At 42.9% G+C, this 144,179-nt stretch overlaps 1 long non-coding RNA gene across 1 annotated transcript; it reads left to right on the top strand.

Moving 5' to 3' along the window:
• The first annotated feature begins 27,442 nt into the window (after positions 1 to 27,442).
• Positions 27,443 to 105,743, top strand: LOC142601317 (uncharacterized). The gene is made up of 3 exons (XR_012834920.1): positions 27,443 to 27,533; positions 99,864 to 99,984; positions 105,535 to 105,743. It is a non-coding gene; the product is annotated as an uncharacterized LOC142601317 (long non-coding RNA).
• The last annotated feature ends 38,436 nt before the right edge of the window (positions 105,744 to 144,179 follow it).

Genomic DNA, 144,179 nt, shown 5'->3' with positions numbered 1-144,179 from the left:
CGTCATATACTCAACACTGGATAGCTGTGCTTGAAGACAACTCCTGCTTCAGCATAACTGGTAAGGAAAATTTTCGTGTCCTCTGCAATCCCCAGGCAGTGAAATTGCAGAGCAGCAACCCAAGGCCTACAGAATAAAATCATCTGCAGGCAAAGTATACGGCTCCTGCCAGGGAGCATCCAACCTCTTCCTTCCCGCTGAGAGCCCCACTTCTCCTCACTCTGCCAATTCTGTCCATCCTGTGGTGGATCCTATCGTGTCTGACAGCACGGGGAGATGTTCGGATAATGCAGAGTCGGTATCGCACGTGCTTCTAATCTCAGTGGGAAGATCAGTCTTGCACCGCTCACTGCAGAACTGCCAGTGGCTATAAAGGGGAAATTATGAGATTTATAAGCCAACGGGAAGGCACTCTCATGTTGAGGTCACACAGCTGTGGCTGGAAAGGGAAAATGAAGCATTCCCCATGGAAAGCTTCAAAGTCAGTAGGGAAGGCTAGGGAAAATAGTCCTGCTTGAAAATTTTCACGGGAGGTCTCACTTTGGGACAAAACGCAGTTCTCTCCTTCTTTTCTTCCGATTTCATCTTCTCAGCACCGTGGCCCCACACTAAATGTACTGTGTTGGTTTTTCTCATCAAAGAGGAGAAAGAGGTTTCCAAACAGGCTAGATTTGCTGTGTTATGTGCAGGTGGATCCTGCTCGCCCCTGCCACGACAACGTCTCACTATCCCCCAGCACAATGCCTGAGCATCCCCATCACTGCCTGGCCCTGCCTATCCCAGCCTTGGGCAGCTGAGAGAAAGAGGTTGCAGGGCAGTCGCTCAGAGAGGCAGAGAGGTGCAGGAGGGATGGAAAAACCTCATTCTGTGCAAAGTTCATCAGTTGCTGCGATAGGTCTGCCCAGGAAAAATACCAGGAATTTGTACCAGTTCCTGTGTGGATCAGTCTTGAGAACTGAACTGAAATTTATGAAAGCTGAAGTGAGAGGAACGAGTTTGACCTGACACTCTGACCTGAGCACAGAGCGGCTCTTCTGAGTTGTTTTGCTGGAGTACGGCAGCAGATACAGAAACCTGATACTGTGAAACCAGTGTACCTATTGATAACCTCCGAGGGATCTTTATGAGCAACAGAATAAATGGTCGTGCAAGTACCAGCCATGGGCAATTGATATGCAAATCTGCCTGTTGGCTTAATTTTAGCCAAACCACACCTGAATGCCTGCCTTCCCCAGGCAGATGGGCACAGGGCTAGCCAATGTCTCCCCATCTAGTGGTGGGAGTATACTAGGCAGCACCAAGTGTGGGTTGTTATTCAAATCTATTAATGACCCCATGCTGTCCTGCTGCTCTTCTTTTGCTCTCTTCTGGTGCTTGGGTTATCCTGCCTGCCCTTGCTGAGCCATCAGGCTTGCTGTGTGCACAGCTCTTCTTTGTACGGTAAGCGATATCTTGCCCCACATTTGTGGTAACTTGAAATGGAAGGAATTGGTGTATAAATTTCCCATTTGTGAGAAAAAAAAGAAGAAAAAAAAGAAAAAAAAAAAGTATGTGGTTCTGCAAATACTATTCTATGTGATTTGAAAGTTTCATGTCCAGGTCTGCTAGGGTTGTAGGCTCCTGGCACTTAGGTTACCTGTTGTAGGTTTTTAATAAGGAAATGGGTTCTTTGATACCTTCTGTGTTCGGAAAGTTGGTAAAATGAGACTCTAGAGCTACTGAGATGTGTTTAGGGAGTATCATTCATTGTCTTAAAGATTGAGCAATCCTTTTGTTTCCAAGGGTGCTTTTCTGTGAAGCACTGGAGAAGAAAAATGGAGATATTCATGCTTTTTTCCCATATTGTTGTTATTTACTGTTTGTATGCTTTTTCAAGCCAAGCAGAACCCGTTTCCCAACAAGTGCATCTTGGACACTGAACCTCCCCACCAGCAGGAGATGTTGGGGCTGTTCAGAGTGGTGCTGTGTGTCCAGTGTAGCATGGTGGTGGTCCTCCATCTCAATGGAAGGACCTTCCTCTGGACATGCCAAACTCAGTCCAGCAGGAGCTTGTAAAAACACTGTAGAAGAAACACCTAGGAAGATTCTGTGATAATTCCATCTGTGATTATAACTGGGGGAGTAAATTGCACATTGGGTACATGTTTGTAATAAAATGGGTGTGAGTGGCAAATTAGTATGACCTCTCCTCGTGAGGAATGAGCCTTGCAGGCTAATAAAACAAATGCAGTAGGAAAAAACAATTACAGAAGGATGAAAGATAGCTCTGGAGCTACCTCTTCCTTCAACTTCTTTGTCCCTCATCTCTGCAAAACAGCTATAATGGAAACAACACCCATGTATGTCAGGGCTGAACTTGTCCCCAGGGTAAGTCAGCTCAGCGGTGGGGAGGGTTATGTGTTTGGTAATGTGCCAGACTCCTCTCCGCTGATGGCTTTGCCATGTGCAACAATGGCAGCACATGACTGACAGTGCCCATATCAGCATGAGAACTCAGCTAATGATGGGAGGAAATGGGTTTAAAATAATTTATTTGAAGAAAGATAATTAATGTGCTGCCCACTTTGTTTGCTTCCTGTGAAACTCTTCTGCAAGAGCTGTCAGATAAAGTTTTGCGCCAACATGGTTTGGTAGGCTTTCAAAAAGTGTCTCCTCCTTTGAGAAAGCAAATGTAAGGTTGGTTGGAAATAGCTGCAATTGGGAAGCATCATAATCGCTGAAAGATGAAACGTGTGAAAGGATGGCTGTACACTGAAACATGGTTTGTTGGAAATAGTTAAGTCGGTTCTGGTTCCTTGCACGCACTCTCTAGGTCACAGTATCTGTACAGGTACCTTTAGGGACCCATAACAGAGTCCAAGTGCCTGTCTGTGCTGGCCCTTTGCTATAGGATGAAATCAGAAACTGAGCCAGTAACCGCACACACTTGTTACATGAAGCCCTGGTTGTGGTTCTCAGTCCTGCCAAGGCAAAACCTTGTCCCTCTAATGGGAGAAATCATCCCCAGGCACTGCTCCGTGACAGCAATCATGCTTCTGGATGGAGATAATTTAAATACAAATATTTTTGTTTTCCAAGTGCTCTGTTTAACTATAGTGCCTCCTTGCCAATGCAGAGCTTGACTCTGCAAAGTCACTTTTTGCTGCTTTTTCGAAGGCAATTGCTCTGAGCATGGGAATGGCCACTGCTGTCACTCAGTGGTTCTTTAATTGCTACCATACCTGCAGAAGCCAAAACACATCCGTATGCAGGTTTTACTCTAACGTAGAGTCACCTATATACGTAAAGGGATTACTTAATATTACAGGGACCGGTGTATATAGCTTTTTGGGAGAGATGCAATTGGAGGACAAAAATGGGCATGTAAGAAAATGTTCCAATTTTACCCTTACAAGGGGTGAACAGAGCAGATGTTTACGTCTAGAGGTCAAGCTACAAGTATAGTAATTCTCCAGCCGAGAAATAGCTAACTTTTTTTTCAGAGACCAGGAGAATAGCTCGTAAATCGGATCTTTAGAGTGACTTCACTAATCAACACTAAGCAGAAATGCAAAGACTGACGTTAAGTGGGCATCAAAAATATGCCATTCTTCTCGAGGATGCTCTTCTGAGTGAGATGCACTAATATGGCCAACAGAGCAACCAAACTAAACTAGGCAATTTTCCTTCTATTTGGTAAGAGAGAGAAATGGAGGAGAGAGAATAGAAGCCTTAAAAATACCCCCCCGCCATAAACAACATTCAAAATGAATGTTACAGGTTTTATTATTATTTTAACTGCCTAATTCCTTCCCTTTGTGAACAAAAGCAAAGAAAATACTTAACATAGAATTCTCTTTGCCTGCCTTTTGCTTTTTGTACATAAAAGGAAACCAGTTCTCTGAAGCAGTTATATTTTTGACAATTGACTAAGCAGCTAGAGATGCTAAGAAAAATACGTACAGGATTTTATGGCTAGCCTTCCCCTAATGTGGTGTGTGAGGAATGAGAGATGGGGCAAGCCAGCAAAGCAAGCAAAAAAAAAAAAAAAAAAGAAAAAAAAAAAGACCCAAACCTGCATGTTGCTGCAAGCATGTCTCTGCCAGTGGCAGCACGCTGCCGGCACCCTGCGCTCGCAGCCCTGGGTCTGACCCGGGTCACATCGCTGCAGGTGCCCAGAGGGACCAGGGAACCTACAGGCTTGGCTGGGGGGAGCTGGGGGGAAAGGCAGTAAGTGATTCAAATGGCAGAACCACCCCTTGGAAATCACCGGAGGTGACAACAGGCAGCAATCTTGACTGAGGAGGTTGAAGGGGGGAATGCAGGGGGAAAGCATGGATCCGAACTTCCCTGGGGGAGACAAGTGAGCAGCTGCCACGTCCCCCTGCTGAATGTCACTCTGAGGAAAGCAGGGCACGCTGCACCCACCGGCCAGCCAGGCACAAGCCATCTGTGCTCGGTGACCGCTCTGGGCACCGTTCATGCCCCGTGCAGCCTGCCTGCTCCCCCAGCCTCCCTCCTCTCCGCACCACCTGCCTGGCCCATGTCCCCCAGCTTCTGCATGCCTGGCTCAGAGGGCAGGGGGGAAAATAGGTTTGTCCATGGCTATGTGATACACTGGATATGGCCACTAATATTTCATTACCGTTGCTCTGGTTCATTGCCAGATAGCACTGGTAGGTAACACTGTGGCTCGGATGTCATCTGATGTGTGCTGTGCTTCATGTGTCCTAATGTGCTTCACCCCCTCGGCAGCACCTGCCCGGCTCTGCAAAGCAGAACAGAGCAGCCCCCAGGTTCACTCACAGTCAGGCACTTGGCAAATATAAAGAATTTCATTGGACCTCACTGAAGCAAACGCTGAAATCCTTTCTTTTTGGTAAAATGCTTTCTTGTGAACTGTACCTCGAGTGTACAGATAGGTCCCTTCAAAGGTATTAAATTAAGGAACAAAAGTGTTCCTTGTTTGCAAAACTGAACAAGGAACTTTACCAGAATGAAAAAGAAATTCCTCTTCACTCTTAGTTTGAGTTATAATATCTCTTTTCTGGCTTTCACTAATCCTTTTTTCTTTTCACTGGTGTTTTTCATGTGGACTTAAATACTACGTTTATCTATGCATCCCACAAAGTCAGTTTATATTTATTCACTCTGCCTCCTTCCACATCCTTTCTAGCAGAAACAGCACAGTAGCCACAGGGGAGAAAATTAGCCAGGCAAATTCTCCATCTGTCTCTTTTTCTATTTCCCGGGGTTATTTGACTGTGCATCTTTTTGTGGGTATTGGTGTATCATTTTTGCATGACGCAATTTAAAGAAAAACAACCCAAACCTACAGCTCCATCTACACAACTAACCTGATGGCCTTAACAAGGCTAACCTTTACTGTGGCTTCACTGGGTTGCACGCCATGATTAGCTTTGTCTGATGGAAGACACCAAAGATTTTTATGGTTTTTTTTCCTTGTGGTGTTTGAATTCCTGTGCCTGTCCCTTAGAGGTAGCCTAGGTGGTCTCAGGGAATGGGCTGTACTGTTCCTGCAGAAGCATTCTTCCAAAAGTGGTGGCTGAGAACAGTGGGAGGGAAAGCTTGTGTGTACGTGTGTGTTTATATACATCTATGGATGCATCACCTTCCCTTAAGCAAGGCGCAAGGATTAGGGATGTGATCGAAGGAAAGGAGCAGATGGGACAGAGGAGCACGAGCAGACCCATTGCTTTGCTCCGCAGAGCAGCGAGAGCAGATTGCGCTGGGGACAAGGGGGAGAAGTGCTGGACATTCTGTAGAGCTTCCAGGTGATCATGTTGCAGAAAAAAGATGTGAGTGCTGTGGGGAGCCTGAGTAGGCACTGGTCACACAAATCAAACAGAAAGAGGCTAAGAGCATCTAGACAGAGGAGGAGAGAGATTGGTGAGACAAAAGCCAGAGATTTTCCAGAAACTGTGGACAGGAAGGTCCAGGTCAGGAAGATGCTGTATGGGGAGAAGGCAGAGGTCTGGGAGGCCATGAGTGTGGACACAATAAGGGACAGGAGTGAAAATAACCCCCAAGCTGCAGGGTCTGTAAGGCTGCAAGACCCTTGTTTTTGGTGGTATTATTCTGTGATGACTTTTATTCCCTTCATTATGAGTTAGTTTGATGTATTTCCTCTCCACAAATACTCCTCCGGGGTTTTGACTTGGACACGCTTTGTGTGCTGTTCCCGCGTGGGGCTATGAGGGAAACCTACAGGGCTCTGATTGGGCTGCTATTTCCATCGCCAGGTTCATCCATTTCATCTCTTTTCCCTTGGCTCTCATTGCCAAGGTCACAAGAAGATTGCCAAGCCTGAAGCCAAACATCCGGTATCTATTCCAATTCAAAGCTCTTAGCTCCTGTGTGAGTCAGTGTGCTCGTGTCAAGAATAACCCAAAAGAGATATGGAAACCCCAAAGTCACTGCCATAAATCAGGCTTCTCCGAATGCCATTTTCATTTCTGAGTGTGGCTTGCCCTTTGTGTCATGTCCTGCCAACTTTCCTAACTCTTTGCAAAGAGGAATATGAAGTACACGCTCTCAAGAACTTATCCAATAACAGAGGAGGTATATATTCATATGGACAAGCTGGGATAGCTCATCTCTACCACTTCATCCCCAGGAAAGAAAACCAGCCTGAAACTGCGTTAAAGGAGTTGCAGTTTGTTGCTGGGGAATGCCACTTGAAATTTTACTCATGCTTGATGCTAGATACTTTCTCTGGTCATAGTTGCAGCATATTGCAGAGCTGATTAATTTGTCCACTGCGAGTGATGCTCATAAATTTAGCCTGTTTTTCTCTGGCTGAGCTGTGCATGAAATGATCTGGGTTTCTTCAAATGTATTTGTTATTCATAAGGATTCTCAGAATAGTTTGGACCAATGCTTTTCAGCTTGCAACACGCTCAGGCTGATGACTTGCAATTCACTTTCCACTTTCCATGGTTTGTGATTTGTCTTCCAAGTCAAATGCCTCTGTTTGCCAGTGAGTGACAGAAACTTTATAAATAGAAGAGTAAAGACTATTGAATAATGATTTTGTTTTGTATGAGTTTTTGGCACAAATTCCTATAGATTTGGGGATTCTAGAATATTTTTATGAATATCTTATTTTCCTTATAGTACTGAGACAAATGCTGGTGTAAATTTGCAAAGCCAGCTGTCTTCAATCCTCTTGTCCCTGGAGTGTATCATAATAGCAATGTATTGAATTATGACAAGTTGCTTTGGCCCACGCCAGCTCCACGTTAATCACTGTTAACGTTTTATATTCCAAAAGCTGAAAATATGTCAAAGGACAGAGCAAACTAAGACTTTCTGTATAGGTTGCCAACTTGAGAGATCAATTTTGCTCCCCTTGAATCTGATGGTAAAATTCTCAAATCGTTGAGGCTGTTTCTTAGCTGACTGTTGTCTTGAAGGTGTTGTGGCACCTCATGACTTGAAAGGTTATTTTTCTGTTTTAAGAGGTTAGCAAAACAAATTTCCAGTGCCGTAACCCAGGCCATGCTATGGGCTTGCATACCATTCCTTTCTCCTGACTTGCAGCAATGCGTTTGAGAGTCACTTCACTCCAGCCTTTTTCAGGCCTTGTGACTCTGCAGACAAAGAGCTATACATTTTAAAAAACCTCAAAGCTGACATGAGACTTAATTTAGATGGATATTGGGGTTTGCCATCAGATTCCCTGGTGCAGTTACGCCTCCCAGAGACATCGTAGTTCACTTCCCACCACTGAAGGAAGAAACGCATTTCCATGCTTGTGGTTCTCACATTTCTGGGAAGCTCCAGAAACAGATGACCCTCATTAAGAGTTTGGGGAAGGGGAAAGGGAAGAAAAGTCAGGAATATGGCTCATTTTCCATAGCCATGGCCCTCTTTAGTTTTTTTCTTCATCTGCTTTCCACATGGAGCCAGTGGCAGAAAGTCCTTAGTCAGAAATAATGTTTTCTCTGGTGTGGCTATTATTCTGATTATTAAATTGATGGTGTCATATAGGGAAAACAATGGAAGAAAACTATGCAGAGATAACCAGAACTCTATCTATACTTCAGTGATGTCAGAAGTTAAATGAAATAATTGCTTTGATTGAAAGGTATTATATTTTACTACTGTTTTCATGGTCTAAATTAGCTGTAGCAATACTGAAATCCAAAATGATGCAGGGTTTTATTCAGAGCATTTCCTATAGTCGTAAGAGTTCTTGTTTACTACTCTTTAACATTGCTATGGTGACAGTATGTATTTTGGGTTTGGGTCAGCCAACCATATACAAATCCTCCAGGAGGGAAAAGCAAAATCCAGCAAGCATATATGGGCTGAGGCACGTGAATAAATAGTAGGTAAGCCACAAGGGGAACATACCTCATTAACAAATTTGCATTAAGTAGGTGTGTGTCTACTCTTCTCTTAATTGTGATGTAAGCTACCCCTCAGTGAAACTGGGAGAGTCAATTTCCTCTCTCATTTACTATAGGGTGAGATCATATGCATGACCCATGGCCATGTAGTAGCCAGCATGTTGTAAATCCACAAATGTCACAATCGGCAAGTATATGTGCAATGATGTGACAAGCCCTTTCTTCCCAAAACTCAGTCAGCTTTACTGGGTTCAAGAAAAATAGCTCCTTCTGACAACACCTTTGCTATCGCAAGACCTTCTCTGTTTCACCTGCTATGCCATGAATGTTGTTTGCATCGCTGTGGTACCTAGAGACCCCAGCTTTCAGCGTGCGTGCCCCGTGCTAGGTGCACTGCTCACGCATGAAGGCAGAGTGAATCCCTTCACAGTGCCACACTTGAAGCTCTAAGAACACAGACTGGTATTTCTGCAAAATATTGCACTCCCCCAAAGGAGGGAACCAGCTTGTGTCTGGTCTAATGCAGGGTTCTCAGCACCATGGTCCTCTGTGGGGCATCGGCACGCCCTCAGCGTTGTAAGAAATTTATGGATGTTATAAGACACCATGGGAGAGGTGTGGAGCTCTTTGCTTTCTTCCTGGTACCACCTAAGGTTAAGCAAATCCCTTCTGCTCACAACACCCTATGTGCCCTGTCTTTAAAATGGGGGTTGAGATAACAAAGTCCTTCTGTGGAGTCCTTGGAGATGTGCTGGTGTTTGCTGTTAAAGCATTGGGTGAGGTTTTATAATGTGGATCTGGCAGCATTAATGCTCGGTTTGCCTGAGCTTCTACATGCATTGCTCCTGACCGCAGCAAGGTCCCTCGCTGCATCTCTGTGTTGATTCTTTTGCTAGATTAATGCAAAACTTTGGGATGTCTTTCAGATCAAAGTTTGCTAGTTGGGTTGCCTTACCCAGTCACTAAAGGCATTAGCTCCAAGGAAGCAATTTTCTGAAGTCCTGTGAAATAGTAGCAATTTTTTCTTTGAACATGCCGCAGTCAGAAAATGGTAGTCATTTTCATCAATAGCCTTCAGTGATGCTGATAGTAGTGCCAGCACCCCTACAAGTCATTCTTTTTTTTTTTAATTAAAATCGTTTCATTTTTCTATTTAAAACTATTTTAAAGTGGAGGAACATTCTACAAGATAAAATACAGGCATTTCATTGTCCAGAATCTACGGAAAGGATAAATTATAATTAATAATAGATATGTGAGTACTGCAACATTACACAATGTAGATTCACAAGATTTTTCTATATATTTTTGAAATGACCCATTTCTCTGCTTGATTCATGAACCAGCTGTCTAAGAATATAATTGGGTCATATTAGAATTAATGGCAGATATTTTGGTGAGTAATGTGTGCGTTCGTTCTACAGTTTGCTCGTTGTACGGCTAACACGGTCCCTTGCTATGTTGGTACAATGCCATGTGATAAGAGAGGGAGGATGGCAACACAAGTGGAAAGGAGTGAAGTAACTTGGATAAAGCAGGCGATGGCTCACTCTGGGACTTTTATCAGCCTCAGCTTTTTTGAAGGCTTAGAAACATCATCTAGTTTGTTTCATATAGTTATCTAAAACCTAAAGTCAAACAAATCAGCTATAACTGCTGCTTTCTGATGGGAGTCAATCTGAAAATACAAGTTTTTCCTTGTTTTGACTAGATGTGTCCCCTTGCCCTTCTCTGGCATCTTATATCCAACCATTCCTGGACTGGACAAAGCTCAGAGCTGCATCTAATTTCTGCTGATCAAATGTCTTTCATTGGTCTTGTCAAATTATCATTTTCCCTGAATAAAAGTATACTTTTCTCAGAAACCCCTAAAGTTCAGAAATCTCCTAGACCAGAGGAATTCCAAAACATTTTAATTTTCTACCGAAACTTCACATGCACTTAGTATGTGACATGGTCTTCCATGTACATCACTAGTTCCTTATAAATATATTCTTCCACTTCTCAGAATGAGCTCAGAAGGAGGGAGAGGAGGAACACGGCATGTGCCTGTAAGTGCAAAGAAAGATATTCTCCAAGCAATTTTCACCTCAGCGGAGATGATAGAGCCTCAGTGAGTCACAGGGAAAAGTTCATGGGGAGAGGAAGGGTGGGAGAGGAAAAAAGGAAACTGTCCTTCATCAGGACCTTTAGTTTAGTTTAACCCATTGCTAGAACTGGGAGTAAATGTCAATTTGTTAAGGTGCCTAGCCTGTATTGAAAACCTGGGTTTGGACATGGTGAGCTGATTATTCAGCTCTGCTCTGCTGTGCATGGCAAATGGTCTTCTCCCTGCACTCGAACATGCTTTCCAAAGCAATCTGCTTGCTGGCACTCAGCATCACAGAGCCATCATAAATGAGTCTGCGTTGTCATTGTGAATCAGGATAAAAATGACCCAGCTCCTGACCAGAAAATGGAGATGTGCATTTTGCCCTGATGTGCGTTAAGCTTTTCTTGGGCTAGTGCTCAAAGTAGCTTTATACTTTAGATCGTTCATTATCAGTGTACTGCAGCAAACCGAATGGGCAGGGGATTATGCAACCACCACTGACCATTGTCTTTTACCATCTTTTTCTATCCCTTCAGAAGAAGTAGTGCAGAATTAATTATCATTCCTCTGTAAAGATATCTGAGAACATCATGTGGAACCTCCTTCTGCACAGCTTGCTTTCTAGTCAAATGTGATTATCTAAAAACGTAATTCTATTGTTTTAACTTTGATTCAGACACACTAGGCTTACAGCAATTAAGCTAATATAGTGAACAAATCAGCAGCAGTTATATGGCAAGTTAACAAGCTATAGGCAAAACGTTAAACTGCAAATGCGTAATGCTAAACTTTTTGGCTGGGATTGTTTGAGAATCTCCTAGTTTAAAATCCTGATCAGAACTAGATCTCTAATGTGTGTCCATGCACCTGATTCAACCGCATCTCTTCATTCATTTCCACCATCCTGTCTCTCACCTTTGAATGCCAAGACAGAGGAGCAGCCCTACCGTGAGATGCCTTTCCTTCAGTCTTCGTCAGAGAGAATATGTGTTCCTGGTACCCCCACGTGATGGGGAATGGTCAGGTTGCACACTGCCTCTCCCGCCTTCCCATATGTATCATCGCTGCCGCTGGCTTGCACAAACCAAAACCTAATCAGAGCACCCACAGGGGCACAATTCAGTGACAACACTTGGGGGATAGCTGAGGCTCCTCTGTAGAAATAAGCATAAAGTAGTAAGCTTATAAATTTTGGCCTTTTGCCTTCACACCATCAGGCAAGGCAGTCAAGCACAGACACATTTGTATAAAACGAAACTAGGCTTTTCCCAACAACCACCTGGAGATACTTCCTAAAGTTATTATTTATACACTATTGATGTAACTTTAGATGCTGGTGAATGCAGTTGTTAACATTGGATGGAATAGTGGGAAGTTTTCTCTCCTGGCCTGCTAACAAAGGTGTTTTGTTATATCCATGTATACATCAGCTGATCTTGACAAATGAATCACCTCAATAAACTAGGCCATTGTCAATCCTAATCTCTGAAGTTCATATTTCAAAGTTGCTAGATGTTATAAAAATACAGATGACAGCTGTGGATCAGAGCTCTTCAGCCTTACCCTCCCTGGCTCCTTCCCTGGCAACTGTTGGTCCTGTGGGATCTATGTGATTGTCCACCAACCCTCCCTAGATCCCCTTCGGAAACCTGCAGACTTTTGGTCAGACTTTATCTACTCAGCTGCTCCCTTCCACCTTTCTCCTTTCATTTCTTCCTGGTTTACATCACTTTTACAGATGGTAGTGAAAGTTATTTTGAGGATCCACAGTGGATTTCTGCCTTTAGCTCCTCACTTCTAAAGGCGCACTGGGGACACCCAAATGGAGCCAAAATTTATTATGTGTCTCTGCCCATCTCCATTCCAGAAAAAGCTATACACTAGGTTCAGGAACTTGCTAAAACTGGCTTCTGTCCCTGAACACTTTAATCTCTAATGTTAGGGTAAAATAAAACAGTGGCAGGTCATCTGAATAAAACATTTGAAAGAATAAGGGGTCCTTACTGTCAGAGGCACTTTGGTAAGATTAGGGATTTCCCTGCTCAGGCTGGTTTTGACCATAGTTTGTCTTGCAACCTGAATCTCTGAAAGTGTGATGAGGTCTGCATCACGTCCCGTCTCAGCTCTTGGCTCAGCTGGTGCCATACTATATCTGGTTGTGCTTGGAAATAAGTGGGTTAGTACTGGAAGATGCAGAGAACTCTGAATGTGGTTGAATAACGCCTTCATTCCTGATCAGTTTTATTTTCTTTTTTTTTATAAAGTGTAACAGTTGGTGAACAATGAAATCATTACCTGCAATTGCTGCAGACTACATACAAGAATCAATGCCAGAGTCCTCAACTGTGAACTTCTTTGCCCTGTCCCATTACCCACTTTTGGGGAAAAGCTATGAGTTTGATAAACAATGGTGATGCTTCTGGGGTTGATGGCTTTGTGTCACTGCTCTAGATTCACGGGGCCACTGCACATGAAAGTTTAATGATCACATAAATTTCAGGTGCTGTCTCTCCCCTGCTGCAGAAAGCCATCAAATAAATTTGTCTCAATGCTCTACTGCTTCCACAGGCATGCTGCAGGCTTTTCCATGCTGGGGTGTTTTTTTCCCCTCTATTTTATTGCTTTGTTTAAATCACTGCTCATACCCGCAGCTCAGAAAGAGAGGTCATGCGTCCAAGCACAAATAACAAATGGGGTTTGCTGTTAAAGAACACCATAGCTTCTCACTCACTGGAAGCACTTCATGGCATTAAAGTGCTCCAGTGAAGGCACCAGATGCCAACCTGCAGGAAGACTGCTTGGGTACGGATGAACAAGAACTCTGAAGTCCTTCCTTCGCTCTTATTGCCTGGCTGCTGTCATTTCAACAACCTGCTTCAAAGGCATCAGCAGAGGAGATGAGCACCTGCTTAGTCACTGCAGGTGGTAAATGCATTAAAACCTAATTTAGATAAAACCCATGGGCAAACTGACTTATTTCATGGTCAATATTTGGGTCAGTGTGTACAGTATCAATGTTGCTTTTCAGGTACCAATTCCTACCATACCTGCGTTTTTCCTAGGCTTTACTTGATCTGCTCTGCCGGGTCTGGCTGACCACTCTCTCCCTGGGCTGAAGCCTCAGCCCTAATACAGAGCATAGGAGGAGACTCCCTGTTTTAGCACTTACTCTGATAGAGAACAGAGATGTGCCACACTTGCCTTAGTTTGTGAGATAAGACCTGAACCTGACACCCACGGAAACATCAATGGTTTGTATGACCTTAATTACACCAAAACCAGAGCACACCATTGATGCGTTTTGCTCCCTAGCCTGCCATCTGCAGCCAACACCTGTGGAGGGCAACGCCCTGATGGACATACCCACCTCAGAGTGGCCCCTCTGGGTCTGCAGTTGTATGTGTAGACAGACTGAATAGGGAAAATTAGCATCTAAGACTGTGATGAGGCCCTCAGTGCACAAGGAGGCTTTGAAGAGCCCTGGTTGTAGTTGGAGGGACAGGAGCAACCCTGTACTTGTGGCTGAAGGGCAACCTACTCTCACCTTCCATAGTCAGAAGCTGGGTTTGCTGCAAAAAGAAAATATTGCCTGTAAATACAGCAGCACTAGTGACTTCCTCACTGCAAAGCATCAGAAAGCAAAGAGAGACTGGGCAAGGAGCTGTGACACAAGGGGACAAGCAGCATAAAGGCACATAGGAATGTGAATTAGGTCCAGAAAGCAGAGTTCCTTCTTCTCCAGAGGTCGGGATGTCCTGGAGCATGACAACAGACCAAGATCTGATAAGCTCTACCTATAATGGCTGCTGCTCACAGCTCTTGCCACAGTGGCCTTGGAGCAGTGGGGACATTAGCATGGTTTTCTCCTCTGCTGTGGGATCACAGCTCTGGTAAAACCCCAAATTGGCAGTATTTTCTTTCTTGGGATCATCTAGGACCGGGCTGTCAGGGAAGGTAGAAGTGGGCAGTACAATGACACCTCCTTCTCTTCAAGAGAGGGATGTGTAAGAAAACAGTGTCTTCATAGGACACCTGAATGCTTGTATTAGGAGGGAACTGCAGGGAACAGAAATGAAAATCACAGAAACAGGGAGAGCAGATGAGAATTTGATGGACAAATCCCATTTCTAGGACAGAAAAATGCATCAAAAATTACCATCTGTGCAGGAGTTTCTAACATTTGGGTTGCTGTGAAAGAAGGCAAAGTGACTGCCACCTTTAAAAAAAAAATAATAATAAAAAAATCCCACTGTGTCCTTCACATTACAAAAAATTTTAATAGCTTTTACATAACCTCTAGATTTGGCCCATTCAAGCAGCCTTGGTTTAGGTGAGGGAAGGTAGCCAGGCACGAACTGTGCTCACTGAATTGATGAACTGTATAAAAAGCTCATGAGACATTTTCACTCTTAATTGATTGCAGAAAGCTTCTGTGACATGTGTCACCATCCACCTTGAGAAGAGCTTGACCCATGGGGGATGTGGAACAGCAAGCTGTGCAGCCCCTCGGAAAATCAGTTTGCTTGGGAAAGCACAAAACCCTCAGCACTCACTCTGTGCTGCTCTCCCTCCTCTCCTTTTTGCCTCCAAAGCGCTTTGTAAGAGGAGACCGGAAGAGCAGCATAGCATCTCAAATGTAGCTAATACCTGGTGAATTATGCAGTGTTATGGAGCAAAAGGCTTTTTCCCTATTCTGGCTATATAATTATCTTAAAGGATTTTCACCAAGTTCTGTGCTGGTTGTTACAGGGAAGCTGCTCTGATCTCAGCATGCAGCTGCCACTTCAGTATCCCTCTTGATTTGAGTGGATCTTGGGCAGACTTTGAGAAATATGGGGATGCAGCCATCAGTGACAGTGCCTGCGTGTTCCTCGGTGTCTGACCTGTATACTTTTTCATCCAGACTTTTGCAAAAATTGTTTTAATGCTTCAGCTGGATAATTTTCCTGTTGATTTGCTATGATGTGAAAGGAAATGACAGCATTTTCCCATTGGTACCGGTAAAAATGATGGTAATTCTCTTAGGAAGCTCCCACTGGTTGTGACCCTGCTAAGGAATAGCAAGGGGGAAAGTAGATTTTGTTTTTCCCTTCAGCACTCTGCCTTTCTCTCCTCCTTTGCTTTGGGCAATGTTGATTGCTCTTTTCTATCTTTGTTTTTAATCTCTTTCTGCCTGTCTTTTATTTTGCTTTTGTCCCTGCTTGCTATAGTGATTGTTTTTATCATGCCCACAAGAAACACATTTTGGACAGAAGCTCTGCACAGCTTCTGCCTCATGTCATTATCAGCATATAGTGTGACCAAAGCCACTGAGCTTACAAAGGCATGGCCGTGGCCGTTCCACATGTGTCTTACACAGTAAGGTCATGGTGGACTCCATCAGGAAGTTCCTGAAAGATCATGGTCCCAGTCAGGCTCAGGAGAAAGTTTGCTGCAGTAGTCCCAAGCATTGGTATTCACTGCCAGGGCTTCAAAGAGTCTGCAGATGTATGATATCCAAGACCGCTTTGCCATCAGCTAGTTCCCCCTCCAGGATTTAGGCACAGAAAACACACTCTGCTTGGAGGCCCACATACCTCACGTGCGAGTCAAGTCCCATTCTCCAAGTCTGACAGTTTTCACCCATCGCACTGTACAATATGAACCCTTTGCTAAACAGGGTTGAAGAGTTGTGTCATGCACCCATGCCCCAAAAGATACTTGGGGAATGAGAGGCAACTTTTGCTCATCTTGATATTGAAGAAAATCTGCCTACTGGTGTTTTTTCTAGCGTTGTAGCCATGTGACATAGGAAGGGACAGGTTCCACTAGATGAACTAATTTTTTTTATATTTTCTGGTCCTTCAGATGGTCAAGGGGATCAATGAAGCTTCAGCAAGGCTCTGAGGTAGTGATGCTAGCTAAGGTCCACTCCAGTGATAGGTTTTTTCTTCTTTCAGTGAAGAGTTTATCATCCTCAGCTTCCAGGGTTCTGCTTGGTCCGCCCTGCTGGCTTCCCACCATGCAGCTGTCCTCAAAACTACTTCCAAAGCATCAGTTTTCGGAGTTGGCTCCTTGAAGAAGATCAGACTGTTGAAACAAGCCTTTGCCAGGCAGTCTTAACATATTGGGAATAAGTGTCGATCAACAGACTTTTCTAGAACTGACGTCCTTTATTTCACTCCAGAAGGAGGGCTGCCTTTTAGAGTCTAAAACTTGCAAGTAACAGCTTCAGCAAGCTTGCTTTTTGCTGTTGCTGGGTTGGAGCAGGATGTTGAGGCTAGGTCCTGGGCACCAAGGGGCTGAACCTCACCTTTCACAACAACGTATCCAAATACGTAGTATTTTTCCAGATTTTACATTTAGCTGCTTTTGTTGTCGGCCTGTGCTAGGGGTGCTACCTTCAGAAGACTACATGTTTTAAGTAAATGCTGCATTTCTGACAAAGCAGTGAGCAAGAATGGCCCATGTGCTTTGGACTCATCATCCCAGGGACTGAGGAGCTCCCTCCTGGCTCTGGTACTCAAGCTAGCTCAGCCTGGCATGAGTGGGAGATGACCTCAAGAGTCATCTCAGGAGTTGGCCAAGGAGCACAAGAAGATATTTCTTGGAATTCAGTTCTGCATTGGTTTTATGGAAATATGCACCTACTCTGAAATAACTTCTTGGTTCTGTTATGATCTGCTCCCCCTTTCCAAAGGGCTTGTAGCAGTTACTACATCATTAAAACTAGAAGCCAATGGAGCTTTCAAGTAATTACTAGTGACAAGTCTAAATAGATAAAATAGAATTTAGTTTCCAACACTGAATGCTTTCTTTCAAGAAGGTGGCTAAGCAGTTCCTTTGTAGCTTTCTCATTTGAGCTGTAGAAAACCTTCTCCTTTAAAGCTGATTATTCGGTTGGAAAGCAAGCCCCAGTTAGTGTGTAGCTAATGTTTAACTCAGATGTGCTTTGTATTTAAAGGCATTAGCCTGGGAGGTATGCACTGCCTTTAGGAAAGGAGAGTGATGTAACTACTGATAGATGTATGGGGGAAAAAGTCGATGAACAGCACAAAAGAATGAATCATAAAACATGCCTCATTGTTCAAGACTGCTGATTTCTAAGGCAATTGTAGTATAACTGAAAGTGTATTGTAAGAGGGCAGGTATTGCACACACTGGGGAACTGGAGCATGATTTGGAGATTGCAAGTGAACAGTAGCCACTTCTAAAGGTGCTCCCTCAGTAAGGTACTGCTAGTATTTTAAGAAATGCCTTCCTTAAAAATGTCTTTGTTGTAAACTCTCAGCTCTGCGAACACAGGGATTGGAAAATTTGTTAATTTGTGCCTTTTAGATGAAAATGCTTTAACTCCTCTTCCTTAAGGAAAAAAAACCAGCACCATTTAGCAAACAACTTATACCACATCTTGCAGTGGGGCTTAGCAGCTGTATATTGGGGAAAAGAAAAAGATTTTGATAGGAAATATGGAGTGTAATTGTGCAGTCTGGATTGTGCTTGTGTGGTGAGTACTTTGGAAATCCTTTATATGGTCTCTGGGACAAGTCAGTACATCCCAAACCAAAGCAGGCACTGGGGACTGCTATGGGATCTGAAGGAGAACTGTCTTTTGCAGAGAGCCCAGCAGGGACCTGTGATGCCATGAAACTCCCCTCAGCTGGGCAGGCCTATTAACGAGATCTTCCCAGGCATCCCCCTTCCAGCTCATCTCCCTTTTTCTTTTAACCTTCACTTTATGACACTCCAACTCGTTTGCAGCAGTGCGCATGTTAGTGTGATGCATGGAGCCCCAAACCAGCTGTAAAGTTCACATAGGGAAGAGAAGAAGGGGGAGTACAAGGTCTGGTCTTCTTCCCTGGGGAAATCTGCAGGTCACCTTGCAGACTGTGAAACGGAGAGGGTCTGGCAAAGGAGTGAAAAAGCCAGATAAATCAGAGTTGCTGACTGACTGCATTGTTGATGTGGGACTGGAGGCTTATAAAGCTTTCTCTCTCCATAGTATGTCCTGCCAGGATGTTGTGAGATGAATGGGACCCACAAAATGTTGTATGTGTCTGTCTCAGGAGGCAATATTGAACTGGTTCCCAACAGATGGTGACTGCTTCATGGATGTAACTTGTCAAATGGACTCGAGCATCAAATGAGAGTTTGGAAAGGAAAAAGGTGAGAGGAAAGGTCTAGTTAACTTCTTCCTCTCCCGACCTTGTACATGAATTAAGTATGGGGTACAAAACGACCTTAAGGATCCTAGCAGTGTTAGGGGACATGTGCTGACGCAGAAAGTACTAATGTTCCTGAGGAGACCAGATGTGCTACTCACCTGCCCTTGTGTAAACTTTAAATAGAGATTACTGGGATCTAAGTCCTAGCAAGAAACACAGAGGATGTCTTTTCCTCACACTCATTAAACTTTCAAGAGATATTGAAATGCAAAGTTACACACTCCAAGCAACCTGGGCAGACAGAGAAACAGTCTGTGTTAATGAAGGTAGACCTGTAAGGTTTGCTGCCTTTACAGCTTTGAACATCCAGACTGGTTTATGCTCACTATGTGGAGAAGAAAACACAAAATAGACAGCTTTATTTATTTTATCAATAAATGAAATGGGTTTGGGTGGAAATTATTAGTGTTTGAGCCAGAGCAAGGAGGGAATATCTTTAATCTTGTAGAAGTGAAGGAGTAAAATTTTCTAATGATGTTCTTACAGTACGCTGCAGAGACTTGCTGGAAGCAACCCAGAATCAAATAGGCTTCTTTAGTGCATCTGTTTTCCCATTTGTCCCAATCCATCACTCCAGAATTAGCACCAGTGTAGTGAGGATTTGTGAAACTTTTTGCTTTGGTAATGCTGCAAGAAAACTAATGCTTTCCTGACTATTGTACGTCAACTAGGAAAATGGGAATAATTCAGAGTTTGTTTTCTCTTTCCTCTCTCCTCCTTTCTTATCCACCTTTATTCACGTAGTTTCTCTGATTCCTACACTGGGGGAATGTGTATTTTTATATGTGCAGTGTGTATCATGAATTTTTGGCCAAAGGGAAATTTTCCACGGTCCCCTCAGATAACCTTTGAAAGAAGCCTATGGTGTAGCCTTGGGATAAGGGGGGTGCTGCAGAGAACTTTCTGGGCCATTGGGGACCTGCACCCTTCTACTGGTGGAGGGCAGGCCTCGGGGACGGCCCAGGTGCTGGCACGGACCATGGATAGGCACATCAGCTTTCCTAAGGGATGCTACGGTGACTAGTCGCCTGGTGGTAGAAGCAAAGCTCTGGGAAGGGGAGAGGATCTCTGTAAAACCTTCATCTGTCAGCCCTCAGCCATGGCATGAACTGCCCTGGTCCTCTTCTGGATCTCCTGAGGTGTTTCTCAGTTTCTTTTACCTTCCTGATCTCTTCTTAACTTTCTTTTTTTTTCTTTTTTTTTTTCCCCCCATATAGTTTCTTCGAATCCCACTCAGAGGGGAATGGGAGGGGGGGCATATATTAAAAATTAATATGTGGTGACTGAGACTTCCTATTGCCTTGGATTTTTTATGGGTTTGGGTTTTTTTTTAATTCTCTCAGGTAATTGCCTCATTCAAATCCTGAAGGACTGCTCCACCTCTAGGTTAGACAATTAAGTGCACATATCTCCAGGCTCTTTGTCTTTTTGCTAAAGAAAAGACTTTAACCCATTCTCTCCATTGATCAATTGCTTACAAAAAAATTGGAGAAACTGAAGGCTGCACAGCAAGCTTACAGAAATAGCACAAAATCTTCTCAGGTTCTCTGTGCAGTGAGCAAATACCTGCATGGTGTCAGAGTTTTCTCCTTTCCTCTCACACTGCTGGTAGCCTGGCCATTTTACTCTGAATAGCAGGGTGAAATAGAGTAGGAGTGGGAAACTGGATGCACTTAATTTAACTGTACCAAGTGGGACCTCATCAAGGATTCATCTGTTTAAGATGCAAAAGCATCCTGAGGGCATTAGGATGACGTAGACACTTCCATCTTTGCATATTCAGCTTGAGAGATCCTACAGAAATCAGTTTTTTGAAGGTCCCCAATCTTTTCCCTTCTGTCAAATGAGCTCCATAGAGATGTGTGTCTCTGGACCCCAAAGTCACTGCGGGGAGCACAGACCACCATAGCACATCACACAGCCTGTGCATACCCTTCACAACATCTTGCCAATAGCATAAAAGTGGGGTTTTTTAATCCCGAGGCTCCAGGTTAACATTTAACACAGACATGTTAAAATCTTGTGGAAATTGCCTGGGAGGGAGTGTTTGGGTTTTTGTTTTGTTTTGCTTTTTTCCTTTTTATTAAAAAAGGTAAACAAACCCTGAGAGATGCAAGTCAGGTAGCGCCATGCATGACTATTTGATAACAGGGTTTGTGAGGTTGTAATTCCCGTGGTACCGCCTGGCTTCTGCTTGCTATAGGTGGTTAATTATAGCATCCACAACACTCCCAGCAGTGGAGCAGAGGGACACAGCACGGCCTCTTTCTGTTAGACTTTCCCCCCTCAGCCTCCGCTCCCCCTCCTCCCTGGAAGATAAAGAAGCAAATCCCAATTTAGTCATCAAGGTCTGAGACATGCAGTGAATAATTCAATTCCTCATCTTCACACATGGACTCAGCTGTATAAACACACTCAGCTGTTTCTGCAAAGCAGACAAATACATTTCCCAATATTTTTCAGGCATGGAGTATGTTGCTGGAGCTGAAAAACATGAGATGTAAAGAGAAGAAGGGTCACGAATGCTTTGCTGGTGAAGCAGCAGGGTGGAAAGCCAGTGAGCTCTAGCTGCCAGACCTGGGGCTGGTGCACCGTGAGACACCAAACCAATCAATCAGTGAATCATGCCTGGAGGAACTCTGAACTGCGTGGCCAAGAAGCATGTATGGGACTGGGGGAAATGGTGACATTTGCCTCCTACAGTTCTTCTTGACACCCTGTTCGATGTGTCTGCTTTATAAAAGCCACCAGACCCCAAAAAGTATGAAATTAGTCAGGTTCATGACACGAACACATAGCTGCAAGAGCCTGCTGTCCACAATAGATGTGCAGAGGTTTCAGTACGTGTGTGAATGCTGTTGGGCCCCTGAATCAGCACAGCTGCAAAGCAGGGTCAGGATGATCTTTATTTTCATTAAAGAAGATGAGACTTAGTATGTAGAGGCTGGCTGATCAGCAAGAGCAGTCGTGTTGTAACTTGACAGCCTTTTGGCTTATCCACCTGTGAAAATGGATGACCGCAGGAATGCCTTGGCACTTCCCCCTGCCTTAGGGAGGTGGGCTTTGGGCTGAAGTGCCCCATTGGTGGAGTTCAGTTCATTCCTGTCTGCAGTATTACCTGGGATGTGTGCACACACACAAATTTGGCTCTAACGTGGCCTCTGATGACCCTTTTGCCTATTCACTGCGATTCATCTGTTATATACTAGTATGTGTATCCTGATGCTGGCTACGTTTACCAGATAGTAAGTGCTGTGAATCATCTTCCACCTCCTGCAAAGAAAACTGCAGTATTAATTGAGGGCACCATCCTGTGTGAAATCATAAATGAGCTGTAAGGAATGACCATCCCATGGGTATCAGTCAAACAGTGGAATTAAAATTTACACAGGCTAAGTACACATCTGCAGGCTCTGCTGGGGTTAACTTCACAGCTCTTGTGGGTTTTAAATTTAATCTTTATTCTGGATGCTGTGAGATTCCTTCTTGGCTTGAGTTCTGGAAAACAGCGTAACCAGAAAGTCAAGATAAGCCAAGGTGCTTGATGCAAAGGGGAGATGGTGTGTCCCTCTACTTATTTTAAGAAGTAGGACTTGGTTCTGATTATCAACCCACCTCACAGGTCTTGCTGCATGGATTTGAAAAAAGTTCACGCTATGAATGCATTATCAAAATGGAGAACAGTGTGATTGTGAGGCTGAGTAGATTACCTCCTTTCCTGGCTGGGGGCTTCTTTGTGTGGTCTTTCATTGCTTGTTACAAAACATGTCAACTCATTGCCTGGCGCAACACCAAGAGAGAAGCTGTGTGTCAACAGCGTTAGCCTAGAAGATCAGGAAGATTCAATTAAAAGACTTTATTTACAGTGTACAAACATGCAAGAACAAATTTCTAAGTAGTAGTAAACTAAACAGACAATCAGTCCCACCCAGACATAAATCCCATGACTAGATAACGCAGTAACAGATAGGTACAGTATGATGATGGAGGTCTATCTGCAGGAGAGGTGTGTGTCATCTCCTGATTCAATTAGCCTTGGACCGGATGTGTCATGATGTCTTGTGGGATGGCGCTGTTGGAAAGTCACAGCTCAGAGCTGGTTCCTCTGCCTGTGTCATTGCTGTGGGGCAGATGTGTCCTGCACTGTCTTTGCAGCTGTCCTGGCCCCAGCACGTACAGCCTGGCTGCATCCAGCTGTAGGGTTGATGAGCTCCGTAGCAGGTCCCACAGTTGGGCCCTTCAGCACCCAGCAATAGGGGACCTCTGGGAGCATGTCGCACCTCCCTCCCTGCCTGCGCATCTCAGCTCCCTTCCAAGGAAATCAGGGAAATCCACAAGATGGAGTCGGGCTGCAGCCAGCCCCTCAGAGATCCTATCACCAAGCCCTGCAGGGACCACCTGTGCGTATGTCAGTGTCTCCCTGAGGTGGGACAGTACTTTCCCGCTTGCTGCACTTCTGCAGGGAATTCTTCGTGTCTGGCTGAAAAGCGCTCGGAGGACAAGTCCTCTGAAGGTGCAAAATAGGAGTTATCAGTTGATGCTGAGACTGGTTAATGTCTCCATGTGTGTGTTTGAAATCTCCTGTGCTCTCTTAAATTGCTCTGAGCTTTGGGGGCCAAGAAACTGGGCTGGCTCTCTCCTGAGAAGAGTTTCACATTAGTGTCCTGTAATCGCTGTGGAAATAAAACTAGGTGTTTGCACAAGGCTGAGGCCATGGATGTGTGAATGGGTTAACCCACAGCAGCTCAAGTTGTTCCAGTTTCCAAAAAGCTGTGAATACATATATTCAGTTGTAAGGAGCCATTAAGCCCACCCAGCAACAACAGGTTTACTCCTGGCTTTGTTGTGGGCCATTTTCTCACATGATGAAACACCTAAACTTTTGATACACAGCCTGCTCTCTTCTCACACCTCTCAGTGAAGGGTCTACTTACTGCGCCGCTCCTGCTGCTGTGCATTTTGCTCCAAGGTTTTGCCTTGAGTTCAGTGTCTCCCTGTGTGTGGCCAGAGCCTTCGCTGTGTATTGTGCACATAAAGGTAAAAGCCACCCACCTAGCTGAAAAGCAAATGTCATATGGTGCTACATGTTCATTGCAAAAAAAAATAAGACAGAGTCATGTTGCCTGGTGTCTCCCTCTGAAATAAGTGTGTACGGTGTAGTCTTTCCTCTCCTTTCTTTTTAAATTGAAGGAAGATGGATGGCTTGGTCTTTGCACGTGTATAGGGAGAGATAACAGATGCAAGTAGGGTCTCACATCAGTGCTGGGTCACTTTTGGGCAAGGTCTTACTTCTCTTTATGGCCCAGGAGAACAGGGAAACAAAGCAACCTGATAGTCGTTCACTTACTCTTGGACTCCCCCTCATGTTCTGCGGGCCAAATTTGTCCCTTCTCGCCGCAGTTCCCCCACTCCCCACAGGCGTTACTACCGGCCGAGCCACCACATGCTGCATGCTAGTGGCAGCCTCTCCCCATGTCCCTCGGCATGCACTCCCACTGCTGCAGCTCCCACCCCTGCCCAGCCCTGCTTCTTCCCAGTGCCTTGCAGGGATCTGCTAATAGCAATGAGAACGTTCCTGGTCCAACCCCAAGCACTTATTCCCAGGTAATTATTTAGCACCATATCAGCACTTTGCAGCCCTGATTTTCCTGACTGAGAGACAACTAATTAAAGGAACAGGCACAGAATAGATTTATTGCCAAATGGTTAAAACTTAATAAACAGCAATGACACATTGGTTCATTAGTATCTTCCTCTGTTACATTTCTCTTTTCTTGCTTGGAATGAGATGGGATGGGTAAGAAAGGCTGAAAGCACGTAGAAAGGAGGGTATTAATGCTGGAAGCAAGGAAACCATTCAGGAAACAGGCAGGATACTTGCTCTGTAGAGGTTGAACCAATGAGGTGGTGCAGTAGCATCCCACTGATGTGGCTCTTGAAGATGCTCAGCCCTGGCCCAGAGGCAGTGGTACCAGGCAGATGCAGTCATTGCCTTCTCCACTCCTTTCTGCATCCTCTGCCCACGCTTCCCAGGAAAGAGCTGCTTTTCATCCCTAGAGCCAGCACAGGATGTAGATAGATGGAAATTGCTGGGAGACACTGGAGAACAGGGTGTGAGTCCTCGCCACACCGTGGATCGGCTGAAGCCAGTGACCCGTCTGGCTGGCTCCGAGTGCAAGCTGGTTGGGGCAGGCAGGGGAGTGATCTTTTCCCACACAGGCTGCTGCCCTGATTTTTTTTTCCCTTTCCTTATCCCAGCTGTCATCACCTTCCTCTGCAAAAGACGAACATCTTGTTGTAAGAAGGATTTTGTCCTCTCCTCCACTAGTCAGCAGGATTGCTGTGTCTTTTCCAAAGACTCCTGTGCCACATTTGTTCCCTTGGAGGATATTCATCCTTGGGTCAGAGTCCCTTTCCTGCCAGATCACCTACAGAAAGCTGGGATTCCTGACCTCTTCATGACGCTGAAGGCTCCTTTCTGAAAGGTCATAATCCCCAAGTTTGGGGAGCCCAGAGTTGTCCCTGCCCACCGAAACCCATCTGTCTGAATCATAGTTTCTGTGGGAGCACGAAAAGTGTCAAGAGGTCTCAGAGGCTGATCTTCAAAATCAAAGGACGAGTGGCTGGTTAGCTCAGAGAGCCCCAAGATGAGCTGACAGACTCATTTGAAAGGCAAATTTTCAGTGTGAGAGGGATCTCAGTTCATATCTCTCTCGTTTCAGCTGGTGGGCTCAAGTTAGAGAGAGAACAGGAATACTGGTGTCCAAGGAGGCAGCCATCTCAGAGACTTTCAACCAACCTTCACCCCAAGCAGTCTATACCAGGGCTTCCCTAGCCCCGCGTGTCATGGGTACATGGTTATGCTTGCCATGTCCTTGTGACCTGATAGATATTTAAGTTGCCTATTCAAGGTATTGCTGCTTCTATGGGATAAAACTGTTCTGAACAGTTTCCATGTCTCTGGTGTTAATGCCCTCCTCCTCAGGTGGGATACTGCTTTCAGGCTTTGTTGCCCATCCCGTCATAATGAAAGTAACTCTTGTTTCAGGGAGAAAAAGAGAAAAAAAGAGTCCTGGTCCCCTGGAGGAGAAAAGGCTTCAAATGCTGAATGGAGGCAGGTTGTCCCTTCAGCTGCACAGCAGGTTCCTCCTACAGGTGTGTTTGTAAGGACAGGCCATGCCTCTGCAGACATAATACAGAGAGAGAGACCACCCAATGCCTTTCACACGAGTCACACAGCCTAACAGTTACAGATACACAGTAGTGCAGGGAAAGTGTGTTTTTCTATAGAGCTTTAGTGGGAGGGTGGGTGAGGAAGTAATTTTGTTCCTAAGTTGTCCAACACCTGCAATGCTATCAGAGAGATGCCATGAGAGCATGCTCCTCATGGGAAGGAAGCAAGACATGTACCATAAGTATAATCAGGGTAAAAGCCTGAGGTAGAGAAGTGTAACTGTTTGGAAAGGGAAGCCAGCTGGATCTTATTATAAAGATCACAACATAGAGGTAGGTGGGTCCTAAAGAAAACACCTGGGAGAAGATTGATGCTATATGAGGACGGTTAGTTACTACTGCTTCTGTTTTACTGCTGGAGGCTATTCAGGCTGCTGTGGTTCAAAGAGCTGGTCTCTTCTGTTTTTCATTGGAGAAGCTGTTCATGGTTGTAGAGTTTGGAGCAGGAGTCTTCTTTATCAGGTTTGGCTGTTAGTGGAGCATTTGGACTTTGGGTTGGAGTACAATGTAATCTCTCAGACAAGGCAATCTGCTTTATTTTAAAGACTATGATTAGAATCATAGAATGGGTTGGGTTGGAAGGGACCTCAAAGATCATGTAGTTCCACCTCCCCTTGCCACAGGCAGGGATGTCCTCCATTAGACCAGTTTGCCCAAAGCCCTATCCAACCTGGCCTTGAACACTTCAGGGAGGGGCTATCCACAACTTCTCTTTTGGAACTAAATGGAAACTATTAAGTTACTGCAGACTAAAAAAGCATTAACTTGACCCCTATGCTGAAAAGATATTGTGGGGTGTCAGGGAGGAAATGGTTGCTACTAAACCAAGCTCTCAAAGATAACTGTGGAATCTACATGTATGGGCTAATATAGTACCCTTGTGGTCCTTTCTGGCTGGTTAACAGTAACAAGGTCTCAGAGTTTGAAGCAAGCTAAGTGGGGAAGCTCTTAAGCTTATGTTGTGCAGGGGATGAGAGTAGGTTATGACAGCTTACAGCGATAATCCTCTCTTGTCTTGAAATCTGGTCTCACAGTTCTTAATCACTAGATGGTCTTGGTCAGAATTAAAAAGGCTGTGTTATTTTCAAGCCCTCCAAGAAAGAGAGTAAAGGAGCATAAAACTGGTGAGAAATTGAGCAAAACAGCTGAGATGACACCTCTAATGTGCTTGTACTCATACTCTCCGTTTATGGAGACAGCTACAAGAAAGCCTGAAAAAATAGAAATGCATACTAACATTAGTCTTCACTTGGACTTTTTTCAAGGATACCAGATTTCTAGGAGAGAGGCAGAAACCCTCCAGAGAAACCATTTGTCTGCCACTAATGAAGGCCTTAAAACAAAATTATTAAAATCCTGTTATTTCTAAGACACGTGAAAGAGCTAAAATTCACATCAATGCAGAGTGTGGCAAGCACGGTCAGTCTAGGGTTTCTGGAGCACCAATACTTGCCTGTTGGCTTTTCTCACTGGACCATAACCTCCTCCTTGAGTTATTCTGTACAATGTGTTAATGCTTTTCTGATGGGAGACTTGTGTGAACTCCACTTCTTTAAAAATTGCAGGAAGGATCTATACTGGACAGAAGGTGATCTTCCTCTGTGGGGGACCCTCAGCAGGTGGACAACTTTGTACACCATCTGAGAAGAGGTGAGCACTCGTGTTTGGGGCGGTTCCTTGGTATTTCAGGTGGTGACTTGTGCCAAAGCAAAGCCTGACCAGCCAGGATGCTGCTACTACTTCACTGAGCAGTGCTATGTGGCTGCGTGAGCAACGTGCTTGCTCTAATTAGAGTTTAGGGATCAGAAAGACATGTTCCCGTGTGTATTCGTACAGGCCTTGCTGGCTACATAATACGGCAGCTCTTCAGGGAAGATTTTCAGTGATTGTTTTTCACCAACTCCCAAGTGCTTGAGTTATCAGGTAATAAATAATTTGAATGAACAATAACACAAATATCAGAAATCTAAAGTGAAGTGGAGGCCAAGAAAAAGAAGCTGTGAACTTGTATCACCTGTCCCTGGAAATAGGGAATGTTAGGGACAGATAAAAAAAACCATCTACAGAAATCTTAGTTTGCTCCAAGGAAATTTATTTTAATCTTTTGTGTACTTCAGCACATATGAACAACAAGACGAAAATGAGTTTTGCTTCGGTATGCAGTGCTTACTGCTCTGTGCAGACAGACTATTCTGAAAGGAGAACAGAAATCTGACCAAATCGACACAATTATTTCCCAATACTTTTTTTTTTTAAAGAAATAATGTTCTTTTCAAATAGTGGAATTGTTCGGTTATACTCAGGTGCAAATTGCTGTTCAGGGACTGTATTGGCTAAACTTTTAACAAATATTACCACCTGCTGGGCACACTACAGCAGTGCAGCTTCTAGCCATTTATTCCAGCAAGTAATGAAGCTCTTCCCTGTCGGAACAAGGCATTAGGTCTCTTGGCTTGGAAACTTTTCTGATTTTCTACCTAATACTGATTCGTTGGCTGAATCAGTCCAGTGAAAACTGGAGATTCACGTCTTCAGGTGAATTTAGTACCCATGGACCTTGGTTTGGGTTTTGGTTTGTTTTTTCCTGTCTGTGCAGGATTTACACAAAAGTTGTTTATTGCTTATTTATCAGTATATTTTGCTAATTAAAAATGTACACAAAATGTGGCACCCAGGGTGTTGCTTATCCTACAGCCTGCCTTGATTGTACGCCCTGAGCCGGGAGAGCTATTGTGCCGCCCCACTGGGCCTACTGGAGCTGCCGGGGATGTGCTGGGAGGGCAAGCTTCTGCCATGGGACACCTACCATCAGTTCAGCCAGTGCCACGCATGATCAAGCTTGACCACTGGTCAGGGCTGTTTAAAAACCACACTACAATTCAGTTCTCTTAATTCTCCTCCCTTTCCTAGGCTAGAACTGGGGGAAATACTGTACTTTGCAGGCTTCTTTAGCAATTATATTCAAGATTGGGATGTAGAGATTAAGTGTTCATTTATAAACCTCCCAGAGGCTTTCAGTCCTCTTGTGGACTCAGTCGGTGGTTGATGAAGAAGCAGAGTATTGGCACTTTGAGTGTCCCCTCCACGAAGCAGAGCTGATCGGCACCCATGGCTCTGCTGCCATTATCAGTGTATAAATGATTCTTTATATTGTGATTGACTTCCTCAGCTTATTTGTATTGCAGCTTGCTCTGTACTGGTCTAAGGCCAAGCCAAAAGGGTGGTGGGAGGAACAGCTGTCCTCCCCCTTACTCTAAAGGGAGTTGTTGAATGCTCTTTTGTTTAGTAATATTCACAATAATAGAGTTTGGTGCTTGAAAGATGGACCTGGCTGATCAAGAGAGGCTTTGCTTGAACTCCTGGGGCAAGTGGATGCCAGAATGCTCTTATGATACCTATTTTGAGGGAATAGCAGCAGCCTAGAGCTGGGGAGGATAAGAAGGCAAAAGCAAGGCAAGAGCTTCAGGGCAATGCTCTGACTCTGTGTGTGCATGTGTCTTTCATTTGATTCTTGATTTGTCAAACATCAGGCCTTCATACTTACTTGGAAGCAACAGTGTCTGCTTGCAAGGAGACAGCATTTCCAAATTTAATTTTATCCTCCTTACTGGAAGAACCCCCCACAGTGTTTTGAGTTTAGGTTGACTGCTGGTTCCAGCAGTGATGGGAGAGGACAGCAAGAAACTGGTCAGGGCTCCAGCAGGTCTGGCAGCCCCTTACCTCTGTGACTGCTCCAGGTACTTGGTCTCTGCCTTTCCTCAGTATGCTCTTCCTCGTGCAGGGATTTTGTGTGACTGCGTTGCCTGTGGTGACCGGTGTTTACCAGCAGCTACACCACAGTGGTACAGACAGGAAGGATGGGATCTTCTGTACGAGCATTTGTCTTTCAAGGAACAGTGCCTCTGGCAAGAATATCAAGCCTATTTCAGAGATATTAATTTTTTTCCTTTCTTTCCATTCTTTTTTTTTTTAAAAAAAACCAAAACACATAGCTATTTTTGGAAAATAAGTAGGAGGCTTTCCTGGTTTTATAAGGATACTAGCTGAAAGCAAGTTTTAGAATACTTAAGAGCCTCATTTTCCACAATTGTATGAAGCCTCATAGGACTACTTAAACTCAAGGGCTCCTTGTGTTTAGGTAACACCAGAACCTGGCTCAGACTGATACTTCACAGAGCAACTGCAAATATTTTTCCTCCTTATCCTCACAAAGACTGTCTTACCTGACTTAAAGAGCCCAGACCAAGCAGCCACCCCACCGTGCAGGGCTCCCTCCTAGTGTGCCCACCCAGCATCAGGTTGATTACGTTTGGCAAGCCAAATGGCTATAAACCCCCTCCAGGAGTAAAAGAGGTGTGATGGGCAGCAAAGCTGCCAGATTTGGGGGTTGACATCTGGGAGCCTTGAGGAGCTATTTTATTTATGTGGTTTGGGTCTGAGTATGTGAATTTTGACCATTTCCATTGTGCTGGGGGCACTGTTCCCTGTGAAGAAGCCAGATGGTGTGACTCCATGCCTGTCTGTCCCTCCTGTGCTGGTGCCCAGTAGTGGTCTTCCACCCTTGTCCCTCCGCAGCCTTGAGAAATCCTTCCTGGCCTGGTGGTGTAATCCTGCTTCTGACTGCCTTCCTGTCCTCCTCTGTCACCAAATTATAAAATGTTTTTCCACCTCTAGAGGACACTGTGGCCTGCCATATGCTCACTCCTCCGTGATGCTCCAGAGACAGCAGCAGCCCTGTTCAGTGACTGCCTGGCAGAGGTGGCACAAGCCGGTGGTGGTCCCATCATGCCCAGGTTGGGAAGGGACTGGGTGGTCATGCAGGTTTGAGTGGCTCTGCCACCAGCTGCTGAGCATCAGGGCATTTGTCCCGCTTCACCTGTTCTGTCCATCATCCTACAAACCCAGGAGTCCGTGCTGGCTTCTGGGGCTGGCCAGGATGAGGCAAGGACCCAGAAGCCCTTTGTTGCTGTGGGAGGACATTTTCTTACTCTCAGCACACATCTGTACAGAGGTCCTCTGGATTTTGCTTTTTCAGTCTACTGTGGGGGTTTCCTTCCTTCTGGGTCTCTGATTTTGATCCCACTGCTGTCCTCACCACCACCACCCATGGTAGCTGGCACACAGGGAGCTGTCAGGCTGACCACAAGCCTAGGGAGGTCATCTTTTACTTGTAGGGCTGCACTGGTTTTCATCTGCTTTCTTGTCTGTTCACAAGGCTTGCTGACTTAGACTTATCAAGTCGTCTGGTATTTTGCATTAAAATAGGGGAACTTCTTATAAATTTGCTAAAAAGATGCCTTTTGGTGTTCAAAGGAGTTATGGAGTATCTGAGCAGAACAAATTTTAAGAAGTAGTGGTGGTTGTTTAACTGGAAGTAGACAGTTAAGTGTGTGATCATAAAGCAGTAACACTGCTAGGGTGCTGGGGGAGATGCAATACAGCTCCAAGTTGTTTACACCATAGGTGTCCTGCAGCCACGTTGCTCCTACTTGCAAGCTCCTTCCAGATTGCACACAATGGCAGGGGGTATGATTTTTAAAAGGAAAACTTTCCTCAAATTATCTAGCTTTGATTTTTGAGAGAAACTGGGTGGCGGAGGCAGGCATGGAGGTGGAAAGCAGTGACTTTCTGTGCAAAACAGCTTTTTATAATTGCCAAAAGTTGGGCACATCCTTGATTGTCAAGTATTTTGTGAGGAGCAGCAATGTAAAACCTGTGCAAGGGGTAAACCTGGGCCTTCACAGTGGTGAAGGCAGAAGCTGATTGTATTTCTCGTGCTTTGACATGACAGAAACCACAGAAGTCCTATAGAGCAAGAAGAGATGGGGTCACTATTTCCTACCAAATGCAAGCACTCAAATGCATGAGTGTGCCATTGTAGGTATATCCAATTTTCCCATGCTACTTTGCTGCCCTGTGCTCATGACCCACCTCCCCTCTGCCAGGGAGGTGGACGTGGTGTGGCGGCAGCAGCCTGACCTTTCCCACAAACGCTTTTCTCCTCTGCTCTCAGGACATCTGCTGGCCCTGGAGAGTCTTGAAACAATGCAGGTTTCCTGGCCCTCTATGTGGTTTTTCCTCTTATAGGAAAATATATGCTAGAATATCTGCACTGTTTTCCAGTTGCTTTGTCCCAGTGTTAGCACGTGTGTCTGCAGGGACCCTGTAATGGTGGAAAGTCATGGTGGAAATAGGATGATTTAGAGGGAGAGATGTAGAGACAAGCTATCTTGCTTCAGAGGTTTCTGCACAGCAGGAGTTTACCCTGCTGTGCTTCTTATGTGAGTTGGGTGGGTTTCTCAACAATGAGTCTCCTCAGGGATTTTTCAACTCTCTTCCCTTGCCAGTCTCTGCACTTGTACCATACCCCATCCAATAGTGCTCATAGTCTGACCTGCTTCAGACCATTGCCTTCCACCCACACCTTTTCCTGAGCTCAGTTACTTATTTGATGAAACCGTATCTCTGAGACAGACATCCGTTGAGAAAACGATACTGGCAGAGCTCCTACTTTGCTTGTTAGCCTGTGCCCATCATGGGATACCCTGTGTTTACCTGACTTCAGTGTCACGGGTAATTTTTTCTACTGCTGTTCTTCACATTATTTTTTTAGACCATTTTCCTCTTGTGAAGACATAAGAATTCCCTAATCTAGTCACTTCTTACTGAACTAAGCAAATCAAACACTTTAAATTCCACTACAAGGCAGCTTCTGCAGCTGCTGAATCATATTTGTGGGTTGTGTTTTTTGACACCTTCTCCAATTTTTCAATATCCTTTTTACAAATGTAAACCAGGACCAGACAAAATATTTCAGTATTTGGTCTTGCCAAAACTGTGTACAGAGTTAAAATCGTGATAGGATTTTTTAAATTGTTTTAATAACCCATGGTCTATGAATGGTAACATTTAGCATTCTTTTTTAATATGGTTCCTTCTGTTACCTCAAATATACTGAAAATCCTTTCCCCTAAAACATTATTGTCTGAGGTTTGATCAAAGCTGTGAAGAATGTGTGTGAAAATGTTTCTGGTAAGTGATTGTTCATGGGAACTGGGAATTATCACTGTTTACATTTTTTTACATTTCCCCGAAAGGTTTGATGTGCACTATGGAGAACTTGATTTTCTACAGGAGCCAGCTGAGTCAAGTGGCTGGGGGGGCGGGGGGCAGGGGAGAGGTTTAGGGCAGGTTTCTCTAAAACTGCAAGAGGGAGTATTTTTAAACACAGACAATTGTCCATGTGCTGGTACTCCCAGATACGAACAGATGGAGGTTAAAACCCAACAACGCTGTTTCTCTATGGCTGCCACCTCGCAGGGCATCCTCTGGCTGGTGTTTGATTGACTGGGAAGAAGCAGGATTTCATGTTCACTACTACAAGCTCATTCATTTGGTAACACTATCTGTGATCCTCTTCGAAATCCCCAAAGCAACTGTTAATAGCTGGGTCCCAGGAAAAGCGATATGGCAGGACCAGCCCGTGGGGAGTCCAGTTGCCTAGCATTGCGCTCGGTGTTGTGAAACAGTTGGCTGAGCCATCAGACTTGCTCGGCTAAATGAATTAAGTAATTGCACAGCCCTGCAGAGAATATTAGTGAGGAATTTCCATATTGCAGCTCTTGATATTCCCGCCTCGCAGCCCTGTTACCACAAATACAAGACTTTGGCTGAGCAGGCAGTAATTTGATATTAAATGAGGTTCTTATTAAGCAGATGCAATGAAATGGGACACAGTTTTACATTGCATTTGTCAACTAAATGCTTTTATTAGCATTCATTAGGATGAGGGATAACTGAGTGCAGGATATTCTTTAGCCAAAGCTTGACCCTTCAGAGGGAGGGTAATTAAGCAGCTAAGAGCTTGGGAATAGGAGCTAGGCCACACACGGCAAATGTACAGCAACTTGTTCTCCCCCTCTTCTGGGAACTGTGTCTGCAAAAGAGGTCGTGAGGAAACTTGGGGGATGGCCTGGGGATGAAACTCCTCCTTGTCTCATTCTCCAGGTGTTAATCTGACAAATCACAAAGGCCCCTTGGAAAGTAAACCATTTGCGCAGGCACACATTGCTCTTTCTTTTGTACTGAGTGTATTGGGCTGTCAGCCATGGAAATAATGCTTTTTTTTTCTTTGCTTTTTTTTTTTCCCCCCCTCCTTGGATCATGAAGCTTCTTAGGAAAGGTGGTATAAAAGGAGATAAAAGCTCTGACTCTTAATTCTGGCATGTTAACAAATGTGCACAAATGTACAAGTTTGTCAAAGCTGGCTCCAGAAAGGTGGCAATGACCGTGTCACTAGCTTCCCCACAGGGATGCTCCTGCTCCATCAGGGAAATGGAGCCAAGGACTGGTGGAAAAGCCACCAAGAAATCAGAGGTGCCTCTTTGCCAGCCCAGGTTGGTTTTGTAAAAGTAAGCTGTGGACTGCATTATCCAGCTTGCTTTTGTCCTGTTTAAGTTTTTCTGTATTAAGCTGCCTCCATTTCTCCTGAACCTGTGCACTATGATCAATGAATTGATCTGCCTCCTCTCTGCGCACTTTTAACCCTAGCTATTAGATGCCCTAGGCCCTTTACCCATGAGATGCTTTATGGATTTGTGTCAAGCTGGGGTTTTTTTTGTCTTGGTTTTCTATACTTGGGCAGGATTCAGCAAAAAGGAGAGTGATAATTTTATGCTCGGTTTGCATGTGAATTTGTGAGTGGCTTGCATCTTGTTTGCAGAGAACCAAGAATTCGTGCCCTCTGGCCTGGACTTGCTCTGGTCCTCTTGAATTTGAAAACATCCCTAAAGCCTAACTGTTTTGGAGGGGATAGAACTGGTCCAATGCTGAGGCCTTGGCAAAGCTGCCCTCCTAAATGAATGCGGTGATAAGTGAGTACTGCAAGTTCTCGTGTGTTCTGATGAAGATTCAGGGGTACATATTGGTGGTGGCCCTCTGTCTAGACTATTCCCTAGCTCTGTGAATCCAGTTCACAAGTGGACATTAGGGTCTTCTGTTTCTCCAAAACTGAAGTGTGGGTTCCACCTGGAATCCAGGTCAGGGATCTGGGTATATTCTTCTTTTTTTTTTTTTTTTTTTAAAAAAAGTGATGAAGGTTTTGAGTAGAGCAAGGGAACAAGTGCGGCCCTGCGTGGCCAAGCTTTCAGTTCTGTCTGTAATGTTCGTCCTTGCAACAGCAACCACAAGGCAGCTGTCATTGTGGGGGAGGAGAGGAATAAGAGGAAAGAAGTCATTCAGCGGGAGGTGCCGTTCTGGTTGGAGTTGGACGAACCTATTCTTTTCCCCAACTATGGGAAAGGAAATGTCTCGATTTAGAGGATGAAAGAGGGCTGCACCTGCAGCGGGGATGTGACGAGTTACGTGGGGTCAAAACAAACCCCTCAGCAACCTTGCATTGGCATCTAAAAGTGTCCCTGGGCTTTGTTTTGCTCTCCTGCTACACGTACCCCCTTGCAGTTGCCAGGACCTGTCAGAGATAGCTGCCTGCATCCCGCCAGCCCGCGTATGAACCTGGAGGTAGACCTGGCTCTCCCGCTGCGGACATTCTGCTGCGTGGACCTCCAGCCGAGTGCTTAGGACTGGCTGTCTCTTTGGCAACATATATACATACATAGAGCTGGGTACACAGATATTTGAAGGCTGTTTCCTTGAAGGGAAAGGTTTCTTCTCCCCCCCCCCCCCCCCCCCCCCCCCCCCCCCCGCCCCCCCATTCTGATTCACTAATGAAAATCAAATACGACTGTACTTGCAGGGGCAGCCTGGTAGCGTGCACAAAGATCTAAGGTGTGCATGAGAAGGGCAATGAAACAAGCCCAAGCACCAAAACCTAAATCTTCAGGGTAAATTACTAAAACCAAACAGTTTGCTGGGCTGGAAGGGTTTTCTTGGATTGAAGTATTCTTTTAGATTTGGCAGATGCAAGAAGCAGTCCAGCATTGCTTTTTTTTTTTATCCCTGTTCAGCACTTGATCTTCCAGCAAGCCCTGACTTGATAAAAGTCTCCTAGTACACTCATTAGCAATTGTCTTTGCTTTGTTAATTTAATCCAGCAGAAGGGTTTTCCTACTGGATATTCTTGTTTGAGCTGCATTGCTCAGTGGTTTGTTGGTCACAGGTGGCCAGTTGTTTTCCTTTTGGTCAATATAACTCTCATAATCAGAGGAACTACTTGAGGCCACTGAGTCTTCCCAAAGGGAAAGGATAGGAAAGGTAGCAGGTGAACCAGGGAGGAGAATCTTAGAAAACAAACTGGAAAATCTCTTTTTTTTATCAGGCCATGGAGCTTTTCTAGGTAATGAATATTCCTATGAAAACTGGTCACATGTGCACATTGTTATAGTTAATTAAAAGAGGAAAGTTTCAATGCAAGGTTCATTTGTGCACATCTCTCTTTGTGAAGCTTTAGGCAGATTGCTTGATTGTATCTGCCTGAGGACTCTGATTCCCTGTCATCCTCATGTTCATTGCTTATAAAATGTATTGATCTTGCAGCATCCATGGGCAGAGCATTTTCAAGTGTTATCATGGCTAATGGCACAGAGGCAGAAAACATTTGGAAAGCCCGTGGGCATGGTTCTCATCACAAACTTGTGTGACACATTTAATTTGATCCAGAACTGCATGATTCATTATCAAGCTTTAAAATAAATACAATTTTTAAATCCTATCATTTTTAAAATATGTCCCTGCTGCCATGAGTACTCTAGAGTGAGAGGTTAAGCCTTGTTTTCCCCATTTATCTATGCCAATGAATAGTTGCCTTCTGGAAGTTCGTGGAGAGCCAACACCCAAGGATCAGGAGCACATCTGAACTGAATTCAGTCTTAAAGGTTGAATGGTTATCCATGGAAATAAGTTTGTGGTATTTGCCCAGCTCCTGGGAAAAAAAAAAAAAAAGCAGCCTTAAATTCATCACTAATTTGCTTTTTAATATTTCTCTTTCTGCATGTGATTTCCCTACTGCCTTTCTCCTTGGTACCACTCCTAGAAGTTTATCCTTTTCTATGACAGTGGTGCTAAAATACTGAGGTGACAAAACTGGACAGCCCTTGGTTTTCCACTTTCAAGTGCTCTCTGTGGGTAGTGAACACCACAGGCTACACTGTTTTGATAGCTGCTAGGTCACATTACCTGTCTATCCCCTGGCATTGTAGTAGTAACCTGGCAGGTCAGATATTTCAATGCTATTTCCCTTTGCTACCTGGCACCAGCCATACAGCATTTTTATATACTGAATTATTTATGGACTCATAATTATTTAGCATCAATATGTCAACGTTACAATGCCCCTGTTGGCCATAAAGGAGCAAAATCTTTCTTTAATTAAAATTACATGGTCCGTGTCAACTTTCCTTGGACCCAACCTTTTAAAACTGAGTTGGGAGTTTGAATTCCAAACCAAATACCTGTGTGTTAAGCAAAGACTAAATACAGAGCTTTCTTTCAGTGAGGCTGGTCTTGGAAGCCAATAATTTTATGTGTTTTAGGGAGGTTTATGTTATACTGGGGAGTTTACAATGGACTTCATTGAACTGTAGACCACAGTGGCCATATTTTTTTTATAAGCAGCTTCTAATAAGGAGGAAGCAGCGTATAATTCAGACTGTCAGTGTTCCTGTCTAAAGACAAAAGCTCAAGATTCCTCAATGATTGTTTGAAAAACTGCTGAATCTTGAGAGCAAGGTGGCAGATAAGTTTCAATAATGCACAACTGTCCTTTTTGAAAAAATATTGCATCATTTGACATTGTAGAAATATACAGAACCACCATATAATTTAATTACACGACCACCCTGCAAGTTCCATGAGCCAAACTCAATCCTGGCATAAGCGGGTGCAAATCCCTTTGGGAATTGCACCCGCTTACGCCAAGGCTAAATTTGATCCAGTGTTTCTTTTTTTTCCCCCTTCTCCCTGAGAGCTTGAAGGTATGGAGATCCACTTCATACTATGCTGTACTTGGACCTATTGGGTTTTTTTCCACACACAGAGCACAACTCTATACTTGATGCTGAACTGGCTTTTGTTATAGTTCTCAGGAGAAAAACAAACAAACAAAATGTCTCTTGAATGCAGTATACCAAGGTAATTGTTAAGTATTTAAGGTTATTAAGACCGGAAAGCAAACTCCATCATTTTCTAAGTCACGTTTGCCATGGAAACAACATCCCATAGAGACAGAGATGGCCCTTTGTAGAGAGGGACCAGAACAGATCAACCATCTATATGTTCAGCAAGACTGGTCACTTGATGACATGTCTGTGATACACAGCTTTCTAACCGATGCTTAGAAAAGTAATTAAGTCTGTGTTTGGTTTAGGATCTTTGTTTTATTCAAGGTGTGAGGCTGCCACTCTCACTTGAAACTGGACTTTACTTCTTGAGCAGTCCCCTTTGATAGGGGGGAACAAAAGGTAATTCTCTAAGAAACTTCCCACGTGCTCTGTGCATGTGCCATAGAGCTCCCACAGTGAGGGGGTTTTTTTCTTGTGCCTTCAAGTTGACTGAACATTAAAACTTCTCTTAAAGAAATCTAGAGGGCTTCTTTCCACGTGGAGAAAAAGACATCTCAGAATGAATAAGAATAATGAAATCTTTGGGAGATGGGTCTGCTGAAGGGGAATGCTTTTACCTGCTTTCTTTTAAACTAAAAGCCCCTACTTACCTAAGGGTAACTGCTTGCTGTATACACGTGAGTGTGTGCAGTCCCACAGAGACCAGAGGTGGCATGGAGCAGTGCAGAAGGTGCAGAGAAGTTGATTCAAAGTTTTCAGTCTTGCAAGGCATCTTGGTTAGCTTTGGCTCGCTCTGGTCAGCCACAGTGAGATGGCATGTGTATGCCAGGTAGAAGGACATAACCCTAATGCTCTCATTTCCAGAACTTCATTGTAAACACTTGACCAAGATAGAGATCCAGCAAGATTTTACATATGATGTCTTCTGAGACCAACAGCTAGTGTCACGAGAAGCATTGTTCTTTCCAAACACTGAGAAACAAGAATTACTACTGAGTACAGAGGCAATGAAAGGCAAAAAAACACATCAAACAAGTACCCAAAGTTTATAATGTAGTCGTGACCTTCCTACAGTTACACAGACATGCGCACGCACACATCAGCCTTTACTTCAACGGGAGTTGCTCACGTGTCTTTGGACAGATCGTGTCCCTAAACTGATTTATGTCCAAAGGAAACTTGGGCTCCAATTCAGGTTCAAATCAGGTTCAGCGTGGAAAATCCTGAACTTTGAGCCAGACCCTAAAGCAGCCCGGCAAATGAACAGACCAGACCAGGCCAGCTTTTCTCCCCAGCTAGAGCTCTCTAGCCTCATGCTCGGGTCTAGCACACCCCTCTGCCTCCCTCCTAACTGAAACACAATTATTTTTTAAAGGGGTCTTTATTCCACCCAGGAGAATACAGTGCAGGCAATTGGCTAGTGATGGTGCCTTGGAGCTCAGCCACCTGGGACAAGTGTGAGACTGCACATGGAGGGAAAAGGCAAAAGCAGCCAGTGACAGAGAGACCCTTTTGCTGCAAGAGCCTGGGAGATTCATCCCAGGGATTCCCAGAGGTTTAAATCTCCTCCACTTAAAGGAGCCAATACCATGTTGTTTTTACTGAATTGGCTGCTGTTGCTGGTTAATTTGGGGGTTTTTTGTTTGTTTTGTTTTGCTATTTTTAACACAAGTAGAATGTCATCATGCACTTATTTCAGTATTGCCTGTCCTGCTGACAGTGGGGAATGAACTTCTGTGATGATTGCACATGACTGGGCAAAGACTGGGCTTTGGGAAAAAAAGGTCAAACAAATGTGACCTGTCCTTTTCCTGACAAAATAGTGAAGGTGCTTAGATTAGATTTATCTGCTTCTCTTCCTAGACCATGTTGTTCACTCTTGGTGAAAACTGTTAAGTAACGAAATTAAAATGCAGTATGCTGTTACAGCTAAGAGCATCCAGTTAAAATTCATCCTACTGCAAACTCCAGCCCAATTAGTTTAGGAATGGGCCAGCCAAATTAATTATAAACTGTAGTACAGCCAGTTGCCAGTCACTGAGGAGCAATCTCATACCCAGGTTCACTGATACCTTCAGCTTTGGTTCGAAGCCAACCCTGCTCTAGCACAGCCACCAGGCTGATATGCACCCCAGGATATTGGCAAGCACAAACTCATTTTGGAAAATACATTTTCATCTTTATCAAGCAATATCTTGCAAGACTTCCATTCAACTGTTTGTTTTTCTTTTTTTACTTTGGCTTATGGGCACTGTTCAAACTGGAAAATACTTTCGGAAACTCAACCAAAAAGACCTGTTTTCTTGCCAGATTTGGATTTCTAACCAAATGCAGATGTGATCTCATTTGGAAGCATATCCCTCCTGTACTTCCGAACACAAATAGGGTCAATCTATCTAATGATTTCCAAACATTTGCACTCCTCAAAACTGACTTGTTTTTGAAAGAGAGCAACCACCTGTAACACCTATTTGACAACAGGACTTGAAGGATTTCCAATAGCCAAACTATGCTTTTCCCAGCTGCCTACAAATGCTGTGCAGCAAATCACTGTTAAAGAACACTCTCATCAATCATACTCACTTTTTTTAAAAGGTTCTCAATCCACCTGAGAGGTATATGAGCAGCTTGACTATATATTGCTCCCAAATATTCAGTGTTCCTTTCAGTGGCATTTTACATCAACTGGTTTGGGTTTCCATGTTTCTATACTCTTATTTTAGCTACAATCTGAGCACCACCTATGATGCAGGCTTGCATCTAGGTGTATCCTAAATAGCTGGAATTTTAAATCTTTCCATTATCTTACTCTATGCTTCCTCATTTTCAAGGGGTAGGTGACCATTAAAAATTATTTTGAAGCAAGTTTACTTTTGCTGTCTGTTCTTTCAGAATTATTTTTTTCTCCTCCTTCCACTCAGCAAATAAAGCCCAGGAGTTTAATGAGAGAAAGCAAACATATAAGTATATACTCTGTGCATTAGATAGCACCATAGTCATCTGTCCCAAGAAAGGGTCATCTATTGCTGCATCTCTACACGCACCACTCTGCCCGCTTTCCTCTGTCAGTGACAAACATAGTTGTGCTTCTTGCTGAGTCCTGGCTGGGGCCAGAGTTGTGGCCTTTCCATTTACCTTACTGTAACTCCTGCTTTTGAGCAAATTGCATTCACAGATTTACGAATGACTCCGTATATCAACCCTGAATAGTCATTGTCATGAAGTAGGTGAAGATGTGAGATCAGGGAGAAAGGTGAATCCAAGTTAATACTAAAAACCCTACAGAAATAAGTGATGCGCCTGTTTCTTGCTGATTTACTGCCTTGCCTCATTATCACCATGGTATTTCCTCTTTCTGTTTCCTGTTTTGAGCCTTGCTTGTCGCATCATTTTGAATCAACACCACAGGTTTTTGGAGCGTTCAGAAAAAAATAATTCAGGCATCAGAATTTCCCATTCATTTTTTAAATTCAGGCCAAATGACCTGAGTGCAGTATCTGTGCTTCACTCTCTGAAGGTGACAGAGTCAGGGGAAAGCTCATTTCCTCCCTGACTCAGGCTCGGACCTTTCTTCAGAGAGATACTGCTGGCGAGGTGCTAATGAGTGCTGACTGTGTGGGATTGATTTGTGGTGCTGGCATCCACCCACTAGGAATGATGACAGATCCATCAGCTTGTTTTATTTTAGCCATTAACAGGGAGAGTAGCTTCTTTAAATAGCCCTAAAGTAGCAAGTAAAACTATTACCTAAATCAAAAGCAATTGCCTAAGTGTTTCTCTGTTTATACAGCTGGAATACTTTAAATTAGTATCAGTGCTGCACAGCCATATAATTAGCAAATTTTATCTTATACATACGTTTAGAGGGAATGCCTTGGTAAAAATATTAAGGAAAACTCAAACTGCTGAGTTGTACGAGATCTTCATTAACTTCATTGGGTTTAGCTCTCAGTGTCTTCAGCTGAAAAACGTCTGTTGCCATGATCATGTTTATCCTGGGATCTTGTCTATGGGCTGCCTTTTACTGTTGTGGTTGGATTCACCTAAAATCAGAGTTCTGCTGAGGCTGATGCTGTCCAAAAATGTAAGAAGGTGTTATCCTTACTCCAAAGTGCTCACAGTCCAAATATTTGGCATGGAAATGAGAGGTAAAGCTACCTTCTGCAGGTAATACTAAGTGAAAAGCAGGGCTGGGATGAAAGCTGTAGCCTCCTGGCTCTCTAGTGTCCTGTCTATTTGCATAATCAGCTCTTAAGGCAGTGTCTGACTCCATTTCTCAAGGATTACTGCAAGAAAGGGCAAGTATTCAAATAAAAATTACTCATTACTGATTAAGAGTTGGGAGCAAGAGGGGAAATGAAGCAGAGGCATTTCTAACTGATCCCTGGGAAGTCCTAGGATGTCCTGGGCTACACGGAGAAAAGGGATCTAGAAGCTGGTTCTAGACTTTATTGCAAGACGTCTTCTGCCAAGAGCGGCCCCGCCGCAGTCTTCTGGTAGCTGCCCACACGTGGTGCAAAGCTGCTAGAGACATCAGCACAGAAGCATGTGTGGCTGCAGGCGACAGGGGCTCCTGGCGCTGCTTTGGGTCTTAAACATTTCACCAGGGCGCCGCTCTGCCTATCGCACACTGCCTGAGCAGTTCGGAGGGGCTGGACGTGCAAATTGGTTCATAAAGCAGAAGAAGTTTTCAAAAGCACCAAGGGGCACTTAAGCAGTTACCTTTCAGCAACACCTTTGAAAATTTCTCTTAACAAAGCCATAACTCCACAAAGACGCAAGGCGAGTTTCAGTTTGGAGCCTGCCCCCTGTTCAGCAGCAAAGGGTGTTTGCTAAAAAGCCACCCACCATTTCAGACTTGATGCTGCAACCTTTCAACTTAATGAATAATGTTTAACAGCGTGAATTTTATTATTTTGGCTTTGAAGGTCCCACAAGGCTCCAAGTTCATAGACAAAACCTCCCAAAATACCTAGTGAAAGTGCAAAACCAGAATTATCTTTGCATCCAGTGCACCCCTGAAATTTACTGGCTGTTTATATTGCGAACTGCTACTGCTGGGAGGAGTCCTATAAATAACCTTGACAATGTGTGGGGTTTAAGGAGAAAAGCATTGCATGAATAACAATCCATTTGTAGCCTAGAGGCTATGCGAGATCTCTGCTTGCTATTTCTTACTGTGTTTATTCAGGAGAAACTACCTCCAAGAACTGGGTAAAAGAAAGCAGGGCATGTTCTCATTAATGTTGAGATGAAGGGTGGTCAAGCTTTTTGTTATGTAGACAAGAACTGAATGTGAATACATCTTCCAGGCCAGCAAGCTTCAGTCCCAAACCCTGGAATGTGCCATTATTTGTGGCACATGTGTCATTTTGGAGGAATACAGGAGAGAGATACCAATTTCTCCATATACAGTAGATCCTTCAATCCAGCAGCCCATATGCTTTCCTGAAATAGTCCCATGTGGTTTTGGTTATAATTCTTGTGTGACTTCTGGTTAAAGACTAGCTTGTCAACATGACCAGGCCACCTCAAACAGACCTTACTGTATTTTTTTCCGGTAAGAGAGGCAGCCAAGGGAGGAAAGAAGATGATACAGAGGAGTATTATGTTCTTCTGAGGTTTGTTTGCTGCACCTCTGAGTAGAGAGACCCACAGTAAGGAAGACAACTTTGAGTTAAAATAAGTCACAGATGGAAAATTGAAGGATTCCCTACTGAACTTACCTATTTTTTAACTGTTTTTTTAAAAAACATGAAGTCCACGTTCTTTTTTGCTCCCTTGATTCAATATCCAGTCATTTTCAGTAGGACTTAATTCATCTCATTTTCTCTGAACTACACAACTTTATCAGGCACAAAATACCTTTTCTTTAATCTTCTTAGCAAAATTAATTAATGATGTGATACAGCAAGCTTTTGTAGTTCTGATGTCTCAAGATCTACAAACACGATCTCAGTAAGCCTTGAAGTGAGAACGGACCTGAACAGGCAGTCATGCACTGAGCAATTACCCATGTTGCTATGGTATCTCTTGTGGGTTTTAATTTGTTCCCTTTGTGTTGTGGTTTAAATGCAGACATTTTTAGCTGGTTCCTGGGGTAATCATCTATTCATGGTGGGGTTTTTTATATAGAAAATTCACTTGGAAACATTTTTTCCAATAAAATCGCTCCCCCTATACACAAGCACGTAATATGATGGCTTACAAGAGCTGAGCCCAACAGTGCATTTACTGCTTTTCTTCCACGTGCCTCCAGTGGTCTCATTCCCCACTCCTTATTTGTTTGTGGAGATGGACTCAAGGAGTCCAACCTGCCTGGAAGACTAGTGTGACTTCAGTCACAGGCCACCTTTGGTTTTGTTTTTGGTTTGTTTGTTTTCCCGATCCAATATCAGCCAACTTTTTACCTCTTGAGATACCACAAACAGAGAGAAGTACTTGTTCATCAAGTCCTGCAAAGTGCTCATAGGAGAAGTGGACTGCCCAAAAAGGGCAGGGGGACCTTTCACATCACTGCAGCTACCCAGCCAATTTTGTCTAATAGAGAAGAGGAGGGGTATGCAAATGGAAACAAAATGCATTTGACCACAACTAACCTTCTGGCTCCATCATAATGTACAGAGCATCTGCAAAACCACCTGCTAAACTCTGGTTGCAACTTCTCTCTTTTTGTACAGATGGCAAAAGGCTGGGCAGAGAGCAGCTGGAGGTCTGCAGCAGAAACTGCCTCAATGCTGTGTGTAGTCACCCAACAGCACAAAATGGATAGCTGACTGGCTGTGGGTGCTCTGGCCTCTGTATCCCATGCACAAGATGGAATTGGGGGTCCCAAAATGTAGGTCCTGCTCTGCTGCTACATGCTGAGCAACCACTGGCAAGCCATCACGTGCTGGCCCATCTTGGTTCAAGGCTTGGGGTGCTACTGAAATAGGAGTGGTTATTACAGTCCAAGCTCTGGATCCACACAGAGCCTGGGAAGCTGGATGTTGGATGTCTTTCCATCCTAACCCTATTTTAAGTTACTTCCTTTTTATAGCATAATTTCCAGGTGGGGTATATATTTCTGTACATTGAGTCTCCTGTTTTCCTTCCTTGATAAGAGCTTTAAATAGCATGTTAGAATTGTCAGCGGGTAGCTCAATTATTTAGAAATTATTTTCTACATAACTTAGAGAGCTCATGATCTTGGAGCACCCCTTGGGCCATGAGTTGAGCTGAAGGGTGAGGCTCTGTTGCAGCCCCATGGTGGCTCCCCCACTCCCTTTGGCATCATCTGTTCTCATGCCACTTTCCCAAGCTGAAGGGAGTTGCCTTCAAGGGTGCTCTCATGGGTAAGACCAAGAGAACCTGAGCTTCAGGCTGGGACCATGCAACTCCCCATGTGGATAACAGTGATCTCTGTATCCTATCCCTCAGCTGCAAAACATTAAAAAGGACAACAAACAAACAAACGAACAAAAAAGCATGGGGAATTTACAGGAGCTGTGTTAGGGCAACAGAAAATCTGTATGTTTGATTAAGTCCTCTCTTTCCTCCCTTTTGAAAGGGAGATCCTGCAGTGTGTTATGTCAGCCTAGATTTCAGAACCTTCAGGTCTTTACAAAGAAACAGAAGGCTGCAATGAAAAATATGCCAGGCTCTAATTTTGGCCTGATACAGACCATATCATCTCACTTGGGCTGTTGAGAAGATGGCATGATTTGACTTGGATATATGCCATGTCACACTGTTGCCCCCATCAATCAATCTGGCTCTTCATCATCTTCATCATTTCTTGTCAAGGAATGATTTGTATCTAATGACACTGTTAGCCAAGTCCCATCGCCCTTCTGCCATGTCCACCTAGAGTCCTTGCAGAAACAAGTAAGCAATGTCTTTTTCTTTTCCTCTGTCTTTACTCTTACCCAAATCTACCTTTTCTTTTTTCCCTTTCATTGCAGATGGGATGAGCAGCAGCACTGTTTCAGAATGTGTTTGTTCTGCTGTAGTGATTTGGGGACAGATGTCCTTATTTACTTAGTGTCTTTCAAAAGCTATGTTCCACAATGCATACTAGTCCAAGGGTTGGTTTTCATTGTTGAGGGATTTTTTTTTTTTTTTTTTTTTGAACAAGCATTTCCTTTTTTAGCTTTCAACAAAGATGCCATAGATATTTCTGTATATCTCTGTTTTCAGCTGTGTGTTGGTTACCCACTTGACTGGCTACACTTCAACACAAAGGTAGTTACTTTTCCAGAAACGCCATTTGTGAAGTCAGCATGGAAAGCAGCCCTGAACTTAGTCTATGCTGAGGAACAGATTCCCATGGTTGCCTTTCTTTTCTTTTTTTGCCAAAGACAACCACGAGATCTGTACCTGCAGTGCTTCCCCCCGCTCCTCCTTGCAGCTCCATAATGAGACTTTTGTGAGCCAAAAAGTTCTGGTAAGAAAAACTCTGCTGAATATTTTAATTAGAAATGTTATTTCCCCTGGCCAGTACTAATGAAGCAGATTAGGCATGATCAGTTGCCAGAAAAGCACTGGAGATAGTGGTGGTTCTTTGCACAGGTGGCACACCAAAAGACCTCCTCTGCCAAGCAAAGTAGGTTATATACAGCTGCAGACCTACAGAGCTGTATGTTGGCTCTTGGTGGGGCATAAAAGAGCTCAAGTTGTATGTCGTTTATTTGGCTTGTGGGCTTGAATAATATTGTATTGGTAGAGCAGGGAAGCTAAGTGTATGCTTTGCGGTGGCATGAGGGTTGCATATATATTATATACACATTTATGGTGGCAGAGACGCTGGGTGTCTTTGCATTAGTTGTAGCTACTTGTCTTTCTGTGAACTACAAGTTCATGAACTGGCACTGAAAAAGTCCGAGTATATGTGGGTGTCTGGGAGCCATAAAGCAGCCCCACGGAATTACTGGCTTTGATTTAATGTCAGTGAGGATGGGTCAGGTCCTTGGTGCCATTATGGATCTGTAGTGTCGTATGGGTTGTGTCTTGTAGCAGAGACGTTTCATGTGATTTCATTCCGACTGAGGATGGTTCTACCCTCAGGCTCTCAGTCTTCTCAGTGCTGCATGTAGAAACTCTCTTCTTTCCTTTGCAGCTAAGAAAACAGCTACAGGAATCAAATTCTACCAACCAAATTTCTGATTCCAAAATATCCTTAATCCAGGACACTATATAAAGAAAATATATTCCTATTTTAGACTATTTCTCTTGGGAAGGAAAAGGTGAAGGGTTTTATTGTGGGTTTTCCTTTTTTTAGGTAAGAGGAATTAAAATAATATTATAGAAACTTTCTATAAAGAATAGGAAAAAAGACTGAGACTGGAAAATGCCAATTGCTGGACCAGGACAGGGGATATGGGTGGAAAAATTGCAAATATAGTACTCTGGCTATTTCTTTGAAGTCTGACAAGTATCTATGACAAAGGATGAACACAGGAAAATTTTTCAGTTGTGTTAAACTAGTCGTGCAAGAAAAGAAATGCAGCAGACAATTCTTCTTGCTTGGAATATAGAAGAAACTGCCAAAGTCAGCAAGCCAAGCAAGGTACATAAATTCTGTAGGGAGCTGAACAATTCATTTATAGTTGCACTAATAAGCTCTAGGTAGAGTCGTATTTCCTGAGTGTGTATGTGCAGATATTGTAGGTGACGTGGTTTTTCCTTTGAGCTGGGCAGAGAGCAGTTTTCCTGTCCTGCAAAATTTTGAGATTTCAAAACATGTTTCTTTTCCACCCAGGGAAGAAAGCTCTAACCTTTCAACACACTTTGTTAAGAATAAAAAATAAAAGAGAGAGGGAGATAGAAAGTAGGAGGAAGAGAAGAGAGATGCTCTAGGATACCATGTCTTCTCCACACACCCTGTACAATGAGTACAGTTTGCACTCGCAGCATCTCAGACCTACCCCTTCCCTGCCTTTCTCCCACCATTCATGGGAGTGCCCCAAAAACCTGCTTGGGTTCTTCACCAAAGGTCTTCACCAGGTCTCTCGTTGAGGTGGAATTTAAAGGAGGACCCTTCTGTCCCTGGTTAGCATCCCGAACTTCAGTTCTCTTTCTCCGACTCACTGTTTCCCCCACGGAATTAAGATGATTTTGCTGCCAAAATTGTAGTTGAAACTGGTGTTCTTATGCAAAAAAGTTAAGGTTTCAGTGATTTGGCTTTTTTCTTTTTAAAAAAATCACCTTTTTAAATATCTGGAACTGTTCGTTTTTTTCTTTTTTTTTTTTCCCCATGTTTTACTCCATATTTTTTCTTGAGTGGTCCATATGAATATGGGAGACTCCAAATGCATGGACTACTTTGAGCAAGAGTAGCTGTTTAGGGGATGGAGGCACAAACAGGTTATAAGTGAATTCTTATCATGTTGATGTGCTTCTACCTTTCATACTTCTTCAGCCAAGCATGCTTTTGTGCTGTACAGCAATACATAACAACAACAACAACAACAAAATCTTCCTCCCTCTTTTTCAGGACTTAAATCTCACTGTCTGAAGGCCAAGTGCAGAAAACAATCTGACCTATGTGAAGGGAACTACTTTGCTGGATCATGAGCCACCAGTCTGCTGCTGCCTTGGTTCTGGCAATACCTTATTGTCCTCTGGTTTCTTCCAAGGCTTTTGCTATGACCTGTCGTACTTGGCGCTAGGCCCTTACCTCTGTGACTGTAAGAAATCCTACAGCTCTGTGACGTATCTTCTGTGCACAGCATGCCATCAGCATGATGTATGTGCATGTGGGTCGCAAACTAGTTAGCAGAGCCTCACCTGGGGAACACCTCTAGTTTGCAAGTCTCTGCACAACTTTTTTGCACCTGACACCAAGTTTTTAGTCTCATGTCATCTCCTTGAGTTCTTTCTGCTTCTCTTTTTACTGTTTTTCTTATGGTAGAGACAGCAAATGGGAAACACTGGAAGTGATAAATATCTCCAGGTCTATTTGAATTTCACTGCAAGCTATCATGTAGCGATGGTTGAAGGAAACGGTGCCCTCAGTAGCTTTGTGGCTTGATTATCCCAGTCTTTATGTCCTGTTACATGACTCTGCTGCAATATTCTTTCCCATCCTTTCTTCTCCGAGTACTCTCTGAAACAACCCTAATCAGAGAAGACAGTAGAAGAAGGGAAAGAGCATCTGCCTGAAGTGCAGCCCAGGCAGTGATGCTGCGGTGTGCACAAGAGTAATGAGATTGGTAGGAAATTGTTGGAATTATATGCCAGGCTTTTGAGTGTGTCTTACAAGTGATTTCTGCTGGTCAGGAGGAGGGAGGACCGTGGGAGGAATGATTAGCTAGGGGGACAGGGTGTTTGAGGGCAGGCTTTGAAGGCTGGTTTTAATGGATGGTTTAAGTGGTTTTAATGGATGTTGACGATTTGCTTCAGAGGAGAAGGATTACAAGTGACATTAACTGAGACCCCAACAGTGCGTTTGGTATGGCTCATTCTGGGGAGTTATTGAGGCATTTTATTTAAGGATGTAAATACAGAGAAGCGTCAAGAATGGAGACGTTTGCCATAGACTTCTCGTATAAATATTTGTGCTGAGAGGATGACCTTCCCTAGCTGCTGTGTAATTGATGACATCCACTGCTGCAAGAGTACTCTCCTAAGCGATTTTGGCATCAGCAGATGAATAGTTTGCTCTACTTTGCACTGACTTGGTAGCAAAGACCAGGGAGATACCCTCAGGACTGGGGCTGCTGGACAGGGCCGAAGCAGGTCGGACTGTGCGAGCACGTGAAACCAGGAGGAGGTTTAACTGCGGATGCTTGACTTCGCTGCTGCTGCTTGCTGATGACTGCATGTCGCTCAGGCATTCTCTTCAGGTGCGTCTTGGGGCATTTCATGGCACCATGCTTGGATTTGGTTCTGTCCTGGGTGCACAGTGGCAAGAGGCGTGGCCAGAGAGGTGTGGGCACAGGCAAGGCGGTCTGCTCTGTACTGTGTCCATTTGCCTGTGGATACTCTGATCTGCATCAGCAGCTGTTTTGCAGCACCAGGAGATCCCGAAAGGCAGCATAAAGGATGACAGAGGAGTTTCTGGAGGGAGAGAGGACTCTGTCTTATGCAGAGACTGGGTGATTTGTGGTCATCTCAGGCAACAACAGCATGAGGCTGTGTATACCCCTACTGCAAGTGAGGCTGCAGGCAAGGACCAGTCATGCCAGTGGGGAGGACATCCTGGTGCCATCAGCCCACGGTCAGAGCCGAGGGGCATCACAAGTACCCGAGGGGCCACGCAGTGAGGGCGCAGTGTGCAGGGAAAGCTGCAAGCAAAACAACTGGGGCTGCCGGGGCACGGTGGCTGCTGCTTTTGTTTCTCTGACGAATATGAAAGTTGAACTGTAATCCTCATGTGACAAATGACCGTGAGAGTCCGGCTGTCACAACACTTGTGGTGCAGATGGGGATAGCTGTTACGTACTAAAACTTCCTTGAATTCATTCCTGTTCTGTTTTTATTAATAGTATTTCAAAAACAGATTTATGTCGAGGTTTTCTTTGTTAGATTAAAATTTGCTGGTTTGTACTCTGTATCACATTACCATTTGAGTAAATAAAGGATTACTTTTGGAAACACCTGAACCTCTACAGTGAGGGGCCATAACCCAGAGGAGGACACCCTGGCTTTTTCTGGATGGTGGTTCGACATGCAGTGGTGGCTTACCTAGGTTTGTCAGCAGCTGGCCACAAAACAAAATGAACTTTGTGTGCAGCAAATTTTAAAATGTCCTCCTCTGGGCATAAAGAAAGAGGCCTTGCCGTCCTCCAAACTATCGACCAAAAGTCAGCGTGTCCTTTTGGTGACAAATTAATTCTCTCGAAGCTGGTCTGAGAGCTGCCACAACCTCCTTCTGGCTGCCCCGGGAAGCCTCCCTGGTAGGAGGAAGGAGTTAAATAACATGAATTAACACTCTGGAGCTGCCATATTTTTTTTAAAAAAAAAATCTTTTCAAGCAGAACTAGAAAAGACTCCTTAGTCATCACTTTTAATCCTCTCAAATATGTGTTGGCCTCTCAAATAAAAGCGGCAACATCCAATACTCATGATATTGCATGACTCTTCCACTAAGTAATTTGTATCTTTTCCTACTCCAAGAGAGGCAGATTTAAGTCATGAGTTGCATTCTTCTTTCTTTTTTTCCTACTTCTCAGATATAAAATGAGTAATTCATTGCTCAGAGGTATGAAGCTAACATGACTAATCATCCGACATTGAACTTTTTTCTTCCCAAAGACTTGGCTAGTCTGTGCTTAAGAATATCATATGGATGACATGATCATTTCTGACTCACGCCACACAGGTTTTCCGTTGTGGTGCTGTAAACATAAGTAGGACTCTGAGTAAATTGGCAGGAAAAACCCAGGCTGTCTGAAAGGAAACAAAATTGGGGAGGACAAGCACTAGGCTTTGAAACAGACTATCAGGCACGTGCAGTGTGACTTGTTCCAAATGCATTTTGTAACAGTTTTATTACCTAAATCAGGAGAGATGTGAGTGATTCTAGCCAAGATTTTTAAAAAAAACAAACAAACAAACAACTTTTTTTTTCCCTATTACCTGTTAGAGAAAACTTGTGTATTATTAATAAAACAAATCAAAGGTACTTTGATTTATCAGACTTCTAAGTATTCATAGTTTTTCCTTTTATTTGTTTAGGTACTTATGTTCCTCTGATGCTATGTAACAATAGTACTGTTTGCTGGGCAAGCAAGCAACAGGTATAAACCTGAAAAGAGAGCATAATATTGAATGTAAAGAGAGGGGATGTTTGTTCTTTGCCGGATTTAATGTTGAACTTACATGTCTATGTATAAGGTCCCTGCATAGCCTCTGGATGTAAGTGTCTTTGTGCCTTAGTTGCTTCTTTCTCTTGATCCTATGGGTACCAGGTGTAACACCTAGCAGAGGAAGGCATGCAGTTGCTCAAGTGCAAAAAAGTAGTCATAATGAGCTAATGTAGGCATCCAGCATACCACGTTTCTTCTCTTTCTGCCTTGTCAACAGAAAATCTTTCCTCTCCTCTTGTTTGTCTGTTACAGTTAAATAAGGCAGGCTTTTACTGAGCTGGGTCGTCCTTTGGCGAGTTGTCTGAATCTGTCCATCCTGTTTTTATACCTGATAGTGCTGCCAGTAGAGTCCACACAAATGTCCAGTATTGCTTCAGTGGATGGATGTTTTAGGATTTCTGGAATACCTAGAGCTGTACAGAACAGCCAGTCCCATGCTGAAGACTTGCAGAGCAGCCAAAGGGCCAGCAATTACTTCACTTTCCTGCTCCAGCAACCTCTGTCTGTAATGATTTAACAAAGGCCCAGCTGTGGAAATGAGATTCTTTGACAAATAGTACTATTTGTCATTTTGTTTCTCAGCAACTGGTTAACTGGGTCTCTTTTTCTGCCCCCCCAACTTTTCCACTGGTGCGGGCTTTGCCAGGGCACAGGAAGGTGCTCTTGGCTTTGTGTCAGAAGTGTGAGCAAGGAAGTTTCCCCATGGATTTTTTTTTCTTCCGTTGTGTCTGAGCCTCTTAAATATTTAGATGCATCAGTCTTTCATTCATCATTTGCTTCATGGCAAAGTCTGGAAATACATTAATGCAAACTGTAATAAGTTCTGAGAAATGATTAATTCTGGAATGAATGTGACAAATTTCATCTTGTGTTTGGCTGAACTCCGCCTGAGTGACTAACTGCTCTGGGAGAACTTTCCAATTGTCCCTCTTGAAAGTCCACCTCTTTGAATTAATTCAGCATCCTCTATTTTGATTAAGTATGTGTCAGCTTATTGTTAGTGTGACAGGGAGATATGGGGCTGTTTGTTTTCCTTTTAGTATTATACAAACAAGCTAATTATGACTCATGCACAATACGTGCCCGCAGTGCATGATAAGGGACATGAATGATAAAGCATTAACAGGACTATGAGTGAGCTTCTCTTGTGGGCTAAACAGACAGGGACTGAGTAAACAAAACACAATACTTTTTCTTCCTCTAAAATGTTAGCAATTCCTCCTTTCCAAGGAAAGCGGTGTTCTTTCAAGTCTTATTTTATTCTGAAATAGAAAGACATAAAAGAAAAAGACAGGTCCTCTATGAAGTAGGCATCACGAACTCAGTCTAACATCTCATCCTTGGTCTCTGATGTCTTCTTACAGATTCCCCATTTTCATCTTATTTACAGCATGATTCCTTCCTGTCTCCAGAACTAAGATTTATTTGATGGCATTTGGAACAAATGTGTATTCATTCTGTCCTACCGCCCTGAGGCATGCTATCGTGGCTCTTTCTAATGGGCCAGAAGTTGAGTCTTTCCTGCTATACCCTTGTAAAAGAGAAAACATCAAGACATAAAGTATGCAGAATATCTTGTGAGCCACAAAAGAAGCATATGTTTTCTCTTGTGGAAAAAGTGTTGTTACTTGGTGTAATTTTTTTGCTTTTTCTTTCATTCATTGGACAAACACTTTGACCACGGCAATCCATTTACGATAACAAACTCACTGCAGGGTGTCTGAGTACATGGAAGAAAAATAACACAGGAACTTGCAGAAAGAACAACCAGGTGCAGATGGAGCTGAAGCAGAAATATTGGTGACAGATGTTCTTCCTGGCCTGCTGGAGGAGTACGCACCAGACAGCATCTTCATCATGCTGTGTGACATCTCCTTCTTTGCAAAAGTGAGACGTTACATGATGACTTTTACAACTGTGTAATGCTGCCAGAGGAGGTGAAGTGCTGCAGCACCTCTGCCTGTAAACACCTTCTCTGTAGCACCACTGATTGGCAGGGGGATCATAAAGAGAGGGAAGGCTCTTTGGAGAAAACATGCACCAGAAGATTATGCCGTTGAGTTGTGAAGCTTGGCAGCTACCCTCCTTATAAACACCTTCTCCTCCAGGCAGTAGATTGTAAATAATGAAAGAACTGAAGGTGATTTGACCAGAGTAGATGATGAGACAGATGTCCACACCTGCAGAAAAAGAGCTTTGCTACTACACATGATGTTGTGCAGGGTGGGCTTTACCTTCCTCAAGAGTTAGAGCTTGTTGCACTTCTCTGTACCTTTGTTAGCAAATAACGTAGGTGCCTTAAGGAAAGGGTAACACACACCTTCCCAAAACTACAAACCTTTCTTCCTTGCTTCCAAATCTCTCCAGAGGAGAAGGCCAAGAGAAGTCCCTAAGCCTTAAGAAACTTTTTTTACTATAGCTGCCAGAGCTTTCCAGTCCCTGTAAAGCTATTGCAAGATAGGTACACATACCCTTCAGTGGGTAGCCTAAGCTGCTGTGAAGTGTCAAACATAATTTATTTTTGGTAGAAAAATGGAAATTCTAACTTTGTATCTTGCAAGTTAGCTTTTATGAGCATCTGTATGATGTGACCCTCTGTTTCTCTGTGGATATTATTGTCAGGTGAAATAAGGTTTTTCAAAGCATGATTATAAATTAATATTTGTCTTAGCAATCAAGAGGCAGGGCTCTGTGCTACGTGCGGTTTCCCTTCCTAGCTCAGAATTCCTCTTGCGCTGTTGGAAAATCTCCTTTGCACTCATGATCCCTCAGTTACTTTGCAGGGAGGTGACTGCAGAATGGGTGGGCTCTGTGCAAAAACCACCAAGATTAAATTGGCAAAAGCCAGCAAAATAAAGGAGCGCAAAGGCTGGAGCTGAGAACCAAACAAGGAGCTGATGCTTCCACCTCTTCCTATTGCTATTTCAGAACAGGAAAGCCTTTATCAGTGTGCAATACTTTGCAGATCAGCCTCCATCACAAAGGCTGTTTGGAGTTTTCATTTTGCATTGGGATTTTCCCTTTTTAATGAATTTTCAGTTTTTAAAATTAATAAGAAAGAATGCTTCAGGCATCTCAAAATAAGGTATAGGGTGCTGTAGGCATCTTTGCACTGCTCTACAGCGCTATTTGAAGATTCACCAGTAGTTTTTAAAAGGAAAGACTAACAGGAATTGTGAGGAATTGAGAAAACATTTCATGAATGCCAAAGAAAAACATGGAATATCTTGTCACCAGCTTTGGACAATTTTGCAAAATTGCTACTCTTCTCCATGCCAAGGAACTGCTCATAAGGTAAAAAGCAGCTTGGTGGTTAAAGAAGGAAAGACAATTTTCCTTGCTCCAAAACAAAAGCACAATGATAATCAAATGCTGCCATTTCACCTCGCTGTTAAAAAGGTCACAGTTTTGGCTGGAGGCCACTTTGCAAAGCGATCTGCTTTGTCACTTGAATATGTTGGCTTGGATGATGAAAAATCTTAAACTGGGCCGGGCAGTAGAGACAAAAAGGGAAGAGCATTTCAGCCTGGATAGGGAATAGAAATCTAATGACACTCATTGCTTGTTTGTACAGCATTAAGGCAAGAAAGAGAAAACAAGAAGGATCCCTTCCAGGATCCCACGCTAGCTTAGGAAGGCATTTCCACAAGGCTAGTTGTGCTTTTCTGCTGTGCCGGTCCTGACCAGCGTGAACCATGTGGCAAGGATGTCGTCCCCACTTGCCAAGAACAACAGAACGGATGTGCAACACCATGCTAAAATTTACACCAGGCTGACAGACACATTCATACTCAGCTGGCTGCTCCTTGTGGGCTTGGTCTGAATGCTGTCCATGCAGTTAAGTTGTTCTCACTGTTTTACAAAAAAAAACCCAAAACAACCTACAACATCCCTCTTTAGCGTGGGAAGGACGAGACAGGAGCGTGAAGCAAGAAATGTCCGTGTGTATATTGGTTTGTGGAGCAGAAGGGCATAGTCCATGGTGTGCTGAGCAGTACGTAGCTGAGGGAGGAGAAGGCGTTATTTCTGCGTGTAAGTTGTTTTGCATTGCAGATGGCTTTACCTGTGGCTGTCGGTGGTGGGCAGGCTGGTGGTGGCTACAGTGACCTGCTGGGTCCGAGTGATGACCGAGCCACATGGAGCTCAGCTCACCTCTGCTTTTGAGGGAAAGGGAATGAGAGACCGACGAGAAAAAGGGTGCCAGAGGAGGGAGAGTGACACAGATCTCCTGCGCTGGGCAGGAGCCCACAGGCCAGGTTGTGTGCTCAGAGCAGGCGAGGAGGGTGCTGTGTTGTCTCATATGTTTCTTCATACGTGAAGAGTAAGCTGGGGAATAACAAAAAAAGCGAATTACAATTGGCCTGAGAGAAGTGCCAAGAAGAATCGGCACTGGGAGGAAGGAGGAGGGTTTGTGCCGTTGTGGTCATGCCAGGCTTCTGGTGCTCTGGCTCAATCAACACCAGTTTCTCTTGAGCCACTGGCGCTCGTTGCCCTGAGTAAGGAAACCTCTGTTTGAGAAGGGGCTCCAAATCATCAGAGCTGAGGGAACCAGTCGGGGAATGTACCGGTACTGGGGACAATGTGGCCCATCCAGCTGGGATCTGTTGGATTGGGGCGAGGAGAAAAGGGCAGACCTGCACGTGAGGGGAAGAGAGAAAGAATAGACCATGAGCTGAGGGTTGCAGGTGGGAGAAGGAATTATGATAGCAAGATTTGAAGGCCTAAGTCATTCTGATGTCAACAAGTTTTTAAGGGTGTTGCTCTCTCTTGGAGACATTCATTCACATTCCTTTTCCTAGGGATCTCCCAGCTCTTCTGTAGTCCAAGCAGATCTGGAAAGTTGGGTTTTTTCCCACCAGGTAGAGAGAGACCTTTCCTGGATTTTACCTGTGTGTCTGCAGGGAAAATACAAGCTGCTTTTTTTTTTTTTTTTTTCTTCATTCCTTCTCTGAAATGTACTGAGTTTCTCCTCCTGCTCTCTAAGCAGCCGCCCCTTGGGATAGGAAAAGGAAATTAAACAGCTAATGGTTATGCTTTAATTAGGCTTTATTGGAGTTAACACAGCTTATGCTCGGCATATGTGCTGCAGAGAGTTAGATACTTAAAAATCCTGTCTTTGCTATTATGAGTTTATGAGAAAGGAAGCCCGAGGAAGATCAATACATCCTCTGTGTAGATTACAAATGGTTCATGACGTATGTCCACAGGAGCTGTTTTTAGTGAGGGTAGTCTAGTTATTATGGATTTGACATGAACTTGGCCTGGTGCCCTGAGGGAATGCAATGTGGGCATAATTTGGTCTTCCTGTAATTGTCTATTTAACTTGGCAATCCAGAGTAATTTTTTCCTGTGAAATGAGACCGAGACGTCACTGAAGCAGCGGTCAGATTAATTAATGAGACATAATAATACTCCTAATAAAAGCTCATGAGCTGAGTCCTCTTCCCTCCCCTTTCCTCTCCTCCCCTGCTGTCCTCCCCCTGCTGAGAATGCAGCTTCCCAGGAATCCATGAGTCACACTTCGTAAAGGAGTTTCTTCTTTAGTTGACGCAAACAATACGGCGGAGAAAAATAATAAGCGCAGAACCATCTGTTTGATGAAGTCCTTGACATTTTATTTCATTTCCCCCTATTGCCTATTAAAGGAAGTAAATAGAAAAACATTTGCTAATTATACCACTGTTTACTGATTGCTGGCGTAGCTTTTATTGTATTTATCAGAAGCGCTAGCCCGTCCTGCAGTCCCAGCTTCAGCATCCTCCTTTCTGCTTTGTGCAAGAGGAGCACAACAGCAGCCATGGGTGCTCAGTAAGGCTTTGAGCCCTTCATCTCCAAGCAGCTCACACAGGGGTGGAAATGTGCCTCTTCTCTTCCTTTTGCAGGGCCAGGATTTTGCACGTAGTGTCTTCGCTGTGCGTTTGCACTCCATGAAGCTTGACGAGGAGGCTGAACGGCAGTGTTTCACCACAACTTTGATAGTGTGAGCAGCAGCTGCCATCTGGTCTTTGAAAGAAATGTCCTGGACTGGCCACTTTCGCTACCTCCTTCCCAACATGTTGGACCACGCGCTTGTTTCCCCATCTGGTTCCTTTTGTAGGTGTAGTTTTATGGCTTAAAAGTGGTCCCTGGACGGTACAAGGGATGAACAGTAAAATGCAGAGCCTCATCCCTCCCTCTGTCTGGGATTTGGATTTGGCTGATGGTCAGAGCAAGCCAATGCTATTTGAAAACAAGTTGGTGGCCAAAGACCAGTTATATTAGGCAGCTATTTCCTTTGCAAAATCTAAGCTATTGGCGCTCATTAAAAGTCACAGCAATGAATCAAATGGCTGTGAACTAAGGTAGTTTTTCTCCCACCACACCATGTAAGGCCAGCATGAGAGCAACTTGGCCTAGGCCATTACTAGGAAGGGAAAGATTTGCAACGTCGAGAAGGACAGGGTGACCTTATCTAAGGATGAGGACACTAGAAAATTCAGAAACACCAGCTTGCCTCTGGATGAGAATTCAGTGCTGATGAAAGAATCTATTTCTGGTTATTTCCTTGGATACGAAAGACTTGATGAATTTTCCAGTCCACCATTTGGACAGATTTAAGTGATTTTATTACTTGTACTTCCATGAAGATAGATTCTATCAGTAGCGCTGGTTGTCCTGATGGGCTGGGGTTTTTGACTCTCCTCTCTAACATCAGCTCATTCAGACAGGTTTATGTTCCCTGTGCCATAAAACTCTCAGTTTAGAACACAAATAGTGGAAGATATATTTCTCCATGGCTCTAACCCATGGTAACACATGCTAACTTGGCTCCAAGGGGTGCACACTGCACGTTGGTGTGTTCTCTCAAAAGTTTTCATGAAAGGAGTTATTTTAAAGCTAGAGAAAGATGGCTGTCTGATTGTGAAGAAGATACTCAGGGTTCACACCACCACCTGAAGCACCCAGCACCTGGAAACTATTCACTAGAGCAGGCCCCAAATGGCAAGAGTCATCTTCCAGACCAGGGCAACAGATCTGGGAAAGTTCAAAACCGATGGACTGGCTGGAATCCATTTATTACATTAACTGTTGACTACACAAAATAATGTAGCTTATACAGATAACTCCATAAAGTAGTTACATCTTCTGACAAGTAGAAGTGTGCAGTACAGAGAAGCCCCTATTAGTTCCCAGTTCATTTTATTTGGAGGAATCTCAGTGTTTGCAGCAATTGTCTTAGCAGGTAGATAAAAGTGCACATGTGTTTCTTTCCTCATGGTATCACTCATTCTGGCTGGTGGTCTTTTGTGGCTTTCCATCTGAAAATCCTTTTTTGAAATATGATTATACATAAAGGAGAAGCAACAGTTAGCTTCTGGCTTGTTATGACTATTTTGGAAATTTTTCTTTGAGAAAATTTTTATTATGCTTATGTTCTGTTGATTCATGGGAAGGAAAACATATCTGCTTCTTGGAGTTCCATGTAAGGTCCAGTAGTCTCCCCGCTATGTTTGCTACTTGTTTCCTGCAATGATTTAGAACCAAAACAGGGATATGTGATGCAATAACTCCATCCTGTATTACTTATATGTAAGAATCTTGAACCAAAAGAGGTAAATCTTGGCTATTCAAAGAACTTCCAGTTTCCATCCTACAAAACTATGGGTTAGGGCTGTGTCAGTGTATCGTGGTAGAGAATGGTCAGGCAGAGCAACTTTTTATTTTTTTAATAAAAGCATTAATAATGAAGCTGTGGAAAGTTTCTTTCCACCAGGTTTGCAAAAAATGGAATGGATTCCGATCACTAAAATGTCACAAGTTTACTTCATCTTATTCTGACTCAGACCACTTCTCACTCCATAAAAATGGTCATGTAATGTGTATGTGTTGTTTTTTCTGTAATGGCCTTGCTAAACTTTCAGAAATTATGTTGAATGTGCAGACTTCTCTTGGCTTACTTCCCTTTGCTGAGGGCGCCTGCAGTCGCCAACTGATCTGGCAGAGCCCATCTGTCCGATGCTGTCGGTCACAGACTGCCATAGACCACTGCTGTGCTGCAGTCTGAAGCACAAGCACTTAAAAAAGCGTGCTGAAGGGTGCTACCTGACTGGGGAGACACTGAACCTGGGGAGCTGGAGCTCAGAGAGCTCCAGGACAGATGGAGGATGCATCCTGCCTCAGTACACCACCACCCTCAGAGAGATTTTGGGCTCCTTTTAGCCCTCAATCTGATCTTTTCCCTACATCGAGTGGTGTGCCATGACTGCTCCTGGGACTGCTCTGAGCAGCAGAGGCTGGAAGACACTGAAGAGGCCACGAACCCTGAGCTACTCTGAGAGCATGTTGTGCCTAAGGGCTCATTTAAAATTTAAATCTCTCTCTCATTTTCAAATCTGGTCCGTGGCATGTTAGAGGTGGATTGACATGAAATTCAAAGCCTGAGAGTAACCCTTGAGAGCTACCTTTTAGACCCATCAGTATAGAATATTTGCAGTCAACCCAGGTTTGGTTGCAATTGTGCCAGGAACTAGTACTGCTGCCTAAACTATGGAAAGCCCCAGCACGTTAATGGTTTGGATTTATTTCTTTAAGTCTCAAGGACTTTTCACTTGTATGTAATACCTGGGACATGACCCAGACCTTGTTCCAACATGTTTAAATGCATCCCAAGGTGTGAAAAAAAGGTGAATGAGATGCTCACCGTGACCAGAGAGAGCTGTCCCTTGCCCTTCAGAGTGATGTTTTTCGGCATCCATGCCTGGGGCTGAGGACTTTGTGCTAGCAAGGGTGGAGGAGACAGTCGCTCCCTTCTCTTTGTCATCCATCCCTTTATAAGAGCAGCTGCGTATCTGTGGCTGCCTGTCAGCTTAGTTGGAGGCAAGGTTTTGTAGAGAGAAGCAGGACGAGGTGTGCCCCTGGGTCATGGGACAGGCAGAGCCATAGAGGCTGTGGGAGAGGCAAGGAAGACACGCTGACAGCTTCCCCGCTAGTTGATTAGTAGTGCTGGCGTGCCTTCAGAGGAGGTCAGCCTCCGCTTCTGTGCCTAGCAGAGGAGATCTGCCGTCGCTCCCAGCAGAAGGAAGAGGAGGAAGGAAGGGGGCTTTATTCAGCCACGGTAACACCTCAGGCGCTCTGTGGACCAGCTGGATCCCAGTCGCTGATGGACAAGGGCTGTATCTTTCCTGCAAAAAAATGCTTCACTTGCATGGGCTTGACTTGAATGCATTGGGGTAGTTCCTGGGATTGACATTCCCCTGTTTGCAAGCTAACATAAGCAGATACGTTCTTTTCATCTTCCATGCAGCTTTGTGATACTATATATGCAGCTCCATGCTTTCCTTCACAGATGTCAGATTCAGCTGCTACATGGGATCTCCGGGAGAAACTGTTTTGTGTGTTTTTAAAGGAAAATTACCCAATTATTTTGATGGAGTTAATGTGGAGATGGTGACCTTTACGTTCAAAGCTGTTATGCTGCAAATGTTCTAAATACATTATGTGCTCTGCTAACGCCGCTGACAGGTTCCGCATGATTAATATTGTTTATAAAGCATGTACAAGAATTTGGGAAGCCTAGGATAGAAGAACTGGTATGGGATTTATTTTGCCCTAAGCATGATAAATATATGGTTGGACTTGGAGTATTTTTTTTTCTTTCTAGAAATGACTTAATGATGGAAGAGAAAATCACTAATTCATTAAATAAGCTGTTTAATTTTTCTTGTAAGAAAAATAAAAGCAAAGCATATTGGTAGTGTTGGTCCAATATGTACATTTAGATTGATCATTTTTAAAGGAAGATTGATGTTTTAAATACATGATTTTTACTTCAAGACTGGCCTGGTTTCTGCATCTCTGCAGGCTGTAGAAACTCTTCTGTCAACTGCACCAGGTTGTGGTATTGCCAGGGGCCACACACAGCTTGGAGGAAATTTCAGGGTGAAACCTGACATGTAGGTAACAGCGGCAAGTGTTTAAATAGGGCAAAAAAGGTATAAGGTTTCCCATTTGTGCTACCATGAGGATGTTATTCAACAAATAGACAAACACAAATTGCTCTGCTTACTTAAGAGACATCTCAGAGAGACTTTCTCAGCTTGATTTTGTAACAAAACATCGTGGCTTGATCTTGAGCTGTTTTCCGCTCTCACAGCATGTCCAACTACAGGATTCTCGTCTTCCCCACCTGGTGCCATGGCAGGGCTCCCTGCCTTCCCGCACGTGCTGTGCTCTCCTGCACAAAGCCGGGGACCTGCGTTATGGCTCCAGCTTAAAAACCTGTATAACTCTGAAGACTACTGAGGAGTCCTTATTTCCAGTGGCATAAGCGGAGCAGAAGCAGCCCCTTTCATGTAGGTCAGCGCAGATTGGGAGAGGGGCTCTGAGTGCCCATGCAGGCACCCACTGAACTCCACGTGGAGGTCTCCTGCATGGATGGATGGGTGGACTGACTTGCTAGTTGGACTCTAAATTGTGATAATTTAATGTTTACAGCCACAAATTTTCGGGCCAAGAAGCGGAATTATTTCTACATCACTTTGTGGCTAATGCTGCACCAGCATAGACACGCTTAATTGAATCCAATGATTTCTTATTCACAGGATAAGAACGTGAGTAACATTAAAGCTCCTTTATACTGTTCTGGCAAGACAAAAGCACTTAGAAGCACGTGCAAATTTTGTTTACACTCACTGCGTGGCTTCTTAGGGCTGTCTGAGTAGAATGAGGAGGCTTTTATGTAAATGAGTAGGGTATGAGCATTCATCTTGTGCCTTTCATTCTACCACACACATTAATAATAATAATAATCCACAAACGTTTCATGCTTAAGCTTTCCACTGAGCCAGAACTTGCCAGAAGTACTCAATACTTTCACTGTTAGCTCTGCATTAGCTGCCATACTGATTTTAGAAGGCTCAGGGGAAAAACAAAAGCACCTATAAAGGCATTCTAATTTTTAACATAAGCTCGGGCTTTGATTGTAAAATGTATCTCATTTGGTCATCTTGGTTTTTAAACTTCATACCATTCCCTAAATTCATCACTCGCTGCAGCTGCTCAGCACTTAGCACCTGTACATTTACCCCTGAGAGACTCCAGACTGAACCAGAAGATATTATTGGCGTTGAGGCTAATGGCTAAACTTTCAAGATTTGTTTTTCAACTAAATGTGCTTTTTTCCACATTATACTTTCAGCAAGCTGAAATAGTTAGAGGTTGCTTATGAGAAACCCACCATAAGGCCCTTTTACATGGGGATCTAAAGAGAACCAGATTGAATTCCCTTTACAGAGTGAGAGTTTTTAAAGAACAAACATTTAATGAGTATCTCATTTCTGCATTAAATACTGAGGGTCTTTTAAGCGCAGATTTCCACTGATCTTAATGAAGAAAGAGAAGGAGGGGTTCCTCTGTATTTCATGCTGTACTGTGAAAAAGCAGAAATTTAATTTGTCTCTGTAATTTTTTTTTTTTGAGGGGATTTTAATTTTATGTTTTTCCTGTCTGTATGCATTATTTTATAAACCTTCTTATCCTCGGTAGTTTGGGACTGTTAGATCCCCTTCTCTCACATACACAGATATATTCTGCTTATGTTTGAGTGTATGGTAGAGCGCTTTCTCACTAGTAAAGCAAAAGCCAGTAGGAACAGAGTGGCAGAGGTAAGTCTGAAACACTGTCCCTTCCAAACTTTAGGAGTGGTTGGAGCATTGATCTGGAGCAAAAGCTCTGTGGAGCTGATCTGGGTGAAGAGCTGGATCCCAAATACCTGTACAGGACGAATCATGGGTGGACGCCTGGCCTCCAAGGTTGCTTTCATCCTTCTTGACTCCCTGCCTTGGCAGCTCACTGAAGGACGAGAGAGGGAAGAAACGTGGTGGAGGTTTCTCTGGGTCTCTAAACATGAGCAAGTGGAGCCTAAATCTCACAGCTGAATGGCTGAAGTCTGGCGATACAGGACCTGACAGTACTTGAGTTTTTCTGGTGTTCAGCACCTGCCCGCATCAAGTCAACTGACATTTATTTGGGATGGAATTCTAAACTAGAACTAAGGAGCCCAAACACATTACAGATGGACTTCCACAAGGACAACTGCACAGGGTAGATATCTTCCAGCTAACCAAAATCCTTCTCAAGGGGAAAATCACGCATAAGGAATAAACAAAATCAGAGCTAATAACTGTTCAGGTTTCTGGGTAATATGTAGGTATGGCTTTAGTATCCATCCAATTTTAAACAGCTGCATATTATCCATAATGTAAGCAATGGCAATAATTTTTCACCAATTATATGAAGTTTGTATTTGATTCGTGCAGATCTGCTCAAATCTGTCATATATCGGTAACAGCGTTCAGCAAGTTTCCTGGTCTGGCTTGACTAAAATCTTATGTAAGATAAAGACTAAATGCCTCCAGCTATATATATTACCTTTCAAATGGTACTATATGCAGTTGGAATAAATGGTAATTTCTCCATAATGCAAATATTTTATCTACTATGTTTGATTATTTATAGCCTTTCTCCCCTGTGGTTTCTGTATTTTTCACCTGTATACACCTTTTGCTGCAGACAACAGTACTTATGAAACATTGAGGTATTTACTGTTTATCTTATTAGCTCCTTCTTGCATTTGAGCCGGAACAACAATCAGTACTAACATTTTTAATCTGTATTCAGAGATCGTTGGATGACTTCATCGCATAGTATGAATTCATCATGAATCACTGCAACTGAAGGGAGCATGAGGGAAGAGGAAACTGTTATTAGGCCATATATTATCAAATGAACTGTAATGATTTCCAAGGTCTCTTCAGAGAATGTTCTGCATGAACAGTACTTTCGTCTCAAAGAATTACGATAAGCATTTCATTTTTTTGTGATCGCACTGTAAACCATTGTTAGAATTTTCTAGGGAAAATAATTTTAGTCTTTATTCTTGGTATAGCTGATAATCTGCTCTCTCAGGTTCCCATCAGGGAGAAAAGCAACTCTGTCCTGATGTGACTGTGAGATGAGGTCCTATTCCAAATTCACCTTGTTTCAGACTTCTAGGCACATTTGTGCAATATAATTATATTTGAGTTTCCCTCTCACCTTTCAGAATTTCTGCTGTCCTCTGACAGAAATACCTTAGCTGGCTTTCTCACAGAAAATCATACACATTTTGGCTTCCTCTATGCATAGAAAGTGCCTAGCATACTTTTTGAAAGTAAGTGCAGGTTAGGGACGTGTGTGTAAGATTAGATAACAAGATTTACTGCCTCCCCAGGGGAATTAATTGAAGAATGTTCCATAACAAGTACATTAGTCATCATTAGCCCCACCTCAATCTCGGCAGCAATTATTGCTTCTTTTCTTGAGTCTTTGTGTTTTCCTAATTGATGTGTACATTGAAAGCCCTTGCAATAACATTGAATGCTTTGTGGGATGGTTAATTTACTGATATTGCATATCCTGTATTCAGAAACCTGTAACAGACTTCTCTCAACTGCTGCTCGCATGGGAGCTCATCTGGAAAAATTTTTAACCCTTCCTTGAAGTGGGCTATTCATTCATGACTGCTATAAGGAGATTTCTGTGAAACAAGGAAAAGCACTTTTTCTGGTGCAGTGCAAGTGAAAAATCCAATGGTTTGTGTGGCAGCTCAGAGAGAGGTAGTTTTTATGGGATATAAAGCCCCACTAGGAAGATACATTGGCTACTTAAGTGAATGCATCTTCTTGCATACCGAGTCAAAAATCCTCAGTCGTTAGATCAGGTCAGGGAAGATATGGAGGATTTTGCAAGGCTGCTTTTGGTTGCGTATTTTGGTTTTTGTTAAGATCAGTACAGATGAGGTTTGATGCCAACGAAGCCAACTGGACATGCATCAGTGCAGAAGTGGTGCAAATGGGAGTTCAATAGAAGTGTTTTCCTCCTGAGGTGTCCTTGTTCCCAGTGGAATTAGCCAATACTTTTAGAGACAAATCTACTGTCACTGTGCATGGAGAAAGAAGGCAAAAGACAGCTGCCAAAAGCTGTGAAATCCTATCCCATGCTTCCCCATACCCTGCTTCTAAATGATCTCTTAAAGATGCTGGTTTAGGAGAAACAGCAAACATTTTCTTTTTTCTTTTTTTTTTTCTTCTGTCTCTGACAACAAACTTTTCCAGGGCAAGACCTGGAACCTCTTTGACCTCTCCAGTCTCCAGACTCCACATTTCAGTGGTGTTTTGAATTTTGGGTCTGAATGTTTATTTCTCCCCTGGAATCTACTTTTTAATGCAGACCTAGCATTTGTTTCCATCTTCAATCAGTAGAAATGAGTTTAAATCATTATTTTGGGGTTCTGGCTGTTCTCTCTCATCTCCCCTCTTTATTTTACAGAGACCCTAGATTGTCTGCGTCTGCAAGTGACTGCATTGCATGTACCTCTGTTGGCTCTGAATTTTAAAATTATACACTAAGTACTAAAGAACCCAAGGCCTTATAGAAGGCAGTAATTCAAGGTCAGCCTTCTTCAGATCGGGACATTGACTTAAAGGATTCATGCGCAGCACGTAAAGAATACACTGTGAGTTGTGGCGAGAGATATTTCTCTTATGGGAAGACTTTGTGACTCACAATTACGTGTGAGTTAATGTCGCGGTCCAAACTCTCAGCTTGCACCTCCACTGCTGGCAGGTTGTCAGGATTCTCAGTATTACAGCCTGGTATTACACAGTGCCTGTGTGCTATCGCCAGGCTACCGACTTAATTCATCCCCTCATCTGCCTTGACGCTGGTGGTACTGCCCTGCCAATGGTCTTCTGCCGTTGTCCTCTAGGAATCAGAGGGAAATATCCCCATATCCTACATGCTCAGTCATCTGTCTTCTGTTTTGACTTATTCCCCCACTGTCCCTTGACTTCGTGGTTGTCCTTTGGCAAAGGTGTTATCCCTGCTCGTTTCTTTTCGCCCCTCTTGCTGCCTCAGACTGGGAAGCCTGCAGAGCGGAAGGTCTGCGATGCTGCAGGTCCTATCTCAGTGCCAGCTCACATTCAGGTTGCCCTCTGAATGCTACTGCCATGCAAATAAACAATGGCTAGTTGACACAGATTTTTTTTAAAAACCACATGTGAGAGCACATCTTAACTCCAAATGTGGCTGGGCAGGCACTTCACTGCCTCGTCTCTATGCAAACACTGCTGACTGCGAAGCAGAATGCCTCCGGTGCCTCTACACCAAGGCAAAGCTGTCGCAGCTCTACTCACTCCTTCCCAAAACAAAACCAGGTACAGTTTGGACCAACCTAGGCATTAAAGCAGCTACTCTGGATTCTGGAGCACTACTTTGGCCATGGGCAGTTATCTGAAAGAGACGTGTATCATACCGAAGTCTTGGCATCTCATTCCTCTTAGCTGATAAATTAGGTTTGTGCTTTGAAAACTTTGAACTGCCCCACAAGCAGGGATTTTAGTTTAATCAAAGTTGCTGATGGAATGAATGTTGCTGGTCTTGATGTGTTTGGGGTTTTTTGGTGGCTTTACCCTTGTAGGGCAGGCTGTCTCATCTTCTCTTGGCGTCAGTCTTTGCTAGGACAGAGTAGCACCCTTGTCCCTTTGACTCTAATGGTAAATTAATTATTAGGCCATTCATAGTAAGAAAAGCTAAGGAAAGGGTGTGTCATAATCTCTCTGAAATGAGCGTTGCCTATATTTTGCCATCTTTGGCAATCCACCAAAGGGAGGTTAATTATTGCTTTTTTTTTTTAATCTGTCACGTTCAGGTGAATGAGCAACACCCACCCAAAGCTGAGGTAACTCAAATATTGCTATGGTACACAAACTCAGATATACCTCTTGCAAGCAGCAGGACTTTGTAGACACAATATGGTTTCATTGCGGTTTTCTACAATAGATTAATAGACTTTCAGACTGCAGTAAGCCCTTGTAATTATCTAGTCTGACCTATTTTGTTACGAAAGCCATAGATTTAATCCAGTGATTCTGGCCTTTAGCCCAACAAATTGTTTTCAAACTAGGGCATATCGCTTTGGAAATACATTTGCTCTTCAGTTAGAGACTTCAGCAAATGGAGAATTTACCACAGCCCACAGTAATCCATTCCAAGTGACTTATTCACACTGTTATAAGCTTACAGTTTATCTCTCATTGAAACATTTGCTGACTCCCAAATTCCAACCACTGGATCTTCCACTTTCTACTACCAAAGGAGGGATTCTCATATTAGCTCGCTTTTCTTCACAAAGATGCTTGAGGGCAAGGCAGCAAGTTACCTCTTAGCTGCTTCTTTCCCATGCCCCATACCCTTCTTTCAGGTTCTCATGGTAAAGGTAGGTTTAAATTGCTGTGACTGCATTGCAGATGGATATGGCCACGTCAGACTTTCAGCCTGGTGGTCTGGGCAGGGCATAGCCCATGATACGCTGCGTATGGGCCTCCAAAGCTGGGAAATACATGCCCTGCGCTGAGTCCCGTGTCTCCGTTGCTGCATTAACAGCCCAAGTTAGGTCCCGTAGGTTTGCAAGAAGTGCTTTTACTGAAAGGGGAGATACAACATCGTTCTGGTGACTCTTTGAACCTTCTCTGTATTGTCAAGAGGCTTTGTAAAGGATGGGCACCTTCCCTCTCTGCAACAGGCAGGACTGAAGCTGGACTGCAGCAATCTCCATCCTTCCCAGCTTACAAGCTCACCTCTGCTGCTGTGGTAAATCAGAGGGAGCAGTAGCGTTGGGAAGGCAACCCCCTCTGCTAAATGAAGGGGCTGAGAGGGAGGGTGTCTCTCCAGCACCTTTGCTAAGCTTTGCTGGCACGAAAGCAAGGGATGAATGAAGAGGAGGACTCTTGATTAGCCATATCCTGGTCTCAGCTTCTCCTGAGCAGAGGGGAAAAAGGAATAGGACCTCTGTGTCCCAGAGATGACTAGTGGGCTGGCTGCTCTTTGAAATGTAGTGGTGATGAGGTGCAGCATGGGTCAGGAGAGAATCAAATTGGCGTGATGAGAAGGGAAGGAGGAAATTAAGTGGCTTGTGCATCTCCGAAAGCGGGTGCAGAGTGTAGAGCCAGAGGACGAGGTGGGAGACTGGGAAGACAAGGGCTGAAGGTCTTGGAGAAAGGGAATATTAACGGGGAAGAAGAAAAAGCAGAGGGAAAACCTACATGATTGCTGAGACCACCGTGAGGTTCAGCAGATGGTGCTGCAGACTTTGGATGCTCTGCAGGGAGGCGGGGGCTGCCCCTGCTCCTTTGCAGCAGCGCTGGGGGCTGAGCTGCGCCGGCTGGAGGCAGCTGCAGCACCGGGTGTGCTGGTGGGTCTCTGCTCCTCTGCCCAGCCTTAGCAGAATGGGGGGTTCAGCCTCCCTCCCACATTTTCTTCTAATTAAAAGGCTACCTACCACCATGTCCTGCATAAACAGTGGCATGTTATCAGAAAAATATCCTTCTAAAGGGGTGTTTCCCCTCCCAGCTAAGCTGCCACGTGTGTTTGATGCATTATTAAACAGGTTTCTCTCCAGAAATAGTTGTATTTTGGAGATGGGTGAAGTGATTTTGGTATAGAGCCTAGCCTTCCCTTTACAGTGTTTTGGCAATCCTCAAGATAAAAGGCAGTGTGCATGAGTAAAATGAGTATGAAAGCTTGCTTTCTGCACGGGCTATCAGCTTGCTGCAACATGCGTGAGGCACGCTCACAATTTCTCTTGCTGTCTCACTCACTTTGACATTAAGCACAGATAGGCTCTCCTTTGAGGACTTATAGAGAGCTGTTAGCTGATCTGGCATTTTTAATTCCTCCTGAGCGCCAAGAACCCTGTCCCAAGTTGCTTAAGATAGCCAGATGTTTAAGTGACCTAAACACTTTTATAAGTGGTACTGTAGTTTGTTTAGAGCTGTGCGACATTCTGGGTATCCTTTATTCTGCTTTGGCTCATTTCCCCAGAGATTTCCCCCTCACTTCAAAAAAAGATCTGGCCCATTGCTATTTTGAAATTTAAGTTTTATTCCTGAGCCTAATAAATGGGAGGCTGATTGACTGATTTGATTGACGGTAATTTATTTTCCAGTCGGCACTTCCTACCTCTTTTGTATGCGACTCGACAGCGTGCTCTTCTTGATAAAATGTTTTGAGCAAAGCTAAATAAGAAGGGGGAAGGAGGGAGGGAGGGAAGGCGCTTGCAAAGTGCTGGAAGATTTGGAGGAATTCCTCCACGGGGAAAAACAACAAAGGAAGGTACCAGGAAACCAAGTATTAATTTCCCGCACCACCATTAGCCTGACACCTGTTAGCCCTGACCATTACCGAGAGCTGAGGGGGAAAAGGCTAATCTCTACCACATTTATATCAACAAACTCGAACAAAAAAGCTGCCTAATTATCCCATTGAACCTGTGTCAGCTTTAAGGCCAGCTCAGTTTCCCAGGCTGGCTGCCTGCCAGGATCAGCAAGCTGGGGTTCATAAGCTGCATGCTAATGACAACGTCCTTTCATTCCAGCAGCGACATAATTGCCAAAAGCAGTTTACAGGCTCATTATTTTTATGGTCATATTTCAGATGATGAAGTCAAAGGTCAGACCAGGGTTTGCTTGGCAATGCATTGGAAATAGTTTGTTTAGCAGAGATTGCATCTCAGTGATAATGGTGAGGCACCTAAAATAGCTGCCTGTTTTTACCGGATTGTAAGGGGAGGATGGCTGAGGAAGGAAGCAAAAATGACGAAGATGGACCAAATATGGCTAAATATTTAGTGGCTCTGCTGTCCTTATTTTGCTTCTCCTGCTGGTGGTGTTGACTTGATGATATCACATCCAAAGCCACGGGATTCACTTGCTTACAGTAGAGGAGATTTAAGTCCAGGTCTCACAGTTGACATAAGACGCAGAGTTAAATTTGTAGATTTTTGGTCCAAAGATTGATTTCCCCCAAGTATTTCAGCTGAAAGGAGTGAGGGCAATGTTTGTGGCAATGTTTTAGTTTCCTTCATTACAGGAGCTTGATTTGAATTTGCCTGCATCCAAAACTCAGAGATGTCTTGGATTCTTTGCCCCCATTTGGTCATTGATGGAGATGGGTGAAGTGATTTTGGTATAGAGCCTAGCCTTCTCTTTACAGTGCTTTGGCAATCCTCAAGATAAAAGGCCATCTCCAGTGGCAGAGATTGGGTTTGGACCAGCACTGACTGCTCAGGTCAACTGCCTTCATTCAAACCAAAGTTCACTCAATCTCCTCTGGCCATTCTTGCACTGGCAATAAATCACACTTAGCAAGTACTTTTTTTTTTTTTTTTTTCTAATAAATTCCCAGCTGTCTTTGTTAATTTTTTATATATTTTTTTTAAAGCAGCCAAAAAAAAAAAAAAAAGGAGGAATTTCAGATCTTTAGTTTTTTGATTAGTGAGAAAAGTTGGCAGTGACAGCTTTAGAAATAAGTGCTGAGGAAAACAGGCAAGTTATCTCTCAGTTTGTCTCCAAATACCTTTGGAGCAGTGCATGAGGTCTGCATTAAGCGTGTGCTTGGATTTCTGGCCATTTGTGCCAGGTTTTCCTCGCTAAGCTGTGTTTTGTGTGAGCAAGAAACCCAGGCAGACCATCTCCCGTGCTAAGGAGGCATGTCCTGGGGCAGCTCCTGGGCATGTCCTGGGCAGCAGCTGTGAATTGCTGTTGAAGAATAGGGAGAACCAATACATTTGCATGATACTAAAGCCTACAGCCTACGCTGTGTGTGCGTGCATGCATACAATAAAAGTGAATCCTTTAAATACTTATGTTAGTACACCAGCTTGAATGAGTATCACCGGCCTGGATTTGCCATAATATTCCTCAGCTGCAAGGTCTGTATATTCACATGTAAAGCAGTAAGAATACAATTAACAATGACACACAGAGAAAATCACTGTCAGTTGGCATTAGTTTGATGGTTAATGTGAATTTTTATTTTTTTTTAAACTTGCTTTCTCCCCATCCATGCTGAAGCTGTGTCATCCTAGGTTCTGGAGGAAGGAAAGTAAGATCTATATCTTTTTCTGCTTCTGTGGTTTCCAAATACTACTGTGCATATAATGACAAAGAAAGTGAGCGCTGAGATAAAAAGCTAAGAGGAGTGTACAAATACAGCATCATAAGGAAGAACAGGCACTCTTTTCCTTACAGCCCATCCTTCCATCCTTTAGTATGGCAATTTCTACATGGACCAAATGACCACCACTCAGCAAGCTCCCATGCAGAAACTTCAGAATGAAAATTGTGCAAAGTAGCTTCTATTTCAAATACAGATACCTCTGTATCTGTCTGAAATGGGAATCCAAATGTTGTCACTTGTCTCTGTCTCAAATATCAAACCCTTGTGCTGCAAAAGCGTTATTGAAAAAGCAAGCAAAAATGGCATCTCTCTTTAAACTACGGTTGAATTATATTTACTATAGTAAAACTACAGGAGCTTGGTGCATTATATAATAATAAAAAATGCCAGTTTATTAAGTCAAACAGTAAAACTATAGTCAGTCTCTGGTCTAATACAGTAATGTGGCAAACCATGGTGACTGTGGCTTTATAGTTTCTTTAGCATCTGCAGTTAGTTACAGCAGTTTTACTATCTACGTTTCAATATACTCTTCTGATTAAAAGTCCACATAGGTTTTTTTATTAGATTTTCTGTCTACATATGTTTGATTTACCAAGATATCGTGAAATAGAGAGAGCTGCTTTGAAAGTTCCCTTGATGTCTTGAATTTTTTGTAAAGTATAGAAATAGGACAATGGTAGGAAGCGAAAATACTCTTGAAGCTCTACTGTAGCATATCAAATTGTGGGGGCAACTTATCCATGGTAGATACCATGCCTTTGGTAGAAACCAGTTTTCTTTAGAGGCAGCTGGGTCTGGTCACTGAGAGACAAAGGAGCCAGACTAGCCTTGGCTGGGGCCAGCTGGCTAATTCTTGTATTTTGGTGTCGCAACTTGCATAGTCCTGCAAGTGTTGTAAGAAGATATGGAGCAATTCAGTTGGGATTAATGGCTAGAAACCTCTACTGACTTCTCTGCCAGGACAGTTGACTTATGTTTGAGCTGAATGTGGTATTCTGGCTCAAAAACTGGAGGCATAGGTTAGCCAGGGAGGTAAGGGGCCAAAAATAGCTAGACATTTTAGATCCCCTGGCTACAGAATAGGAGATTCCAGTGAAGATCACTCATGCCTTCCAAAGTCAATATGTGGACCTCAGTGCTGCACTGTCTGTACTTCAGGTAAGGCCTTGAAATGAGGGAGCCAGTGGACATTTGGAACCTATTACTGTGCTTCTTATTAAATTATGATTTTCCTGCCTTTCATCAAAGTTTCCCCTTCTCTTGGTTGCTGGCTAGCTGTCCCCATCCATCAATACATTCAGTGTTCCTGTTAGTGTCCCACACCAAAGTAGCTCTTCTCTGCTTTAAAAAAAAAAAAAAAAAAAAAAAAAAGCCTTGGCTTCAGAGAAGCAAGTGCAAAATACGCTATTGATGGCAATGGGCAGGGAAAGAAATGGGCCAATTATCAGCTTGTAAAGATGTTGCCTTGTGAAGTGGCACTGACAATTAGCGAAGCTTCCTGGGGTTCATGGAGGTTGCCATTGTTGGGGGATGCAGAAGGGATTCCACAACCACAATCTCACATGAAGTCATACCTTGAAATTGGGGTTTATCACACAGGGATTACACCTGCTTCCATTTCTTTGCCTTCCCATGGGACAGCACAAAAACCAGGGGCAGATGTAACTCATCCTCCTTCACATCGTCTTCTGGCTGGACTACAGAGACGGTTCTTGACTGTGTGTAGCTCAGGGCAAATGCAGGCATGTCATGTTTAGAGCCTTCTGTTTAATCCATACACAGTGCACCCATTCCTCACTGCATAGCAGGGAACAGCAATTATGGGGCTCTCCTCTGTTTTATATTTCCCTCTTTGTCAATGATGCTCCCCCAGGATGGCTGGAAGGTGATGAGACACCTTCAGTGTCTGTCAGCCCTCCACTGATGGACGTTGCAAGTGATGCAGGGAGCTGTTTTGAGGAGCAGGGTATGGGCAATAAATTTCAACAGACACAGGAACCTGAAAGCCATCCACCTGGAGGAGGGGGTAACAGCCAAACTGAAAACTTGCAGGATGCTCTGGCTCTAAGAGGCTATCAATCCAGCGTTATCAGAAACACCAGCTGTACAGTTTAGATACTTGTTTCAAATCAGAGACCGCCATTTTAGGGACCTCTGTGCCTTTCTTTGTTACCTTTTCTCTGGGGACCTTCTGGTTTTGGCAAAAATAATAAACAAGGTTTTTTACGGGTCATGCTATAGTTTTAGAAAAGTCAAAATACGTTTTCTGGCAGCAGTGTCACGTGACAAATATGAGGGATGAAAGAATTTTTCCCTTGTTCTGTGTCAGAATAACTTAAACGAAGGAGACAATCTCATACACAACCTTTCTTTCTGCCTCGCTGCAAAGCTTCCGATTCTCAGTCTGTTCTCCCATCTGCATTGCTCCTTCAGGCTTGAAAGAAACAGTATGTGGTGCTTTTGGTCTACTTCTAACAAAAACAGAGACACAGAGTGCTAGTGGAGGTCCTGTCACATGTTTTCTGCAGATAAACAGAAAAGGATATTAGGACAATGTAAGGTGCTTTCCTTTACCTGCAGTACAAGCTCTGATAAGATTTTTTAAAATTATTTCTTCAATTTTTGAATGAAAACATTAATTTCTTTTAGAAATTGACTGTTGGGTTTTTTTTTTAAAAAAACCCAGCTTTTATTTTCATCTGAAAAAACATTAATCATGCAGCTGTATTCAAGTCAAATATTTTCTAGTTTTGGAGCCATTTTGTATTATTGCAGTACAGCTTTTAGTTGTGCCATATGTCAGACCTTGATGCAAATAATGAAAGTACAGGGAATTCTAAGTCCAAGCAACCAACCCCATCCTAGGCCTGCTCGGAGTGAAGGCTAAGCTTCAGACATAGGCAGAAAAACAGCCTGGCTGCTCTTAGACTACAAGTGAATTTAATTGGGGGGGTAGGGGGGGTGTTTTGTGATGTATGAGTCATTTCACTGACAGGCAAACTCACACTGGAGATCTTCTCTGGATCATCTATTAAAATTTCACCAAACCAGGCTCTTAGGAGATTTCTTATATGCTGGCAAAGTCACAAGAGCTTCTCTTCAGGTTATAGTGGGCATTTTGGAAAATTGTGGTAACTACTTAAACTAAACTTTCCAAGGACAGAGAATCTTATTTACTTTACAGAGGATTTAAAGAGGCTAAGGTGTGACTAAAACTCATCTTGGTGCTCCAGATAGTGATGATAATGTAAGAAAAGCTTGCTGCCAGGTTTTATTTGAAGAGAATGAGCTACACATCCCTCTTCCTCTCCATCTTTGAGGAACGTTTACAAGCCTCTCACGTAAAAGTGAACTCCCAGAGCTTATCTGCAACTGAATCTTTTGTTTGCAACTGCTTTAAAATGGAGGGGGAGTGCTGTGCATTGACACCAGTAAAACCATTAGATAAACAAACCTTTATTTCCTACATTTCCTTAAGACTTCAGATCCTGCCTTATTTTTTTTCTTCCTCCTAATGCTCCGCTCATTAACAGGTTCATTTGATTCTTTCCTTGGGAATTCACCAGAGTTTGCCCTCGATCTCAGGGCAAATAGTTTATAAGTGACCTGCCGGATGGTGTTCGTTAACTGCTTCGGTCCCAACGGGACACTGATATACCCTTAATTAGGATGTGAAGGGAAAAACCTCCAAGTGCTCCAAGATGACTTGAGAAAGTTAGCTGAGAAAGCCTAGGTGTTCATCTTCCAAGGTTCAAGGCAAAAGTGGAAAGGGAACAGGAAAAACATCCCACATCAGGAGTGAAAAGGAAAAGCAGAAACGTTAGGATGACGATTACACAACCTGTCACGTTTTCTCTGGTGGTCATTTTTCTTTTTGTGTGTGTGTGCGTGCTATAGTATAAATGAAGAGTTGTACTCTCCTAAGAGTTATACTAGGGTGCGGCGTGAAAGGGCTTTCTTGTCTTTTCCATTCCCCTTCAGGTACAGATACCTGACAGACATGCAGAGCGGAGCAGCAACGCTCCTTGCCTTGGGGAAAGTGCTTGTTTACTCGGACTGGTCCTCTTGAAAGGAAAAAAGCTGTGAGGTGCCTTACGCGGTCGATAAGGCACCGGTCTGCTGAACCAGCTGCAGTTCGGTGATGCACAAGAGCTCAAGCCCTAATACCTCTTCCCTGTGAAAGGCTGGAGAATTGGGGTGGGAGAATTTGACTTTGGGGCCATAGCATAAGAAAACAAGCCCATTCAGTAGAGCCGCTGGGAATGTGCTTACCTTTAAGCGCCTTAACAAGCCCTCCGCTCTCACAGAAGCGCTTTCCTGAGCTATGTTTGTTGTTCCAGCCATCGGTGATATTATGTGTCTCTCTCGCGCTTGTTACATTCGGTTGAGATTTAACACACTACTGTATAATAATAATCCTGTAATGTAATAACATTAAGGTTATTCCCCATAACACAGAACAGATGGTGACACCCTGGAAAATGGTGTTTTATCAAGCAGTACTGTGAGGGATTGATTTTTCTTCTTATCCTTTCTTCTTCTTGAGCAAATTTCTTCACCTTCCAGTACTTTTTGAAGAGTGTGATTTGATTTATTAAGGTCCTGTTTATGCATTTGCCATGGAGTGGTGGCTACATTTTTCAGTGCTCCCTGGAAGGAGAGATAGGAATCCTCTCTCTCCCACTCCCGATTACCGGGCTGCAGAGCCGTGGTCCCTCCTGCCCCTTGTTCCAGCCAGGGGAATTGCAAACACCCGGTCCAGAGAGCCCAGCCAACAGCAGTACCATGCAAGGCGCCACGCTGCTCAGCCCTGCAAGATGGGGGCATTCGGGGCTTATACAGGAGCCAAACAGAACTGAAAAACATACGTGCCTGGCACTATGGATTGCCAAAGGTGTCTGTGCAAGGGGGTGGATTACAGTTTCAAGGACCTCTCTGCAAAGTTTCTTAAGTTCCTCAGTGCTTATGGTGGAGGTGTCCCCAGCTAGCGCTACCTGAACAGCTCAGGAAGCAGGGCAGTCTTGTGGGCATGGGGTTCTTCGGGGTCTATTTCTTACTGGCTTTGTTATTATTCTGTAGATAATGTTGCTTTACTCTTGGCACCTGAAGTATCTTGGGGTCTCTAGCCTGCAGAGCATGGCTTTAGCGCACTTTTAAGCTTCCACATTCTGCCGAAGCCCCCCTTAACTGGCCCTGGAGTCCTGCAGATCTGAGCCACGCAGAGCTCAACCATGAAGGTCTGCTGAGCACGGGGAATGGGTGCGCTTTAGCTTCACCTGCCCAGTTCTCACTAGCATTAAGCTTTGCAGATGTAATCCTGAAATATTAACACTGGGATGGGGCGAATCATCTTTTATTTAGGGCTCTTCATGTGTTTCCCAAAGGTTAATTTACCTTCACAGCTACCCTTGTACCCAGCACATTTCTAAAGGCTTGTCCTGATTGCTTGTGTGCTTTACAGGCATGCCACAGACCTGACTGCATGCTATGCATTAGTTTTGAGGGTAACTTCACATATATTTGATCTGCTTGCTCTCTATTACAAGCTTCCCAGAGAGGAAGAAGTAGCCCACCCTATAACCTCTGCACCTTCAACCTCTCCAGCTATTACTAATGGTCCTCATTCTCCTTCCTCTACTTGAGCCTGGTCTTCCCGGATGGGAATGACCTCCCCTCCACCCCCACCTCTTTTATTATTTCCAAGATACGCTATGCATGAAACTGCAAACACCTGGCAAACATTCCAGGGAGCAATCTGTAGTGCGTCTCCTGCACTGTGCAGGCATCTGAGCTGAACCTCGTTTTAGGGATCCCAGAGGTCCTCTCAATCAATAATCCATGTATTTTTATGAGAGCTGGATTACAGGGATTTGCAAAGGGGGTGATTAAGTAATGCTTCAAAGAGCAGTTACTACTAACACCTGCAGGATTAATAGAGATCTATTAATAGAAAGTGCACAATTTAGTAATAATCCCTTATTCATAGAAATGCCCCCTGATTTATGCCCTTCAAAATAGACAATACTTTCCATATATCCAACTGGATTTAGATAGATATGACTTCAACATCTGGCTAAGTGATGACATCTCAACTATGCAGACGTCATGCAGGGGGCCCAGAACAGTTAGCTAGAAAAGGGATAATAATCATGCTCCTTACATTGCTCACCACCTGCATGTTCATGCTGTGTGGAAATGGTTTCCTGTGCTGATCTATCTCAGGTGGTTATCTGCAGGTGCCCCAGCGAGACAGTCTGAGCATTGTCAATCACTGCCTGGGCACCGGGGAAACCAGTATTAACTCTTTTGCTGATGTGATGAGGTTAGACACAGAATCAATGTCTGGGACGCTGCCTGTCCTACCATGGTCCTGGAAATGTAGAGCTGATGGGTTTCCCTAAAAAAAAAAGACTTTGAACTTAAGAGAGGATGATGCACCTAGAGATCTTTTTATAGAACAAGAAAAGAGCATCACGCAAGTGAGTGCCAGCTCTCCAAGAGGTAGATCTCTCAAACTAAAAATAATATTTTTCACTTAGCCAGTACGTCTCCCTAGCCCTGTGCTGCCTTCGGAAGCATGCAGAGCCATGGGAGGGTTGAATTCATCCATTGCTCTTGGGTTACACTGGGGTTTGTCTCTGTTCCTTTCAATAATTTTGCTCTTTTGACTCTGCTCTGCTGGATTGCTCTGTGTCTCACAAGTTAAATGGGGCCAGGAAACAGATTCATATAGAAGGCTTGCAACTTTTCTAAAGGCAAAATATTAGCACTGCAAACAAATAACTGTGCTAGATGCAGCCCAGCTGATTCCAAAATGCCTGTTACCCACCATGAGCGAGATGCTCTGGATTCCAGTGGATTTTGACATTGGGACTCTTCTCCTAGCTCAAGAAATAGTCTCTCCCGCTCCCGTTTGGACTTGCACTTTTTCACTTCAGTAGGCTTGCTCTGGATTTATGCCATCATCCCTGAGAGCAGACTGAATACTCGGCAGCCCCTGGACAGCTTAATTAAGGGCTGGAACTCAGCATAAATCTATGCAAAACTCTTTATTGTTTGCTTTTGTTTTGCTTTCAAGGCAGAGATCATGACGACAGGTCACTCCTGGGTACTCTATAAATTATCTAGGGGGAGAAAGTAATTTTTCAATGACATGTAGCTGTTACTCCAAACCAAACTTTGATATACTTTTGGGTAAAGTCTGTTGGGAATGTCCAGGCATTTCCAAATCCTGTCATTTTTCTTGTCTGTTTGAGTGGGAAGCAGTTTTGTTTTGTTTCGTGACGTTCCCTGTTCCAGCATACTGCACAGGTCCTGCCTCCATAAGGCACCGTTCCAGTACTGCCTTTCTTCACCTTCAGCACTCTCAGAAATGCTGAATTTAGCCTGGCTGTGTCTAAATGCAGGGACGGGTGAAGGTTCGCACTGATTCATGCTGGGCCCGGAATAGTTCTTCTGTCCCTAACTAAAAGTCCCACTTTTTCTCAGTGCACATGAACAGCCATCATGAATGGGTCCTGTCACCAGAGACCTGGTCCATGTGCAAAGGCAGAGCTTTTCTGGGGGCATATGGACCCAAAGTCCAGATCGCAACCATAAAGAAAAACAAAAATTTAAAAAATCATGCTGATGTGAAAACAAGGGCATGGTTTGGGGGCTAAAATGAAAATAAGATAGCCTGGGTATATCTGTCCTGCTCTCCAGGTGGAAGTGTTTAATCAAAAAGTAACCTTGTAATGATGATGCAGTCAAGTTTAAACGCAGGTAAAATGAGCTTGTTTCTCATCACCTACTTTGGCCACAAAGTGATAAAGCTTATCCACTTCTTCCTCCCCCATGCCTCACAGCACTGCACACTTAGACATCTAATGCTACCAGTGGAAGGCCACTCCACTGTTTATTCCACTATGATTAGTTGTTTTGAATGGGAGAGACAACAAAAATGTCCTGATTATTAGTAAGAGCTTTCTGACAAATCTCATAGTACATAAAATAATGGTGTGAGGGACCCTTGGAAAAGATCTAGTCTTTCTCCTCTGCGCAGAAAACTCAAGCATACCTAGACTACTTCTGTCATTTAGCCCATCGCTTCCCAAGTAGGATATATCTCAGACTCTAATAATGTGGAAGGAGACCCAGAATGGATTAAGTTAGCATGAAATGTATGTAATCATGAGATCAAGATCCTATAACATGCAAGAAACATGCAATGAAGTAACACAGAAGAAAGCTACTCCTCTTCATTACAAATCCTGCTGTAGTTTCCAAAAAGGAGGGAAGAATTAGAGAGTAAGGAAAAACTATTCTTGCCCTCTGGAATGCAGAATGTAGGCTAATAATTTATATCCTCGTCAAGCAGAATTTGCTGGTGGCTGCTGAGATGGCTTTTTTGGTGAGGTTTCTTAAATATGGGTTCTCTTTCTGTTCCTGCTGGACTGTGCTCTTAGCAAGTCACTTGTCGGTACTTTAAGAACTTCTGAAATTGTACTTTTACAAATCAGGTAAATCATAAAGAAATTGTGTTGGTTTGTGGGTTTTTAAAATCCTTTCATGGTTTTAATTTTTCTTTTTTCTTTTTTCTATTTTTTTTTTTTTTTAATGACTGGTGTCCAGACTTTGCATTCCCTGCAGGTCATGAGACACGCAGTATGTTTAGCAGTGATGCCTGCTGGAAGAGTTTCCGTCTGCTGCTTGTCATTATAAGTGATGTGCTGCTAGGCAGAGAGCTACAATTTGGCTGGTTCGTGTTTGTCACTGCCTTCGAGAGGAAACCTCTTATCTAGAAGCTAGGGGGAGAGCTTTCCAAATTCACTGTCTTACGCAAGCCAACTAGAGCTTATCACTCCACATGTGTCTTGCTCTGTCTGTGAAGCCCATCCATTTCACTCTCTGAGCATTTCTTCCATGGTAATCATTAAAAAATTCTCTTTATGATTAGAAAAAAAAAAATCTGGTTTTTGGTGTGGGAAAGAGGGACCTATCTTTTGCACTCTGCTTTTTAGTAGACCTGTCAGGTTCCAAAAGACTGATGATGGCAATTTCCCCTGCAATCTCCTACCCTTCCTTTAGGTGGGACAGAAATGTGGGCACGCTAAGTAAAAATGCCCAAGAGGGATGAGTCTTGGGTGGCAGAGTTTTTTAACAAGTCTATTTTTAAACAAAAGCTCTCTGGAAGGTGTCAGCAGGTTCCCCAGGGATACAGCCAGCATCACGCAGGCAGGAGGGAGATCTGCAGCCAGACAAACCCCCCTCGGGCAGCCGTGCCCTGAATGTGGTAGGAGGGAGAACAGTGAAGGCAGCAGACTCAGCCCCTGTGTAAAGGAAAGCTGCTCTGTCCTGCCTTTGAGTAATCGATTCTCCTTACCTGAGCCCAACTTCCCCCAAAAAACCACACATAAATGGAGAGGAAACAGGATCCAGCCTTCCCAAGGGGCAGCAAGTATCCTTGTAAAACAGGGCCTTTATGGGATGAAGGAAAAGAAAGTTGTAGGGGCCCCATCTGTGCAATAAAATATTTAAATATACTCTGGGACCGAATCAATAACTCTTCATTTAAGCCAGGCTTGCTGCTGTTTTCCTTTTTATTAATATTACTCGGTATTATAAAAGACCAAAAAGTTAGTAATCCTGCCAGCTTTTCTGGCTTTCTACCCAAGTCAGCCATCAATCATCAAGGTGACTATAAGCCTCTTACTCCACCAGTTCGTGCCTCAGTTTACCTACCCACGGGCGGGACAGAAGCCTCATCTGAGCAGCAAAAGGGCTTTGGACAGGTGGTTATTGTGCGTTGGAAGGACACTGGAAAAGGACTTAAAAACATTCAGTCAGTAGAGGTATGGTGATTTGGGTAAGCTGAAGATCTGCTCTTTTTGATCGTTACCTCAGTTACATTACATCTATGGATTTTCACTTTATCTTTACTGTTGTTAATAGGCCAGAGCCTTTCTTGCTGTAAAGAAGCAGAGCTCAGCTGGCTTTTTCATATCACTTGAAGATCCTGCCTCAGTAAATGAGAACAAGGCTCTAGCCTCTTGTAGGATGAGGGCAAAAGGTATATTACAAATTATAGGATTGCTCCAAGGGAGATGTGTCACTTTTAGGAAGCTTCCTGTTGGCTTGGAAGCCACCATTGCTAGCTAGGGACGTGTTTCCAGGAAAACATCTCACGTTGTAACAGTTTATGTCTTGAAGACTCCTGAATGTACTTGATTTTGTTCACTTGCTAAAGGTGCAAATGCAGCCTTTCCACTTATAACAGCCATTTTTTTATTGTACCTGCTTTGTTTTAAAACCTGGCTTTTCTGGGAGAGAAGACAGAAGGTCAGATATCATGGTATTTCCTAGAATTCAAACTTTAAATGGGAGTTGAAACATTCTGCGGAGGTTACTGCAGGAGAACCAGCATTCACAGCTCAAGTCACCTGCATTTAAGACAGACACCACCAAAGAAGTGCTGTGCTCACTCTTCAGCTCCTTTTTGGATGATTGCAACCTTTCAAAAATTCAGTTTTAATCTGCTTAATGACTGTTTCAAGAGCCAGGTGACTAAGGTTACAGGGACATCACCCAACAGGAGGTTCCTTTTCATGATCCTTGCATAGCGAGATATTGCTGCAGAGTTCAGGACAAGAGAAGGGTCCAAACTACAACATAAGACTTTGAATTTCAAACATCCTGAAGCTTGGAGGGGGTCAGTTCTGGGTTTCTACTCATCTCCTTCTCTCTTCAGAGCTACTAACAGATTTTAAGCTCTTTTCTCTCGTGCTGTAGGCTTTTACTAAAACATCGAGAACTCCAAGGATGGAGGGCTGATGTTACTCTGTACACAGGGTTTCCAAGAGCACCATAACATGAGGAGTTCTTCTTGTTAAGGAGCACGGGTTGCCTGAACTCAAGATACTCTGCCACATTACTGATGTGTCGTCTGCACAACACAAAAGGGGATTCTCATCACTGAGCCAAGATACACACTGCTGCCAGCACCTCCTCTTCCTCCTCACCCTATTTCTTTGATTTAAGTCAAGACATCCAAGGGCCGTGCTTCTTTATATAGGCATACATATCCTTCTATTTGCAATTCTCCTGTCTGGAATACATCAGTCTTAGAATTGTTATGCCAGATATGGGTGAGATAAATGCAGTTATTGTAAAGTTATACCAGGTTTCTGGCAGCTCTCACAGTGCAGGTGAGCACACGAATGGCTTAGTTGGACTCTGAAGTTAAACTAAGAAAAAGTTTATTGGTTTCATTCTCACTTTTTATCTGAAGAAATATTTTCTGAATTAAAATTATATTGCTAAGCTCTTTAGACTATAAAACAGACTTGGAGAACAACCTAGTAATACTGCATGTTTATAAATTTACTCAACCATGTACTGATCCATGTCCCTTGTAAGTTAAAAAAAAATGTTACGCAGTTGTTTACTAACCCCTAATGCATTTTAATATTAGACAACCCAACCTATTTCTTTGGCTGCTGCTGTATAAAATGAGCTCACTGTTGGCTGCAGATGCGTTCTAGAGTAGGACTGTTGAAGAGTGTCTGCTGATAATAAGGATATCTATTCACAGCTGATAATACTAGTTAGCACTTCTGTAGCACTTTTGTGCATGCTCTCAAATCACTTCACATGCAAGTAATACTTTTCAATCCCCTCACCATACCAGGCAGATCTGAAAGAAACCTTATTTGAGTTAATATTAGGCCACACAGTGAAAAAGCCAAGGAGAAAATTCCGACATTGACTGGACAACACTATGAATTTTAAGCTTTTATTATGATGCTTCCAAACCACCTCCAACATTTTCACGGTATTTTGTTTTATAACATTTTGCACAGATCTGCCTGATAAAATAGAAAACACTTTAAGAGATTCAGTACAGTGGAAAGTTATGTTCCGCCTACAGCACATTAATCAGCGCGTTTATTTAAGCCTAAATGCTTGAAACGTGCTTGCCTTATCAAAAGCCTGCTGCCTACACTAACAAATGCCTTCTTCTGGAAATATAGCTCTGTAAGGCCCATATGACCTGCCAGCACTGTCCATTCTTTGTACTAATTATGGGCTCCTCCCTAGGGGCTGGAAGTTGCTTTTCGTTTGCTTCAGGATCCAACATTTCAGATGCTAAACCAAACCACCTGTGCCTGCAAAATGGATAGAGATCTCAGGCAAACTGGTCATCTTTCATGATCTTTCCATTCCTTGCGCTTTGGCCAGAAATACAAAGCCATGAGTCTCGTGCTATCACGGTGCCTCTAGTCCTGGAAGAACAGAGACGTTCAAGCCTTGAAGGATGTACTGAGGGAAAAATCCAATTGAAAACCTGTTTTCTTTTTAACTAGCTTCAGAAATCATTTGAGCTCTGAAAAAATTGCACAGAAATATTTTATTTTGCTTAACGTGCTTGCCTGAGCCTGTGGCATATGGGGTAAGGACTGCTGCCTTCATAGCTGATAGAAGGAACCTGATGCTGTGTTAATCGTTAGCATTTCTGTGGCTATGCTGTCAGAATAGTAGAGCTAATTGGGATTTTGACTGATTTTTTTATTATTATTATTTTCCAAAATGGTGATTTGCCTAAAGCAGAATTTCACAGGAATATGCTGTCTTGACAGAGGTGTCATTAGAAAGATTTCATAGGAACAGAGTGGAATTTTTATCTGGATTTGCTCACAGAGCAACAGACATCCCATCCTTATACCTCCCGTACGCTCAGCGTGTGCTCAGGCGTGCCAGCCTCTCACATCCCTGTGCAAGTGCCTGTTGCTCCTTGTCTTTTGCTTCCCATGCAAAGGTTTGAATGCTTTTGTTTTCTGTTCCCCAGTAGGATTAAAACTCCTAGACAGGGAAAAGCACTTGTTACCTAATGCCAGTTTAGTGGGCTGTACGAGACCTTCTAGCCAGCCAGAGACCTTACGTCCCAGATCTTTCAGGACATACCCAGCATGCCCAGTAGGACCACAGGGTTCAGTAAGCTTGGCTTACAACATCATCGTGTTTCACGATGTTCACTTGTTTCACTTCAACACCACAGCATTAGTGCCTTTGCTCTCTAAGCACGTCGGCATTGTTGAGCCTTTTCTTTGCGCTCCCAGCACGCTGCTGCAGCGAAGAGCGGGAATTCTGGCCCGCAACCAATGTTTTTCTCATGAAAAGTGCTAAGGGATCATTAGGGTCCACGCAGACCAGACAAAACTCTCGTTTTTAAGGCTTCATCTGAAACACCCACCCACTGTGAAGTGAACGGGACTGAATTTATCTTGAGGAAGATAAAGGCTGAGTCAGCCCAGCTGGGACTTGGACCTGTGGTTAGAGAAAAGTTAGGCACACCACATTTGAAGGTTAAACCACTAAGACATCCCCATGAGCTAAGGTAAACATACCATCATTTACCCTTCCTATCTTTTGCTTGCCAAGCTATGTATTATGTGCATAGCAAAATATGCATATAACTCAACTGCTGGAACAAACATGGGAGATTCAAAAAAAGCCAAAGTACACTTCAGCTGGCTACATGTATGGTAGAACTGCACCCTTATTCTCATAAAAGGGAAAGCAACACAGCCTCAGTTTCCTAGAAGGGTCTTCCACCTTCACCACAACTTGAGTTTGGGTCCCTGCTCCCAACCCGCTCTTTGGGTAGAGCAGACTCCTTTTGCCTTGGCAATGCCACAGAATAATGCAAGCTGCTTCTTCATCTGAACCATCTGATGGGGAAGAAAAATAAGGGCTGGGAAGATTGTTCTGAAGGGAATACAAGTCAGCTACATTTAAGCCTGCAGAAGAGAAGCTGTTCAGGCTTAGTGCCTAACATAACAACAGGAGGAGAAACTGGGTCAGGAGCCATTGCCCTCCAGAAGCTCAATCCTCCTACTGAAGTAAGGAGGGAAATTATCGTTGACTGCAGCAGGACAGGAACTAAGCCTCGGAGAGGGAAAGGGAGAAGTACCTTTCATGGAGCTGGCTTGGAAAAGCCTTTGCCTCCTGCTTTCTCCATGTTGTTTCTCAAAGCAGCGCTCCCCGCCAGCAGCTGTGTTTGCTCTGTCGAGACTCACCCATCCAGAGTAATTCACCTTGATCTCATCATTGAGGAACTGATGGGGAAAAGAGGTCAGGCGGTGAGATCCATGAAAAGAAACAGTATCTGTGGATGGAACTGCGTTCCCATTTTTTCCATCTGCCTTCAGATACCCGCGTCTTTCAGCTTTCATTCAGGAACCGGTGTCAGTGATGTTCTGGCGCAGCACGCTTTGCATGCTCACCTTTACCCCCAGTCTCCTCACTGCACCATGTTGTCTTACCTAATTTATTGTCTGTGCATCAGATTCAAAACGCTTCAGCTCAAGTATACCAAACATGTGCTGGATAATTTAATTCTGGTTTAACACTAAAAACAAAATGGTCTTTATTTTTAGGCAAATTATTAAGTTTCAGGCTTTGTTTTGTTTTTACAAGACATTAATATCCATTAAAACTGAGTATATTTTCCAGGTGCATAGTTTCCTCTCCGAAAATGATTTCTTCTTTGAGCATGTGTTTAAGAAAAGTCTGTAGCTCCAGCTCTATTCATAGGATCCTTTCTCTTTAAATGTACATGAATATGTTTGCCTTGGCTGTACAGACCAGGCAGTATGCAAGACATATTCTATACCCTGTGCTTTGCCAGGTGAACTTCAGCAAGTTCATCCCTTACCCTAGGCTTCATTTTTCTGAATGTGAAGTATGGATAAAATGGAAAAAAGCTATCCAAGCTCATAACAGAGCTACCTGAAAGTGCTGGGTTAGGGTGCTAGCGCGCACGTTATCCCCAGTCTTCTACCATGTCACAAGCTGCAATGTAACATGTATGAGAGCTTGCCTGGGCTTTCAAGGTACACAGGTTTGCTTCATGAATGGTGTAGCCTCTCCCTACAAGCCCCATATTTTGTCTGTCTTCATATGCTGGCATGAAGCAGAAGAGGATGGAGAGGAGGAGATTCACTCCATTACACAGAAAGCCTGTCTCAAAAACTGGGCCATTGCCCTGTCTTCCCATCCCTGAGCACGCAGACAGTGTTGCACAGGGATGCCAGCTGCTCGCACGCATGGGGAAGGGGGATCCCTCGGGACAGGGCTGGCACTCCACTTGTGGCTGCAGAGACACATGAAGCTGTCCGCCCCGTTATCACTCTTACTCATCCTGCAGGCTTTTTTTGAGCAGGGGGTGAATACAGCAGCCACAGCTTGCTCCAGCGCAACCCTGATCCACCACCTCCCAGCAGCGGTGGCCCTGCGGTTGCATCCTGCCGTTTGCCACCCTCTGGCTACAAAAGCCAACAGCCGCGCTAGCCCGCTCGGTGCTAAGTTGTTCATGTGCAGCAAACTGCAGAGAGCTGTCGGTGGGGGAAAGGCCATCCTGGGCAGCCTCTGCAGAGCAAATGTGCTGCCCAGCTGGCAGCTGCTGGGAGGTTGGGTTTCAAAATCACCTGCTCTGGCTGAAAATACAGGAACTCGCCTGTCAGCCACTGCCCAGTAATTACTCCAGGCTCTTTTGCACCTTCCGTGGCTGCATCCTAATTGAGGTTTAACAGGTTTTGTCATGGGTCTTTGAAAAATGGGCTTCTCTCAGTTGAGAATCAAGCCAATTAACATAGCACCTGGGTCAATTAATAATAGCAAATGCTTTATGCTCTGTTGGAAAGCTTGACTGTGCCAGCTACCTAGCTGTACTCACACGTACAGTACGCACCTCTGCAGGAGCCCTACACCACCTTGCTCCACCAGCAGAAGGCTGCAAGGGGCAGCTCCAGCCCGGGTCACCAAACGCAACCATGAGATCGAGCTTGTTCCTTGTGCGGTTCCCAGGTGCAGCCCCCCAACACCTCCAGCCCTCGGCAAACCCAAACTGAGCAAATGCAGCATTGAAAGTTGCCCCTGTCAGATTGTAGGTCAGGCTTTAGATTTTCTTTAATTCTAGTTCTCTTCAAAAAACCACGATCTAGGACACTTGTACAGTCAGCGGAAAATGGGAGAGGGTTATTCTCCCCATTGCTTGCTACTAATAAGAAAAAGATTTCCTAAGTATGAAAAGCATTAGTCTCAGCATAATGTTTCTTTTATGCAAGCGTCTGTGATTGCAAGGGAACTATGGTGTAATGCTAACACAGAAGCAATGACCAGAACAAACCTTTAGAATAATAGCTCCAAAGACTTTTCATGGCTTGCTGTAGAGTATTTATTAATTTGGTTAAGAGATGGCCTTGTGCCATATCCTGAATCTGACTATGTCTAAGAATTCCCCTGGATACTCCCTGGAAAGATTTACCATTCCCATTACATGATAATGGCACAACCCAAAAAACAGATCAAAAGGTGGGCATTTTCAGAGGAGAAAAATACTATCTGAGCCTGCTGTCTTCCTTACTTAGTCATGGCCATGTACAGCAGACTTAACTCTGGCCTTCAAGTTGCAGTTGGGACTTTGTTTTTTCTGGAGTTGTTTGCAATCTGAAAAGACATCCAATTTGCTAAGCGGAGGCTAAGGCTGTTTGTAACTGTGGGAAGCAAAACTCATTTCTCTACTGAGGCTGGTTCTTCTGTGCCTTCACTCTAACCACTTCTTGGTTTGCTGCTATTTTTAATTGCAGTGTAGCTAAAATAAATAAAATGCTCCCCTACAATAGAAAAAAGAACAGCTTCACCCTCCAGAACGGAGGTGGCTATTGTCATTGTAATTTACCAGTCTGTGGGTAGCTGAGATGACAGTTCTGGCCCAGCCCAAATCTTCTTGACTTCTTTTGACCAGGAGATGCCCCCTCTCTGCCTACCTATGCCTGCTCATAACTGGACATCTCAAATGTGAGCGCACCAGAAAGAGCTGCCTTAAATGCAGTACTTCTGTGAACAAATTTATAGCATCAAGCCACTTGGATAACTTAGACCAGACCCATCAATCTATGAACTATCATCCTCCCAAAAGAGACCGCACAGAAAGCATTAAGTATTCAGCAATACATCAGCAAAGCCAGAACTCTTTCAGTGTAATAACATGAATCACTGTTTGGCCATACACTCCAGTGTCTGATACTTTCCTAAGAAGCCTGTTGGAATATCATGGTATTTACAACACTGGGAGATATAACTGGGTTTGTACCGTGGCTATTAGATGATAAATGGTTAACTATAACCTTGCAGAGCTGTGCACTGTAGCAGTACTACACACTGACTTCTATATTGGCAATTTTTCCAGACACTTACCGAAGGCCCAGTGATATCCTGCAATATTAGGTACCAGGAGAGCCTGAATGACAGTATGGCATCAGTGTTTCTGCAAAGAAACACATATCCCTCTCCTAAATCCAGATTTCTGCATGCTGGTTTGCTCTAAATCAAAGCTGTGACCACAAAGGCCTGGCAAGTGGTACTGGTGTTTTTCCATACTGCCACTATTCATTGAATCTTTATTTGTTATCTGATTTGTTTATAGTTTGTTGCAATAATAGCTAACCCCTTGTTCTTAGGAAGGTGCGAGCATCTCACCTTTATGCTTTACTGAGTTGATCCTAGCAAGCGTCCGGAGTAAGTCAAGATCTTGGCTACTTTTTTATTAGTGTTGGTTTTGTCATTACTGATAGGAGTGCTGAAAAACAAGGCAGAGTTAAATGACCACTGAGAAATGGTTTCTTTTTCTTAATATAACACCATTCTACAGGGACTTGGAAAAGGATTTAGATGAGTCGTGTATGGTAACGCTGAGCACCTTCCAAGCACAGTACTTTGGTGAAAGTTGTTCATTACTTGTTTAATAAAGATCATGTGCCCTGTTATAAGCATCAAAACTGCAGTCCATTAATCTTGGGAGAAATTTTCCCTCTAGTTCAGATCTTGACTTGAGGTGGAGGGAAGGGGGGCAGGGAATGGCCATTGAGGGTTTTTTCCACTTTCAGGAGAATGGCATGTTCCTCAGGGAGACAGTAAATTGAAATTAAGGCTGTTTCAGTTGGCCTACAGGATATGCCTGCAAATGTAGACATATTGAAATGGTGAAAAAGTCTGTCTGTGCCCATTCATATAAAGTGAATGGGTTGTAATGTTCTCCAGCCCTTGGGAACGGTGGCTAGATTGAGGAAAGAAGGCAGGAAGAATGAGATGGATTTGACATAAGTATATTTAAGTGCACTGAAGGCTTTTTCTCCTCCCTGTGGTTTAATGGTATATTCCACTGGGGTCTACAAGGAAGAAAGAGAGTGAATCCCTACAGCTTTCCTTTTTAAGGATAACAAATCTTAAAACAGGTGTGAGCACAGAAAGATCCTCTTACTTGTTGTTTTTAAGTCCTTCTCAGCCAGCCGGCGCGCTGTGTGTGTATTATTATCATTCCACAGAGTGAGAGCTGGGGAGAGGGGACCGGGAGGGGAAGAGGAGCTGGAAAAAATAAATGACTGCAAATGAATAATATGAACTAAGTATGCCGGTCATGCTCTATGAAATTTATTATACTGTGGTTACCAAGAAGACATATTAGCCAGAGTAAAAAGGACAGAAAATAAAAGGTTGCAGTGTAGGGAAATACCTTCTTGCCTCTTGGCAACGTGTGAAACATGGGAATAAGCGTGACGGGAGCTCAGGCTGCTGAACAGCTTCCCCAGCTGAGGAGGAAGGCTTAGGCCATCTGAGCATGGAAAGGTGTGCTCTGAATTTGCTTTCAACAAAATATCAAGTGTGAAAATATCAGGCAGGGGACTCCTTTAGGTGTTTTGTCTGCGGCTGGTGAAGCTGTGGCTTTCCCCCGCGAGTGCTGGTCCTGGCACTGCCACCTCCAGGTGGGGCACAGGAGAGGCAGCGGCACCATCATCTCAGCCTGCGTTTTCAGAAGCTGCTAGTGAAGTCCTCCAAGTCCTCCCACCAGGAGGATGCAAAATGGCATGCTCGCTGACCAGGACCTGCTTTCCAGGAGTCTCACTTTAAAGCAGATGCCTAAATGTGGATTCCTGCTTAGAAACAGGGGCTAAGCACCAGCTGGCAGCTCTGCCTCTTCTTCACTCTCCCAGCCCACCTCCTCTGGGGAAGACTTGGGCAGACAGAGCAAGCTCCAGTTGTCGCTTTGAGGGTCCTAGCAAGGTTTATGACTCTTTTCTGCCTGTGGGAGGGTGTCGTCTGAAGTCAGGACAAAAACCTTACGGAGTATTAAAGCATAGTAGGTCTCACTGAGTCTCTGGCTGTTTGGAAATATCTACTGGGAGATTTTGCCATGATTCTCATAATGCCGGCGAGGACTAAACAGTCAGTGATTTTAAGGAGAGCAATCTGCTGAACCATGGGAGTTCACAATATGGTAACTCTTAATAAACAGGAAATAAAATTAACTTTCTTACTCCCATTCCAAAGTGTTTACTAAAAGGAGGAGAATAAACTCCAAACTCCAGAGCAGGCTGCCCCAAGTGGTTGGACCTTTGAAACTTGGAAAGGAACTTTACAACCTCTGCCCATATGTTTCTGCCCCCCTTCAAAAGTCTGGCAACTTTGCAGAGGTTTCCCCTTATAGTTGTGAATTTCACGTGGAAATGTAATGGTTTCATCAGGAGGTTTGCGTTTCAGCTGTAATAAAAGAAGAGATAGGAATCAAAGACAGTTGTTCCAAGGGAGTGGAGTCTGTAGTGTATAATTACAAGTCCCTCAGCCAAGGGCAGATGCTTGAACTATTTCAATTCTTTTATTACTCTCTAGAACACAGCCAGTGAAATGTTGCTAACGTACAAGGCTGCAATTGCCTCTCTTGTTTTCCCTTCTCTTTTTCCCTTTTGTTCGTCTCTTGGACAGGCAGGGAGAAAACAGTGCTCTTTTCTTGGATATAGCCCAGCAACACTATTCCTCAGTGAAAGGAATTTTCACCTCTGGAAAGTTAACACCATTTTAATCCCAGGTAAGATTTCATGGGTTTGCCATGAGCTACCTGAGTTTTTTTGGCTATGAACAAGGGGGGACCACCGTGATTACCTTCAGCCAGGCTTGAGTGCAAACCCCAGGAAATATGTCACAGAAGCTAAAAACATCAGGTTTTTGGATGTGACACTATTTTATGCTGCATAATCTCTGCTTAATTAGTTGGTCTCTGTGCTACCATTGACACAAATATAAAACAGTCTGCCCGTTTAAATTTCATTGTTGTTGACACAAGTGGGAAGGGTATTCTGAGTCCGGGTTTCTAATGAGGATTTATCTTAGGCCAGCTAAAGTGGACCTGGATTTCATTTCTCTGGTTTGTTTCAACAGTTGTCTCCGTTACATGCTATAATTCCTGCATGTAGCTTTTTCAACCTGGCATAAGGACAATAGGTAATTCAAATATCTATATTGTCCCTGCACCCTATAATGGTATTACAATGACAATTTTATTACTCTCATAAAATTTTTGCAACTTCCCCACAGCACATTGTAATTTCACCAATGGTTGTAAAAGGTCTTAAATTATATTTGTACAAAATTGAGATGAATGGGGTTTAGCATTAATGCATTTCTCATTGTGTAATAGGAATTTTTGTCCCTTTCCTTTTGCCAAGTGTGGAGAAAAAGCAACTCAGTTCAAGTATTTGTCAACTCCCATTAGAAACATTTAATACTAATAAAATTTATGGATTTGGTTTCCAAAGGATACTGCCAGCGAAGTTCATGATTACTAAATCAGTACTTAAATACAACCATTGTTCACCTTATAAATTTATATATGTTTTTTGACATACATAAAGTGCAGCTTTGGAGGCTGAGTCAGCAGTGGAGGAGCTTTTTGCTTAATTCAAGCTTATAAAATAAAAGAAAACTTATTACCAACAAAGCAGCAACAATATGTAAAATGTTCCATAAAAGTTTTCTAGGAATGGTGGGGCAAAATACATCCTGAATCAAAGAGCAGGTGGAGCTTGCTCTGTTCCTCTAAGCAAGGCGTTGCAATTTAAGCTGCAGGTAATGAGAGCGAGTGGCGTTTCATAACGTTTGCCGTGCCGCAAAGATTTCTGAGAAATCAGCCTATGTAAGGATGAAATAGTGAGGTGTGAAGTCACTGCAAATGCAGTGACCAGCTTGAAGTTTCAGTCTGCCTGATCAGTTATCCACATTAAAAAGTCTTGTCAAATTGAACGTGCAGCAAAGTCCTAAGCAGTGAAGTGCGAAGGTACAGTTTGAGTTGGCTGGAGGCCATGCAGCTGTGATGAAACAGAAAGGGGAAAAAAGATGGCATCAAGGGAAGGGTAAATTCTGCTCTTGACATCTTCAGCACTGAAAAAATATTGCAGAGGGGGGGAAAGGAAGAAAGATTAACATCTTGATTTTTATTACACGTAAAAGCAGCGCCATTTCAGAAGCGAGTATGAAAACAAGTTTCTGTTCATGCTCTATTTTTGCTTGTCATTTTAGTTCTTTCTGGAGTCTCTAAATTCGGGCAAATCCACCTGCAAGGCACTAATGAATTTATCATTCCAAACAGAGTAAAAGAAAATTGACTGGAGTAGGCAGATTTTAACAGAAAAAGAATTGGCTCAGGCAGGACAGGAGAGCAGAGCCCGTCTTATTTGCAAGAGAATCTTCTGCAGACTTTTTGTGTTTTCAATTTTGACTACATTTGTTCAGCTGGCTGCAGCTTTTGATTTCTGGATGTTTTGATTTTCTTTTATTATTATTTTGGATAATAATTCCAACTTCTCTGGCTAGGACACTCTTTTTTTTTTTTTTCCTTTTTGTTCCGCATATGAGGAGAAAAATAATTGATGCTATAACTCCCTGAGGCTCACCGAGTGCCTGGGAGAAAAACGGCAATAGCATTTCATCTGAAAAAATGTTGCTTGAATGAAAAACAAAAAGCTGAAGCCACATGTTTGGAGCAAATGTGCTTTAACTAATGGATCCCAGTGTATTATTAACTCACAGTAACTCATAAATATGACAAGTGTTTTTTTCATTTTACACCAGCGTCCAATTAGAGCCAAATGACGAACCGTCATTCACGGCTGGGCTGGTGTCCCCGAACGGTACTTATCTCCTGAAGGATTGTCTGCAGGCGTGAGCCCGGGCGGGGAGGTGAGCGGGGAAGAGGGTGGCAGGAGCAAGCTGTGAACACGAGGAGACATTACAGCAGAGCTCTCGCGCGCGAGGCGAGGAGCAGAGCGTCGTCCATCACAGCTCCTGGAGCTGGGACCCGCCGCCCTAAACCTGACAACAAGGAGGAGAAAATAAGGCTTGCGGGGCTGCAGTGGGAGCGGGGAGGGCGGAAGAGGGAATTATAGAAGGAAAATTTCCTGACAAATTAGTTTGTATTTTCTGTTTTCATTTCTGACACGCGGAAGGAAATGCTCTGTGTTTTCTTAAGGAAGTGCAAATTTCTCCACTTCATCCATTTTAAATCCTCACCCTTAGGCCTTTTGTACTGAAGCATAAAGTTTGGAGGCCTTAAATGGTCATAACGTTTCCCTGTAGAATTTGGCCTCAGAAATCTACTAACAATTCTGGAGGGCTAAAAAGGAAAACCATTTTACAGCAATTTGGCAACATCCATTTATAGGGGGGGTTCATATGGAGCATCCATTTATTCTCATGGTTTCTTTACCATATTTGATGAAATATAAGATGCAATTGGAACAAGCGGCTAAAGAAAAAAGGCCATAAACTTTGAAACAGTGTTGTAAAACACACAGTGTGTTAACGTGAAATAAGTTACAGACTTAAAAGAATTTACAATGGCTTGCTCATATAATAGCAATACAATAGGCTTGCAAGTTGCAGATGTTTTCTGGTAAATCTGGTATTTTAATGCACGTTCTCCTTCAGTGAAACTGTGAGATTTGGATCTGGGTAATAATAACTCAGTGACACTGGAAAGCAAAGTTGAAGGAAAACTAGTAAAAGGGGGAGGGGGAGAAATCGAACAAAAATAGAAAGCTCAGCAATTGTCCACTTAAGCGATACTCCAATTTATTTCTGCATGGAAAAAGTGTTAAGTTTGCAAGTCAGTCGAACAATCAAGTTTCTTCTGCTTTCCCCAGCTCACTCAGTGACCCTCGTCCTGTGAGTGGGATGTGTGTTTCCCGGGAGTCTCCACCCCTAGGATGGGGTGGGAAGTTCGGCATGAACTCCCAGCATACAGTGGGAAAGACAGAGCAGCTGGGAGAGGAGACAGACCCTCCACCCCTGTGCTAGCGTATATTCCTCGCCCGCACAGGTCCCGTTTGCGGAGCAGGTCCACAGCAACCAACGCCAGTTGCAAACTGTCAGGGGCCACCTCCATCCCCAGGGGCAATTCCCAAACCCACAGAATTCTTTTTGCTGCAGTCACTGAAATTTTTGTTTATATTTGGGATCTTCGATGAAAGTACAGACACAGCCTTATAGCATACCACTGTACAGCAACAAGAATTTAAATTTAAATCTGCAGAACTGTGGCATGGAGAAAAATTAGCAGCATTCTTTGTCAGCTGTGCTAAGTCAGCCTCATGGACCAGCACACGGCCTTAATGCTCCCCCCACTCTGTGGAGTAGCTGGGACCTTTGCAACTGCACGCCTAGAAGAATCAACCCCAGTAGTAAGTGCTGGAGCTCGTTTGCATCCTGCCAGTGAACACATCGCTTTGCAATTGGCAAGGATTGCAGGAGAGCTTACATGCGCTGTGACTGGCAGCATCTTTTCCCAGCAATGCTGGTTTAGAGCAGAAAGGTAATATTTAGCTATTAGCTTCCTTAGAAAACTGGGCTCAGCCCAATGTTTGTGTACAGTAAGTTGGCAGAGAGAAGAATGTGGAGCAAAGCCATCGACCCTCAGTAACCACCAGATTCTCTCTGAGGGATGTATTCTCTATCATCCACGGGGCACATGGTGGAAACTTTGTCCCCCTATCTGGCTCTCTTCCACAGGGGAGCAGAGAGCATTCCCCCACCGTGCCAGCATGCAACCAGCCAAAGGTCTCCTTTACTCTGGCCGTGAGTGCAACATGGTGTCTGCAGTAAAAGTAGGCTGCAGCAGCCACATGCAGCTTTCAGCCCAAGTACAGCCAACCCTGTGGCATCTCCTTTGTGCAGGAGCCAGGCCCATGTGAAGACTTCCCATTCCAGTGCTCTCCCTGATGTCTTTATCAGTGTAGGTCCTGCATGCTGCAGTTCGAGCTCCCCAAAACAGGGAGTGTTCCACTTCTGGGCATATTTACACTTTTCACTAACAAAATGGGGATGCACTGTTTAAAAAAAAATAATAATCATGCTTAGTTCTTTGCTAACATTTCAAAACTTGTCATCAGTTCTTCCCTCCCACTTACTCTGGGTGTAGTACAGATCTACCACACATTGTGCAATGTGGATGCATCAAAGGGAGAGAGGACAAGAGAGAGGAGGGTCATTGCACCCATTTTTCAGAGGGGAAGCGGGCAGGCTCCTTCCACCCCAACTCTAGTGATTGTAGAGCACCTTGCCCAGATTTCCTCTGCCATCAGTAGAGGCACTTTGAGAAAGTGATTCCCCTCACCCAATCTTCCTTTGGCAACAGCATGAGATTTCCAATGTGACTAGGACACCTCTCATCCAGCAACATGAGTTCTGCCCCAAAGACTTGTTCCTGTCACATAAGGACCAGGACCAGTAGCTGGAAGCAAAACCAGGGCAGCTGCCTGTCTTCTTCCTTGAGGACAAAGCAACCTTTTGATGGAGAGAAGGAAAACAGTGCAGTTGTCTCAGCTCCACCATAGGTACCAGCCTGAAGATTGTCAGGCTTTTGTTACTGACTGCAGTCTTGGACTTTCGGGTAGCTGTGGATGGCACCTTATCTCTGGGCCATATTGGGTGACTAATTCCTGCAAAGAAGACAGTGCAAGGAGGCTTAGTGCACTGTTTTGCATAATAGCTCTACTGAGCCTGTTTTCTTATTAAAGAAAACCCTTACATATGGGAGCAAAACTACTTTTTCAAGTAGAAAGAAAATACCGGAAGCTGCTGAAGTTAAACTGTGGAGAAAAACATCCCCCATTATTTTCTTTTACCACATTGTTTTGCTTTTTAATAGATGTTTGGAAATGTTCTGTTTCTTGAGTGAACATTCATATGAATCTGCTACCGGAAACTAATGTCACAGAAAATCTACCGCAGGATTAGAGAAGTCAGGAAAAGGGAAATCAGTCAAGTCAATATTGATAGGGACAAATCTCTGTTTAGTTTAGTTTAGTTTTATGTCCCACGAAGAAGGGGAAGGGAGGAGGGAGTGCCAGGGAGGTGCAGAGAGAGGGAGCCTTTCTGCATGCAATGTTTGCTTTTATGGGTAAGGATTTCCAGGATTAAAGTTCCCATCCTGGTTCCTGAAAGGGGAGAAGGAAAAAAAGAAATGTGATCTATAAACATCTTCTCACAAACACTTTGAAAGGTAACCACCCACTGGAGTCCTGTGATGTGTGTCTTTGGACGTGTTAAGTAATGTCAGCCACCTAATTGTCTTGCAAATGCCCTTTTCCAGTGTGTCCTGGGCTTAGGGAGAGGAATACCAGAGGGAACCTCATACGTCAGAGCAGGGTGAGCCTCAGCTTCACAAGACTGCTCCTGATTTGCACAAGTGGGATGAGATGAGAATTAGGCATTGCATTTAAGTCTACAACATGAGTATTATATGTATTGTGTGTGCGTGCTCTGCTTTTCACACTCTCTCTATAATCTGATTCAAGCACATGTGCGCTCTATTCAACAGAGACCTATTTTTTTCCCTTGTATAGTTCAGGCCTGAGGTCACCTACAATATGAGACAATGCCAGTACAATATTTCTTTGTATCAGACTTGCCAAAACACCACAACTCTCCACTGTGTTTAAAAAGAAAAAAATAAAGAAACCACAAGGAATTTTTATTTTCTACAACCCCAATCAGAAGGCACAAGAAGCTGCCAAATTATATGATAGAAACTCCTACGCACAGAACCCAGTAGAGTTGTAAACTGAACTTCTGTAGCTTTTTAATTGTAAATCCAGATGCTTTTATCCGCAATTCTTTTCAATGACCTTTCACTTGAAAGTCAATTTGTCAGTCTACTTACAGTGTCTGAAGAAATCATCAAAGCCACAACACCAAGTCATTCTGAAGATGTTGTTCCCCACACAACTGCAAAATTGCTACACTTGTTTCCGGAGCCAGGGTGCTCATATCTTGCTCCTGCCTGCAGGACTTGAACATGCTCCTCACTCCAGGCAACAGCAGCAGCACAGAGCCTTGCTCTTTGTAATCTAAAGAGAGGAAGAAGAAGGGAAGGAAAATTATTAGGAAGCACAAAATCAAAGCCATTTCCAGTCATTACACCTCACCTCCATCAAGGGAATCCCCTTGGATAAATCTGGTCCTTTGTGCAGCTGAACAACTTGGGTTACTCTGAAGGCAAAACCAGCTTGGATGCAATGGAAATCATTAAATAACTTTAGTACTGCTACAAAGCAGATGAATTTGGCCTCTGGCTGCAAGGATGGGTGCACAGCATAGTGCTGAGCTTGGTTCCCCCAGCTGAGCGCTGACTGCATTCCCCACCCAGATGGGCACAGCAGCACAAGGGATGCTCATGTCTGCACGCAGAGCCAGTCCCTGCAGCACTCCTTGGCAGGGAAACCACAGAAACATCCATTTGGAAAAAGAATCCAAGAGCTCAGATATGTTTCCTCCACCTCTTGGGCCTGAAAAACAGGCTTGAGAATTTCCAAAGTTCACGCTCAATTGTATTTCTGGTGCTTTCTAAGTTTGGATGAGCCAGAAATATGTGAAAGCAATATTTGGTGAGGGATGGATACTCTTGTTTGTTTTTGTGGCCAATACAGGACCTGCCAAGCTGTGAGGATATGAAAAAGAACAAGGAAAGTTGCATGCTGTGGGAGGGTGTTTTACTGTGCGGTTTCTAACATGGAGGAAATTTACATTTAAGTTTTGAGAAAAAGCTTCTGGCTGGTTCTAATTATCACCTACCAGTTGATTCCATCAATCCTAATGGTGGTTACGCTCCCAAGTGCTGATTAATTTTACTGTTATTAATTCCTATTTATTTTAAGTGCTGACAACGTAATCAGCCCGATGAAGAAAACAGAACTAAAACTCCTGCACTGCTGAGGTCACAGGCTACAGGATAGGAATCAGCAAACAGACGATCTGAATGGGCTTGAAGAAAGTGCTGATATTTTCAGAAGATATTTCCCTCTTCCCCTTTTGAGCTCGCAAGAGGGGGGGAAAAAGCACGTATAACTGGTGGGAGCTACTGTTCATGAGTCATGAGGAGAGAGGACTCAGGCACAGAGAAAGGAGCAGGAGGCATAAAGAGCGAGCAAAGCTGGCTGCCAATCTCCAAATGAAGACAATCAGGGGAAAGAGAATAAAAAATTAGAGGGTCAGCTAGTGCAGAGCTGCCCAGGGTGAAGGCCACAAGGGCCACGCATTTCTGGTTGGGAGGAGAGTAACAGTTGATGTTTGGAAAATAGAATCTCTGCATCTTTGGACTGACTAAATCTCCAGTCATTAATGAAAATATTTAACACTGGATGGGAAAAAGGCCAGCAAAGATGACAGTTATCCCCAGAGATGCAAAAATCGGTCAGGATAGAGCTGGACCTGCCCTCAGCTGTCATCCAAACCTTATATAGAATAGAATGAAAAACTTTTCAGGTTTGGAAAAGAAAAACTGGGTGAATTTGGAAGCAGAAATATAGGAGTATCATGAGGAAATCTGTTCTTCTCTTACTGGCTCAGTCAAAAACAAGCAGTATGGGAAAGCTCATGAGAGAGTCTGTGTTTGTGTGATTCTAGTCTGATTTTTACAAGAAAGGGGTCAAAAGTTTATCCGAAGTTTAACCAGTATCTGAACTTTCTAATGCTGAGCTGAGCTGAACCTCTAACCCAAATCACTCCTCCAAATGTGATGCTATTTAGATCCACTTTTTCAGTTAACCCCCTTCATGCTCAGTTATTAGATCGTCTTCACCCCGTCTGCTCTTGCTTACTAACATGCATCTTTGGAGTTAATATTCCTGCTGTGGGGATGGAGAAATTGAGGCTAAAGTCATCATGAAAGACATTAAACCATGCCCTCCTCCTGCTTGTTTTCCTCGTACTCTTTCCACTTGACGCCTTGGCATGCACATTAAGCCACTTTATACGTCCTTTACACTCAGGTACGTGGCTCAGCAGGGCAGATGTGGGCTGGACGGCTGCAAACACCCAGGCTGCTATGGCTGCTGCTTTCCCTGCCAGACCTTGGATCTGATCACTACGTGGTGCTTCCCTGCTCTGCTGGTGGGTGCCTTTACCTTTTAACTGCCCAGCCTTGGGGGCAGGGGAGGGGGGGGTGTCTGTGTGTGTCTCTCCACCCCAAGAAAAGTCCAGCATGAGGAAGTTATGGCCCATAACAGCGGTACAAGTACAGATGCAAGGTGCCTAGTAAATATGCCAGGGTCTAAATACAAAAGGAAGTGTGGGGTCCCAGGGACAGACTGGGATGGGGAGATCGCTGCTTTTACACTCGTAGGTCCTGCCTAGGGCTTTTCTCTATTATCTGTACGTCACCAGTGTAAGGAGAGCAATAAATTCCATCTCTTGCATGTCTCAGTGCAGTCGCAGTTTGAAATAGCAGAACCGTGTTTCAAACCAGACAGGCCAGCCTAAGAAGCAAAATAAGTTCTTCTTGCAAAGCAATCCCCATATAGCTTTGTCAGCTAGAGGGACTTTAGGCAGCAGTTATATCTGCTGAGGTGCTGCTTCTTCACAGCCCTGAGCCACACAGTCTGCAGCAAAAGTCTGGTGGGGTTCCACATAGCCATGAGATTAAAAGCAGATCCTTGAAATTATTTAAGCTGTGAGGAAGTAAAACCTGAGAAGTGAACTCTAAGGCCGTATAAATTTAGGATCCCAAACTGACCTCAGAATTTAATCCCTAGACTTAACCTGTAGATTGATGATTGTTGTCTTAAAAGCAGAGAGGCTATGAAATTTATTCAGTCAGATACTGGAAAGGTATCCCCTTATAAAAAAACTTCTCAGATTCCCCCAAGCATTTGTATTTTCCCAGCTGACTTTTCTGTTTTAATAGCAAGAAGAGATGCAACTTATAGAGAGACACCACTTCTCTTCTGTCAAATACTGCACATTCCAGAGTGCTTGCTCATGCTACATCCTTCCCTATGGAGCTGCTGCCTAACTTTCCCAAAGCCGATATTAATATCACAGGCCATTATAATACAGTTATTTTCATGGAAGCCTGGGAGGAAGTCACGTGGCATTAATTGGTCCCTGGTGCCCATAAGGTCTCCATTTAGTTTGTTGTTTTTACTCGCATAAGCAGCAATGAAGTGAAAAGCTAAGGAAGTAGCAGTGATTGTCTTAAATGAGTATTTTTTTTAGTACCTGTTTTGTTAATGAATCATTGTTCCTCTTAATTGGATGAACATGTTTATTAGGCAGTGCGAGGACACATGCACACACATTCTCCACCAGCCAAATTGAGTTTTCACACCTTCTCCACACCTGCAAGGGCTGGGTCCTGGTGAGAGTGTACTCTGCCTAATGCCCTAGGGCCAGCCATCATCCCAGCTCTGTGTCAGGATGGGGCATGGTGTGGTGGCTGTACGGTCATCTTCCTCTGCCTATGTGCTTTGCTGAGAAACTCAAAACAGTAGCAACACACACACACACACACGCACACACACAAGCACGACCACCAGAAGGGTCTTTCTTGCCAAATACTTCTGCTCCTGTCACCTGCCAGTTCAAAGCAAATACAGCTTTTCCACTGTTGCTGCCTCCTATTAACCATATGTGCCTGATTTTGAGACAGCTAGAGCCAAGAGTGTCAAACTGGTCTGGTTATAAACTTGGCAGCGCATGTGCATGTGTGTACACTGGAAAACAGGGCGCTCTGTGTCTGAGTGCTGCAACATTAGTGCAGCAGAGAGGTGGGGCAGAGCACGATTCTGCAGACAAAGGACAGCGCTGGGAGCCCAAAGAGCTGAATTCTCACTGGTGACATGTAACGTGTACAAGAATTGGCAAACTCCAACTCCCTTAATATCGATGTCTAATTACTTGAAGTGCTGTAAGGATTTTATAGTGCTTTTGTTAGAGCTGGTGAAAAAAACAAAATTCCCGTCAAACGTTTTTTTCAATAGAAGATTGTATTAACAATTTTTTTTGTTACAATGTGTACTTTCTGCCAGATATTTTAACTTTTCATTGAAGAGCTGAAAGTCCTCAAAACCAAAAGGTTTTGGCTGAAAGCAGCAACAATTCAATTCAGAAATGCTACTGTGGTACCTCACAGGAATAGTAATTTAGCTGCCTCATTCTTCTCAAGGATTTAGACTCCCCAGCTAACCCAAGACGCATCATCTCAGGGAGGACTGCCACCACCGCCACCAGTCCTTCAACAGAGGAAATGTGTGCAGGTTAGGAGGAGTGCAGGACAGCCGATGTCAGTCAGCTGGGAATGTGCTCAAACAGCCCTTCACACGAATGGATACCTGAGGCAAATAATCCCCACAAGGTGTCATAGCAGCATTTCCTAATTGAAACTTTCCTTCTGTTTTTTTTTTTTCCCCAGAAGTTTTCAAGTTTGGAGGTATTTTTGATAAAAACCTAGGTTTTTCAAACATCTATGAGAAAGAAAATGTTTTCCCAGAATTTTGTGTAGAAAAATGGTATTTGTGTATTTTTTTATATATTTGCATATTTTTGTGCCTCCATTTCTTAGCCTACAATCAATGTGAAGGAAAATGTTCAGTGGAGAGAGTAAAAGACTGCATCCCTCTAATCCACTGAATTTAAAAACTCTCCTGATATTTCTGAACCCTGACATCGTGAGGCGTACAGTGCTGGACATTTTACAAATAGCACCCAACTTTTGCCACGTTCACTTCTGCTGCTTCCAAAGCTCTCCTGTTGCCAAAAATCTTCAGCTTCTCTTTTGCCCATCGGAAAAACAGGTCTAGTCTCATCCTTGACAAAGCTTGCATACTACAGTCATGCCTCATCAATACAAAAAAATCTTAGCAGTATCAAGAACTGAGCAGTAGTGCTGATGGAAATGTTTTCAGCAGGTTGACACTTCATCAAGTAATGCTATTGAATAGTATCTGGGCCTCTGAAAAGTTACAGATTACCCATGCCCCAGTCTCTTCCTGCCTTCTCCCAAAGCCCTGACTGTTGGGTGACCAAGGAACCCATTAGAAGCAAAAAAGGCCTCACGAAAGAAAAGGCTCAGGTTTTTATCTGACATCAGCCATTTCAGTCCAATTCCATTCCGTAAAGAACTGAAAGGCTTTTTTGTTTTTATTCCAAAGCCAAATGAAAACAATTTTTGAACTTCAACAGTTGTTGCAAAATGGAATTGTCATCTTGTGGACAGCACCACTGAGCATATGGTGTTACTGTCAAATAAATCTTGTTTAATATCAAAATGAATAACATTGCACTGATAGCATTCTTCAGTGTATTTTTAACTCACTCAAGCCCTATCTTTTCTCATCTAAACAGACCTTTCAGAGAATCTAGGAGTTTTGCTGCAGAACTGAGTCCATTTTTCTATGCAATATATGTTTCTGTGCAAGCTATCCATTTTACTATGGCATTTGGTCTGCTTTGCAAATACCACCACAACAGGAAAAAGTCTGTTTGCTTCCTCTTCCTGGGAGCATTGGACATCTTGCAAAAAAGCTTCTTTATCAAACTTTAACAAGTTATAGTACAGTTTTGCTCTTCCAAGTAATTTGGATAATCTGGAGCAATATTCTTGATTTTTTCCTAATGGGCTTAGTCACATCAAAGCAATCCTGCAATGTTTGTGGGCATTTAGATATTTGCTAATGAAAGATCCCTAGATACCCAGCTGTGGTTGGCCAACTGTGTCAATTTGTGCCTTCGCTTCTGCAAATTTCTTATCAATTTGAGATTCCTTGTAGGTTTCAAATCTAAGCAAAAAAAAATAGATATTTTAACATATTTGAAATCATGACATGCCTGTGAGGTACAATTACATTAGGTGTAACTACATCCGTTAGACCCAAGGGGAGCTGAGATTCAGGGGTGTGAAAACCCACATCCTGGAGTATTTTGGTGCAGAGACCCTTAATGTCAAACCATGTTTGAGCAGCTGGACCAAAAGAGGTCCTGAAAGTTACTCAGAAAATCTGGAGGAAAATAAAGTGACCTGGGCTTTCTCAGCACCCAGCTCAAGTGAGGCAAACACCTGCATCATGAAGGTCCTAAGTATGTCCAGCTGTCAAGGAAGCTCTGAGGTTGAAGTACATCACTTTCCCCTTGCATTTCTTTATTTTTAAAAGAGATAGAAGATAATTGTTCTGCAGTTTGTTTGCATTCAGTTTTATTATTAAATTTTTTGTTCTTTCTGAAATAGGAACTGCACACATACAGATCAGGCTGAACAAGTCATTCCAGCTTGGTCTGTCTCAATTTCTCTCTCTGTACAGTGAGAATGATGAAACTTCTATAAAAGCATTGAGTACCTATGGACAAAAAGAGTGGTTCAGTCAAATTTTACCTGACAGATCTCAGTATAAATTGCATGGTTTTTTTCTCTGTGCTCATGTTGGTGTCAAAAGATACAGGACAATTAGTACTCACAAACTAGCATCATACTTTGAAGGGCCTCATCTTCGTCTGGTATTAACAGGCATAGCTCCATCCACGAAGAAGACCTATGGGCTGTAGCAAGGAGCAAAGGCAGGCACAGCACTTCCCAGGGTTTTATGCTGACTTGAGCTCCTTTTGTCCAACACTTGACAAGGGGCCCAAACTAAATAGGAGACCAGAGGCCAAAGGGCAAAAGAATGATACTAATTCACAAACAGCCTCATAAAACTATTCATGTTGGCCCTTTAAAAAGTTTTAACTGTCTGCCAAAATAACTACACATGGATGAGGTCACTATGAGCAGTCAGCAAGTCTTGCTATGCAAGGGGAAGATTGTTCACATTTTGCTTAAATCAATAGAGGGGTAAGCACAATAGAGGGGATCACAGTCTGGCTAGCTGGCCACTGTCCACCTAGTTCCTTATCAGGCAGTCACCAGAAGTGGACAAATTTCTGCTTCAGTCTTAACTTAATGGTGACCATAGGTTAAAAAAATATGTGTGATCCAGAGGTTGTTTCCATAAGACGCTGATTCCCAATTCAGCAAAGCACTTCAGGATGTGAAAGTATCATTGGTTTCATTTGTCACTACCTGCTGCTTCATGCAGAGAGGACCTACCTTGCACACAGGAAAAAAGCCTTTTGTACTACTGTGAGTCAGGGTGCTCTCAGTGTTTTCTTCGTATAAAATATCTCATGACATAGATAAAAAAGATTGCTGAAAAACACCACCTGCTCTTCTGTTTTCAATGGAAAAAAAAAATCACTTTTTTCCCCACAGCTTTTTGAATCTCATAAATACATCATTTGCATACCAGATTACTATTCAGTTCCAGATTGTATTCTATTCAAGTATATCTTAGACTTTCATTTTTTTCTTTTGTCATAGCTTCCCTGTCCCATATTTATCAAAGCTTAACTAACAGCTCATTTTTTGTTTGTTTGGTGTAGTGTGTTTTTTTGCCAATGACAAAGATTACTTATTTATTTGGTTTGGCAAATGGTAAGACTTTTTTCTCACATAATTTTCTTTGCAGTTCTCTTTCACTCCTGCTAAATACATCACTCCATTAAGCAATGAAGCCTGCTACCTCTATATACACCCCCTTCCCTCCCCTCCAAGGATCACTTCATTTATCACAAAGATTCAGCAGTGAAGCAGTTATGATTTTATTTTGTTGCCTTTTTTTTTTTTTTTTACAGGACTAATAAGGATAGTTTTATGAGGTTGTTTGTGAGTTAGCATCAATGATTTCCCCTTTGCCTTCTGATCTCTCTGTCTGAGACCCTTGGCAAGAGTAGAACAAAATGAGTGCAACTGAATACAAAACCATGGGAAATGCTGTGCCTGATATTTTGCTCAACAGCTGGAAGAAAGGGAGCAACTTCAGTGGTGGTGCTAAGCTTACTAACACCAGGTGAGGATTAAGGATTTCAACCAGATCAGATAATTAGCATACGCATGCTCTGAAGCAAATAGAGAAAGCCAGGCTAACCAAGCTCTTCAGAAATGCTGGTCCAGTTAAACAGGGTTAGTCTGAGCTTTAGATGCTCAAGTTTTGACGAGGGAAACCCACTTGGTTGAGCAAGTGGCTCCAAGAGGGCCAGAACTGATGGAGTCAGGTCTAAGAACTCCTTGCCAGTGCAAATTTTCTGAAGGCTACAAGGACTCAGCTCCTTAGCCTTTTCCTCAATAAGAACATGGTGTTTGCAGGAATTTTGTCTCTTTTAAACCTCCTGCCCTCTCCAGTCTGACTGCCAGGTTCAAAAGTAATTGAGGGAAAGGACAAGCAAATACTCACTCGTACACTCACAAATGCAAGTGCATACACACGCAGAGAACATGATTGCATAAACTCCATTTCCTTAGGAAATTTCCTTAGGAAGTAAGACTAAAATTAAAGTAAGTGTTTACACACAAAATAGCAAAGCAAAGCAGCCAAGGCTTTGGAAGGCTTTCAGCCAGATCCTTGTAAATCAGTGTGGAGGGCAATGGAGCAGTACCAATTTGCACCAATTTGGGGCATCTGGTCCTTATTCTTGACTAGTCCATTGTATATCCAGTCTTTGCAAAATGAAAATGTCAGGTTTTTGAGACCAGGATCAAAGATGTGTTAGAAAGAAAGTTTGCTAGGGAATTGAAAACCCACAAGGGATAGAGCATGAAGGCTAAATAATATTATTTTAAAGTAATGGCTACAACATTTTCAGGAAGCTTGCTTTCCCTGGATACATCCCATTTTAAGGCATCACTGTTCAGTCTCATAAAGAATGCTATTGCTGACAAAATAACCTCCAGTTCTTCTTGCTGTTTCAATTACTGCATTGATCAATTTGAAATGTCTGTTTGCTTGACATGACTGTGAGCGTAAATGATCTGAAATGCGATACAGCGTTGCGAGATGATTTGAACCACTCTGCATCTTTCTTCCTTTCTTCAGAAGGATGATGGTGAGCCAAAAAAGAAAATGAAACCTGATTTAGGGAAGCACCTACAACAGTTCCTGCCTTGATTCAGTGTCCTAAATAAAATCACTATGTTTTGTTTCATTTAACAACAACAACAACAACAACAACAACAACAAAACAACCACCAAGTAAGTTCCTCTGACCACAGTTTATTAGGCAGCCTTTTTTCCCAAGTGATCTGTCTACAAGGCCTTTTCAGGCTGCTGAATTTCTGTACATATAATTGTTTCTCTGTCCTGGAGCAAACCAATGTCAGGCAGAAGCCTGAGACAGTGGTCCAAGCTACACTTATTTCTACATTTCATGTGCTTCCAGGTAACTAGAACATTCAGCTGGGTTTTTCATAAAGAAAGAAACAAAGAATGAGGCCCAAAGTGACTTCAGATTCATGCCCTCTATGGCACAAAAACTAGCTCTTCAGAAAAAGATATCATCTAAGATGACAAGGAAGTATGTTTATAACATGTTCACTGTATGCTCCAGAAGAAAAAGGTTAAAAAGCAAAAGACTTGACCGTTAGGTCCTAAAGAGTGTTGAGATGGGTACCCAACTATTTCTTTCTAAGTTGGTCATTGGCATTGACATTACCATACTATAATCTTATAGAGAAAGTAACTTGATTCACTACCCAAGCAAGGATGTCATTTGGAAAACAAGGTACTTTTCCTCTAGTCAATGAAAAGAAGATATCTGAAATATAAAAACAAAGCCAGCTGTTCTGGTGTGGTCTTTGTCCTTGTCTAATGAACTGATTTGAACCATAGCTCCCAGGACCTGTCCACTGTAGGACATACTCTGAGCAAGAAATCAGGTATTGTTATTTGTACACTTTCAGAGAGGCCAGGCACCAGATTTAGCAAAAGTCAGTAATCTGGATAGTGTGGAGATTGTCTGAGCAGGTATTAGTTGTTCTGCACAGGTCAAATATATCTCCTGTAATGCCAAACAAAAACATAATTCATAGGTCAAAGCTTGACATGTGTGAAAATTGTAACCCACTTTTGCCTGAGTTTTTCGTTGACCAACGGGCTATAGGCTTTTCTCAGCTTGTTCCTTGTTTCTTCATGGTTGCAAGAACCACAGTAGAGAAATTAAGATTGTACCCACCTGGCCAGATTCTGGTTCAAGAAATCATACTTTCATATATGAGAATCCATAACCAGTTGATCATTGGTTATAAAAAAACCATGAACTCATCTAATTCCTTGCCCCAAGCCCACATCAGATTCAACGTACTTCATGTCAAGTCATAGAATGATAGAATGGTTTGGGTTGGAAGGGACCTTAAAGATCATCTAGTTCCAACCCCCCTGGCCATGGGCAGGGACACCCTCCACTAGACCACGTTGCCCAAAGCCCCATCCAGCCTGATCTTAAACACTTCCAGGGATGGGGCATCCACAACCTCTCTGGGCAACCTGTTCCAGTATCTCACCACCCTCACAGTGAAGAATTTCTTCCTAATATCTAATCTAAATCGACCCTCCTTCAGCTTAAACCCATTACCCCTTGTCCTGTCACTACATTCCCTGATAAACAGTCCCTCACCATCTTTCCTGTAGGCCCCTTCAGGTACTGGAAGGCCACAATTAGATCTCCCCAGAGCCTTCTCTTCTCCAGGCTGAACAATCCCAACTCTCTCAGCCTGTCCTCATAGGAGAGGTGCTCCATCCCTCTGATCAGCTTCGCGGCCCTCCTCTGGACTCGCTCCAACAGGTCTATGTCTCTCCTGTACTGGGGCCCCCAGAGCTGGACACAGTACTCCAGGTGGGGTCTCACAAGAGCCAAGTAGAGGGGCAGGATCACTTCCCTCGACCTGCTGGTCACACCTCTTTTGATGCAGCCCAGGACATGGTTGGCTTTCTGGGCTGCAAGCGCACACTGCTGGCTCATGTTGAGCTTCTCCTCAATCAATACCCCCAAGTCCTTCTCCTCAGGGCTGTTTTCAATCCATTTCTCGCCCAGCCTATAGTCGTGCTTGGGATTGCGCCGACCCACGTGCAGGACCTTGCGCTTGGCCTTGTTGAACTTCATGCAGTTCGCACGGGCCCACCTCTCCAGCCTGTTGAGGTCCCTCTGGATGGCATCCCTTCCCTCCAGTGTGTCGACCACACCACACAGCGTGGTGTCGTCGGCAAACTTGCTGAGGGTGCACTCGATCCCGCTGTCCATGTCGCCAACAAAGATGTTGAACAGTGCCGGCCCCAGTACCGACCCCTGAGGAACGCCACTCGTCACTGTTCTCCACTTGGACATTGAGCCGTTGACCACAACTCTTTGAGTGCGACCATCGAGCCAATTCCTTATCCACCGAGTGGTCCATCCATCAAATCCACATCTCTCCAATTTAGAGACAAGGATGTCGTGCAGGACAGTGTCAAATGCCTTGCACAAGTCCCTGCACCCTGCTGTTTCTGCTACTCGCTAGATGTGTATTGGAATCTGGCTGACCAAGAAGTGCTGGGAATGTCTTCGTCTAAGAAGATATTTCATACTCTACAAAATAGTTTTGATTTAGACAAGCTTCAGGAAAACTTATAAAATAGAGCTGATATCAGCTCAAAATCCTAAGCACCCTTAGACTTTTGGAAAAGTTCAGGCATGGAGCATTGGCCACTCAGATGCTTGAGAACAGCAAATTCATTCTGAAAGTGCCTCTGAGGAACTTCATGATGTGGCTGACTGGCATCATTTGAGGTATTTCTCCTCCTGCAAAGGATGCCACCAGACTGATACAGCATGAATCACAGCCCTACTGCTGCTCAACTCTCTCTTCACTGCTGTTTCCTCATGAATCCAAGTACCCTTCTGCATTTCCCATAAGGGCATGTTGTTATCTGCAGCAATGAAAAAGTACGTATGTAAACGTGATACTGAGGAACTCCTTGTGCAGATGATCTCCCATGTTTCAGAACATTTTCAAAATCTCTGTCCCAGTTGTTAGAAGAAAATGAAGCTGTATGGTTAGGAAAATTGTCTGAAAAGATGCAATGTTTGGCTTCTTTCCTCAGATCCAGAATGTACTGTGTGTTCCTTGGATAATGGACAACATGCTGGTTTGTTCCAGATAAGGTATCCAATAACTCTATTTTGTGTCCCCACTTTTCTTGCCCTTGTTCCAGAGAAAATTGGATGAGTGCCTGAGAAATAATTTTATTGTGAGGAGAGTTATTATGAAAACGTACTCTGCTATTTTTCATTGACCTCTAAAATGAACTCCCTAATTAAGTGCAAATGGGAAACTGACTTGGAGCAGGTTGTCTTTAATCTTGGACAAGACAGACACAGTAAAGTTTATGAACTTGATAGACTGAACCTGCCAAAAGTCGATTTTGCTTTTCTTCCACATGCTGCACATAGAATATCCATAACATGTTGCTGAAAATTATGAAAAAGGGGATTCCTTAGACATCTGTTTGCACTGAAAGTAAAAAAAAAAAGGAAAAGCAGAAAAGCAGATGATATTCCAGATGATAAACATTTGTGCTGATTAATCTTCTATGCAGTAGCTTTTATCTTCTTCCTAAAGAATATTTTCTTCTTACTGAGTTGCAACATAATTGTAAGAAATTGCAATCATATTAAAAAAACCTGTCGTTCCTATGTGCTATGCAACTTATTTCTACTGAACTTACATATATGGAAACTGTGTTAACAAAGAAGACACTGAAATTATTTTGGTAAACTGCAATATGCAAATTTCAGTTCTTGCTGGAAGCGAACTAAGTCTTATGGTTAAGTTATAGGAAACTATGAGTAAATTACAAATGAGTGTCTGTATGCATGCAGATAGAGCTACCAGAGATTTGCCACTTCAAAAATGATGGACAAGAATTTATGGTACTAGCTCACATGGATGTGCCAGGCTAAGAGGAAAGTGACATAAGAATAAAGAACCCACCATATGGATTCACTCCTACATGGTCTGAACAATGACAGTCAGAGAACCACTTGAAGTACAAGGTTACAAACTAGACTTGAGAATACCCTAAGAGATAGGGTAGGTAGCCCTACAGGCTGCCATGCCTCCATGAGATCCCCCTGGGTGCCCTGCACCCATGGCAGGCACCATTGTGGAGGCCAGATGCTGGAGCCCCTGCAGCTCAGTCTCAGCCACTGTTCTGTTTGCCCTGCCTTGTTTCCTCTATGATTTTTGTTTGTTTGATTGATTGACTATAATCTTGTGTCTTGCTCTCATTTTATGACCTTGATCTCAGGACTAGATCCACACTTGTGGTCTCCACAAATGTTTCTTCAGCTCCTGTGCTTCACAAGGCAGAGGGTGCTGCCAAGGCACATCTGACATCAGGCCAGTGGACTACAGAGGGTTTCTCTTACTACCCAACTGTAGGGCATTAAGAGTAATGGAAAACAAGAGGCCTCCAAATACAACTTGAAAGCTAAGATAATTGAAATACAGGCCATAGAATGAATTTAGCTTCTGTCTGAAAATTTTCAGGGTTTTTTCCCAGACTTCTGGCTACAGCTATGAGACTGTGTTTCTGTTATTTCCCACAATGGAGAAAACCAGCAGTGGCTCTGCTGATATCAGTGTGAACCTGATGGAAGATCAGAATCAGACTCAAGAGATTTATTCATCCGTTTTATCCAAAAATATGTAGTCAACATAATCTGAAATGTGTTTTGTACCTATTCACATAAATTCAAATGCTGTTAAGTAATACAGATATGAAGTCTCTTCACCAACCCTCATAACACATCTGCTGGAAAGATCACCTTTCATCAGAAAGCAACACTTCCTTTATGAGTGACTAAACTCCTTTGAAATGTTTTTTATTTCCCAGGGATGTTTTTTTCCCTACAAAAAAATTACTCTTGCTCCACAGGTCTCTCAGTAAGATCTTCATTTAGCTCATTCATTAGTGACTAGCATAGTACTGTCAGGCTTCTTGGTAGTAAAAATGAAGGGCCATTTTCCTCTTTTGAGTCTGCAAGCAGAGACATGCTAGAAATTAGAGTTACAAATGCATGAGGAAACTGATGCTTCTCTCATTGCAACAGACTGTTGTGGTAAATGACCGATTTACATGAATGCAAGCGACACGAAAAAGATCTGCAGTATTTTAAGACGAAGAAATGTCAAGTGACATGAGAAAGGTCATTAAAGCAGATTCTGAGGTTACAATTTGCTCACATTTCTGCACAGCAGAGCATATAAATGTCTGTTGCATCTTTCTTTGCACTCAAGTGTTAAGAAGAATCCAAACATGAATGCATATTGTATGCAGCATATCTATAGACTGTGCGGGTGATTTCAGAGTGTTCTGAATACAAGGGGAGCAGCACTTTTTCCCTAACACAGATTTACTGCCTGCCATTTGGCAAATAAAGTTACTTTCCATTTTTAGCACTCTCTCTTGCAAAATGCTGAATGGCCTCAATTCTCCTGATGCCTAGAACCTTGTACCACATGGCCCTAACTATGGTAATATGATGTGAATAAACCTAATGGTACCTCACAAGTATACAGATGGTACTTTCACTGAAAGCCAATAGTGGCCATGCATGTGCAGCCATGAGAAGATATTGCTGTAGAAGCTGCATATAGAAACCACATCTAAATTTTACTGTGCTACAAAACTGCTCCTTAAAACTACTTTCAATAACAAATGTCATCATTTAGTCTAGCAGATCAAAACATGACATGGAAGTCCATCTGTGCTATTCAAAGCTCTCATGCTGCCAAACATCTTAAATCTAATCTAATTTGTTTTACGTGTACTTATTAGCACCTAATTCTGGGTTACATCACTAAATATTTCTTAGAACATTGGCATTTTCCCAATAAGACTATTTTGGCTGATTTGTCTTGACTTTGTCTTGATTTTGGCTTGATCATGATCTTTCCCTCTGGATTTAATATAAAGGGGTTCCTTACATTTATAGAACAAACACCTGCTGAAGTCCCTTGGGCATTTTGAGTCCAAGAAGAACAATAAAAAAGGCTTATCTTGAATGTAAGACTTGGTAAACTGATTTCTTGTAATAGGCAGGAGTGCATGATGATTCTGAATTGGGGTTGTTCCCTAGAGTGAGCCCTGAATGTCAGATGTCATGAGAGCGTGAGAACACTTACCTAATAAACAGAGATCCCTATGACAGTCTCTCCACTGATTTTTTCACCTCATAAATATGTCACTTTAGCTCCATGCTCTTTTTGAGACATTTTCCACCAACTCTGATGAAATGGAACTATCCTGGAAGTTTTTAAAGACAGAGCTAGGCTTCCATTTATGCTTTTGCTGGAGAGAAGAAATATTAATTTAAAAAATCAGGTCTCATTTTGGGCTCAGATATGTTGGACCATCATGTTCCATCTTCATTTTGTCCTGAAGATGCTGTCTTTATGGCCAAGTACTGCCATGTGGGAGAAAGAGTTCAATCAGAGTTTGTCTCTGGGGTTTCAGAGCTGCAAATGTTTTGGAGAAACAGTAAGCAGTGGAATAGAAGAGACTGGCAATCTATTTCAGGCTCTGTTACAGGTTTCCTCTGTCACTCTATAGGCAATCTTTTAGGTCCAGGTTTTCAAAAGTCATCAATGAGATATTTGGCAAATTGATTCTGAAAGAGCATTGGTTTGTATGACATCCAACTGCTAATGTTGCACATCCTCAGTTCACGGCTCTAACAGAATTCTGCAGCATGTCCTATAAATACTGACTTTGAATACCAAATAAATATCTTTTTAATTTTTATTTTTTTTATAAATGTGATCCTTCACATCACAGTAAAGATAAACTTGATGCTGAATATGTGGACATTCTTCAGAGCATGACAGGGATGACTGAAAGACTTCCAAATGGGAAGGGCTGAAAAGTGTGGAACTATTCCTTTTAAAGAAGGCTAATACAAGAAACACAAAGAATTTTAAGAACTAATAGAAGGAATAAAGAATTCTGCTGCTTTGCATTTCTCTATACTTCAAAAGGGCCAATGGCTCATGTTCTGGCAATTAGATGGACTACTGGGCTAAATGAACTTCTGCTTGAATCCCACTGGGCAACTCCTACAGCAGACACGGAAATGTGATGTGTGATGCAGGCGAAACCGAGGTCCTGCAAATGTGTTCTCAGTCATTACTCATCTTAAGGGAGTGCAATGCGCTCTTAAAGATTTGTAAAGTGCTTGAGATTCTCTTATACAGGGTGTGAAAAATCGTAAGTGTGTGTGAGTGCATGTGTGTCTGCACATGCTTCCTTGAGAGGGTTTTAATTTATGGACAGAGACTTTTGCACACAAATAAACACAGCCATACATAGTTTCATGTCCTCTTGAATTAACCCATCTGGCCAGACCTCAGTGTCAGGGACTGGATTCATTCAGATAATGAAAGAGGAAAATAGAAGGATTAGTGAAGCAAAATGGAAAGTACAAGTGAACTCAGGGAAGCTGAAGGTGTCTGGACCTAGTCTATAGGAAATGTATTTTAAGTGTCAGATTTTGTCCCAGTACCTGCCTAGCACAACTCTTAACACAGTTCCAGTCACAGCAGTATCTATAGACTCTGTACCATATGATGCGGAAGCTCGCACACCCAAACAAGTAGTCCCCTGGGCAGCTATTTTCTATTTTCTTTGCATTGTTTTCAGTACTATCACCACAGCAGCAGTTATGCTCAAGATAATATGTCGTGTTGTGTTTCAGCTTGATCATGTCATGTTTCTGTCATACCTTGACATTGGTTTCAAATTCAGTGATCATCTTCTATGTAAAATCAAAAGGATGAGTTACAAATTGAAGTTCTTACCGTGTGAGTAAATATGATAACTAGAGGATACTGATTTAAAAAATGGGAATGTAAAGTTCTTTTAAATATTGCTAGCATGGGAGTTTAGCCCTACCGTTAAAGAGCACTTGACAAAGCTGTTTCTATGCTTAAAACAAGCTCTTAGAAAATGAGGTAATATTTCACCCGGGTTTATTTATCACCATATTCAGTCTGATCAAGTTCAGTAAAGGAGATAAATACAGAGTCTAATTGTTCAAATATTAACCAGCTGGTACACAGGCAGCCTTTTCATTGCTGCTTAAATAGCAAAATTGTGACTTCTTTTACTGACAGAAAATCACAGTAGCTCTGTGGCATCACTGAAGGCAGCTTACTAACTGCTTGCCAAGTGAATTCACCCTAACCCCTTGGAGTTTTCAGTGCCTATGCTGCTATTGTCAGCAAGCTGTAGAAAAGAATCAAGAGGAAGATGCGTGCCTAGAAATGGGAAATGGACTTAAAACTCCTCCAATCAGCAGCTGCTGAAGACCACACCTGCCATCAGAGATTTGCCGATATGAAAGCTACCTCACCCTATTATTTACCCAGTTTTTCTTTTATATGAAATAAATGCATAGATTCAAGCAATAGAGTTGAAAAGTGATGCTTCTACCTTGTTCAGAAACTTAAAGAATTTCTTCTGTGTCCTTCCCTTTACCTTTCCCCCAGATATAGCAAAGTCTGTGCCTCCAGAGCACAGTGCAGTTCAACTTTGCTGGCCATGACTTTCACGCCGCAGTCTTCAACCCACTCAGTTGGGCTCCTGCTAGCTTCGGCAGCACGGTATCAGGGCTTCAGTGGTGTCTTCTTAAAGGCCATTTTTTATATAAGCTTATCTGTTAACCTCTTCTTTCTCCTCCTAGTGGCTATTACAGTAAGAGAAGTTAAGAGTAAGGATAATATTTTTAAGGGAAATATGGTATTCTTGGTTTCACTTGTTGGTACATAAAACCTTGGGAGTGTGGGAGTGTGACCTGCTTGATTTCTAAGTACACAAACCATCTGCCAAGATCTGAGCAGACTTTATCAGGAAGATGGCTCAGTTCTCTGCCTGTGCCTGACTAGTCCAAAGCGTTTTCTCTAGACCAGATCAGGATCTGCAATCATTTACAGAGCAGTTCAGGAAATTGAATTTCTTTTCCTCTGAAAAAAAAATAGACTTTTTTTCATTTCAATAAAATCATTCACAATCAAAGAACAGAAAACACAGCCTAGCAAAACCTGCTGTTTCAATTACTGAAAACAAAACAAAAACCTCCAAAAAAAACAAAAACGTATTTCACTTATTAGTGATGGCAAGTACTGTTTCTAACACTGAGTTTCTTTGTTTTAAAGTTCCTTTTTACTGAAAATTTTCAACTAGCTTTTAATGAACAGGGCCTTTGACCTGCTGTTGTTGAAGGTGACAGGAAATCTGGCACAGGATCGGTCCTGCAATGATCAGAATGAGAATTTCTTCAGATGATCTCTTGTGTAGGAATTCTCTACACAAAAGTTACAGAAGAGAACCGAAATAGAGCATAATGGAGAAAACATCCAGAAAACACTGAATAGCAGGCAGCAGATTTTCTCGGCATAAGCATCTGTACATTAATAGTGATCCAGCTTAAACAAAGCCTGCAAGAAGGACCCTCTCCTGTTACACACACTCTGTGGCTTCAAACAGCGCAGATAAAGATGCGATACCTGCTCCTTTCCACAGCACCTGGGGCAAACAGTGCTGACCTTCCCCAGAGTTTTCATGCATCGGTATTGACCTGTTCCTCTGAAACCACTAATCCTTGACTACTTCTGAATGAAATAGAATATTAAAAGAGATTTCCTCCTGAGCCCAGTAAAGAGCTTGAAATTCTTCCAACTCTGCTAGCCTGCTAATCCTTAAATTATATATGTTTTTTTTAATCTGGTCTAAGTGGGTGTCTCTGCTTTTAGTCACTGACAGACATGCCTTAATTTTGGTGACTGTTATCCTGGAATTTCTTCAGCTGTACAATGAAGGGTAAACTACATCTCTAGGCTCATCATATGGCCACCATAAAAAAAGAAGACTGACTTAGATTTTTTTTAAAATAGGTGCTTAGAAACAATTCTCCAGGCTGAGCTGTGCAAAAATTACTTTCAAAAATTTAGACTTCAAATGACAACAGTCCTTTTAGAAGATATTGGCCCTAGAGCTTTATTTGGGCTCAAACTTAGTGCCTGGCTTTTGCAAGCTTAACGATCTGCCTGTGGCTTGGAGGGCCAATACTGGGAGCCGGCAGGCATTCAGTCCATTGGAAAATTGGGCCAGTTATCTGAATCCGGCCTGCAGAAATCTAATCTTAGCCAGAAGTTTGCACCATTTGTCAACACACAACTCTTCCTTCTCCCCTCAGAGGTTTTCCAGATTGCACGTATCACATTCATTGGGGACTCCTCTTATTTTTTGAGTAGCCTTATGTTATTTTTTTTGGTTGGTTGTTTTTGTTTTTGGCCAGCTCTGTCAAGAGATTTCATAAGGTAACTTCATTAAACTTAAGGAAGTTACCACACTGACAGTTTGCAGTGTGTTGTGAAAGGTGTAGTGACTTGGAAAGTCTGACTCGTTGTCAAAATGAAATGTGCTAGTGCTGTGTGTAAAAACCCACTGGCCCCTCAGGGAAAACAATGAAAATATTCAGCAAAGACACAAGCCTGCCTTTGTATTGTGTGTTTTCTGTTTCTCCTCTTCTATCTTTTTTGCTGTGGAGGCACTCTGATAGAAAATTAAGGCTTTAGGGTTTTATTTCCGTGGTAAAGCAGGGCACAGAACTTGTTGCAATAGCAAATCAGCCAAACACAGTAACTGCTAAAAGCAGTTAAACTTCTCTCATTTGCAAGGAAACTGAGATGTCTAAAGGAGTTGTGTTGCACGGCAGCCTTCTTTGCAGAGTTCAGATGCTGGTCCATGCATTGACTCACACCAGGGCAGTAATGTGCTTCTAATAATTGCCAGGATGTGTGGAACTAAAGAACATAGGTGCTAGATCAAGTTTCTCAAGGACCTAGGTCTATGAAAATGTTCACTATCAATGTACCTGTTGTAAGAGGTTTCTTATCTCAGGTGCTTATCTTAACCAACAAGCGCTTAGTTCCTACATCTCCTAAGCATGTTGCAAGGGAATGAAAATCACCTTTTATAAGCCAGTGAAACTGCCAAGGAAGAGAGGCAGTGGAATCATTTTGCCTACCTCATGTCCATCACCACCACTGTGGAACAGGAGTAGTTGCTTATGTACTGTTTGTCCTTTCATGCTCCTGATGCCAAGACAAAAACCATTTTTTCCTTAAGGGTTTGCATTTTCCTGTAGGTGATTCCCTGAAACAGAGCAATGCAGAGAGCCTTGTGTAAGACTGAACTCCACCTGAGTGTGCCTGAAAGGTATAAACAACACCAAGCTCCAGAAGTTCCCAAAGGAGGTGGTTATTCCCTCTTCCAGTTGTATGGTACATTCCTCCATATCAGACCCATGTTGTTGATCTTTACGATAGGTGCTGTAGGAGGGACCACACATAGTTCTTCAGAGGACCAGGCCCCACCTTTATTTGTACATTAAGACTTTAAGAACAAGCTGAGAGTCCCTCTGCCCGAAAGAGACAGTGCTGCATAAGCAGTAACTTAAACCTCTCTCTCCCAGTCACACACACACACTACTATTTTGTAAGGAGATGACTGATCCATGCCTTCAGGGAGCAGGAAAATCCAGACCTCATTGAAGCTAATGATAAAGCATTCATTTTTTAACAAAACCAGGGTTTTGCTGTTCTCTTTCTACCTAAGTGTATGGGGTACATTGGAATGTCATACTGCATTCCCCACTGCAGTAGCTGATCAGGTTGGACCCTGATGAACAGGGGTTTGCTCACTTGACTTTTCTTTCTGAAAACCTGCCATTCTTTTCCCTGACCAATATAAGAAAATCCCTCATTTTTTTCTGCCCAGTCTCCGTTGCTCTCATGGCAGCTCTTTGGAGCTGGGGATGGTACTGATTCCACCAGTATTGGTCCTCGCATTTTAGCTCACGTATGCCTTTGATGGATGATCCACCATTAAACAAAGAGTCCATGCTGACTCTTGAAAGATTAACAGTTAAAACTTCAAGACGACTGTGTCTGGCAACGCTTTCACTGCTATGCCATTAACAGACAAATAGCGGCACAAAATCTTCAGTGATAAGGCAGTGTACTTTATGAAGCAGGAAGCATAAATTACACAAATGTAACAGTGGACCTTTAAAAGGCGGTATTGTGAAAGTACTTTGCTGTATTAAAAATACTTTCTCCTTTGAATTTTTTCCTCATTTCTTCAATTTGTACTCATTGTTCTTAACAAATAGAAAGAAACAATACCAACAAAGTTGCATGAGATGAAGTTAAAATGAGGACGAAGTCAAAGCCAAATAAGCCTGTTAGAAGTCAATTTGTTATTTATTTATTTATTTATTTTTAAGAAACCAGTTATCCCCTATTGATAAAGCAAGAAGCTAATGCTATAGCAATGTGGGAGCGGACTTGTTGTTTCCTTTCTGTTGCACCTCTGCTGCAACTCTGACATTAAATACCGCAGGTGCACAGGCCTGCATGGTTTCCTTCCCTTTCTCCAAAGGAAACCATAAAGGAACTACATTGCTGGTTGCTGGGGTGCTCTGGGGGGCTGAGAGGGAAAACAGGTCGGCGAGTAGCCAACAGGGACAGTAACTTAAGGGTGAGTACCTGGCACCGTGACCAGGCCTAGGCCCAGTCTCAGTCCAATGCCCAAGCTCAGGCCCAAGACCCAGGCCCAGGTCCTGACCCAGGCCCAGACCCAGGCCCAGGCCCAGGCCCTGCAGGTGCAGCAGGCCCCTGGCCCATGGTGGGGGCATCAGGTCCCGCAGCCATGCCAGCCCCTGGGGGAGCTGGCAGCCACAGGGGATGGTGGAACTCTCTGTCAGTTGCTGCTAATCCACTAGAGGCCATTGTGACACAGAGTAAAGGGTGCCCGGCAGAGCATTTTGCTCCAGTGCTGCTCAGCCGTCCTCTTCCTTCAGTTCAAAATGATGAGTTAGGGAGTCTGTTTAATAGATATTAAAGGGGTGGCGGAGTGGAGAAGTGATTCCTCTGGAAGTTGCGAAACTTCCCATGTATTGTGGAGGACATTCTGTTAGGCAGAAGCATTGATTTGCTCATGTAGTTTGTGTTTCAGCAACACGGAGTGTTATCTTATTGTGGTGTTTTGAACAGGATGTGCAGTACTGTGCAATTATTTGAAATCTAGAAAAACATCCTAACGATTTCTTTTCCTATTTACAGTATTTTAGAAAAGTACTTGCCTAAGGATTGTTGAGGAAATAGTGTGATGGCAGTTAGAAGTTAATTAGTTTGCACTCTCTTACTTATCTATGAAAACGGGAGAGGAAAAGAGTGATTTCTGAAGGAGAAATGTGTTTCTGCTGGGGTGAATGGTGAGCTATCAGAAAACTTAAATTTGCTAGTGATGCGAAGAGAACCCGGGCAACTGGAGAAGGGAAGGAAAGGATTCAAATCAGGGCAAATACAGCTTGTTAGGAGAAGACGACAATAGTAAGAAAGGGAGAAAAAGAGATATCCAAGGGGGCAAGGATCCTGGCCATACGAGCCTGTACATCTGAAGGCAGACAAGGGATCATGTCTAACAACTACTGGGCCTGCCGTCAGAAGAAAGACGTGATGCATTTTAGTTGTCCTTTCCATTTATCCTGCTGCTATGTAAAGATACGACAATAGCATTTGAAGAAATGCTGTAAGGCAGTCAACCAAGTAAAAAGAGGCATCTTCCATTGAAGAGAAAGCCAGCCAAATTGGCTAATTAGTATTAGTGGGATAATTCTTCATCTCTTTACTGTTATGTACTATACACTATACAACACACCCAAAAACTTAAATATATATATGCATGAATAATACAATAATATGAAGATATTATTTCAGAAATCAGTATAGGAACATTTTACATCTGCATGAAAAACACACCAGAAGGTCTGAGATGATGCAGTGTCATCATGGCAGACAGATTGTTTCTTGTGGTACCAATATCGTAATCTTTCTTGGTTTGGGACTTAGGGAGCAGTAAACCTAATGAGCCTTTCTCTCATCTTCCTGAGACTGGCATAAATCAAGAACAATTCCACTGAAGTCAACAGACTTGACAATCATGTAAATTGTTGTATGCAAGTACAGTGTCAGGCTCCCTGTCTCAGGGGAAACATGAATGTTGCCTCTCTTACCTCTTTTACCTGAAGCACCTGGAAACACATTCATGTATGGAAAATACTTCTCTGGAAAACAGGATAGCTTCTTGCATGTCTGAAGGGACTGATCCCACCTGTTTTTAAGGCTGTGCAATGGCTGCTCATTGTGTGAGGGTGTTGGGGAACTTGGACAGAGGGTGGCTGTCAGCATCGAGTCTAAAATTAAGGAAAGCAGGAAACACTGATTTATTACCCAAAAAGCAAATCTTTTATTTATGAAATGGAAAGTTTGCACACAGATCTTTTCAGACAAGAATATTTGAAGGAGTATGCGAGAGACAGAGCAAAAAAGGAATGCTTGCTAGATAGGCAGCGTTTTTTTTTTTTAAATAGAAAAACATGAATTTAATGAATAAAGCATCGAACCTGCACTGCAGGCCCTGTGTTTTTAAAGATTTAGAAAGCTAATATAATATGAATCTAGCCATATAATCCTGTGTTCAAAAAATGTGAAATAATAATAACAATGTAACCTCATCCTCTGTATTTCCTCATTTCCTTAGGGCCACAGTTTCAAAAGGTCTTAAAAAACATAGCAACAATACATTCCAACACTTCCCTCCGATTATGGGAAAGCACCCTGCCCTCCAAGCCTAGGTAAGTGTTGACGTGCTCAGTACCTCCAACCTTTTCCTCTACGAGCAGTTAGAGGAATGGGTCACATGTGTGTGTGATAGGGGTCAGGCCCTTATTTCAGCTTTTGGGCCTGGCCCAGCAAGCATTTAAAATTAGGCTTGGGGTTTGTTATCTGAAGAAGTTTCGTGGGTTTTCACTGAAATATTGCGTGGTACTTAGCACTGCTACCAATAAGGTTTTGGGGAATTGAGCTCCCTCTGCAAACTTGGATATTAATCTGCATATATAAGAGAGAGCATTTCCTTTTAGACTAAAAGGCACACACACACACCCCAAGTTGGTCTTTTAAATGACTTGTGAGGCCCTCATCTGGGATAACACCACCCCGGGCTTCCCCAGGCAGATTCCTCTATCTACACAGCAGCCTCGGACTCTTTCTGGGGTTATGCACGACCTCAGGGATCTATCAGCATGGAGCTCGCTGGAAGATGGATGGCTCAAAGAAAAGTGAGGGAAGAGTCAGACTTGGTTGGAAATGTTTAGCCACTTCTCTTGGGAAAGCTAGAAAAAGCCTGAATAACTGACAGGAACGGGAGCAGGCATGGACAAACCTCTAATGCAAACTCTAACTAAATTTGAAGAGTCCTGTGGACCTCAGCAAACCACAAAGAAAACACTGTCTTTTAATAGTGATCATGAGTGTCTCTACTTGTGCTAAATATTTCATTCAAGATTCTTGGGTAAATTTATAGCTATTTACTTCTTTCTGTGAGTGAGTAAACTGAGGCATTAGGAAGCATTTGGCAGCTGATTTTGTGCAGGTAACAGCTGCGGACCTGGATCTATAATCTAGTGATCCTGATCACTAGATAACTGCTTCACAGCGCATCAAGAGGAACAAACAAACAAACCCAAAACAAACCCAACAACCAAAAGAAATCATCTTTCTTTAAGCAATATAAACTAAACCACGGTTGTTGTTTTGGTGGTTTGCTTTATTTGAAGATACTTGGATCTGTTTTTCTCTTGTCTTTGAATCTTCTAGGGCAAAATTAACTCTAGTCCAGTGCTACCATACTCTAAGTGGCTTCTGGAAACTAATTTAATTGAATCCATTCCTTGATTTTAAAATAAAGAGTTGCAAAATTGTTTTGAACTGTTGTTTCATCAACTAATTTTGTTTCAGGTAAACCCTCTGAGGGATTTGGCTGTGTTTATGATTTTGTAATAAATATTCAAAATACTACTATCAAAACAGCCTCTCCCCAGCTAGGACAAAGCCACATCATCACCACAACTTTTTGGTGACTTCAGCAGCACATGTTATGACAGAAATGCTTCAGTCTTGAGTGTAGCTACTTCCCTATTTTTTCTAATTGTCTCTTCGTGCCAAGAATATTTGCCTTTCTTCTTCTTCTTCTTTTACACACATGAAACAGAGTTCTCCATTACATTGTGCTTCAAATCTGCATTTTCCAGTGCCTGGAAAAGACTTCTTCTCAGCCCACGCTGTAGCTCTCTGGAGTAAAGCTTTTTGTATGCAGTGAGGAGTGCATCATGCTTCAGCCATAACTGGAATGTGCAGAGCTTTGTGAAGTTTCTCAGAATGACTCAAAGAGTGGAAGCAAATAAAAACCACAGAGATATTTGTATCTTAAATGTGCTTCAAGTAACTGCATTATTACCACAGCACCTCCTAGGCTTCCCGTTTTTGCAGATTGCACATTGTCACCACTTCCTAAATAATGTATTTATTTATTGAAACTCAAGGGTTTTATTTAACACCTCATGTAAAAAACACTTCTCCTTATCCAAGTCATTTAGGCCAACATCTCCAAATTTGGGTGCCTATAGCAACCCCCCTTAATACTTACTTAGATGCGCACGCAAGTAACTTCATTTTTAAGGGAGCCAGCTGAAGCATTTGTGAAAACCGTACTTCTGATTTCCTTGGTTGCTAGGCTTTGAAGTTAGGATCCAGCTTACCAGCACATTTAAAACACCAGGTGATATGAGAGTCCTGAGTTATGGCAGGGTGCTGCAATCATGTAAGCTAAGCCTAAGCTTGAGCGAAGTGCTGGATCTGAGGGTTTGTTGCCTACGACTGACACACATGGAATTGAGGTGAGATTGCTGTGGGAATGAAAGTTATGTGGTCACGGCTCACTGGAAGTGGGGTTCAGGATATAATTTCCATTAACCTCTTCCAGGATCCCAGAACTGGCACTTCGATTTGGAAATGTTAATGTGAACATCAGCATGTGCTCAGTCATTAAACCCCAGAGCCAGTGAAGGGAAATGTTTGGGGAGAAGCTGGGAGCTAGTTGGAAACTTTCTTTGAGAAATACCAGAGATCTCTTCCCTTACAAAAGGAGAATGTGTCAAAATTATTTTTTGTCTGTGACAGACCACACACTTGCTCCCATCATCTCAAACGCAATGTAACTGGGGTTGGAGGCTGTAAGGCAGACACGCAGCAGGCTGGGTCCAGTGGAGCCACGACAGCAGCTGAAAATCTGTCTCAGGTGGCTGATGGCTGCCCTGTCAGAGAACCACAGCACTCCTGGTATGAGCAATGAACAGCAGTGAGTTGGGGAAGTGGCAGATTTTAGATTTCAATTTTGCAGGTTTAAGCCCCTGCCAAGTCTATAGTGTCAGCCAAAACCACAGAATTTCAAAATGTGCCTTAACAGCAAACCAAAAAATCAATATGCCTTCCTCATTTTCCTGGAGCATGACAGAAAGCCCATTTAGTCAATAGCTGTCTTTCTGTCAGTCTCAGTGGGCATTGTATAAAATCCTGATGGACAAAAATGAACAGAGGGGAAAGGAGGAATTACTCACACTCGGAGGGCACCTCTGATAGGAGCTCCTCTGTGAAGGAAGCAAGTGAGTTTCATGCCAGGTAAATAGGTGAAGCACTGCAAAGACATCAGCAGCAATGCATGTTAAGGACTTACCTACTTAAGGTCACTTCTGCAGAGTAGATCAAGTAAGGAAATGCTGAACTGTAAACCTTTGTTAATTTAGAAATGGGCACAACAGTAGGTAAAAGCATAGTAAATTAGGAGAGACTGGATTGACAACACCGTAGAAATCTTGGTTGATAACTGTACTTAGATAGCCAAGATCCTAAGAGCACTTATATAATAAAACTGTGTTCAAGGAAACATTTGCAGATTGAAGGGAAGTGATAAAAGAGTAAATTATTTACACAATTTTATTCAACTATCTATAATTGTGGTTTATAATGAAAATAGGAGGCCAGATTTGATCTCTAAATGAGTGCAGCTCCATGGATCTGGCTTGTAATTTACAAATAATTTATCTGAAGATAAATGAGAATGTTTAAGTTATTCATTGTTTGTGTGGATTAATGTTAATTCATATATATACACTTTCTTGCACTTTTTGCACATAAAATGACGGAAGTTGTGCAGACAAAACCAAAAATACAGTCTCTCGAGTCAGATTGTTTCTACCACTGTGTTACTGAAATTTCTAATCATCATCTCATGACAATAGTTTCAAGGGATTTATGAAAAAGTAGCAAAGAATACACTTTTCTGTAATTTACTATTTCCTGTAATTCATCATACCATTTTTTCCCCAAATCGCTTTGACTCTTTTTCAGGAGTATCATATATCACAGTCCTACTGCTAGTGACCCTTTTTTGACTGATATTCTTCTGCCTTTGTACATTGTTTATTAATTGCTGTTTCATTGCAAAGACAATTATAAAACTAAAAGGCAACACAAGAGACAATCAGATAGGGTAGGATAGTTGACTGGAAGGCTGCCTCTGTTTTTTTAAAAAAAATAATATGTAATTGACTTAAAAACTTTCAGTATCGTTGATCTAGTAAGTGAAATTCTATAGTCTGGGCTGCACAGAAAGTCAGACTAGATGGTCTGCTGATCCATTCTTGTTTTATGATACTTGAATCAACTTCACATCTATTGAAACCACTGACAAATGTTAAGCATAGACACACCAAGTACATTTGGAATGGATTCACCTTTAAGAAACAAAGCTAATGATGTTAAAGCAAAGCAAGACTAATGGTGGCAGCATCAAGAAGTAAATGCAAAGTAAAATATAAAGGCTGGCTAAGGTAGGAGTCTGCATTAACTGCTTCACCTATGAAGCTGATGAGAGGCGCCACAAGCTCTCACTTTTTGCGTGGTTTGTCTACTAAGCTAGAAAATGAGAAATAGTAAGATATTGGGGGGAGATTGCTACACATAAATAAAAAACAAACCACAGTTTTATGAGGACAGGAATTACTGTCTACAGAGGGCAATCTGAAGATATTAAAGGCAGTGTTCCAGAGTTTTTGGATGCCCACCCACGGGTTTTGATATGCAGTGTTATTACCTTTACAACTAAACCACTTGAATACAAGGCCAGGGAAATACAGATTAGGGTGCAATGCTTATGACATGTCTTTTTAAAATCTGCACTTTCATAATGTATTTATGTACACTTGAATCATCTTTCAGGATTCCCAGCAATTATCTGAGGAATGTCTGCACTCTCAGTAATCTTCCTATTGTGACAGAAGATGATCAAATAACTAAGGAGCTAGCTGCGAGCTGGAAATTTTGCATTCAGTTTCCAGCACTGATACAGTCGTCCTGTATTACCTTGGCTAAGTCACGCAATCTTTTTGTCACCCACTTCCTCATCTGTGCTTCGAGTATGTGAAAAAATGAAGTATTTTTGTTCATTTATCTGTCTGAAAAAGCATCTCTAATGTCACACCTGCCAAGTGCATCCTGACCCACAGCACACTCATTAATGTCTCTTTGTGAATTGCACAGTAAAAGTCAGTCTGAGTAACCAGACCTCACCCACAAAGATTTTTAGCAACTTGCATGCACCGACAAGAAACTGATGTAGTCCTGAGCTCCCATTCAGTGAGCTCATCTTCCCCTGGTAGGTGGTAGCATCCTGATGAAAGTTTTACCAGTTATATTCCTGGTTTTATTATTAAAAAAAAATTACTCTTAGACCAGTTCTAGGAAATGGGAAGTGTTGTCAGGCATGTAGTAATTACACAGCTAGTCAGAGATAAGTGTTGGGGACCAACAGTGCAGCGCGTGGTATTCTGCTGGGTGAGAAAGCGCTGTTGCAGAAATTACAGCAGAAGCCCTTACCCAGCTTTACAGCTCCTGACAAGTGTATTTACAAAGCGTATTGGAGATCTTCTCTTTGCCCATGTTAAAATGTAGAGAATAAAACCAACAGCTAGACCAGTGATATCTACCTTAAATACTTAAATGAGTTGAACATCTGAGTCTATATTTATTTTTAACATGTGTTTTAAAAGTTTTGTTTGTTTTTTTTTAAATTAGCCTATGATTATATGATTGTCCCTATCTCTTTGTTACCTTATCTCTTTGCTAGCATTAATTATCAATAACTTCTGTTGTATAAATGACTGAATTTCAAAAGGACTCAGTTCACATGCACCCTGGAACCCCTCTTTTAGAATTGTCCACCTTGATCCCAGAGATGCCCGCACCAGATCTGTCCTCTTCTTGCTTTTAAGTTTTCCTATCCACAAAGGAATCTTATACACCTCTTGGTGAATGGACTACGTTCACAGCACATCTTTGAATCCAAGTATCTCCATTCTACGTCCAGCCAAAACCCTATGAGAGTCTGTAGCACCGCTGAGCTCCTGGGATCAATATTTTGCTATCAGAAGGACATGTCATACCTAGGGAGCCAAATCTGACTTATGGCACTGGAAGACAGACAATTGTCTGCACCTCTAAATGGCCTTGAAGAGGCATCTTGCTAAGTTATAAAGGGCAATTGATAGTCTGTCAGCATGTGGGAGCTTCAGAATAAAAATACCAGACTTACATGCTTTTTCTGTATCCTTGGAACTTCAAGGGGTAAACGCATTCATTTCCTTTCATTTTGCATCCATCTGATTGCTTTTAAACATAGGATCAAATCTTTCCAAGGCTGATACCTATGGCAAAACTCCCCCTGACTTCCATGAGACAGGGATTTGGCCCATAAGAATTAGTGTCTGGGGAGGATGCATTGAAATAAATGGTGATTGTCAAAGCACATTGGAATTCAGAGCACATTTGTTGCAAAGATAGAAGCTCACTGGGGTATCTGATTGTCAGAGTCAATTTTATTTTCCTTACTACACATATGCACATATTTGAACCTTGTCATGCTGCAAAGGGAAATACCTCATTAGATTTCACTAGGGTTTCTTCAGAGTTGTTTATACACTACAGTCAATAAAGATATTTTTTGTTTAATAAATGAAATACTGGAATGGCCCATTCTATCAGGAAATCGAAGGAAGTGCATTTATCCCTGGTAAAGATGAAACTCTACTTTATAGGGTGCAGAAAGTCTGCAATGTGTATTATTTTTCAAACAGTTGAAAGATTTATAGTGGTAAATGGATTCTTTTTCAGTCTCTTGATCATATTGTCTGCAACAAAGCAAATGTTACAAATAAAAACAAGAGTAAACCAAGAGCATTTCAATGTTCTGTATTTTCAATTATGATTTTCAGAGAAATGAATCACTTGTCCTTTTTTCATTTGGAAACAGTTTTACTTCCCTTTTCCCCACTGGACATATAATTTTGATTTATAAACACAGCAATCTAGAGCAAAGGGAAGTTTTAAGCACAGTACCTACTCCTGCTGACGCCTAGTTTTATTTTGCTTAGAGTTTTTATTTTTATTTTTTTACATTTTCAGATCAATTTTAGCTTTCTACTTCAGAGATGAAAAACATGGTTGCAGATGACGTATTTTTCCCATTTCGAATTCACACAGGCCTAAGGTTTCATCTTGCACCCAAGGCCTCATTTTATAAACACGGTGAAGAGTTCTTCCAGTTAAAATGTGCTTTTAACTGGGATAAACCTGTCTCCCAATGTTAAGACATATAAATCTTCTCCACAGTGCTATTTACAATCCAGCTACTGCATGCTTATTTTATTGACTATGAATGAATAAATCAGTTTTCCACATCACCCCATTCTCTTTGCTGATGTTTTGATTTGGTGTCTATCCAAAAGTCTCTGATCATAGACACATGATTATAAAACCATCTCTCGCACTGAAAACTATTTAAGAAACAAGCAATGGAATTAACTTCTTTTAGATATTGTTTTACACTGCACATTTGAACTTGGCGATATACATTTTTCACAGGGCTTAGTTCTGCTGGGCAGAACACTCTGATAAGACTGCAGAAGCCAAGAAATTAAATGAGGGGTTTTTTCATCATTCACTACTTGGCTTGAGTTTCCGCAACACAGAATCTATGTCTTTAGCTCAACTGGGGCTCTTTGAGTGGATGCAGGTGTCTCTATCCTTTAAAGATTTTTAAATCCTTTAAAAAAGTTTCATAGGTTTGTTATGATAAAATTGGGATTTTTTTTTTTTTTTTTATTGCACCACTCAGGTGGAATTTTGCAAAACTACAAGAGGGAAAAGGATTGGCCATCAAAGCTTTACACTAGGCTTTTTCTCCATTCCCTAAGTATCTAGGAAATCCAGAAAAGTATTTTCATTCACAACTTATGCTTGATTTTTGAAAACAGCCTGCATAAAGGCTGTGGGAGATCCCTAGAACTACTGGGAGACATTTTATATACTAGGATCAGAGACTGGCTTGAGTCTCAGCAATAGCATCTGTCATTCTTTTCTCCCCGTTACTTCAGGGAGAAAGGGGACTGACATGAGCATTCCTAGATCGGGATCTAATCCTTTCCTTTGAATACTAGGTGGATTTCAAAACTAGAGGGAACCTGCAGAGCACAGGCAGCATCTAGTGATGGAAATAACACGAAGGCCAGCCTGGCAAAGCATTTGATCTCGCAGGAGAAGAGCCCCTGAGAGCTGAGCATGATGGAATTCAAACCCCACGTGAAGCCTTTGCTCAGTTTCAAAGCCAAAATCCAAACCTTACCCTACAGCTCATCCAGGGGTGAAAGGCCACTGCAGTGCAACACTTGACAGTTCCCCTTGTAAGACAGGTGTAACAGAGTTTGTAAATTGAGCCTTATATAAGCACGTTGTAATCAGAAGAGAAAAGGTGTCCTTTTTAATTTTAGAGAACAGTAGATAGCTGAAGGGAACATGGGATATGCAGAGGCCAGCAGATGAGCTGTCTTGGAAGATTTGGTTTTCATTACTCTTGATCTTGCAAAGATCTATGGTATCAATATTGCCTATTCCAAACAACATGTCTTTTTGTTTATACTCAGCTAAGACCTGTGCACCTAAAAAGGTTGTGTTACATTTCCTGAAACCAAATTCCTATATTTTATTATTTGGAATAGAGGAGTATCATGCTTGCCCACATTATTCTTCAGATGACCTTCAGTCTTACTCCAAGGGAATCAGATTTTGTCGTGCACTGACAGGTGTGCCTGACATTTGTAGCTTAATTGTATTAAGCCCTTCATAATGTACTTGGAAAAGAAATCAGTGTCTATATCAGTCACTGGAAGCCCAGGCGATATTTCAGTGTGCGTGGCTTGTTCAGGTCTCAGTGGCAGTAGTTCAGGTGCCAAGGAATTGGGTTGAATTCACCATTTAATTTCAAGAAAAGAGCCATTTAAAGGTAACACAGGATTGACTCAAGCTGGTGACACTGGTGATTTTATGCTCTCTGTCTCTGTCATTTCCCTTCTTTTCCTTTACTGGATTAGAACATGGAAGAGATATTCTGTTGGGATATTGTGCTGATCAGCCCCTCAGTGGCACCCTTGTTAAGGGTTATGTCTTCCCTCTGTGGTTTGACTGCTACCCATCTAACTCTAACCCTTTTCCTGAATTGCCTCAGTTAGGAGCACACTTGCATTACGGTCTTACTGTGTAATTTGGTGGTGGTTTAGTCAAAAGAGAAGTGAGGACAATTTCACTCACTTAAGATCTCAGTTGTCCTCTTTCCCTCTCCGCTGGCTTTGTAAAAGAGTGACAAGGCACTTAGAGAAGCAGTGTAAATCAGATTAATCTGGGCCTCTGTTTCGTATTCAATATTTTCCTACAACAGCCATCAACAACCAGCACCAAGGTACCAGTAATACAGCTAAGAAAACCTAAAAACCAAGCCAGAGAAAGTCTAGCAGTTGTCCATTGTAGAGAAAAATGAGAAGATTCAAATTTTGAGGCAGATTATCTCTCTGGGACTATTTCAGATGGGAAAAATTACTCTGGAACAAGAGAATAGAACATTAAAATCCCAAAGAGCAGAAACAGACAAGACATTAGCTTAAACACCTCCTAAAAATAAAGAATGAGACTTTGTCCTGGAAAACACTGACACCAGCATGTGACCTATCACAGAGACAGGGAGATACAGTGCAGAAAGATAGTAAGGATATGAAAAGAACGATGATATCACAAGTAAAACAACAGTTACAAGGAAAGATGAAGACAAATGGTAAGGGAGCAACAGCAACAGATGTTTTCCCTTAAGGTCATAAATGAAAACAGAAATCCTGATGCACAGGAGCTTTTCCGGAGAAATACATCTATATCAGAGCATAGAAACACTAGTGAAACAAAACCAGAGCACAAAATGTAAAGAATAAAAGCAAAGCAGTCTCCTTTTTCCAGAGAGAATTAGGGCGGATTCCCAGGGAGCTGGTGACACGCTGTTGTTTCAGGGGCAACAATCACATCGCTTCCCACCAAGACATGCTGGGTTCTGGTGACGTCTTCGCGACGCACTGCCCAAGGGCAAGGTAACTGTCACAAGGTTTGGCCTGAGGCGGTGGTTGTGCCATGCTGCGCTCAGCAGTGGGAAGCGGAGGGAGGGGAAGGACAGCAGCGCTGATGGCGTGGGCTGAGGCAGAGCACAGGGGTAGCACGAGGGGCAGGCAGCTGGGGCCCCTCACCGGTACGCTGCCAGAGCTCGTGAAGCTGGAAGTATCCTGGCTGAGCTCAACCAACGTCGTACCACACCTCACTAGCAAGCAAGTGAGGCTAGAGGGAGGTCAGCAGGGTTTAGTGCTCACAGAAGGATACCATAGTGGGGTGGGGATCACTGGTGGTGGGGAGAAGCGCCATTGGAGACACAGCATTGCATGTGCTGACACCCTCCCTTAGACATCTGTAACTGGCTGTTACAAAGGAGCTGAAGGGACCTTGGTTCTCACCCACAGTGTCTGTTTCTGTATCCCCGTGATGCAGTTTTCTTGAGCACGTAGTGATGTTTACAATACATTGAGTCATGGTTTATGTGCAGACAGGTTAATACACCCACAGGCCAGAGATGACTAAACTTTGAAATCCCTGTGATTTGCATTTTCATTGTGGAGTTTCTTGTCAAGTGCAACACAGTTGCCCCTTATGGGGCAATGCTCTTTAGACAAGGAGGGCCAAATAGCGTCCTCTCTGAAATCAGCCACCTTCAGTCCTCTAATCAATTAACGAAAAGCTAAAGCGTTCTCCAATCCTCCTACCCTTGCTAGAGCGGGCTAACTCTTCCCTTCCCTGCCTCCCCCTGCCCACAACCGCTGCCAGCCCATCCTCTCCAAGGAGCATGGGGTATTGCTGGACCCCTGTGTGTTGCATCTTGGGCCATGAGGTGCCCCTTGGATGTCATAACAAATTGTATATGAAGTGCCAGAGCAAAGACTGCACTCAAGTGAATGCTGATATGTTATCCTAGCCTAGCAGGCGAGCACACCGCTGGCAGCTGCGGGGTGAGCGCATCCACAACCCTGACTTTCCACATGGATGTCTGCTCTTTATTTTTCCCCTAGAACATCCACATTTGATCTCTGCTCAGGAAAAATGCAGTGAAAAGTGCTTTCTCAGACCAACTCCCTTTCAAGACTGACATTATCAGTTTGGAATATTCGCAGGGCTATTGGGTGTCCGGAAGAGGGAATAGCTGGGATCTGAGTGTACCGTTTAAGCCTAATCCAAACACCTCCCAAGATTTAGCTCAGCCTATCAGGAAAGGTAATTTAGCACCTGGGGAAGATAGGGTTTGGAGCCTGCATCTGGCACGCCAGCCAGCCACCTCTGAATGGACCTTCCAGATGAGATATTCTGTCACAAAAAAAGTTCATGGAGGTGTTAAGTGCAAAAGCATTCCTGAACCAATAGCAAATACAAAAAAATCCCACTTTTGCCAGGAAAGAATAGTTTTCTGTGTGTTTTTCAAAGTGTTGTTTGAATAAATAGCCAGGAAAGAAGGAAAACAGGAAAGAAAGAAAAAAAAAAAAGTACCGCTGTTATTTTCACAGTTCTGATAAACATGGTGCATATGCAGAAGAGCTCTGGACACCATCTGGTTGTGCAGTCAGTGTTGTGTATGCGTTGCTGGGGTCTGGACATACCTGTTGAGTACAGGAGGCTAACAGAGCTTTATGCTATGCAGCCTGACTGATTGTCAATAGAAATGAAGGCGCATGTGCGCGCACGCATTGCGTGTGTTTGGGTTATTGAAACAGACAGTCGATACAATTAATGGACCTAAGGGACTCAGGAGCCTGTGCTTCATTTTTAAAAGTGACCCCTTGTTGAGGATTGAGCACAATGTCATAGCCACACCTTAAGAAGCTGCTTTATAACTGTAACTGCTTTTGAATGCTTGAGCTGAGAGCTCATCCTACTCATGTGCTGTAACTCTAACCTGAGGACAGCCCCATCACAGTCACAATGGACAGACATCAAGCACAGTCAGCTCATCAAGGAGTGGGCAGTAAATTGTTATGCTGCCATAACTCAGCTCTGTGTGCCAGTGCATAGGTTCCTGGTTTTTAACAGGACTCAATTTAGGAGTTATCAACTTGGATAACTTAAATGTTTTCTGCATATCTGGGTTTTTTTTCCCAGATATTAATTATAAAATTAAAAAAAAAGGAAGACAGAAAAGCTGAATGCTCACAGTTTGAATCAACAGGAGAGCTGACCGTGAGCAGATTTGTGAAACGCCATAGCACTGTTATTGTGGGTTTCCAATTGCAGAACCAGGAATAAAACTGACACAAGATATAATCAAAGAAGAAGTAAAGGACTGGAAAGGAAATAATGCTAGTCAACATTGTTTTATGAACAATCAGTCTCCTTGGATAGATCTGATTTCATCCTCTGGTGAGATTATAAACTTGCTTGATAAAAGTGACTGCATAAATGTAACAGACGTTTTAAGGCTTTTGACTACTACTACATGACATTCAGACTTTCAACAATTATGCAGTATAATACAGCATGCAATGTACTGAATGGTGTAAAGAGTCAACTAAGCATCGGGGCCCAAAAAGCAGTCATCATCATATGGGCATGGACAGAGAGGGTAGGTGCTCTCAACTCCTCTTTTGATTACTCAGAAGAAATGGCTGACTGCAGAAATCTTTGCGTTTCAGGAAAAAGAACTAGCCAGATGTATATACAGTCTATTAAATATCTGCAAACAATATCACTCAGCCAGCCCCAAACTCATTAGACTACAATGGCAATTAAACTCTCCTTTGGATATTTCCAAATTGACTGTTTTGGGGAGACATGGAAGAGACCTTGGGATTCAGTTTCTCAGATAAAAAAAGGAAAAGGCCTGCTAGTTTGAGGAATAAACATTAAAGAATTGGTTTGGGTTTGACTTTTAGAGCTGTTCTTCCTTAAATCTGAACTTCCCAAATTCAAACGCCAATAGCATTTGAAAACCATTCTGCAAAAATAAATCTCCCTTGCCGTTATAATACCATTGTACTGATGCTCCCCAGTTTTCCTTCAACAACTTCTCAGTTTTTATATACTTTCCCGTTTACTTTGCACCTTTAAGTAGATCTCTGTTTAACAGTTTTGCAAAATCTGTGAATCATGATCTTCTTTCATTATTTTTATTGTTAATTACAAAATGTTGGGGTTTTTTTTCAGGGAGGAGAGCAAAAGGTGCCTTGTGTTTTTATTTTAAGGTTGTAAAAGTTCTCTGCCACGGGAGAAGGTAAACCACATCACCATTGTGAAAACTGGTGAGAATAATATGAGTATAAACTAAAGTGAGAGCTGAGTATTTCCACTAGACATAGAATAGCAAACCAAAGACAGCAATTTAAAAATTAAAAACTAATTTTTCCCCAAGAAAATTATTTCTTTTTCTGAAACTATTTTTATTCCTCATTTGTAGTAAAAATACTGGTTTTGTAATTATGACATTAGTGTAATACAGATGAAATTTAATTCATTAATTAATATACCTCCTTGATGTTGTGCATTGCAGTGCATTTTCAACCAGATTTTGTTATTTTAAGCTAGAACAGGGAATCAGTGGAAAGAAGGTGAAACTACAGATGTCTGAAAAAGGAGCTGTATAAAAATCTTGCTTTGTAGCTTAAATTTCAGACAGAGGAGAGTGTACATTTTATATAATGTATAGGGGCAGGATAAAACAAGTCCTGGTTGTTATGTCATATGGCACAGAGTTTGTTCAAATCCAGTGACCAGGGAGGTTTTGCTTGATCACTCAGAGCATGAAAGGTCAGTGGCTGCTTCACTGGCCAAGTATCGAGCAGCAGTCCAAGGTGCTAATGTGTTGATTCTCCACTTGACAGATACACTGGCCTGGGGGTATAATAACAGGGTAATATTTAAATTCATGTTTGCATTCCTAAGGAGAAAGGAGGGCACTGAAATTAATATTGCAGTTATCTACACAAAAGTATCAGTTTCCCTTAAGCATCTGAATGGCAGACCACCATTTGTCATCAACCTTGCAGTCTCTTCCACTGAGCATTAAACTAAGGCCCTTTCTTTCAGAAAAACTCTATTTCTCTGTCCTGCTTTACAATGTGGACAGTCTCGAGTGCTGTGCTGAGCCCCATCAGACAATACCTCAAAGAGCAAACCTTCTTGGTTCAGCAGCGTGACCTCACATCCCCTTGCCGCCGCCCCCGGCGCAGCCGTGGCACCCTCATACTAGCTAGCATTCAATATTCGAGCCAAATCTTCCTCTGTGTAACTGCTGCTGGAGATTTAAAGTGTTTCTGCTTTCCCTCTCACATCCCTATGAGCTAACCACATACCCTTGCTACTGCTGTCCTGTAACTGCCTTGAAAACAAAACAAAAAAAGAAAAAAAAAAAGGATCAGAAATCCCCTAACTAATTTTATCAGCTAGAGAGCTGGCAAGCAGAAGTGTATGTGTTGTAGAACTGAAACAGGTGTGGTTTGAGCATTTTCCACTTTTGGTCTTGGCAAAAATATGAACAGACGGTATTAATTCCTCCACACTGATAATGGGGGCTTGGAATCCGTTATCTGAAATAAGATTTCTTGGCAGAATTCCTCACATACTCCAATGGGCAAGAAAAAACGATAATGATGTTTTTCTTTCTTTTTGTTTTTTTTTCACTAGGAACGTTTTCTAAATGCACCAATTTGTGTGTGAATTTTATTGAAGGGTTTTTTTGTTTAGTGTACTTTACATGAGCTGGGTCCCATGGCTTTATCTCAAATACCCCACTAATAGGTTTACATCTCTGTGCGTATGTGTGTGCCTCTGTGCTTGCATACGTGCCTACAACATCTGCGACGCAAGCACATTGGTGCACTTGCGCAGTAAGAATAACCTATTATCACCAGCATCGTAGCGATCGTTACGTAAATGTAAGAAACCATATAGAAACCATTTTCTGGAGCCAGAGGCAACTGATAAGGCTTGGGATGTAAACCAGGCAACATGATGTCTTATTGCCTGGTTACTTGGTCAGGTCATTTTCTCTGCCGTCTTTTCTGATGCTGCGTGGTGCTGAGCACTGGATGCCACAGAGGCCTTCATGCCCCTAACTTAGGGAGGGACTGCATCTGGCAGGGCACTGACAGCACAAGAGTTAAGACAAGGATGAAGTCAATGAAGGACTTGTTTGGTATTATACGTGGCCAATTCTGCCTTTCTGTTATTCTCCACTCCTCCTACCCCTGTGCAAGCCTGCCATAATCATCCTAACCCTGGGGAGACACAAAATCCTTGTCAAGAAAATTAAAGCTAGTCTCTGTCTGCAGTATTTACTCTACTTGTGGATGGTATACACAATATGCTATGTAGTGTGATGACTAAATCCCACATGTTTCTGCTCAGTGGAGAACACGTCTTTCTCCTTTTCTCAAATTAATCCACAGACCCTCTCAAGAGTCATTGCTTCCACAATGCAGAGAGTAATTTGGCCAGCTAATAAAGGATCGATGGTGCTTACGAGCATGCCTGTAGCAGTGCAGGGTAAGTGAAACGGTCACTGGAAAACATGTAGGCATCTCTCAGAGTGGGGATTAGACTTTCCCCTTACAAGCCCTAGCTCTTTGGCCCCTAGATCAGCCTAAGTCTTGGAACTCGCACGTTCTCACTCTTAAAACAAACCTCAGCGTCTTTGTTGAGGTTGCTCTTGGGGTCTATAGGAGGCATAGGTTTGTGGAGGAAAGCACTCAGCTGGAGGTCCCCTGGTTTGTTTGAGTGCTATGCACACCAGCCCATTGGATATAAGAGCAGGACACTTGTTTTGGCTGTTTTAAAAGAAGAAAAGACGATCCGTTTCTCATGTGAAAGACAAGGTTTGCTGCTGAGTTGCAGACACTGACTCCCAAATGGACAGACAGCCTCTGTGCCATGCCAAGTGGGAGATCAAGGTTTTTCCTATACAGTCTGTGATCTGTGTGTGGCCTTTCACCAAAGCTGGGGCTTTAGGGCTCACAGAAAACAGTCAAAGCAGCAGGATGTTCATAGATTTACAGATACTCAAGAAACATGGTTCTTCAGACCTAAACTATGTTTCAGTGGTTTCTTCCTGTTACATTTTTCTGTAAGGAGAAATAGTACAACAGTAGTAAATTATCTTTGGGGTTTGGGGTTTAGCGTTTTTTTTCCTATTTCACCAGTTATTCTTTGGTAAATAGGACTGTATAGTTTAAATAGTCAAATTGAAGTTTATACTCACTATGATGTTTATCCCAACCTGAAATCTGAAGATTTGAGACATGGATTTTTGTATCCCAATATGTGTCATGACTCTAAGTGCTCTATAAACATTACCTTTCCCTCCTATTTGAGATCAAACCTCTCAGCTAATTCCTGGAGTTCATGAAATCCTCACATTACAGCTCTCATTTTCAGCATTATCATTCATTGTTACCTAAGTTTGAGGGCTGGACTCAGTTCCTTTTAGGTCTTCAACATCTTAACATCTTCTGCATAGTTTGGTTAATTTAACGCTCTTTAGTTTTGCCTTCAGATTTGCATTGATTTCACTGTGCTTGGTTTGGTTACATTTTCCAGTGGCAGTATTCTCCTCACTGGCTGAATTCACCTCTGTCAACACAACAATGCCCGTCAATCACTTCTACTCAAACTCGGCTTCTTGGTAGCAAGTCCCATAGGAAAAGCCATTGGTAAAAGAGCGGAATTCTCAATGAAAAGCTAGACCACGTTTATTTCTGCACGTACAGGCTTCAGTAACCTTTTTCATTCGTTGGCCAAACAGAATACACTAGAAAGCCCATAATCCATAGATGGCCAAAGGATACGGGCTTATTCAAAGGCAGCGCTCAGGAAGGGTGGGGTAATGCCAAAGGCCTAACGTAGTGCTTTGCAGCTATGAAATCCCAGCAGTTTTTGCCAGCTGTAGCAGGACTCCACTGTGTGGGCGCCAAGCCGCGGGGCCACACACAGGCTCCATGGCTCAGCACCCACACAGTCAGTCAACGTTTTTTTTTTTTTAAAGTGGAAAAAAAAAAAAAAATGCTGAATCAGACTCTCGGAGCCTAACCAAAAAACATGCACATAAACTATAATTTTTATTATAAAAACTCTGGTTGGGAACAGAGATATTGTATAAAAGCTGGAGAAGAGGGGAAATATTCCTAGTGTTAAAAGCAAACTAGAGTTCATGGCGTTTGACCACAATAGTTTTCTTGGCTGCTATGGTTCTATGACTGATTTAAGAGGGTTTAAGGTTAATAAACCATAGTTGCATGTTATTATCTGTGCAGTTCTTGCACTCTCGCTAGCAATGCCATTTATGCATAGATTTATGATGATCACCATAGTAGTATAGAGGTTATGTGTTTTTTAGGAACATTTTCTGGTGAAGGGAAAAAATGAGACAGAGGGGGAGAGAGAGAGAGAGAGAGATATTTCTAACCTGTAGTGCTGCTACATCCAGGCCATAAAAGGCATTGGTCCATAACCTGGCCCAAAACCTAGAATGCACACAAAAAAATCCCCCAAACTCCACCTCACCTAATCAGCATGACCATTAGAAATATATTCAAATATATCAAAAAGCATTGCTGGTCTCAACATGATCGACTGATGGGTGGGTCACGAAAAGTGCAGGTAAGTACAAGAAGAAATAGCAAAATTAAAATGTTGTCCCTTGACAAAAGACGTAGCCTTTGCCTTTAATAGATTCCACAAATTATTTTTTGAGAGAAAAAAAATAGGGGTGTGTTTTTTTCTTTTAGTCTTTCATTGCTTCAAGACTTTAAAACCATACTATAAAAGCTGGAGGATATTAATCTGTCATAAAAAGCTTAACACACGATGATATAAATGACAGGAAAATGATCTACAACAGTGTTAAACCACAGAATAATTATTAATTATTAAAGCCTCAGCTCCAAAATATTCTAAAGGAGTTTTCCTGCTTTCTGTTAGGTCAGGAAGAGAAAAAGTAAGAAAGAAAGAAAAGCCTATAGTCCGTTTCCAGTCTCTCATGCTTTCTGAGCTGAACTCTGCATACAAATCTATATTTGTAAGACACCCTCATCTACCAGTTAATCAAAGCCCTGGAAATTCAAGGAAACCTGTGTTTATGGAAATCTGGCATTTCTGTAAAGTTTTGAATGAGAGCTAAATAGAGCAGTTCATCTCATTGAAACTAATGGCTTCTGCCAAGTGGTTTTGCAGTGCTGGGTCTTCTGGCACAGTCAGCATTTAGGAATTCATTTATGAGCTGGGTTAGCTGGAGACTCTGGAATTCAAATTTATGTCTAAGACTTAGTGGTTTATTCCTGATAGGTCTCTGTAAAGAAATTGTAATCAATTTACCAAACTCGGACTTTGTAATACGCAGAATAGAAAGCTGACTTTTTTTTCATGATTTAGGGCTTGGGATTATTTTTTTTTCCTTTCCCCAGTGGACAATTGCAAACTGTACACATGTACATTGTGTAACTGAAGGGGGCTTTTTAATCACCCATTCATACTTGCGTTTGAAAAAGCTTTGTCCTTGTGCTCTTGACTTGACTTCCTACGGGCCTGATCCTGCTCCCGCTGAAAGTGCTCACATTTTCCTTTGGGGGAACAGCATCTTGCTTCAGATGAAGTCACAGTTGCACATAAAAAGCAGAGAAAAGTGTGGCTTGTCACACGAGTTGATTTTATTTCAATCAGTATCTGCGCGAACACGCAGTCAGGCTCTATTAAGTACTTGTTTGAATTGCTTAAAAAATATATGTCTCCAGGAGCTGGCCAGCATATTTGAATATTGGCTTTTTTTCTGAGTCATAAAAACCTAGACATTTTTAGCAAGCAATGAACAAGAATTGCTCTACCCTTTCAATGCAACTATAAATTTGCTCCTTTTTTCCCCTTTTAGAACTCCTTTGAAGAACTCATTGAATAAATTAACAACTTGGAAAGCTGCCTGCCGTTTTTGTTGGCTTTGGGTTTCAGGGAGTTGCTTGGTAAACAAAAGTCAATGGATTCAAACAGTAACAAAGTAATTTAAATGATTAATCAAGTGTTAAAACTAGCTTAACCTCTCCTGTTTTACAAACTCTATATCACCCTCACTAAACTAATAGAGGAATAAGACACCCGTCTGGAAATCTCATCTGAAATATTAGATTGAGAATCAAAAATTCAGCCAAGCAGTGTGGTTTGTAGGGATATCCTGGCGGATAATAAATTGCATTAATCTTACTTAAATTTTCCATCTAAATCATGTCTTGAGACCATATTGCACTGAGGGGAATGTGCCTAGCTTTGAATGCATTGTGCTACTGAAAAGGTTATTAAAAGGGGAAAAAAACAGATAATGACTTTTCTTGTTTTTCTTCTGACTACTTTTTCCAATATTGAGGAACCTATGTTAAATATTCTGGCACCTAATGAAGAAAGTCTGCTTTCTCCTGCCAGTGCTTATGTTTTCTAATAGAAGATAAGGAACTCACATATTCAGAACACTTGAGGCATTTTTTTTTTTTTTTCTGGCCAGAAATTATATGTGTGGACAAAAATAACCTCAGAGTTTTCCCAGCATCGTCAGAGCTAAGTATTTTCCTCATCTTGCTCATTCAGAAGAATTTCACTTTTCCAGCTACATGGAGTATGAAAACAATATCAGAAAAGCTCCCCTGGGTTTTTCATCAATTTGCAAATCTGAAAGAAGTCCAAAGGTTATGAAGTTCTGCCCGTCTCTTCTGCTTCTGTCCACCATCTACCACACCAGTGTCATTTCCTAAGTCTTAAATGAAATAAAAGATGTTACAATGAAAGGAAGAGTTGCTTAAAAGCACAACCCCTTGGAAACTGGGAGTGGTGCTGTCAGCCACGCCGGTGGACAGGAAGCAGAGCTCTGCGGGCAGGAGCATCGCTTCACTTGGTGGGTTTGTCCTCGAAGCTGATGGAGGGGACCGTGCTGATGTCCCGAGTGTGCATGGGCACGTGCCTGGATCGGGGCTGCGATGGGCAGGCGTAACCCTGGGGCCCCCGCTCAGCGCCAGCAAGCAGCGAGGGGTGATGCCAGCGTGGCAAAGAGGAGACCGAGCCAGCTGGTGTCCAAGGAAGGCTTTGGTGTTTGCCTGACGTCCTTACTCAGGTAACAGAAGCGTAAGTACAAATTGAGGAGAAACTGCTATCAGGTGACACCAGAAAAGCCAGAGATGTGTCGTCGGTGCAGGACAAAGTCATGGTCGTGTTTCTATCTATCTGGGGAGGCAGGAGGGGAAAGAGAGGTGACGGAAGCAATAAGTCCACAGAAATCAGCAGGATGGGGCCTGACGTGCTGGTTAGAAGAGGCGGCAGCGTGGCTGCTGCCAGAGCTGTCCACAGAAAGATGCGATTATCACCAAACACATCAGCAACCACATCATTCAGGGCCGAGAGGAGGATTATTTCCAAAGAGTGTTACACAATATTATGCAATGTCGTGCTGATGAACAATTTTGTTCTTTTCCTATGAAAGTTTGTCCTTGGAAGCCCTGAAAAGTTTTCAGCAGCTTCTGTCAGTATTTCATCCTCAATCCCAAGTCTTAGAGCACTGTGGGAACAGACGTGCACTGGGCTGGTCTGAAATGAGAGGGAAACAGTCCCTCTGATGCCCCAGGACCCACCTGGCTGCAGGTCTGACACGCATGCTCAAACAGTGGCCGGGGAGGGACGGAAATGTGTTTTGGCTCTCCCTACCCATGCCCATGCCCGGCTCATCCCAGCCGCGGTCCTGCAGCCCTGGGCTAACCAGCTGTGTGAGAAAGGGGCAGGGTCAGTTCCTCCTGAAAACGTGACTCCTGCTCTACATCCCACCATGGTATCTGAGGACTTTGCCTGCTTTCACAAATGCGGTCAGCTCTGCAAACGCTGCGGTCGTCATGGCGAAGGACGTGCTGACTTCTCAAAGACCTGTAAGAAGGGCTGTTCCCAAAATATGTTTTTGACTCTTTCTGCAGCATCAAAAGCCGAAGTATGTCAGATCTATTTTCCATGCAAATTGTTTTTGCACAACTAGGAAAACACTGAACCAGCAAATTCTTCTTGGGAAACAGATTCCCATTAAAATCAATGAGGCAAGCTTCCCACTTGTTTCTATGGCATTTTGTGATATATTAAACAGGTTTATGAAAAGAAAATATTTCAGTTGTATTTAAAAGCATGAACACGTTAATATGCTGCTGCTAAATCACAAATCAAACATAAAAATGAGTCATGTGAGCTCCAAGTTTGTACATTTCCTTACACAATTGTTGCAATCATCTCCGAACTGACTTTTTAAACTCTGGTAAATCAAAATTAAAGTTATGCTTCAGAGGTAGTAAATACTTTCAAGGCACCTGAAGGTTCTTAATTCGTCCCTGAAGCCCAGACACACAGAAGAGGAAAAAGGGGGGGGGCAATTTAAAAAACAATGAGGCTTTTAAAAATCAATTCATTCTCATTTAAGGCCATAAACTCTGAAATAGCAGTCTGACTTGATTTCAGGAGAGGATTAATGTTGCCTGGGTGGTTTTGCCCTTCTTTTTTTCCCTTAACGCATTTGGATTTCTTGTGAATGCAGCCTTAACTGGGGTTTATAATTCTTGAGTTGGGGTAATTATATGACCATGTTGGGCTTTTTATCCTTTGAATATGGATACATGTGCTCAGTCTTGGCTTCATCTTGATGTAAGGTTTTGTTCTTTTTCCTGTCTGGGAAGTTATCATAGATATATACGCTCGAAAGCTTGAGCCAATTCTGAACTTTTACAAAAATTCAGCAAATTCTGATTCAGAATTAGAATTTATCCCCTTATGAATAGTGCCACGAGTTGGACCCCATAGCCAAGCCACCTCCCAGCTTTCATCCTGTGTTTGGGATTATCTCTTCCTTGAGAGGGCCAGGAGGAGCAGCAAGAATGCTTTCCACGCCTGAATCTCCTGCACATTGAGTTTTGGGGTATGGTACCAATAGGCAGGCACAACCGTTACCCAGCGCTGGGGGGTTCCTCCCCCTTTCCAGCCAGCCCCATCCCCCAGGAGTGACGCGTGGATCGGGATGTGCACGGGGAGCTCCGCTCCCGCATCTCCCGCAGCACGGGGCTGCTCTCGCATCTAGTGGCGCGGATAACAAAGCTCCCATTGATCTCCAGGCCACAGGATCAGCTTCGTGCAGGCCTAAATTGCTCATCTGTTTTTAATGCCAAGAGCAATTTGTTTTCTTTATGGACAGCGTGGTTGCAAAACCGTGTTGTTTAAGATTAAAATTCTTTCATCTGGACAATGGCAGCAACAACAACAACAAAGAAAAAGCCTTTGAAAATAATGAAAAAATCAAGTAACTTTTTTTTTTTTTTTTGCATAAAAGAAAGTAATTACATCCAGGCATCCAGGCTGACCACAAATGCCAAGTTTGTGCTTGATGCATTTTTAACTGGTTGAAATATTATTTCTAAATAAACAGAGTTTAAAATGGAAATTCTGACGAAGCTTTGACTATATAGCTATTACTATCATGTTAAATCATTGTTATTGTCCTAGTGGTGTCAGTGCATAGCTACAATTGCTTGTGGAATGATGAAAGCTCAAACCCAAAAAACTCAGCTTCTCATATAAACTTCAGAGTATTCAGCTAGAGGAGAGTTACATCCACCAAACTTTTTAGCATGAAGTCATACTGGATTTGTTATAATGGACAAGTTATTAAATGTAGCTTCTCTCCTAAATCATTTACATGCTGTACAGCTATTCAAGGAACGCTGGTTTATTTTCAGTACTCACACCTTATCTAGGGCGCAGTGATTTAAAAGAGTGTTGTCCACACTGACCTTTATTTCTTGTTTTGCTGGAATTTTGAACTGCTATCTTTCAACAGGGATTTTTTTGGGGGTGTCAGCTATTGCAAAAAGGCTTCAGCAGGGTATAAATGGTTAGATTTGGTTTAGATCATTTATTTGGGTATTAGCACATTTAGAAACCGTGGAATTAACTCGGTGAAAGTGTGATTATGGTAATAAAACTGGACTGTGTGGAG

This window comes from Balearica regulorum, chromosome 3 (assembly GCF_011004875.1).
Source record: "Balearica regulorum gibbericeps isolate bBalReg1 chromosome 3, bBalReg1.pri, whole genome shotgun sequence".
NCBI classification, from domain to species: domain Eukaryota; kingdom Metazoa; phylum Chordata; class Aves; order Gruiformes; family Gruidae; genus Balearica; species Balearica regulorum.
The sequence above is the reverse complement of the archived record's forward strand: the minus strand, read 5'-3'. Positions and strand labels throughout refer to the sequence as shown.